This window comes from Talpa europaea (assembly GCF_964194135.1).
Source record: "Talpa europaea genome assembly, chromosome: 11".
NCBI lineage: Eukaryota > Metazoa > Chordata > Mammalia > Eulipotyphla > Talpidae > Talpa > Talpa europaea.
In genome coordinates, this window is record NC_140078.1 from 71,225,475 (window position 1) to 71,327,578 (window position 102,104).

A 102,104-nucleotide genomic window follows, 5' to 3' on the forward strand; every position below is an offset into this window, starting at 1 on the left:
CTCCCAAATACTGCCACTTACCCTCAAGCCACACCCACTGAGGGCGGGGCCACGACCGGAAGCAGCCGTGGGGGCGGAAGTCCGGCCCGGCTAGCTGGGTCCCGCCCAGTCCCGGCCCCTAGCCCCGCCCAACCGAAAGTGGGTGAAAGGTGCGCGGTGCGGCGCTGAGGCTGGGGCGGTGGAGCGGGACCGGCTGGGAACAGACAGACACCCTGAAGGACAGACCATGGCAGACCAGGCGAAGCCCATCAGTCCTCTTAAGAACCTGCTGGCCGGAGGCTTTGGCGGCATGTGCCTGGTGTTCGTGGGGCACCCGCTGGATACGGTCAAGGTGCGAGGCGGCTGGGGCGCGGGCAGTGGGAGGAGGCCGGAGCTGGACGCCGAAATTGGGGTCTCTCTTTAGACACGGCCCCTGACCGAGGGATTCCACGAGGAGCTGCCGCGGGAAATCTAGGGAATCTCCCTTTCGCCTGTTTCGGAATCGGGAGAAGCGGGTCCTAGCGCCCCAGAGAGCCTGAGTGCAGAGTAAGCAGCCCTAATCGCCCATCAAGTACTGATTTAAAGTTGTCTGTCCGCAGCCTCTCCTGACCTTTGTGCTACTTTGGGGATGAGAGCAAAAAGTGCCTCCCCCAAAGCTCTGATTTCAGCCAAAACTAACCTTACATAGTGTTGAAACAGTTGATTTGTAAATCCCGTCTCAGGAGGAGAGTTATAGACAGAGGCTCTGTTATTCTAGAGATACCCTTTGACAAAGTCCCCTTTGGCCAGGCTGCCCCAACCTCATTTCCTTCACTCCTTTGCAGCCCCAGGGAGGGACTTGGCCTTCTTCAACAAGTCAGACCACATTAACCTGAGTGTCGCCTGTGGGAAGCTATTATGCCCTCAGGGAATGAACCCCTTTCAGGGACGACTTTGCCCAGGTTCCTGCTGATCCTCACAACTCTCAGGTGAGGAAGCCATGGTCAAAGAGGCTTTAGGAAGGAGGAAACTCATATAGACTTGTTCTCTGATAATATTCCTCACATCAGCTCTCAGCTCTAATCCCTGCAACATTTTCATCAAGGCCAAAGTCCAACCCTATGACTTAACATCGAAAAACTTCATACTAAACTTCTAACCTATTCTAGACACAAATGGGAGGAAATTGACAGATCCTGGCCAGGGCAGCCCTGTGAATGTTACAGAGTGAGAAACCTGTGTAGGGGCTTGTTAGAATGTCAGAATGGGTTTCCTACATGGGAATATAGTTTTGAGAGCACTTCTACTTAGCAGGTTTAGGCAGCAAACTCTTTGCTTCCTTTCATCTAGAAAAGGAGGTACAGTCATTATATAACAAGAGAAGGATTAAAGCAACTGGACTAGTCAGGGCACTGTGAACGATGAAATCAGATGTTTGTTCAGCTGATGGTAAGTACTTTGTGTTAGTGCTTCCCAGTCAGTGGTTGTTCTAAGCAGCACCGGCTGGTAAGGAAGAATTGTCTGACCTCTGTTCCTACTCTTCGTTCATGTTGCCAGAGATCTTGTTAGTTCCAGACATCTGGGTCCTCTCTTTAAAGAAAAACAAAATCCTTATTTGCTGCCTTATACAAATGTTGCTTCTATCTCTGCATCCTCTTGCCCTTCTTCCCCATCAGATGTCACTCCCAGGAAGGGACTAATGACTTCTGTACTAAGGTATACATGCTTATTGGCATTTTCTGCAGTCAGAAAGCCTCTTTTTAGCTTAAATCAAACCACAAATCGCTCCTCAGAAAGTCATTTGGGTTTCTAGAGATACTTCAGAGGTCCAGTGTGACTGAGCTATGGCTTGAGAAGGCAAGAGCTATAGTACTTCAGAGCTGGAGCTTGGAAGGACTCAATGAGAGACTGTGGAGGGCAGGCTGAGTTCTAACTGGAGGAATAAGGAGACCCAGACTCATTCTGGGCAAGAAAGGGCAGGTACAGCTTTTTCAGAAGTTTTGATCCATTTCTTTCTCCCTATAACCAGGGGAGATTGTGCCAGACCATGAAGGCTTTGGATATAAAGCCGTAGGAACCTCTGGACATTGTGTCGTCCTTACATGTGTATGTTATGTCCATTGCCTAGAGAGTGATTTCCTTAGTGTGGCATGTCAGACCCTAACAAAAACCAAGAATGAGAGATTGTTAAGAAATAGAGGAATAGCTTGGTGAAATGCTGTTTTGGAAAGGTTGTATGATAGCCAGGTGAGAAGAATTTGGATGAGGAAGAAAACTTAGCAGGAAAAAGATTATAAGTAGCTGTATATCAGTTATCTGTTACATTGTAACAACCTACCCCAAAACTGGTGACCCAAAACAACATTCATTAACTCTTCACAGTCTTTATGAGGCAGGATTTCAAGAGTCACTTAGGTGGGTAGTCTGGCTCAGCATTTCTTGTGAAGTTGCAGGTATTGGCTGGCATCCAGAATATATAAAGAACTTTCACAATTCAATAATAAAAAGATGACTAACCCCCAGTAAAAAATGGACAAAGAACTTGAAAAGACATTTTTCAAAGAAGATATGCAAATGGCCAATAAGTACATTTTAAAAAAAGTTTCAACATCATTACCTATTATAGAAATGCAAATGAAAAATCATATGATACCACCTGATACCACTGTGATGGCCACAACAAAGACACAGATGATAAACAAGTGTTGACAAGGATGTGGAGAAATTTGAATCCTCATACATTGCTGGTGGAACTATAAAATGGTACATCCTGTTTTTATAAACAGTTTGACAGTTCCTCAAAAGACTAAACATAGAGTTAATACATGATACAGCAGTTCTCCTAGGTATATAGCTATGATGATTAATTTTACATGTCAGTTTGAGCTATGTGGTGCCCAGATATTGGTCAAAACATTTTTTTGCTGTGTCTATTGGGGTGTTTTTGGATGAGATTAAAACTTGAATGTAGACTGAGTTAAGCCAGTTGCCCTCCCTAATGCCAGTGGTCTTCATCTAAATAGTTGAAGACCTGACTAGAACAAAAGATAAACCCTCCCATGAGTAAGGGGCAATCCTACCTGGAGATTGAGCTGCCATAATGATCTTTTTCTGCCTTCATATTCAGCTGAAACATTGGCTCTTGGGTCTCAAGCCTGCTGATGTTTAACCTGGAATTTACACCATTAGCTCTCCTTGTTCTCAAGTCTTCAGACTTGGACAAAAACTATACTGTTGGTTCTCCTGGGTCTCTAACTAACTGTCTTAGGATTTGCAGATCTTATGATTTGCCCACCTCCTTAATCAATGAGCCAATTTCTTATGATAAATATCTTTATATGTATAGTAAATGTTGTATATGTATGTTAAATGTATATTTGTGTATGTTAAATGTATATTTATGTATGAATGTATATCAATATATCTAACCTATATAGTACCCAAGAGAATTGGATTATATACACAAACACCTATACACAAATGTTGATCGTAATATTATTCATAATAACCAAAATGTGGAAAAGTGCAAATGTCCTTTATTCAATTAACACAATAAGGAAAATGTGACATATTTATACAAAGGAATATTATTTTACTACATTAAAATTATTAGTATATATTTTTTTCACATTTAAAAAAATGAAGAGCCTCCCTGGTGCCTCCGGGGGTTACATCTCAGCACTATGAAGCTATCCGCAGTCACTACAGCATCGGCCAGGGAGGTGACCCATATGGCACGGTGGACCTCTCCTGTCTCATCCACTACTCCCTTCAGCAGTGTAGCCCAGTAGATCTGCCTGTTCCGCTCCCCACTCTGTCTCTGATGAATCTTCTCACTGCCCCACACCTCTGGCCTACATCCCAGTTCTTGTATGCATAAATAAATAAAATAAATCTTTAAAAAAATAAAGAAATGTGTGGAGAAAAACTACTAGTAGGTATGAGATTTCTTTTTGGGGTGGTGAAAATATTGTAAAACTGATTGTAATGAAGTTTGCAAACTCGGTATATTAAAACCACTGAATTGTGCACTTTTTTGTGTTGGTACACATTAAATGTGTCAATTTTGTGGTATGTGAATTATATCTTAATAAAGCTATCTTCAAAAAACAATACTGGGGGCCTCCCCTGGTGGTGCAGCGGTTGAGCACTGGGCCGCAAAGCTGCCCGCAGCCTCTGCAGTGCCGGTTCGATCCCCAGCCATCGGTGAGGGTCCCACATGGCGCGGCAGACCTCTCCTGCCGAGTCTGCTGCTCCCCTCAGCAGTGTATTTCGTCAGTCTGCTTGTTCTGTTCCCCGCTCTGGCTCTGGTGAATTCTCTCACTCTCCCACTCTTCTGACTGTACCCAGTGCTTGTATAAATAAATAAATCTTTAAAAAAAAACAAAACAATACTGAACTCACCACCACCACCCTGTGTCCCCCCTAAAAAGTGTTGCCTGGGACTGCATTCATTTCACAGATTGGCTTCCTTGTACATTCACATACTGCAGGTCAGTGCTGGCTGTTGTCAGTGGCCTTTCCTCTGCACATGGCCTCTCTGGGCTGCTTGAGTGTCCTTATGACATGGTGACAGACTTCCCTAGAGGAAATAACCTAAGATAGAGGAGCCTCCCTGGTGGTGCAAGGGGTTAAGATGCAACCCATGAAGCTATCTACAGCTGCTGCAGCATGAGTTCGAAACCGGCCAGGGAGCTACCCACATGGCGCAGACCTCTCCTGACTCATCTGCTGTTCCCCTCAGCAGTGTATTTCAGTCGATCTGTCTGTTCTGTTACCCACTCTGTCTCTGGTGAACCCTCTCTTCCCCCACACCTCTGGTCTGTACCCCAGTTCTTGTATGCATAAATAAATAAATCTTAAAAAAAAATAAGCTTAGAGAGGCAGAAACTGTCTCATTGCCTAGCACTGGCAGTCACATAGCATCATTATCATGGTATTCTATTCATTAGTATTGAGTTACTGAATGTGACCAACATTCAAGGGAAGGGGAGTTAGAATTCACCTTTTGAAGGGGGAAAGTGTCAAATAATTAGTGAACATAAATGAAAACCACCATACTGAATAAGGTTAGGTGAAGATGTGGTCTAGGAGAAGACTCAGAGAGAGAAAGAAATTTGAATTTTCAAGACATCTTGAAGGCCCACTTCAACAGACTTGGTTCTTACAAGCAGGAAGAGCAACAGAAAGTAGTAAGGTGATGCTCAGGTTTCAAATCCTGATAAAAAAGGTAGGGGCAGAAACTGGACATTGGGAAAGTGAGATTCTGGAGGTGATTTGAAGCAAATAGACTTGTGTAGGGAGTGCTTCTCCAGGAATTTGGAAACTAAAGGTCAGGAGAGAAGGTGCGGAGATGGCCAAATGATAATCATCACTGAGCATAGATTCAAGCCCTGGAATTTGAGTTTTCTGAAAGTAGTAGTGGACCATATGACTACGGTTTAAGCCTTGGAGAATGCCTGAAAAATAAAGGAGACAGAAAGGAGTACCAAGAAGATAGATATAAAGAGAGATACACAGTTTGAAGTATTGGATATATCAAAAGGTGGAAAAGGATGAGGACCAAGAAAAATACGATTTAATCCACCTCACTCCAAAATGATCTCTTGAGAACCTTATCTAACCATGCATATTTCACTGCAAATGGGAGTGGGGTAGTGACAGAGCTGGAGATTTGTATCAGCCAGGTCTGGTTACTGGCAGATCACCTGAATTCACTAAACCCAAGTTTCCTCATCTGTAAACCTTTCCCATTGAGTCATTTGAGATCCATTAGATAAGAAATATCTAATGAAACTGAGCAGATGAGGAGATCAGAGGAACTGTCATTCTCTCTGAAAGCATAACATTAATACCTTGTGAGTGAAGCATTTGAATAAATTGGAGGGAAGAGAAGTCTGAATCCGGCTGATTAAATGAATGCTGAAGACATATATACAGGTACAGATTTGGCAGACAGTTGAATCATTGCTACCCACAGGCATCTGATTCTTGGAAATAACTGTATTTTAACTTATGGTTTCAGGTCCGACTGCAGACACAGCCCCCAAGTTCACCTGGACAGCCTCCCATGTATTCTGGGACCCTTGACTGTTTCCGGAAGACTCTTATTAGGGAGGTATGGTATCTTGGTGCTGGGCATTCCTCTTACTGAAAGGAACACATTCACAGGGTTGGTTTGTTACCCCCCTGGGGGTAAAGGTGACATTGTATAGTTCTGCTGGAGGTCTAGCCCATGTCTGCAGCTTTCACTGTGCCCTCCTGTACCCTCCTATCATCGCCTGTTCCAGAGTCTGATAGTTCTAGCTACCATTTTATTTGGATGATAGAAGCTAAATAAAATAGCTCTCTCTTTCAAAAGGTAGAAACTAGATCACAAGGAGTTAGTGAGAATTAATTAGAGTGAAATGGAAGAAAATACAAATCTGGTTCAATCAGTTGTCTACAGGGATCAGTGTCAGAAGTTTATGTAAAGTTGTAAAGTCTGGAGGAAAAGTCATTCAGCCTAAGGAACAATAAGAAAGGCCAACAGGGTCTCCAACTCCCAGACAAGGACACCAAATTGGTTTCAGGTTACTGGATGATTACATAATACTTTTAAGATCGTTGAGTGAAAGCATGGGATTTTAAAAAAGTTTTAGTTATTAGTGCTTACTTCTTTAGCACATGTGTGAAAAGACCTTCTTGAGAACCACTCCTTTGCTTCCTAAAATAAACTCTCCTGAATACTCTATTAAGTAGATAGTCTTTATTAAATATACAGAAACTGAGAAGTCAGTGTCACCCAGATAAAGAAGGGATGCTGATAAAGTGATGAATTCAACAGTGGGGGATAAGTTAGTCCAGGGTTCCTGTGGGACCCAGCTGTGGGAGGAAGATTTTGGGGGAAGGGCCTACCTAACCACCATGTGCAAGATGGTGCTGCCTTTTCTTCTGTAAGGTGCTCCTTTCATCTGTGCTCCCCAGGGTCGATTTTGATCAGTGTCACATAGAAACCGCAGGCCTGTTCAGAGTCCTTTGCCCTAATGGAAGAGAAGCAGGTTTATATGCCTCTTGGTCAACAAACATTATGAGCACCTGTGTAGCAGCTGGACAGTGTGCCGGGTGCTAGGAGGCCTCAGAGAATGGCTTGTATAAACCCAACTCCTTGTAGAATTAAATAGGCTTCCTTAAGTTCATATTTGAATGTGTCCATGGGTTTTTTGTTTTTTTTTTTAAGATTTATTTATTTATTTATATAAGCACTGGGTACAGTCAGAAGCGCGGGAGGGTGAGAGAACTCACCAGAGCCAGAGTGGGGAGCAGGGCAGGCAGAAGGACGGAAGTACACTGCTGAGGGGAGCAGCGGGCGGCAGGAGAGGTCTGCGCGCCATGCGGGACCCTCCTCCGGTGGCCGGGGAGCAGCCGGGGATTGAACCAACGCTGCAGAGGCTGCGGGCAGCTTCGCAACCCAGCGCTCAACCGCTGTGCCACCTGGGAGGTCCATGAATGTGTCCATGGTTTTTGCTGTACCAGGCAGCTCTCTGCTTTCTGGAGCTGCCAGACAGCCAGAAGTCTTGGTTGTGCAGCTGGGTGGGTGTGCAGCACAGTGAAAGGAAGGGTAAAGGAGTTGTTGGGAGATGTGGGCTTGCCTCTTGTCCCCCAGGACCTGGGCATCCATCTGAGGCCAGGTGAGGAGCTGTGGGAAGAGCTTGATTCTGTGCTGTTTTGTACATCAACCCCTGAGCCTTCTGTCTCACTCACCCTTTCCTGTCTATAGCCTCTGTACTTTGTTACCAGAGTCTGCCTGAGCCTATGGCATTTTTAGACTGTTGCAGATCTAGAGTTGCCCCACTTACAGTTGTGCCCTTTTGGTTCTGGAAAGAACATCTGTTGTGAATGCCCAGGGTCTGCAGCAATGCAAATTCTCCAGCCTGGATCTATCGACCCTCCCTGTAAACAGCGCCACTCATTCTCTTGCCATCTTCTGTAAGGAGCAGCTTCAATGTTTTTTGTATTTGTTTTAAATTGTTTTTTCTTATTTTGTATTAAAGGGATATCAGCACTTTGTTACTGAAAGGTAACTACCAGATATAACTACTACAGAAAGTGCAACTACTTTTAGCTCTTTCAATTGTTTGTGCTGTTTCTACCTAGTTACATAATAAACATTTGCTTCTGTATTTATATATTTTTGCTTTAGTTTCTATTTGTGATAGATAATTTTAACTCATATTATCTATCTCCGCTTCCTGCCCTGCTCATAACATTTTATCACACACCTTAATATTTAATTCCATTCACTTTTCATGATTATAACTTTTTATATATTTTTATGTTAACTAAGTAATATATTCTGATATGCATTTCATTTCTTGTGCAGCTTTATTTTTCTTGAGGTTACTTTAAAATTGTGTCAGTTTCTCTTGCTTATTTTTCTTTAATAGATGTCTTTATTATCTAGTAGCTGAAATACTCTATAACCTCTTTTGTTTGATTTTACACACTCCTAAACAGTTAGAATCTGTTGTTCCAATGTGTGTTGTTTTATTTTTTCTGGAAATATCCCTTCTGGGGATGTTTCTACTCTCATGTAGACTGGCTGCTTCCCAGACCTACTATATCTAAGACAATCCTGGAAATCCTCCCTTGGGCTGAATGTTTGGTCTCTGTGGCCCCAGATCTTCCTCTTCCCTGGTTTATTAACTTTGTTTAATTGGAATAGCTGTATATTTATCTGTCTGTATTTTGGCTACTATATAGTATTTTGGCTACTATATACTTCATTTCCAAAGTATACTGTGAAAACTGATGTGACACATCTTAGTACTGTTTTTAACAACTAAAAAAAATCCCTCAGAAAATTTCTTAATCACCTATTATTTCACCCCAGGGAAGAGAGATCACACTGTACATATTGTTTTGTAGTTGGCTTCCCACCCCCACCCCTACTTAGTAGTCTCTTCCCATGTTACAATGTGATCTTATGGCTGTGTGATAGTCCACTGACAGAATTTCGGTGATTTGTCTCATTGATCTCCTATTTGGGAACTTTTTAAAGCATTTTAAAAGGACAGGTTTATTAGGAAAAAGAGAAAGAAAAGAGAAGCACTGCACAGTCATAGGTGGGCGGAGAGCTCCTACTGCTGTTTTGAAAGGAAAAAGGTTTGTGAAAAGAAACACCTGCATAGTCACCGTGGGCTGAAGAACTGCCTATTTGAGAACTTTTAAGGAAGTTCATTCCAAAATGTTGGTAACTTGGGCCTCCCTGAAACAAAAAAGTTTCAGCTATCAAGCTATCGCCAGCCACTGCAGCACGAGTTCAATCCCCGGCCAGGGAGGTGACCCACATGGCCCACCAGACCTCTCCTGTCTCACCTGCTGCTGCTCCTCTCAGCAGTGTATTTCAGTAGATCCGCCTGTTCATCTCCTCACTCTGCCTCTAGTGAATCCACTTACACCCCAGTTCTTGTATGCATAAATAAAAATATACCTTTATACAAAATGTTGGAACCTTGTAAATGCCTGCTGTCATTTTTTATATATGTCTCTGTGTGCGCGCGTGTGTATACATATATATGTATATACACATACATATGTATGTTTACACGTGTGTATATATGTATACACACATATATGTATCTATGAATACACACATACATTTGAGTAATTTATTTGGAATATACTTCTAGGAAGAAATTTCCTGCTGAAAGTGTATGCTACTGTCAGATTGCCTTGCAGAATGGAAAGTGTTCTCAGTTTTTCCAGCATTGTATAAGAGGACAACTATTTCTGATAAATGTGAAGATTTTCTTCCTTTTAAAACCTCTCTTTGCTTGAAGGAGAAGTGAAAGAAGGCAGCCACACGTTAGATGAAGAGTGGTGTTATCTGTAATCAACTTCTGCTTCTGTGGTTCTTTGCAGGGTATCACAGGACTATACCGGGGCATGGCTGCTCCCATCATAGGGGTCACCCCCATGTTTGCTGTGTGCTTCTTTGGGTTTGGTTTGGGGAAGAAACTGCAACAGAAATCCCCAGAGGATGTGCTCAGGTAAGTACTTTCAGGCCTGAAGAACTTGATGCTGCCCTGCCTGGTGGTATGACATGAAATAAAGGAAAGAGCCTTGGTGGGCCCTGGAGACTGGCTCCTGAGAGCTCTGCATTGGGAAGGTACTTGAGCTTCCTTTGCCTTGTGAACCAAAAGGGAAAAACCAAGCTCTTTTTCTTACTTGTAGCTGTGCAAGTGTCCTTTCCTTTCCTTTCTTTTTTTTTTTTTTATTTCATGATAATTAACCTTCTATATTGGATATAAAAAAGGGGGAGAACCCTTAAAATTTTCATAATTTCTTCTGTGAAGTAGTATCTCTTTGGATGTTAGTAATACCAAACCCTACAGGGCTGTTGGGAGATCGGAATGCTAAAATGTGTGTAAAATGCTGTGAGCAGTACCTGGCGCTACAGTAATGACAGCCACAACTTTGTTTTCTACCACCTGGTTGGGACCAGAGAAGGTTGCAACTTTTGTTTCACTTAATTTTTACTATATATAATTATAATTATTTCAGTTATTGGTTTCTCTTTTATTTTTTTTTAAAGATTTATTTATTGGGCCTCCCCGGTGGCGCAGCGGTTGAGCGCTGGGTTGCGAGGCTGCCCGCAGCCTCTGCAGCGCCGGTTCGATCCCCGGCTGCTCCCCGGCCACCAGAGGAGGGTCCCACATGGCGCGCAGACCTCTCCTGCCGCCCGCTGCTCCCCTCAGCAGTGTACCTCGGTCCTTCTGCCTGCTCTGCTCCCCGCTCTGGCTCTGGTGAATTCTCTCACCCTCCTGCGCTTCTGACTGTACCCAGTGCTTGTATAAATAAATAAATAAATCTTTAAAAAAAAAAAAAAAAAAAAAGATTTATTTATTTATGCATATAAGAACTGGGGTGTAGTCCAGAGGTGTGGCGGAGAGGGGGAGAGTATTCACCATAGACAGAGTAGGGAGCAGAATAGGAGGATTGACTGAAATACACTGCTAAGGGGAGCAGCAGGTGAGACGGGAGAGGTCTGCTGCGCCATGTGGGTAGCTTCCTGGCCGAGGATCGAACTCGTGCTGCTGTAGCTGTGGATCGCTTCATAAGTTGCATCATAACTGCTTGTGCCACCAGGGAGGCCCTGCTTTCTCTTTTTTCTTTTAAAGATGTATTTATTTAGGCATATGAGAACTGGGGTACAGGCCAGAGGTGGGGGTGGGTAAGAGGATTCACCAGAGACAGAGTGGGGAACAGAACAGGCAGAATGACTGAAATCCACAGCTGAGGGGAGCAGCGGGCAAATCAGGAGAGGTCTGCTGCACCATGTGGGTATCTCCCTGGCCGGGGATTGAACTTATGCTGCAGTGGCTGTGGATAGCTTCATAGGTTGCATCTTAACCCCTTGCACCACCAGGGAGGCCCTCTGGTTTCTCTTTTAAAAAGAAATATATTAGCATATTTCCTTTTGATAAACTTTAAGAAGTTAGATTTGGGTATAAAGAGGCAGATGAGTCAGAATTATAACGAAGAATTTACAAAATAATTAATGAAAATGGACCTCTTGGGATGCAGGGTATTTGGAATGGCTATGAGATGTCAAGGTGCCCTCAGTCTGAGCTGTCTAGATGACAGCTCCAAGGAATGACTGCCAGAAGCACAGGACCTACAGAAGCCAGCCAGACTTGGAACTTGAGTGAGGAAGCCTAGGGCACCAAAGGATTATTTCTCTCACTGCTTTATGCCATTACTTCAGGCTGAGAAGAGTCTAGAACTGGAGATGATGCTAAAATATAAATGGAGTTTTGAATGTGCTCAGCTTCTGTGGTCACAGATGGTCCTAAATGTGGGTATGCGAGGGTTTCTTTTGAAGCTGTGTTTGACTGTTGGTAGACCAAATGACCTTAGGCACGCATCCTCTCTGAGTACCTCATCTTTTAGCTCATGTGCCAGCTCACAGCTGTACCAGGGCCATGCACAAGGGCCAATTCTCTATGGGTTGTGTTCTCCATGCAGTCACATCAGCTCTCAAAGAAGCACCCTTTCTGCTTGAGCAAGACTATGCCATTCAGCATCCCACTCCCACAATCCTGTTATGTTCCGAATCCTGAATGTCAGCCCTGCCATGTTTGCCTCCCTGCAGTGGTGTTTAAGGATAGGAAAGGAGAATTCCCATGGCCTTGGGGCAGAGCACAGGGAGATCTAGCACTCACAGAAGCATCCCTGGGGTAGTGGTGAGGTTTGGCAGAATGGGTTATGCAATTGGGGGGTCTACATGTTACCCTGTGCATACACAGAGGTCCCATTCAGAGGAAAGTCCCCAGTCCCAGAATTGGGACCTGTACACGACTTAGAGTTTGGGCATCCTGGGAAGAAAAGAGCATGCTTATTTCATGAGGGGACATTTAGTTGCTGAAAGGGCTCCCCTTGACGACAGCAGTGAAAGTTGAGAATGTGAATGAGGCTATTTGTCTCTTGTGTGCTGAGCTTGCTTGCCTGAGGTAGGTTTGTGAGCCCTTCCTGGGGTGAGTGCATAGAAAAAACAGCACTGTTGAGATTGATGTCTCTTGCCTAGAGGGAAGGACCAGCAATGGATGTCTTCTTATCCCCATTTGACATCTGTTTCCCAGGATTGGGCACCTTGTTGTGTGGGACCAGTATGAAAGCTCAGCTGTCAGAAGCTTGGGGTCAGGAGGGACCTGAGCTCTGCCAAGAAATGAAGTTTTTCATCAACTCTTGCTAAGTTGCAGAGACTTGGTTGAAATGTGCTCCATTGTCTCCAGACCATGCTAGTATTGCTCGTCCCAGAAAGAAAAGGAAATTCCAGAAGTAACAGCAACTGTAAACTATAGTTGTTAGGAACCTCACACCTCTCTAACTACTCAGTGTGCCTCATTCCATGAGGCCAGGGTGAGGATCCATATCTCTGACTGCTGGACGATCCTTCCCTGCAGAGGACCACAGGACTGACTATTATGCCTCTCTGGGTGCCATCCCTGTCTGGACCATATTCAGCATCTTAAAGCACATTTCTTGGCCTGGCTGCCCCTGAGCTCATGGAGATGGCCACAGCTGTTCTCTCCTGTTTTGCTGCTGTCCTGCTTCAGGTTTTGTTTTGTTTTGTTTTGTGGGACCCTCGCCAGCGGCTAGGGAACCAACAGGCACTGCAGAGGCTGCGGGCAGCCTCACAGCCCAGTGCTCAACTGCTGCGCCACCAGGGGAGGCCCAGTCCTGCTTCAGTTTTGCCTTGAAATAGTCTCAGGTTCTTAGTGACCCAGAGGAAGTGAAATTGGAAAGGAATGGAGGTCAACTAAGGTCCAGATCCTGGCTTAGAGTTTTTTGTTTGTTTGTTTTCACAACAACCCTGAATTTTACAAATAGATAATCGAGGTTGCATGAACACTAGAAATGCATGCATAGTCATTATGCATGGCAGGGCTGGGAGGGAAGCCATGTCCTACTGTAAATATGAGTGAGTATGCAGGTAGGCCTTCTTGTGACCAAGCTCCAGTTGCTCTTGGCATTGAAACTCGGGCCTGGGAAATTTGACATCAGAATACACCTAAAAATTGGCTTCCGCCCAGTCCAAGTACTTATTTTTTCTTACAAACTTACCCTCTTTGCTTGGATTTCCTTTGTTGTGGGTAGTCATATGAACTCACCTCTGTTTTTTGTTTCCAATGCAGCTACCCCCAACTGTTCGCAGCTGGGATGCTATCTGGAGTTTTCACCACAGGAATCATGACCCCTGGAGAACGGATTAAGTGCTTGTTACAGGTAAGTGTGATCTGGGGTGGGGGGCTGTGAATTGGTGGCAGGCAAATAGCTTTTCCCATTCAACATACAATTTTGTGTGGATGTTTATGTCCTTTCACCCTTTATAAAGACATCAGGTCAGGTGTGCACAACAGTTTCAAGGTTTCCAGGAACTTGGAAGTAATCACAGTAGAATCAAGAATAGGGAAGTATAATAAACCAACCAAAATGACACACCTATGTCAGCCCAGGCTTATCCACCTTTATTAGCAGATACTTCAGTAATTCTGAAAGATAAGTCATGTCTCATCAGAGGTGGAAGGGAGTCTGCTGCTGCCTACCATGTCCTGTGTCCCTGCCAATTGCCCAAAACCTCAGTGCTCTTAGAGTGCCTGACTTGCCGTCCAGCAGAACATAGGGCTCTTTAGCACACAGTGCTCCTTTTAAAATAGAAATGTTACTGCCTTTTTCCTTTTCATGGGTGAAGTAATTTAATATGCAACCCTTGCTAGAAAATTTTAATACTGGAGGGCCTCCCCTGGTGGCTCAGCGGTTGAGCACGGGTCTGGCCGCAGCCTCTGCAGCGCCGGTTTATTCCCCGGCCACCGGCGAGGGTCCCACCAAAAAAAAAAAAATTTAATACTAGAGGTGCACAAAGGAAAAAAATATGTATTTATTACTGATGATAACACCTCTTTGAGATAACCACTGTTATGTTTGTGTGTGAATTTCTCTAGCCTTTTTTTTTAAGATTGATTGATTGATTGATTGATTTATACAAGGACTGGGTACAGTCAGAAGTGTGGGAGGGTCAGAGAATTCACCAGAGCCAGAGCGGGGAACAGAACAGGCCGAGTGACGAAATACACTGCTGAGGGGAGCAGCGGGCACAGCTGGAGAGGTCTGCCGTGCCATGTGGGATCCTGGCCGGAGGCCGGGGAACGAACTGGTGCTACAGAGCTTGCGTGCAGCTTCACAGCCCAGCACTCAACTGCTGCGCCTCCAGGGGAGGCCCAATTCCTCTAGTCTTTTTGGTAGGCATGTGTATTAAGACATATTCTCTTTTGAAACAGAATTGGGATAATGTGCTGCAATATGCTTTAACTTTTTTTATTTTTTTAATAACATTTTTTAAAATTAATTTATTTATTTATACAAGATGTGCAGGAGGGTGAGAGGATTCACCAGAGACAGAGTGGGGAACAGAACAGGCAGGCTGACGAAATACACTGCTGAGGGGAGCAGCGGGAGAGGTCTGCTGTGCCATGTGGGATCCTTGCCGGCCGGCCAGCAGGGATCAAACCCGTGCTGTAGAGGCTACGGACATCTTCACAGCACTGCCCTCAACTGCCTGTGCCACCAGGGGAGGCCCCTTGCTTCAACTTTTTTCACTTGTATCATTTTGCTATGTGCTTTTTTCCCTTGAGCATCATTTTCTTTTTTTTTTTTTTTTTTAAAAAGATTTATTTATCATACAAGAGCGGGGGTGTAGGCCAGAGGTACGGGGCAGGGGGGTGAGAAGATTCACCAGAGAAAAGAGCAGGGAGCAGAACAGGCAGATCTACTGAGCTTCACTGCTGAGGGGAGCAGCAGGCACAAAAAGAGAGGTCTGTTGCGCCGTGTGGGTTAGCTCCCTGGCCAGAGATTGAACTCATGCTGCCGAAGGCCACATAGTACTGAGACTTAATCCCTTGTGCCACCAGGGAGGCCCTACAGGACCATCATTTTCTGCGTCGTTTTCATTACTACTCTTCTGGCATTATGACAAATTACATGCCACAGCAGAGATTTTTGCTGTAAGGTTTTGCACATATATCTCATTATTTCCTTAGGACAAGTGTCTAGACTTAGAATAAGTATGTTTAGAGGTATGTATATTTTAAGGTTTTTAACACACATTAGTGACCCTTCTATAAAAGCCTATTGCTTTCTATTCCTATCAATTATGCAGTAGACTCTGTAGCATCTAATTATAATCTCTGACAGTTTGATAGGTCATAAATGTAGTTTTACTTTTTTATGCTTTTAATTGTTGATGAGCTTAATTATTTTGATGCCTATTAGTTGTTGCTTTTTTCCTTTGTAAAGTGCCTATATTCTATGCTAATTTTGTTTGTTTTCATTGATTTATAAAAACTTAGGACATGCTAAGATTATTAATTACTTCTGAGTGGCAGGTCTTCATGGTTTGCATTTGTTATTTAATTTTGAGATAATTATAGGTTCATGTTAGGTTGTAAGAATAACACAAAGAGGGCCTCTCCGGTGGCGCAGCAGTTGAGCGCTGGGTTGCGAGGCTGCCTGCAGCCTCTGCAGCACCGGTTCGATCCCCGGCTGCTCCCCGGCCACCAGAGGAGGGTCCCACATGGCGCGCAGACCTCTCCTGCCGCCCGCTGCTCCCCTCAGCAGTGTACTTCGGTCCTTCTGCCTGCTCTGCTCCCTGCTCTGGCTCTGGTGAATTCTCTCACCCTCCTGCGCTTCTGACTGTACCCAGTGCTTGTATAAATAAATAAATCTTTGGGAAGAAAAAAAAAAAAGAATAACACAAAGAGGACCTCCCTGGTGGCGCAAGGGGTTAAGACGCAACCTATGAAGTTATCCGCAGCCACTGCAACATGAGTTCAATCCCTGGCCAGGGAGCTACCCACATGGCACAGCAGACCTCTCCTGCCTCGCCTGCTGCTCCCCTCAGCAGTGTATTTCAGTCAGTCTGCCTGTTCTGCTCCCCACTCTGTCTCTGGTGACTCCTCTCACCCCCCACACCTCTGGCCTGTACCCCATTTCTTATATGCATAAATAAATGAATCTTAAAAAAAAAAAAAAGCAACACAAAGAAAACAGAAGGAAATAATACAGAGAGAACCCATGTACTCTTCAGCCAGTTTTTCCACAGGGTAAAACTGTGGCGCAACCAGAAAATTTTCATGGATACAGTCAAGGAATAGAACATTTTCATTTTGCCAAGGATCCCTCATGTAGGCTCTTTTAGCCATGCTAATTTCCCTTCCTTATGTGTGCCCTTAACCACCACAATCACTATTCTGTACTCCATTTCTTTAATTTTATTTTTAAGAATGGAATCATACAGTGTGTAAATTGCATATTGACTCTTTTTTTTTTCCCCAAGATAGATTTATTTATTTATTTATTTGTTTATTTATACAAGCACTGGGTACAGTCAAAAGCGTGGGAGGGTGAGAGAATTCACCAGAGCCAGAGTGGGGAGCAGAGCAGGCAGAAGGACCGAAGTACACTGCTGAGGGGAGCAGCGGGCGGCAGGAGAGGTCTGCACGCCATGCAGGACCCTCCTCCAGTGGCCAGGGAGCAGCCAGGGATCGAACCAGCGCTGCAGAGGCTGCGGGCAGCTTCGCAACCCAGTGCTCAACTGCTGCGCCACTGGGGAGGCCCGCATATTGACTCTTTTTAAACTTCTCTGCATTCATTCAGATCGTTGCATGTATCTGAGGTTCACAGGGCAGATAGGTCACAAAATGTTTAACTTTTCATCCATTAAAGGACATCTGGTTATTTCTAGTTTTTAGATACTGTGAAAAAAGATGCTAGGAACATTCATGTACAGAGATTGTTCTGAGAAAATATGTCTTCATATATCTGGGATAAATGTCCAGGAGTACAGTTACTGAGCCATGTAGTAGTTACATGTTTATTTAAACAATTTTTTCTATAGGTATTCTGTTTTTCTATAGGTATTCTAAAAAATGACAAAACTGGTTTTTTAGAGTACCTATATCATTTTACATTCCCACCGGCAATAAGCAAGTAATCCCAGTTTCTCTACATCCTCACCAACGTTTGGTGTTATCACTATTTTTAATTTTGCTCTTGGCACTGAGATTCCTGACCTGGGAGAGGTGTGTATCTCATTTTAACTTGTATTTCTCTAATAGCTGAAGATTTGAACACCTTTTCATGTGTTCCCTCCTCCTCTGTTTTCAGAGATTGTGTAGAATTTGTATACATTCTTCTTTAAGCACTTGGTAGAATTTTACCATCTAGCCTTGGAAATTTGGGAGGAGTCGCCCTAAAATTATAAATTCAGTTTTCTTTACAGTTACAGGACTATTCAGATTATTTCTGAACTATAAGTTATAGTTTTTCATGTAAGTTGTCACATTTGTATGTAGAATTGTTTGTAGTATTCCCTCGTTATCCTTTTGATGTTCCCAGTCTTTGGTGATTATTTTCTGTGATTTATGGCTTTAATTTGTGATCTCTCTTTTTTCTTTGCTAGCCTCAGTAGAATCTGTCATTCTTTTTCTCTATTTTCTTTTTTCAATTTATTTATTTTTTTATTTTGTTTAACTCGGTTTTTTTTTTTTTTTTTAAAGATTTATTTATTTTTATACATGAGCTGGGGTACAGGCCGGAGGCATGAGAGGGTGAGAATATTCACTAGAAACAGAGCAGGGAGCAGAACAGGCAGACAACAGAAATACACTGCTGAGTGGAGCAGCAGGCGAGACTGGAGAGGTCTGTGGCACCATGTGGGATTCTTCCTGGCGGGCTGGGATAGAACCCGCATTGCCGAGGCTGCGGACAGCTTCACAGCACGGGGCTCAACCCGCTGAGCCACCAGGAAGGCCCTTTTTTCCCCCAATTTCATTGACTTCTACTAGTATCCTTATTATTCCCTTCCATTTGCTTGTTTTGGGTTTAGTTTTTTCTTTTAAGTTTTTTGAGGCGTGAGAGCTTATTGATTTGAGGCTTTTCCTTTTTTTTTTTAATTGTGCAGTCAGTGCTATAAAATTTCCCCTCAGTACTGTTTTGCTTTGCTGCACAAACTTCAATATATGGTATTTTCATTTTCAGTCAGCTCAGTGTGTCTTCTAATATCCTTTCTGACCCATGGATTACTAAGATGAATGTTGTTTATTTTCCAAGTGTTGGAGATTGTTTTCCATTTGATTCCATTGTAATCAGAAAACATAATCCGTATAATTTAAATTCTTTTAAATTTCTTGAAGTTAACTTGAAGGCCCTGGAGATGGTCTGTCTTGATGTCGATGTTCTGTGGTACATAGAACCAGGTGTATCATTATTAGAATGTGTATTATGTTGTCATTTGACAGTATTCTATAAATGTCAATCAGTTCCTATTAGCTAATAGTGTTGATGAGTTCTTTTCCATCCTTACTTTCTGTCTAGTTGTTTTCTATCAATTATCCATAGAAGGATTTGAAATTTCCAACTAAATGTGAGTTTGTTTGTTCTTTCTTTTGTTCTGTCAGTTTTGCCTCACATAGTTTGTAGCTTCTTTGGTGCACACACATTTAGGATTGCTGTGTCTTATTGGTGGATTAACCTTTGAACCACAATATAATGTCCTTCTTATTATCATTATATAATATCCTATATTTTTGCTTACTGTGTTGTTCTTGCCTTCCTGATATTTATCTTTTATTATTTTATTTCTGTTTTGGGTTTTGTTTATTGTTTTCTTTTTTTTAGAGAGCTTTCTTTAGCCACTTTTTTTATTGTAGTTATGTTGGTGACAAATTCTCTTTGTTTTCCTTTACTTTGAAACTCAATTTCCCCTTTATTCCTGAAAGATATTTTTACTAGGTATAGGGTTTTGATTGGCAGTTCATTCTTTTCCGAACCTTAAAGATACTATGCCACTTTGTTCTACCCTCCCTGATATCTGCTGTCATTCTACTTGCTTTTTACTATAGATAAGATACAACTTTTCTCTGGCTGTTCTTAAGATGGTTTTCTTTGTCTTTAGTTTTCCGAAGTTTATTTGGGATGTATCTTGGGGTGGATTTATTTTGGTTTATACTGTTTAATATTCATTAAACTTCTTGAATGTATATGTTTATGTTTTGCCAAATTTGGGAAGTTTTAACAATCATTTCTTCTAGTATTTTTTTAGCTCCACCTTTTCTCCTTATTGGGACTCTGAGGATATAATATTAGATTTTTTTGTTATAATACCATAGGATTCTGTTAATTTCAGTCTGTTTTCTTTCTCTTGTTCAGATTGCCTGTTTTCCATTGTTCTACCTTAGAATTCAACATTTTCCTCCCTCTATTTTGCTGTCGAGTGAGCCATCCACTGAGTTTTTTTATTTGTATTTTTTAACTCTTAAATTTCCATTTGGTTCTCCCTTATATATTCTATTTCTATGCTAAGACTTTATTTTTTTGCTGTGGCTCTCTGCTTTTTCCATTGTTTCATGCATATTCATAATTGCTCCTTGAAATATTTTTGTCGTGTCTGTTTTAAAATGTTTATCAGATAATTCTAATGTCTGTCATATTGATGTTGGCATCTATTGTTTTTTTTCTTTCAGTTTGAGATCTTCCAGATTTTGGGAATTTCCCATGGAGATTTGGATATTTGCATATTATGTTGATACTCTGGATCTTCTTTAAACTTTCTGTTGTTTTTTTTAAAGATTTATTTATTTATGCATACAAGAGCTGGGGTATAGGCCAGAGGTGCAGGGGGTGAGAGGATTCACCAGAGACAGAGAGGGGAACAGAACAGGCAGAATGATTGCAATACACTGCTGAGGGAGCAGCGGGTGAGACAGGAGAGGTCTACTGCACCATGTGGGTTTCTCCCTGGCTGGCCAGGGATGGAACTCGTGCTGCAGAGGCTTCGGATTGCTTCATAGTGCAGTGCTTAACCCCTTGTGCCACCAGAGAGGCCCTAAACTTTCTGTTTTGAATGATCTTCTTTGATACTGCTTCATCAGGGAAGGGAAGAATGTTGCCTTGTTACTGCCAGGTAGAAGTAGAAGTCTAAGTTCCCAACTGGGCCTCTGTTAACATTCAAGTGTGGGGTACTTTGTACTGGGTCAATGAGGGAGTTTCAGTGACTCCACTGACACATGGGACTGGAGGGTACCATTACCAGCCATCAGAGATAGAAGTCCTACTTGGCCTTCCCTGCCTCTTCCCTAGCAGCATGTTTGGTGCCTTATTACAGTCTTACAAAGGTATAAGGTATAAGATGACGTAGATGGGGGTGAGCCCACAGTTGTTTTTTGTTTTTTTTTTTTTGTTTTTTTTTTTGGGGGGGGGTTTGGCTGACCAAGGGTATTTATTTTCTAAAGATTTTCTGTCTTTCTAGTCTGTCCCTTTCCTGGTTCTTTGTCTAGAGAAATGCAGACATTTGTTAGAACTTTTTTTGTTCTGTGCTTGTTGGTGTTCCTGAGTTGCCAGTTTCTTCAGCTCTGAGTCTGAGATATAGCAAATAGAAAATCACCATGTCGTGCCTCAAGTCCTGGGCTGCCATCTTCTGTCCAAACTTATTCTTCCTGTGTTCGCTTTTAAAATAATGTCTGTGGTTTTTTGGTTATACTTAACAGGAAGAATAGGAAAAGGTACCTCCGGAAGCAGAAATCCATTTATTAATTTTGACTAAGGGAATGTTTGTTTTCAGTAGCCTTGTTCATCAGTCTTTTCCCTCATGGCTTTTACTGTTCTGTCTACTTTACACCGGGAGTCCTTTTCTGCTTCTGCATGAGATATTCCCTATCTGTACTCTTTTCTCATACTTCTCCACTCTGCTAGGTGATTACTACTTTTTATCTCTCCTCACTTCTCCAATTCCCATCCTCTTCGTGGATGATCAGTTATCCTACTTCACTGAGAAAACAGAAAACACCAGAGAAGGACTTCACCAGATGCCCTCCGCCTCTACTCTCCCAGCGGCCCCTGCTGCTGCGTCCACAGCTGCTCAGCTTGTTTCCACCCAGATGGCCCATGCCTAGTGGAGTCTACCCTCTTGCGTATCCAAAGATGTCACATCAACAACTCTTCTCTCTCCCTCAGTCTCAGTTTTTACTCTCTACTGAATTGTTTGCATCAATAAATAGTTTGTATTTTTAACCTTAAAAATAAATGCTTCTCTATTTTTTCTTTATCAATTTCTTTGCTTCATGTCTTTGCACCCTTTTATAGCAAAACTCCTTGAAAAAGTTTTTTTTTTCCTACTTACTGTCTCTATTTCCCCTTTTCTAATTGTTAAACCCACTTTAATCTGGCATTTACCTTACAACTCCAACAAAAGTGCTTTTGTCAAGGTCACCAGTTATCTTATATTGTCAGTATTCAGTTCTTGGTCTTCATCTTTGTTGATCCATTAATTCAGCTTGGCTCAGCTGATCCCTTTTCCTCCTTGAAATGCAATATTCACTTGGCTTCTCTCCTGATTTTCCTCCTACCTACTTGCTCCCTCTTTGTCTCTTGTTGATTTCTTATCTTCTCATTCTTTTACTGTCCACGTATACAGGGCTTAGACCTACTCATTTCCATCATTTCTTCTTGTCTCATGACTTTTAGATACCATCTTTATACTAGTGATTCTCATATTTCTCCAGTTAGACTTTTTGTGAACTCCAGACTAGTTTATCCAACATTTCTGTTTGGATAATAGTAGATACCTCAAAGTCACTATGTGAAAAACTTAACTCCTGGTCTTCCTCTAGAAGTGTCTACTCTACATAGTATTTTCTGTAGCTCAGTTGGTAGCAGCCATCCTTCTAGTTGTTCAACCCTAAAACCCAGGAAACCTCCTTGGTTCTTCTTTTCCCTCAATGTACATATGCCATCTGTTGAACAGGTAAAATGGTTTTCAGTGTATCCCAAATCTCTTCCTTCTTATCACCTACTCTGCGGCTACATTGCTCCAGGACTCCTTCATTATGGGCTGGATGACTATATGGGCTTCCTCACTTGTTTCCTTGCTTGCATTCTATACTTAAGAATGAGAGGATTTTTTTTAAAAGATTTATTTATTTATGCATACAAGAGCTGGAGTACAGGCCAGAGGCATGGGGGTGGGGTGAGAGGATTCACCATAGACAGAATGGGGAACAGAACAGGCAGATTGACTGAAGCACACTGCTGAGGGGAGCGCAGCGGGCAAGCCAGGAAAGGTCTGCTGTGCCATGTGGGTTGCTCTCTGGCCAGCTGGGTATTGAACTTGTGCTGCAGTGGCTACAGACAGCTTCATAGGTTGTGTCTTAACCCCTGTGCCACCAGGGAGGCCTGTGAGAGGATTCTGTTAATATGTCAGTCCCATCCCCCATCACCTTTCCCCCCCCTCATCACTGTGAATCAGCTCAACCTCTTCTAGTCACATGGGTGTTGATAATTATTCCTCAGATACCAGCTTTATATATGCTATGATCATTTTGGGAGTTATTTTAAAAGAAGCCATTAATATTCCATTGGCATTGTCTTAGATTTATTATTTTTAGAAATATTGTCATATTTTCAATTGGAAACTTATCCCAACCAGAATTATGACTTTTTATTCACTCCTCTTTTATATTCTTTTTTTTTTAATATTTATTTATGCATCCAAGAGCTGGGGTACAGGCCAGAGTTGCGGGGAGTGAGAGGATTCACCAGAGACAGAGTAGGGAACAGAACAGGCAGACTGGCTGAAACACACTGCGGAGGGGAGCAGCGGGCAAGACAGGAGAGGTCTGTTTCGCCATGTGGGATTCTCGCCGGCTTGCAGAGGCCGCAGACAGCTTCCCAGCGTGACGCCCAACTGTCTGCGCCACCAGGGAGGCCTGGAGGCCCCCTCTTTTATATTCTTTGGAGATGTTTTGGAGTTTTATTTATGTAAATCCTATTTCTTGATGCACATTATTTTATTGCTATTTTATTTTATTTTGTATTTTTTAAAGATTCATTTATTTATTTATTTATACAAGCACTGGGTACAGTCAGAAGTGCGGGAGGGTGAGAGGATTCACCAGAGTCAGAGCGGAGAGAAGGACCGAAGTACACTGCTGAGGGGAGCAGCGGGCAGCAGGGGAGGTCTGCGCGCCATGCGGGACCCTCCTCCGGTGGCCGGGGAGCAGCCGGGGTTTGAACTGGCACTGCAGAGGCCGCGGGCAGCTTCGCAACCCAGCGCTCAACCGCTGCGCCACCAGGGAGGCCCTTTTATTGCTATTTTATTTTTTTTTTTAAAGAGGCATGTGTTTTTATTTATTTATTCGTTTGTTTTGTTTATACATGCACTGGGTACAGTCAGAAGCACGGGAGGGTGAGAGAATTCACCAGAGCCAGAGCGGGGAGCAGAGCAGGCAGAAGGACCGAAGTACACTGCTGAGGGGAGCAGCGGGCGGCAGGAGAGGTCTGCGCGCCATGTGGGACCCTCCTCCGGTGGCCGGGGAGCAGCCGGGGATCGAACCGGCGTCTCAGAGGCTGCGGGCAGCTTCGCAACCCAGCGCTCAACCGCTGCGCCACCGGGGAGGCCCTTTTATTGCTATTTTAAATGGGATTCTTTTCCATTATCTTTCAACTTGTTATTGCTAGTATGTAAGAAAATTACTGGACTTTCAGTTTAATTTCTAAGTGTTTCTCCATGGAACTGTTAAAACTGAACTCCCTTTCCAACTTTAATTACTCTTTAGTTTACACACCTGTGTGTTCACATTCCTGTTGACACAGTTCTTTGCTGTGGATCCTGCATAGGGGTGTCCTTCTTATATTATTTGGTGTTACCCCTGGCTGTCCTCAGACTCTTGGCTGTTAGGCCCAAGTCTCATTTCACAGCAACTTCTACCAATGTTACACTTTCTAAATACTTATTTTCGGGCCTCCCCGGTGGCGCAGCAGTTGAGCGCTGGGTTGCGAAGCTGCCTGCGGCCTCTGCGGCGCCGGTTCGATCCCCGGCTGCTCCCCGGCCACCGGAGGAGGATCCCACATGGTGCGCAGACCTCTCCTGCCACCCGCTGCTCCCCTCAGCACTGTACTTCGGTCCCTCTGCCTGCTCTGCTCCCCGCTCTGGCTCTGGTGAATTCTCTCACCCTCCCACGCTTCTGACTGTACCCAGCGCATGTATAAACAAAACAAACAAACAAATATAATAAATAAATAAAAACATGCCTCTATAAAAAAAAAAAAGTTTAAAAAAAAAATAAATACTTATTTTCATGTATAATACATTGCATCACTTCATAACCTTTTGTAACCTGCTGAGTCTTTGACTTTGATGTTACTATTGCCAACTGGATGACTCCCTTCTCTTAGATTCAGGCTTCTTCAGGGGAAACCAAATACACCGGTGCCATGGATTGTGCAAAGAAGCTATATCAGGAGTCTGGAATCCGAGGCATCTACAAAGGAACTGTACTCACTCTTATGCGAGGTAACCTTTGACACCCTCTACCTGAGGTCATCATGGGACTTGGGGTGTATCTATCACTAATGGCCTTACAGAGATGGCCTGAATTGTCAGACTAGTCTTGGATCTATACAGGCCACAGCTCTGTCATGGTTAGCATTGTGTGTCCAGTTTTAGGCTGTCTCAGCTCTGGCCACTGTGGACACAAATGAAGGTGAAGGGGTCTTCCATCCTTCTGTGAGGCTGATCCTCAGGGGTGGAATCATGACAGTGGCAGTTGGAGGTGAGTGGCAAACAGAAACTGTGAATGAAGGGATAAGTGAGAAGAAACAGTGACTTAGGAATAGTGAGTCTTGCCCTTGTTTTAAGAGGCATGTCTTGCAGGAGTGTCTTCAGGAAAAGTGAGGATAGCCCCTGCCTTATTCTGAGATGGCACCTTATACAGAGCTCAGATGCTAGCTGTGGTTATGACTGCTTGTAATGGGTATGTCTGGGGAAAATATGCCATGTATGTTTGTTCTCATTCACACCAAAGATGTCCCAAGCAGCAGCTGATCTACGCAAAATAATTACTGAAAATAGGAAGTGCTGCTGAGGGACTTCTTGGGATACCTTGAAGGGTCCAGTGCCAAGTGTAGCTCTTCTAAATTCATGAAATCTGAACTTTATATAGTCTATATAACTTTATGTCATTTAATTCACCTCTTTCTTGCCACTAACAGATGTTCCAGCAAGTGGGATGTATTTCATGACATATGAGTGGTTGAAAAATATCTTCACTCCAGAGGGAAAGAGGTGAGGAAAACAGAAGAACTTAGAAACCTCTTGGCCCAGTCATGAGTAGGTTGCCCTTTCCTGTGAGTGGGTCTGAAGGCAGAATAGGACATGCTTCTGGCTCCATATAGACTTTTCTTTCATTGCTGCTGAGATCCAGCAAATATTGCTTACTCTGTGCCTCACCCAGTAAGGCAAGTATTTGAAATGAGTGCTTGAAACCTTCTCCAAGGAGTGGGAGCCACCATGTCACAGGATCTCTGACCTTGGACCTCCTCCCTCCAGCCAGTTTCTCCATCTCTGTAACTGCCTAGTCTGACACAGGAGGGATGGTCTGATGCCTGTCTCGCAGCCTTTGTCTGACTGGGGCTGTGATTGGTATTCTGCAGTGTCAATGAGCTCAGCGTGCCTCGAATCCTCACAGCTGGGGGCATTGCAGGAATCTTCAACTGGGCTGTGGCTATCCCTCCAGATGTGCTCAAGTCCCGCTTCCAGACTGGTGAGTGGAGGGGATTGTAGGGTAGATAGGGATGGGGATGGAGTAGGTCCCTAAACAGGTTGCCCCTGGGGTAGAGAGCTCTTAAGGCCCTCAGCAAACACATTTTCTGTGGCAGCCCTCAGCATCTGTCTGGTCAGCATTCTCCCTCATAGTCATTTGTGTTCTAGGAACGCTACACTCATTTTCATCTTGGCCTAAATACAAAATAAATTGAGATGACAAGTCAAATTCATTTTTCTTTTGCCACATGTGCAGAAAGATTATTTCCTTCTCCATCCTCATCACCAGTAATCCAGGCATTTGTATCTGTCCCAAACTATGTTGTATCTGACAACAAACTATGTTGTCTTGAGATCTGCTCCTAGATGACTTGCAAGGTGTCCTCTCCTGATGCTGTTACATTGTAGAAAGACTTAGGTTTTCCCTGTGTGGGTCATCATGGTGAGATTAGAAACTTCCTGAAGCCTTAAAAGTTGGGTTCTGTCCACAGCACCTCCTGGGAAATATCCTAATGGTTTCCAAGATGTGCTGAGGGAGCTGATCCGGAATGAAGGAGTCACGTCCTTGTACAAGGGCTTCAATGCTGTGATGATCCGAGCCTTCCCAGCCAATGCGGTAAGTGGCTGGCAGGGATTGTGCTTTCCTTTCAGGGCTCAGAACTAGGGTGCAGGTAGACTGACTTTCACCTGCTCCTTGGATTGGATTAGGGACCCAGTTTTCCCAGATCCTGTCCTCATCCAGAGCTTCCTTATTTGCTGCCATTCCTCAAGCTGTTAGGATGATCTGAACTTGGGATTCTCTGAGGCTACAGGCTTTGATTTCCAGACCTGACCATGTCATAAGTGGGCATTTGTGGGATATGTATTTTGTTCTCCTCTTAGAAATGAGAAAGCACTACTTGATTTTCTTTTTTTTTTTCTTTTTTTTTTTCTTTTTTTTTATAGAGGCATGTTTATTTATTTATTTATTTGTTTGTTTGTTTTGTTTATACAAGCACTGGGTACAGTCAGAAGCGCGGGGTGGGGGGGTGGTGAGAGAATTCACCAGAGCCAGAGCGGGGAGCAGAGCAGGCAGAAGGACCGAAGTACACTGCTGAGGGGAGCAGCGAGCGGCAGGAGAGGTCTGCGCGCCATGTGGGACCCTCCTCTGGTGGCCGGGGAGCAGCCAGGGATCGAACCGGCGTCGCCGAGACTGCGGGCAGCTTCGCAACCCAGCGCTCTACCGCTGCGCCACCGGGGAGGCCCAGCACTACTTGATTTTCTGATCTGGGTGGAAGTGAGGTTCTGGAGGAGTTCTTATAGGACCAGCCAGGCATGGTGCTGGGGGTCTCTGTAAATAGTCACATCTTCTGCTAGCTTATCTCTTCCTTCCAACCCCTTTTCAGGCCTGCTTCCTTGGCTTTGAAGTTGCCATGAAGTTTCTTAATTGGGCCGCCCCCAACTTATGAGGCTGAAGGCGGTGCGAAGCTTTTGGATGCTTGAAGCTGTAACCAAGGAGGAGCAGTGGGCAGGACTAAACCGTCCTGAAGGGTGAGGGGTGGGGGATGGTGGGATCGCAGCTCTGTGGACTTGAAGAGAACATTGCCTTAATGACATCCTTGTATAACTTGGCGTACCATTTTGAAACTTGAATTCACTCTAGTCAATTTAAGGGATCTCAGGAGAATTTGGATATGGAGTAAGTAGCTTCTAAACCAAATTCCATCTGTGGCCAGAGTGCTACTAGTGATCGCTAGCCCTACTACACCCAAAATACTCCTCAGTCTCTCACTGAAAACACTATGCATGTTTTCAGCCCGCTGACCAGGAACTAGAATTTTCTTTGATCTCTACCCAGGAACATCTGCCAGTTTCCAGGGTGCCACCTAGTCCTGATCTGCGCATGGGGCTGTAGACTTCATACTCGAATCTATCTTTCCAGCTCGAATGAGCATATGTGCCTAGGTGCAGATAGCCTGTTAACAATCAGGCTGGGTCTTTTTTAATGCACGCAGGCAATCAAAATTAAATCTAGTGTAGCGCAATTTCCCAGGAGTACCTGGAGAGTTTTCCCTCCTACTCTGAGAACAGAGTTGAATCGACAGGCCCAGTCTACTGAAATAAATAAAAGCCCAGGGTGTAGGAAGGCTCTTTTTTTGCACATTCTTTTCTCATGAGAGCACCTTATTTTAACAGGAAACAATAAACATTATTTCTAATTTTTGCGTTGTGTGCAATTTTTTTTGTATTTCTTTTGAAGCATTTCAGGAGGTAGCTTGTGGCCTTGGCAGAGGCCAGAGGGATGCAGTCCCCTTCCCTGGATATTTCAGACTAGCAGGAGAAAGAGGAGGAAGTTTTGGCTGGCCCAACTTTTGTTAACCAACCCAACTCCAGCAGCTTGAAGGAAAGGAGGTGGGATGGGGTGACTTGATTGTAACTTCCCACAGCTCTCAGTGCAAACCTGGCATGACAGCCCTCCATGGGCACCTGAACTAATGGATGTAGTAGAGTCAGTTATTCTAAATGGTCAAAAGTAGTCCTGAGTTGATATGTGCTTTGGGGTTGCTGTGTGGTCTGATGTGCCAGCCTGGTTGTACTAATGGACTGGTGAGGCCCAGGTGTGCCAGAGGAGGTGAGGAAGTCAGAGTGGAGAGTCACAAATCTTGGCATACTGCAAGACTATTGGAACTGGCCTTCTGGCAGACACATTTACAGTCCTGTTGGCACTTTCCCCCTTACTGCAGATGCACAGAAACCCTTGGACTCTGGCTTTAGAACCATCACTCTATGTTACTGGGCTAAAGGAGCAGGGACTCGCCCCCATCTGGGACAGGTGTGACCAACCTAGCAGGAAACTGAAAAATTGGGGATTAAGGAAGAAAGTTTTATTTCTGGGAAGATATTTCCTGATGACCAGATAGGAATTATGGTGAAGTGAAAAATAAGACTTTTTAGAGATGAAAATTGTGTGCCCTCTGCCTGGGAAGATTAATTTAGTGTGACATCTGTCCCCTGTCATGCTACAGGATGTCTTTGTTAAATCTCTCACTAATTTTTATGGCTACATATGTTTCCTGAAGCTTTTATTGGCACCAGTCTATGAGACTGTCCTGAAACCTTGGCCTTTGCCCAGGAGCCCCTGTGAGTGCATTTGCATTCCAGCCATATGCCAGCTATTTTCATGGCTCAGAATCACTTTTAAAGTCTCTGCTTCTGGATAATTTGCCCTTTGAAGCAGCTTTCATTTTAAAATGGAATATTTTGGCTCTTTGATGTTACTGATGGTAGATTCTTTACTCCTTTAGGTATTTAATAGATGTTAAGTAATAGGGAAGCCCCTGGAGGCATATTTGTGAAGGGAGCAGAGCAGATTGTGAGTAACTCCCTCCTGGCTGGCACTTCCTTTTCATGATGCACTTTGAAATGACACCTGTTCCTGATGTGTGTCTTTTTTCCCTGCTGTGGGTGAGGATGGGGAGATATTTAGACCCTCCTCAGCAATTTCTCTGTCACAGACAGCCTTAAGTAGAAGCCAGACAGCGATTTTTAAAATAACTAGCTGCTGTTAATAGCCTCACCCAGGCACAAAGAAGAGTATAATTGGGTCAAAGGTGAAAGACTGAGGGCTGGTTGTTGCAATGGCAGCCTTTAGAAGCAATCATAGCACCATTTCTGCTGGGAAGTCATACTATCTCTAGCCATAGTTCTTTCCCCACAGTTTTTTAAGACTGGAATCACCTATGCTCTTTCTAACCTTGACATGGACTCATTTCTTTTTTTTTTTTTTTTTAAAGATTTATTTTTACTGGGTCCTCTCTGGTGGCACAAGAGGTTAAGCGTCAGCACTATGAGGCTATCCGCGACTACTGCAGCACGAGTTTGATCCCAGGCCAGGGAGGTGACCCATATGGCGCAATAGACCTCTCCTGCCTCGCCCACTGCTCCCCTCAGCAGTGTATTTCAGTCACTCTGCCTGTTCTGCTCCCCACTCTGTCTCTGGTGAATCCTCTCACCTCCCGTACCTTATTTATGCATACAAGAACTGGGGTGTAGGCCAGAGGTGCAGGGAGTGAGAGGATTCACCAGAGACAGAGTGGGGAGCAAAACAGGTGGATCTACTGAAATACATTGCTGAGGGGAGCAGTAGTTGAGACAGGAGAGGTCTGCTGTGCCATGTGGGTTAGCTCCCTGGCAGGGGATAGAACTCAGGCCATGGCAGTGGACCTTTGCAGTGGTAGCAATGAGACTTAACCCCCAGGCCACAAGGGAGGCCCTAACATGGATTCATTTTCATTTCTTTTTTTTTTTTTTTAAAGGCTTTATTTTATTTATTTATTTATTTTTAAAATAGAGGCATGTTTTTATTTATTTATTTGTTTGTTTGTTTTGTTTATACATGCACTGGGTACAGTCAGAAGCCCGGGAGGGTGAGAGAATTCACCAGAGCCAGAGCGGGGAGCAGAGCAGGCAGAAGGACCGAAGTACACTGCTGAGGGGAGCAGCGGGCGGCATGAGAGGCCTGCGCACCATGTGGGACCCTCCTCTGGTGGCCAGGGAGCAGCCGGGGATCGAACCGGCGCCGCAGAGGCCGCAGGCAGCTTCGCAACCCAGCGCTCAACCTCTGCGTCACCGGGGAGGCCCCCATTTTCATTTCTTTATCCCTATATGACTTACTGTTTAGTGGGTATGGATTTTACCCCCACTTTCAGATACAGAAACCAAGGCTTATGGAAGGTAAACTATTTGCCAAGATCACTGGTAAGTTGATTACAGAATGGAGTCTGGGTGTCCACAGCTATCAGAGGCTGTCCCAAGGCTGCAAAAGACCTGTTGTATGCAGTGTCAAAGCCCAGGCACCTAACCTGTGAGTGAGGCCAGGAGTGGCATACAGAGTCCAATGGGCAGTGGGAAGACACCAGGGCCAGGTGCTTCCTGAAGGCTACAACTCACCTATCAGGCTCTCCCTTGTCTCCCAGCTTCTGTCCTTATCCTGAGGTATCTCAGAGGCAGATCCTGGGTCTACTGCAAGACTGACACTTTCTTGGGTAGAAGATGATGGGGGTTGCTTGAAATGACTGGGAGAACTCACCCAATATTCAGTTCTTTTTTTTTTTTTTTAAAGATTTATTTATTTATTTATACAAGCGCTGGGTATAGTCAGAAGCGCGGGAGGGTGAGAGAATTCACCAGAGCCAGAGCGGGGAACAGAACAGGCAGACTGATGAAATACACTGCTGAGGGAAGCAGTGGGCACAGCAGGAGAGGTCTGTTTTGCCATGTGGGACCCTCGCCAGGGATCGAACCGGCACTGCAGAGGCTGTGGGCAGCTTTGCAGCCCAGCGCTCAACTGCTGCACCACGAGGGGAGGCCCCCCAATATTCAGTTCTGTCCTTAGCCCCATAGTAGCATCCCTTTACCTGATTTTGTATTTATTTATTTTTTTTTTTTTATTTTTTTTTTTGTTTATACATGCACTGGGTACAGTCAGAAGCGCGGGAGGGTGAGAGAATTCACCAGAGCCAGAGCGGGGAGCAGAGCAGGCAGAAGGACCGAAGTACACTGCTGAGGGGAGCAGCGGGCGGCAGGAGAGGTCCGCGCGCCATGTGGGACCCTCCTCCAGTGGCCGGGGAGCAGCCGGGGATTGAACCGGCGCCGCAAAGGCCGTGGGCAGCTTCGCAACCCAGCGCTCAACTGCTGCACCACCGGGGAGGCCCTACCTGATTTTGTAATGGAAACTGGAGTCCTAACTGTACAGATGCCTTTCCACCTTTAAAACATGAAACCTCACAAATGGGCAGACTAGAGAGAAGAGTTGTAAATTTGCCTTTCCAAAGGTTTAGTTGTGGGATTGCTTCAAGTGCTATGGCTCTCTATGTGCAGAGGTGCAGTGGAAGTCACACCCATGTTTCCTGGGTATGGGCTGACTCCTGGAAATCTTGGAACGGTTAATATTCCCAAGAACAGGGGAAAATAGGAACCCTGTCCCTCCAACCCCTCACTGCCTGTCCTTAAGTCTTCATATTCTGAGATCAAGAGGACAACTTTGAAGCATAAGATACTAGTTCTGAGACTGTGGGATCAGGAGAGCAATTTCAGTGACACTGCTTGCCATGTAGAAATTTATCATTCATGTATTCAGTAAGACTCTCCAAGTGTTTGCAATAAATACCCAGCAGAGAACATGCCCCTTCCCTCACAAAGTTGATGGTCCAAGACTCCTTCCAATGGTCAAGGAATTTGTTCAGAGATACATAGCCATTTGGAATCATAGGCCTACCTGGCATAGAGCCTGGGCTGACTTCTGTGCCAGGAAGGATCGGTTGCTTCTGCTTTCAGACACTCAGTTCCCAGCAGCACTGAGCTCCTGGGTGTGTGCCAAGCCAATATGACAGGTCCTAGTGAGGATTTTAATTAATACTGGGTAATTACCAGGTGGAGCTTAACTGTCCCAAATGCCTTTCAGGTTCCCAAGCCTATAGCTAGTTACACTCTGACTAAAGGAGGGAGGACTCTGTCCTATGCCAACTGGGACTCTGGTCAGCACCTTGGCTGTGGCATCCCAGCTAGTTACCACCTTTTTCTGTTCCCTTCCAATCTGGTGTGGCTGAGAAGGGCAAGATGGGAAACAGCCTACCTCTGGCCAGGGGCAGAGGATAACAGTGCTTTGTGGTCAGCTCAACATTCATGCAGTGCTGGCTCAGGACCCACAGTAGAGTGTGGGAAAAGAAGGGGTGTGCAGACCAATACCAGGATGCCTGGTGGGAGAGCTGGAAAGGAGGAAAACACGGGTAGTTCCTGCCCTGGGCCTCATTCCCTTTTCTGTATAGGTTTAGCTTGAGTGAGTTCTTCCAGACTTATTTCTCTGTTTGTGGCTCCCAAATTACAAATTACAGTATCACTGAAATTCTTACCACCTACAAGATCTTCTCCGTTTGATATATCTCATAGACCTCCAGCCATACTTCTGAGGGTACCACTGTTGGTTATACGCTGATTCTATCCAGCTACCAGGGTGGTCCTGACTACCAGACCTGTACTCTTGCCGTCCTCCGTCCCCAGGCGACTTTTCTCCAAATCTTCCTGTTTGGATCCTACTCAGGGCTTCCAGTCGGCTTGAATGTCACCCCCTAAAGTAGATCCTCTAGCTTTCCACCACAGCTGGAGCCACATTGGGGTGGTAACTACTATGTTTGCATCTGGCTCTTGGCCGTGTCTCTGGTGCGAGCAGTGCTGGCAAACAAGTTCTTTAGAGTGTGTTGAAGAACAAACGCAAAGTCTTCAAGACGAGTCGGGAGACGCCAACGACGCCGCTTACGAGTAGACGGCTCGTAATCTCATTCACAGATTCCACTCCGGGGCCTCGCCTGCAGGGCTCGCCCCGGGCGGGCCGGCCGCCCACTGGCGCACGCGCACGGAGGGCCGGCGCTCGGCGGGGGCGCGCACGCCTCTGCCGCGTGCGTCACAACCCGGCTCCCGCCCCGCCCGTCCGACCAGCCCGCTCGTCGGTCCCCGCGGCGGCGGCGGCTGCCCAGTGACAGCGGCGGCGGCTCCGGGCCGGCCGTGGTAGCCGAGGGTCGAGCCGCCTGGAAACGCGCACTCGGCCGAGGGGCGTTGGGGCGCGGGGAAGGCACGCCCGGGATCGCGCGTGAGACCTCGCGGGCGCTGGGCGCGAGGCCGGCGTGAGGCAGCGCGAAGGCAGTGGCCGCCGGCGGCCCGGACCCGCCTGTGCTCGCCGCGGCCGCCGGCATGAGCCACATCCAGATCCCGCCGGGGCTCACGGAGCTGCTCCAGGGCTACACGGTGGAGGTTCTGCGGCAGCAGCCGCCCGACCTCGTCGACTTCGCGGTGAGCTACTTCACCCGGCTGCGCGAGGCCCGCGCCCGCGCCGCCAGCCCGCCCACCGCCCCTCCTTCCGACTCGCAGCGTCTGGAGCCGGACCCGGGCCTGGTCGCCGACGCGGTCGCCGAGAGCAGCTCGGAGGACGACGAGGACCTGGACGGTAGGCGGCGGGCTGGGCCGCGGCGCGCCGGGGGCCCGCGGGGGCGGCGCCGGGGGCTCCACGAGTCCGGGGCGCCGCGGGGCGGGCGGGGGCCGGGGCGGGCGGACGGCCCCACGGGGGACCTTGGAACTCCCGGGCGGAGTTTGCCGGGTTCCCACGTGCGCCACTTCCCAGTTGAGCTCCGCGGGCCCGGGGAGCCCGGGGCGCCCCGAGTGATTTGTCAGATTCTGCCGTGAGGGAAACGTGCGCGCTGGCGGCCCGCGCGGGGGGCGCGGAGCCCTCGGCCGCCCCTCCGGGGGAGCCGCGCCGCGCCTCGAGACCCTTCGCCCGGTTTCCTTGGGAAGACGAGAACATTCACGCGCGCCGACTCGTGTTCAATAGCCAGGACGGTGACCTTATTTGGAAATAACTCATTTTATGAAGTTATTGTGAAAAACTTTAAAGACTAGCCAAAAATTAGCTCGAAGGGTGAAATAAAGTCCTATGCTCTATCCTCATGTTCAGCAGTTTTAATTATTTGTCACAAATGTTTTCGTCTATACTTTTTCTTTTTACTTGGCTGAAGTATTTTTTTAATTTATTTTTTGTTTAATATATTTTTTACATCGTTTTTCATTTTTGCTCAATGTATGCATTTTCGTCATGGTTATAGTCCAGACAGTTCCCACCCCGCCTTGTTTTCATCCTACTCCCCCCTACCCCACCCCACTCCCCATTGTGTCTCTGGTTTATAGGTGCTTGTTAATTTTGATTTTTACTTTATTATAATTATTCTTTTTCCTGGTCCCTTATTTAGGTTTTATAAATTCCTGCTATGAGTGAGACCATTTTTCCTTTTCTTTCTGGCTTATTTCGCTGAGCATGATCTCTTCCAGCTCCATCCATGTTGCAGCAAATTGCATGAGTTTATCTTTTTTGATTGCTGAGTAATATTCCATTGTGTATATGTACCACATCTTCTTGATCCAGGCATTTATTTTTGGGCATTTGGGTTGTTTCCATAGCTTAGCTATTGTAAATAGTGCTGCTATAAACATAGGGGTGCAGGTGCCCTTTTGAATTAATGTTTCTGTGTCATTTGGGTAAATACCCAGGAGTGGTATTGCTGGATCATATGGAAGCTCCATCTTTAGCAGGTTGAGGAATCTCCACACAGCTCTCCATAGTGGTTGGACCGGTTTGCACTGCCACCAGCAGTGCAGGAGAGTTCCTTTTTCTCCACATCCTCACCAACATTTGTTGTTGCTAGTTTTTTTAATATGTGCCATTCTCACTGGTGTAAGATGGTATCTCATTGTAGTTTTGATTTGCATTTCCCTGATTACAAGTGATGTTGAACATTTTCCGTATGCCTGTTGGCCATTTGCAGTTCCTCTTTGGAGAAGTTCCTTTTAGCTCTTCTGCCCATTTTTTGACTGGATTATTTACTTTGTTTTTGTTGAGTCTCATCAGCTCTTTGTAGATATTTGTGATCAGTCCTTTATCATTAGTGTTTTCAGCAAAAATTTTCTCCCAATTGGTGCGGTGTCTCTTTGTTTTGGTTACTGTCTCTTTTGCTGTACAGAAGCTCTTTTTTTTTTTTTTTTTTTTTTTTTTTTGGTACAGAAGCTCTTTAATTTGATGTAGTCCCAGCTGTTTATCTTTTTGGCTGAAGTGTTTTTTTTTTTTTTAAAGATTTATTTATTTATGCATACGAGAGCTGGGATACAGGCCAGAGATGCGGGGTATGAGAGGATTCACCAGAGACAGAGGGGAACAGAATAGGCAGATTGACTGAAATACACTGCTGAGGGGAGCAGCAAGCAAGATAGGAGAGGTCTGCTATGCCATGTGGGCAGCTCCCTGGCTGGGGATTGAACTCATGCTGAAGAGGCTGTTGACCGCATATTAGTGCTGTGCTTAACCCCTTGCGCCACCAGAGAGGCCCTTTGGCTGAAATATTTTCAAGGCAGATCCAATTGGGTCATTTCATCTCCACATATTTCAGTATACATTTGGTAAACTATAAATACAAATTTGTACATTTATATTTGGCTAAAAAAGATAGATCAAATCAAATTGATAAGGGTAAGCATGTTTAGCATATGGGGTGCAGGAAAGAGGTAACAGTTTCTACCTCTGATCTAAGCATGGTTGTCAAAAAACATTTAGATTTTCTTTCAGCATAGGCTTTGTCTGTGTAACAATAGGGTCGTCCTGCTTTTGAGCATCCAAAATTTAACAAACAATGAAAAGGTTTGAGAGACAAAGAAAGAGATTTAGTGTTACTAGATCTTACTGAGAAGGAAAAGTTCTGACTTTACAGTCAAGCCATGCAGGCAAGGAGTTAATTGTTGGTCATTGTAGTTGGAGTGGTAAGCTTTAGTGTACATGCTGAGAGTAGAAATTGTTGTTAGTGTTTCATTTGACTTACTGGGCATTAAATTATGAGTTTTTACCTTAAACCTGGAAATCAAAAATTGTTATTTCCCAAATTGATGCCACAGATTTGCTTTGTGGTCTTGGACAAGTTGTCAAACCTGCTTGATTGCAAATTTACTTATCTTTAAATGTGGACAGGGAACTAGAGTATCCCAGAAATAAATGTGTTTTTTTTTATTTATTTATTTATTTATTTATTTATTTATTTATTTATTTATTTATTTATTTAAAGATCATGTTTTTGGTTTTTTTTAAGATTTATTTTTATTTATTTATACAAGCACTGGGTACAGTCAGAAGCGCGGGAGGGTGAGAGGATTCACCAGAGCCAGAGAGGGGAGCAGAGCAGGCAGAAGGACTGAAGTACACTGCTGAGGGGAGCAGTGGGCGGCAGGAGAGGTCTGCGCGCCTGAGGGACCCTCCTCCAGTGGTCGGGGAGCAGCTGGGGATCGAAACGGTGTTGCAAAGGCCGCGGCAGCTTCGCAACCCAGCGCTCAACCGCTGCACCACAGGGGATGCCCATAAATGTGTTTTTAAAAGCTTTATTTTAGGAGTAACTCCAGTGTTTGTTTCACTGTCATCTCTATAAATCACGATGCTGTTATTTGTTTTGTGATTTTTATTTACAGAAAACATTGGTATTTTGAAAATTAGTCCCAGATCAGTAACATAGTTTACAAGTTGTGATTTGTATCCCCATTTTTTTGTCCTCTTTGATATCTTTTTTAAAATTGATTTTACTTAAATCTTTGTAACACTGTGCTTTATTTTATTGGTATTTAAGTGTTTTCTTTGTGTTTGTTTATATCTCTTAAGTATCTGTTATATATAATTATGGAAATCAACACAAGGTAAACTTTTATTTACAGATAATAGACTAAAAATAAATTGCACAGGAGATACCATTGTGCTCTCATGAGGATGCTTATTACGAATAAATAAATAGAAAATAACAAGTGTTGGGCCTCCCCGGTGGCACAGCGGTTGAGCGCTGGGTTGCGAAGCTGCCCGCGGCCTCTGCAGCGCTGGTTCAATCCCTGGCTGCTCCCCGGCCACCGGAGGAGGGTCCCACATGGCGCGCAGACCTCTCCTGCCGCCCGCTGCTCCCCTCAGCAGTGTACTTCGGTCCTTCTGCCTGCTCTGCTCCCCGCTCTGGCTCTGGTGAATTCTCTCACCCTCCCGCGCTTCTGACTGTACCCAGTGCTTGTATAAATAAATAAATAAATCTTTAAAAAAAAAAAAAAAGAAAATAACAAGTGTTTGTGAGGATGTAGAGAACTTGGAACCCTTGCTCATTGCTGGTGGGAATGCAAAATGGTTCAGCTGCTGTAAAAAAAAGTTTGTCATTTTCTCAAAAAGTTAAACATAGAATTTTATCATATGATCTAGCAATTCCACTTCTATGTAAATACCCAAGACAGTTGAGAGCAGGGAGTTGAACAGATGCTTATGTGCCAATGTTTATTGCAGTATTATTCACAATAACCTAGCAGTAGAGACAACCCAAGTGTCCCATCAGCAGATGAATGGATAAACAAAATGTGGTGTACACATACAATGGAATACTATTTATCCTTTAAAAGGAATGGAATTCTATAGATGCCACAAAATGGATGAACCTTGTAAACATAATACAAGTGAAAATACTAGACACCAAAGGTTAAATATTGTATGATTCCACATATATTAGGTACTTAGAAAAGGCAAATTCATAGAGACAAAGTAGACTAGAGATTACCAGTGACTGGGGGAGAGGGTAATGGAGACTGGGCACAGTTTTGAGGATGATGAAAAAGTTACGAAATTGGGTAGTGGTGTGATGGTAGCAGACACTGTAAATGTGCTTAATGCCAGTAATCATATGCTTAAATGGTTGTTATAAATTTTATGTATGTTTTACCACAACTTTTAAAGGATAACATTGCATATCCAGTGGTTGGGAACACCGGGGTAAATAAGCCTACAGTAACTAAAATTAGAAGGATGGGTAGTTAGAACAGATATAGCAAGGAGACTTTGCTTAGGTTCTAATTCAGTAGTATGTTACTGGAAACACTAAAAAAAGTTGGCTGTTACTGCTTTGTTTTAATAACAGTTTTGATAGCAAACAACAATAAATGTGAAGTATTATAATGAGTATTTCTTGGGAAAGCCTGAAGAGTTCAGACTTCCATAAGTCTTTAACTGCATCCTCATAAGAACAGTAAGTTTGGAATTCAGATTTGACTTGATTGACTTATTTAATCACCACAAAAAAATTAATTATACCTCTGGGATCCCCAGGATATTTTGGTACAGTTCATATCCCATATAATTCACTCATTTATAATGTGTAATTCAGTGGTTATAGAACAATTATAGTCAATTATAGTCAATTTTATAGGTGCAACAAATATAGTCAATTTTAGACCATTTTCATCACTCCAAAAAGAAATCCCATGTACTTCAGCCATCACCTACCAACACCCTAGGAAAGCATTAATCTACTTTTCTGTAGGGCCTATGTAACCATTTATTCCTTTCTTTCTCTATAGATTTGCCTATCCTGGACCTTTCATATAAATGGAATCATACAATAAATGCTTTTTTGCTTTTGACTTCTTTCACTAAGCATGTTTTCAAGGTTCACCCATGTTGTAGCCTGTATTAGTACTTCATTCCTTTTTATTGCTGAATACTATTCCATTGTATAGATATACCACATTTTGTTCATCATCAGCTGATAGACAATAAGGTGGTTTCTACTTTTTTTAATGATCACTTAATTTTTTAACAAAGATTTATTTATTTATGCATACAAGAGCTGGGGAACAGGCCAGAGGTGTGGAGGGTGAGAGGATTCACCAGAGACAGAGTGGGGAACAGAACAGGCAGATTGACCGATGTACACTGCTGAGGGGAGCAGCGGGCAAAACAGGAGAGGTCTGCTGCGCCATGTGGGTTGCTCCCTGGCTGGCCGGGGGATCAAACTCTATCTGCAGAGGCTGCGGACAGCTTCATAGGTTGTGTCTTAACTCATTGTGCCACCAGGGAGGCCCCAATGATCACTTAATTAAAGTCTTTGTAGGAAGTTTAGAACCCCAATTTGTGATGGTAAATTCCATTTGTGAGAGCAAACACAGCAGAGGTAGTCCTTGAGCTGAGGAACAGCTTAGATGTTTGTGAGTCCAGTTTTCTGATTAACCTTGCGCTGCTATGTAATCTCGTATTTTCTCTCTGTGTTGGAGATCTCACTTACCTGCTGTCTAGCGCTTAACACAGCTTCTTCTTGAAGCAAACATCGGTAAGCTATTTTGGGATCCTCACACCATTGACATCAATTTTGGTAGAGGTAACGATGACAAATTTCTGATGTGTGCTACTCAGGGAACCTTGATGTGGGACAGAAGTGCAGTCATAAGTAGCAAGCCATTGCCCAGCTACTTCAAGAAAACCACCCTCTTGCCTATGTCATATCCTGTTAGGATAATCAGAATGGTCCCAGGAGTGATGCCAGCTCACAGTTTTCTCACATGCTGACTGAAGGGTTTCTTGCTTTGGCTCAATAGCTTTTCAAGTACATCTTCAGTAGTATAATATCTAGGCATGTTATGAAGTTTAGCCACTCAGGTACCAACCACCATTCTTGTCCCCCCCCCTAACTGGTTTTGTGATGGTAGCAAGAACCTTCTCCTTTCCAGTCCTGGATTTAGTTGCTGACTACTTCCATCTACATGGTTTTTCTGGAATACATAGCAGATCAGAAATATCTGCTGTACTGGAACAGGGTTTCGGCTTCAGTGGGGCTTCCCCTTCAGTGGGATTTGGCCTTGGCCTTCTTAACCTTGCCACCAGTGTCAGCTTTCTTGGCTTCAGATTTCTTCTCTTTAGTAGCCATCTTCTCAGCTTTTTCACCTATCATCTTGCAAGATGTGTTTCTACTTTTTGAGTATTATAAATAATGCTGCTGTGAATATTCATGTGTACAAATTTTTGTGTGGACATATTTTCATTTCTCTTGGGTATATGTCTAGAGTAGAATTATTAGTCCATATGGTAACTCTTTATTTAACCTTTTGAGGAACTGCCAGACTGTTTTCTAAAAATGGCTATACAGTTTTATATTCTAACCAGCAGTATATTGAGAATTCTAATTCTTCTACATGCTTGTCAACACTTAGTATCTTTTTTTATTATTGCCAGCCTAGTGGGTGGGAAGTAGTAGCTTATTGTGACTTGACTTTGCATTTCCCTAATGATATTGAGCAACTTTTCATGTGTTTGTTGGTCATTTGTATATCTTATTTGGAGAAATGTCTAGTCATGTCCTTAATCCATTTCTTGATTGGGTTGTTTGTCTTTTTATTGGATTGTAAGAATTCTTTATACATTTTCAACAAGTCTTTTATCAGATACACACTTTACAAATATGTCCCTCATTCACTGGGTTTTCTTTTCACTTCCTTGTTATTGTCTTTTGAAGCTCAAAAATTTTTCGTTTTGATAAAGTCCAGTGTATTGCTCTGTTCATTTTTTAGGTGTAAGACTTAAGAAGTCATTGGCAAATCCAAGGTCATGAAGATTAACCTCTATGTAGTCTTCTAAGAGCTTAGGTTTTTACATTTAGGTCAATTGGTACATTTTAAGTTATTTTTTGTATAAGATGTGAAGTACTAGTTGTTCCAGCACTATTTATTGAGCAAATTATTCTTTCCTCATTTAATTGTCTTGTTATCTTGTTGAAAATCAATTGATTATTGGGCCTCCCCCAGTGGTCTAGCTAAGTCTCAGCACTAACATAGCAATGGCCTGATTTCGATCTCTGAGCAGGAAGGTAACTCACAAGGAGCTGCAGACCTCCCCCCATCTTGCTCCCCTTAGCAGTGTATTTCAGTCAGTTTGCCTGTTCTGCTCCCCGTTCTGTCTCTGGTGAATCCCTTTAGCCCCTCCCCCACACTCACACCCCGCACCTCTGGCCCTAGTTCTTGTATGCATAAATAAATAAAAATAAATCTTAAAAAAAATTTTCAGGACTGCTCAAGTCAGTGGTGTGTCTTTTGGATTCTTATCTGAAAAAGATCCCAAATCTTAGAACCTTTACCACAAGTAGTTTTTCCTTGTAGTGATTCTCGGAATCTTGGTAGGCATGTGAACTGGACCTTTCACTTTGAAATTCTTTACTTTTTCTCCTCTTATGAAGTTAATACATATTTTTTCTCCAGAGATTTTACACTGTGACTGGTTAGGGTGATTTGAGTTTGATGAATGGCCACTTCTGGTTCCCCAGGTGTCATTCTTTAAAAGTCATAGCTGGGCCTCCCTGGTGGCGCAAGGGGTTAAGCACGGCACTATGAAGCAATCTGCAGCCTCTGCAGCACAAGTTAGATCCCCAGCCTGCCAGGGAGGTACCTACATGGCGCAGTAGACCTCTCCTGTCTCGCCCACTGCTTCCCTCAGCAGTTTATTTCAGTCAGTCTGCTTGTTCTGTTCCCCGCTCTGTCTCTGGTGAGTCCTCTCACCCTCCTGCACATATGGCCTGTACCCCGGTTCTTGTATAAATAAATAAATCTTTAAAAAAAAGTCATGGCTGGGCCTCCCCTGGTGGCGCAGCGGTTGAGCGCTGGGTTGCGAGGCTGCCCGCAGCCTCTACAGTGCCAGTTCGATCCCCGGCCACTGGCGAGGGTCCCACAAAAAAAAAAAAAAAAAGTCATGACTGCAGAGCGGCTTCCTGACCAACTTGTTCCTCTGCAGGAATGAACAGCAGTTGAGTCAAGCAGGAGCCAGTAACCCCAGCTTCACTGCAGCTGTGACCACATCTTACTCAAAATAAAACTCAAGGGTTTTTTTTTTTTTTTAACTTAGTCTCCTAAATAGATTGCTAAAATAGAAATATTGTATCCAATGATACTTTGGCACTTAGTATATAGTAAATACTGTATGGTAATACTGCTTTTCAGAAAGATTGTGCCAGAATATACAGTCACCAGCATCATAATGTGAATACCAAACTTGTATACTTAATAGCACAAGGCATTAAAATTCTAAAAAGTACTAATTTTTGGAAATTTTTTCTAAATGTTTTAATTTCAATTTCATTCAATTCAGGTAGGTTTAACCTTTATTTTCACCTAATGTTTGCTTATGTTCAACGTGGAGTTTATATTTGAGATAATTTTTTTGATAGAAGAGATGAGAATTATTTTGGAAGGTGAGGGAGAAAGGAAATTCAAGGTTTACCTCTTCCCACTCCCTCACTGTGATGAACTTTGTATTATTCTGAATATCAGGTGGATGATGCTGTTAATAAAGATATTGAGTAAAGGTAAAACTGCTGCTTTTCTTTTTTTTTTTAAGATTTATTTATTTATTCATTTATACAAGCGCTGGGTATAGTCAGAAGCGTGGGAGGGTGAGAGAATTCACCAGAGCCAGAGCGGGGAGCAGAGCAGGCAGAAGGACCGAAGTACACTGCTGAGGGGAGCAGCGGGCGGCAGGAGAGGTCATTTGGGACCCTCCTCCGGTGGCGGGGAGCAGCCAGGGATCGAACCGGTGCTGCAGAGGCTGTGGGCAGCTTCACAACCCAGCGCTCAACCACTGCGCCCCCGGGGAGGCCCAAAACTGCTGTTTTTCTACTCATATCACTTCTTACATTAACTACCCCCACAGATTAAAGGCTATTCCTACTTCACAAGCCAATTGCAAATTTGACCTCCTGTGAGAAGAGGCTTTACCTTCAGTAGCAGATTTCTGCATAGGCTACAGGATGAATGGATCCTGTTTAAACTTTAAGTCTATGAAGATGGTTTTGTTCTCTTGCCTACTGTTGGTGGGCTGTCCCCAGGAAATTTTGCAATATGTTCTTACCTGTAAGGGAGGTTTGGGGAGCCATCAGTATGCTGTGGGGATGGATGAGGTTTTCCAGATTGAAGAGAATGAATCAATGACATGATCTTGGGGACTCCTGACATTTTTAAAAATATGTGAAAATGCCAAGATTTAGGACTTAGGTTGGGGTGTGGATGAACACCGTTTTTGTGAGCATAACATGAATAGTCTGGGACCCTCCCTCCTCGGTTTAGCAGGTGAGAGAGAAAAACCATCTGCGTAGGCTTAAAGTCAGAATGAAACAGCAAACCTGGCAGAACCAGGTTGACCCAGTTGGTGGGTCCTCACCTGCATGCTTAAGAACAAGTGACATGGGGGCCTCCCTGGTGGCCTAGTGGTGGCACTGCCTCCTCAATAGGCTGAGTTTAATCCCCAGCAAGGGAACTAACCCACATCTGGCACAGCAGACCTCTCCTGTCTCACCCGTCGCTCCCCTCAGCAGTGTATTTCGGTAGATCTGCCTTTTCTTCTCCCCAGTCTGGTGAATCCTCTCACCCTTCCCGCCCCCAGCACCTTTGGCCTACACCCCAGTTCTACGCATAAATAAGTAAATCTTTTTTTTTTAAATATTTATTTATTTATTTATTTATACAAGAACTGGGGTATAGGCCAGATGCTCAGGAGGATGAGAGGATTCACCAGAGACAGAGCCGGGAACAGAACAGGCAGACTGACGAAATACACTGCTGAGGGGAGCAGCAGGCAAGACAGGAGAGGTCTGCCGCGCCATGTGGGACCCTCGCCAGCTGGCCGGGATCGAACCAGCGCGGATAACTTCACAGCGCTGCACTTAATGGCCTGTGCCATGGGGGGAGACCGTCTTTCTTTCTTTTTTTTTTTTTTTTAAAGGAACAAGTGATATGGCCTAAAAACAGACACATAATTAGAAACAATAACATGATTTATTTACATAGGAAGTGAGAAAAGGGAAAGCTGAGAAAGAAAAAGAGAATGAGATTGTATAGGCTGATACATACCCAGATATCATCTGTCCCGCCCCAGTGCATGCACTGAGCAGAGACTGAGGTCCAAGCTATTGCCTCACAAGGCAAACTGGTGGCTTTTCCAGATGCCCCTCCCCACCATTAGTTTAACTGCTGAAACTCCAGCCATTCCATTACCAAAGCACCAACTAGTTTAACTGCCAAATCCCCTGTTCTGCCCCTATTTCCTATCAGCCCCCACTGATAGAGTCTGGAGAGTGCCATCTTCTACCATCGAGTTGGCTATGAGTGCTGCTGTGCTGGCTCAGAAGTTGCTCCTCACTGTTCTGTTATGAGAACAGGCCCTGTCTTGTTTGTGAAGCATCCATGCAGGAATCTGGTGCCCGAGGGTAAACCTTTTCAGCTTTCACTGATTACCAAGGAGCCAGCAAAAGCTTTAAACAATGGATATCTAGCCTTACTGGCTCCAGTGCTTTCACTAGAAATCAGGAAAGTGATTAAGCCTCTGTATTTGCTTGCCTTTGTGCATAGATAGCATCAGCATTTATGTTAAAATATTGATAAGGAATGGAAATATCTAAGCTATAAAGGAAAGCCCCCTGGCAAGTATAATTACATTTCTGACATCATTGACCCTTCTCTTCTGCATGTTTGCTACTCTTACAAAGCATATAAATTGAACTCAAATTTGTGATTGTTGAAACAGATATTAGAGTAAGATCTGTTGGACTGTTTTGCTCTTTGAATCCTTCCAAATCCTCATTTTGATTATCTAATAAACTGTCTATCATTGAGACTTTACTTCAGTCACTATCTTTGACTCATCTTTTGTTTCCACTCTTTACATCCATCCTTTTGTTATAGGACAGGGAGAGGGGCAGCCCAAACCCCGCAAACCTGCCTATTCTAAATGGGTTCTGCCATCCACCGCATCAACACAAAACATAGGAGATTTTAATGGGAAGGAACTTTAATAAAACTAGGAAACAACACAGGTAAGGCAAAGAATCTAGTTTCTAAATGAAGCACCCAAAGTTACCCATCCCCTCGTGGGTAAAAGTCCCTCCAAATGGGATTGGCCCAGAGCAAGGCCCCAAAGCCTGCCACAAGTCTAAAGCATCTTCCAGTGGGGACCCACAGAAAAGGGTCAGAAACAACCAGACAAGCCCGGAAGGAAAAGAGCAAAATCAATATCAAGATAAAGGCTGCCATTGTCACCTCCCCATGGGTCTCACCCACATCTGTGTCACCCCGTCCACGACCAAAAGACAAGCACAGTTTCTTCACGTGTCTCTAGGCTCCATGCGCCTCCTCCAGGTCTCCTGGCTCCATCCTGCTTCCTTCCTCAGTCTCTTCTGCAGCTTCTTCTCTTCCTGCTCAGCTCCACCCTCCCTTGGGTGGGGCAGGGAACCTGCCCCTTTCCGGGGGACCACCCTGTTACACTTTTGCAAAGTCCTACCTGAAATACTGCCTCCAATCATTTAACTTCACTATACTTTGATTCCATATGTTTAATCAGTCTCTGTTTTTCTTTTTTTTTAAGCTTTATTTTTATTTATACATACAAGAACTGGGGTGTAGGCCAGAGGTGCGGGTTGGGGGGTGGGTGAGAGGATTCACCAGAGACAGAGTGGGGAGCAGAACAGGCGGATTCTATAACACTGCTGAGGGGAGCAGTGGGTGAGACAGGGGAGGTCTGCTGCGCCATGTGGGTTAGCCCCTTGGCCAGGGATCAGACTCCTGCGGATAACTTCATTGTGCTGATACTTAATCCTTGGTGCCACCAAGAAGGCCTAATAGGTTGGTTTCTCAACTCATGAAAGAGAAGCCCCATCTCGTTCTGGATGCCCCAACAGTTTTTCCTATCGATCACTAAATAATTGTCAAAATATGGTTAATTTTAATATGTACCAAATTTTAAAAATGGTGTGTAGTCTAGTAGATGAGGGTATCTGAAATTCTAATAAGAATGGCATTTGGATCCCTAAAATGAGTGATCCTCAGTCATCTTGGATATCCTTTTTTGTTTGCTTATCTTTATTTTTCTAAGTTGACTAGGGAGTTTTAACAGTTTGTTTTTGTTGCATAATAATGAATATGCCTGGCCTTTGTCCCAGATTCCCAGCACAGAGCTTCTAAAACTCACAGAATTTCCTAAGTTATAGGAGTGTCTTTATTACTTATGAGTCCTTTAGACTACTACCTGAGTTAATGTGATGACTCAGTATTGGTCCCAGTTACTGTTAGGGGGAAGTGATGTCCTGAGTTAATCCCATACAGGCTTTGTGGACTCCACCCCCACTCCAGACTAAAACCATCAGGACATTGGGGAAGACAAATCCCATCACCACCAAGGGGAGGGTGGCTGGGACCTGAGGGTGGAGTTGGGCAGCCAGGTTGGATATAAAAAACCAAACACGTGGGCCTAGGGCTCTCTCTGGCTCGCGATCGCTCGCCTCCCGGCTTCACCGCTCCTGGCTGGCGGCCAGCTCTCAGAGCGCCATTTTGGGGTTCCAGATCGGCGGATCGGGTAGGACTCATTTAAAACTTTGTCTCCCGCTTTTCTCCCAGAGCTGTATATTTCCTCATTTCCCCTTCCCTTGTAAATAAACCTTTTATTAACCTTTCACATGTGCCTACAGTAGAGCATTGATAAGTCCTTTTAAGCGCGCGGGTGAGGACCCACAGTCAGGCACCCCGTTTTGTATCGGGGTTGCTCTACAACATTACCAGAAAGACCAACCTTGTATGACGGGGTTGTGACTTTGAGCGAGTCTGACCTCTGGAGAAAACAGAGGACTGGAGTTGAAATTTACTCATATGGCCCATGAATCAGTCTATCACGATATGAAACCATAATAAAAATTCTGAGTACCAAAATTTGGTGGCACTTCCAGATTGGTGAACATATTTGTATGCTGATAGGATGATGCACCCTAATTCCTTGATAAGGCATGGAAACTGTTGAATACCCTTCCAGACCTTGCCCTTATGTGTTTGTTCATTTGGATAGTCCTGATTTGTTTCCTTTATAATAAAACTGTTTTTATTATAAGAATAGTTTTCTAGAGTTTTATGAGATATTCTAGTGAATTAAACCTGAGGAGTAATGGGAACCTCTGAATTTGTAACCAGTTGGTCAAAAATATGAATGACCTAGGAATTCCTAAAGTGGAGCTGGCATCTGAAGTAAGGACAGTACTATTGGTTCTGTTGTAGAGCAACCCCGATACAAAACGGGGTGCCTGACTGTGGGTCCTCACCCGCGCGCTTAAAAGGACTTATCAATGCTCTACTGCAGGCACACGTGAAAGGTTAATAAAAGGTTTATTTACAAAGGGAAGGGGAAATGAGGAAATGTACAGCTCTGGGAGAAAAGTGGGAGACAAAGTTTTAAATGAGTCCTACCCGATCCGCCGATCAGGAATCCCAAAATGGCGCTCTGAGAGCTGGCCGCCAGCCAGGAGCGGTGAAGCCGGGAGGCGAGCGATCGCGAGCCAGAGAGCCCAAGGCCCACGTGTTTGGTTTTTTATATCCAACCTGGCTGCCCAACTCCACCCTCAGGTCCCGGCCACCCTCCCCTTGGTGGTGATGGGATTTGTTTTCCCCAATGTCCTGATGGTTTTAGTCTGGAGTGGGGGTGGAGTCCACAAAGCCTGTATGGGATTAACTCAGGACATCACTTCCCCCTAACAGTTCCATGTCCTTTAACTATGGAGTTTGATGCTACTCTAGGTGGTTAGCATCAAAGTTGTTGGGTAAGAATAGTTTTATATTGCTGTTATAATCCTAATTTAACTGGTGACTAGATTTCATGTGAGCGGTTAAGAGACATAGCTTTTAGTCCTTTCCAGTCTGAGTAATAGCAAATTATTCATTGCATGTTCTTTGCTCCCTTGTTAAAGATTAGTTGCCCATAAATCTGTGGGTTTATTTCTGGGTTTTCTGTTCAATTCCATTGGTCTCTGTGTCTGTTCTTGTTCCACTACCATGCAGTTTTGATTATTATGGCTTTGTAGTATAGTTTGAAGTCTGGGAGTGTGATACCTCCATTCCCTTCCTTTTTAGTGAGGAGACCTCTGGCTATTGGGTTTTTTGTGGCTCCATATGAATTAGCAAATCATTCATTCAGTTCATTTAATTAGTGTCTATGTGTGTGCCACAGTCTGTAGTAGACAAAAGGTGGCAGGAATGTCTCATGGTTATTCTTTAGGAGCTTTTAGTGGGATGTATAGAATCATGGAATTTTTGTGTACTGTCATAGAGAATGAGTGCTCAGTGCACGGAATGGAACTTTCTTCCCTGAGTCTTGAACTTTGGGACTGGGGTGGAGATGTATTTTTTTGGCAGTGGGTAGTACTTGGGAACAGAGGCATGTTAAATCTGCTAGTGTGTATGGGAGCAGAGAGTTGTGAGTGACAGTGGTTTTTTCAGAATAAGTCACTGTGTTTAGTTGCTAGATGTACATATGAGGACAGTGCTTTCCATGAGTAGGTAAAGGAACCACCTATATCAGAATCACCCTGTCCACTGGTTCCCCCATCCTCTCCTAAAAAATGCTGGTTTTATTTTCTAATTTTTTTATGTTGGGAATGTCGATTATTGACAGTAGTATGAACTCATCGCAAGTGATAGAGTGGCTGTCACATCTAATTTATTTGGTGTTTGCCTGTTTCCCTTGAGGAATATTTAGCCAAGTATTTACCATGCCAATTTCAGCTAGCAGCACAATTTCACTGAACAAGGGGTTGAGAAATATTTCAGAATCACTTCTTCTGACCTGGTACAAACTGACCCCAGCTCATGGATAGCTCCCAGTCAAACCATCCTCCTTCCAGATTATTTTAAAAAGCTGCAGAATAATCTTATCTATAGTATTTTATTTTATTTATTTTTTTTTTATAGAGGCATGTTTTTCTTTATTTGTTTGCTTGTTTGTTTTGTTTACACATGCACTGGGTACAGTCAGAAGCGCGGGAGGGTGAGAGAATTCACCAGAGCCAGAGCGGGGAGCAGAGCAGGCAGAAGGACCGAAGTACACTGCTGAGGGGAGCAGTGGGCGGCAGGAGAGGTCTGCGCTCCATGTGGGACCCTCCTCTGGTAGCCGGGGAGCAGCCGGGGATTGAACCGGCGCCGCAGAGGCCGCGGGCAACTTCGCAACCCAGCGCTCTACCGCTGCGCCACCGGGGAGGCCCTATAGTATTTTATTTTATATCCTAAAAACCAGTTTTAAAAATATACCTATAAAACTTGTACTACATCTAAAATAATTGAGCAATAGTTCCTTAGTTTCGTATATTATTATTTTTTAAGATTTATTTTTATTTATTTATGCACACAAGAATTGGAGTGTAGGCCAGAGGTGCGGGGGGTGAGAGGATTCACCAGAGACAGAATGGGGACCAGAACAGGCGGATAGACTGAAACACTGCTGAGGGGAGCAGCGGGCTAGTCAGGAGAGGTCTGCTGAGCCATGTGGGTTAGCTCCCTGGCCAGGGATTGAACTCAGGCCACAGTGACTGGCAATAGCTTGATAGCGCTAAGACTTTAACCCCTGTGTCACCAGGGAGTCCCAGTTTCAAATATTAAATGTGTTCAAACTTTTCTGCACATCTCCAAGTAAGGTCTATAAGTTACATTGACTACTTTATCTCATGAATCTCTTTTAATCTGTAGGATCTCTCTCCACCTCTTTCTCTTCTTTTGAATCTTAATTATAAATGAGAGTCTATCTTATAGATTTTTTTTCACAGTCTGGAGTTTGCTGATTACCTCCCCAAGATGTTTACATCAAAGTTCCTCTGTCACATTTTTCCTCTAAATTTGTAATTAGCCCTAGAGCAGTGGTCTCCAGCTGAGGTTCCAGGATCAGCCACATTAGCATTACTTGGGAGACATATTAGAAATACAGATGTGTTCATGTTGCTCCAGGAGTTTTAACTTTTAGAATTATACACGTGTTTAGAATTTTTTTGGCTCTTTTTAAAACATTTCAGAGGAACAATTACTCAATTTTAGCTTTTTTTTTTTTTTTTAAGGCTATGATTTTTTTTTTTTAAATTAATTTATTTACACAAGCACTGGGTACAGTCAGAAGCACGGGAGGGTGAGAGAATTCACCAGAGCCAGATCTGGGGGAGCAGAGCAGGCAGAAGGACCGAGGTACACTGCTGGGGGGAGCAGCGGGTGGCAGGAGAGGTCTGCGCACCATGCGGGACCCTCCTGGGTGGCTGGGGAGCAGCCTGGCTGGGGAGCAGCCTGGCTGGGGAGCAGCCGGGGATCGAACCGGCACTGCAGAGGCTGCGGGCAGCTTTGCAACCCAGTGCTCAACCGCTGCGCCACCGGGGAGGCCCTTAGCTTTTCTTTTTTTAAGCTCTATGTCATCGGTGTCACATTAGCATTCTCCAGCTTCGGCAGGTGGCAAGAGAACCTGGAGAGCTCATTAAACACATAGCATGTCACAGTTGCTTTTCAACTCATGTTGTTCAGTGAAGAGTGCAGTAGCATACTGCCCTGTGTTTAGGAGTAGACGGAAGCATTCAGAGTAGATGTGTCCTGTGCATATGTGTGTGTGTTTAGCAGAACATGTAGCACGTTCTGAAATAACATAATTAGTTGTAATATTGATAGGATCTGTATCTAATATTGCAAAATTCAGATTTACAAACCAGCATGTGGTTTTTCATTTGTTTACTTGTCTGTGACATGTGTCTGTGTCCTAATTATAATTTTGTTTGTAGAAAATGAAAATGGCTTAATATTTCTCTTTTTTATTATGAAGTTCAATATTATTTTTTTTGGGCATCAGTTCCTGAGGCAATTTTTTTTCTTTCTGCTCTAATTCAAGCACTCCATAGATACTTTGAGTGCCAGCTGGTGTTAATATCAGTTTAAAATGGTTCTGTGGCTACAGTTTGGAAAATTCTGTGTTGGAGACTAATTAACAAGCAATGTAACTAGGAGGGAGATCATCATATTTGTACCCTAGGCAAGTAGTGTGGAGAACTGCCCTGGATCAAGGCTACAGTGGATGCTGGGAGACTCCACTGTAATTCGTTATAACAATACAAGTGAATGGTGGTGATTAGGGCCTGGATTGAGCCTTGTGAAGGAATTAGGCTTAGCAGGAAAGTTATAAAAAAGGAATATTTTTGTTTTGTTTTTTAAAGATTTATTTATATAAACAAGAACTGGAGTACAGGCCAGAGATGTGGAAGGTGAGAAGATTCACTAGAGACAGAGTGGGAAAAAGAACAGGCAGATCTACTGAAATACTTTGTTGAGGGGAGCAGCAGGCGAGTCAGGAGAGGTCTGCTGTGCCATGTGGGTAGCTCCCTGGCCGGGGATAGAACTCCTGCAGCAGTGGCTGCGGATAGCTCCATAGGTTGCATCTTAACCCCTTGTACCAGCAGAGTCCCAAAAAAGGAATGTTTTTCTTGAGTTGAGTCATCACCTGAGATTTGTCTTTCTGTTTTTTCAGGTTTATGAAGTAAACCTGAATTTTTTTTTTTAAAAGATTTATTTTATTTATGCATACAAGAGCTGGGGTGTAGGGCAGAGATTCAGGGAGAGGGAGGATGAGAAGATTCACCAGAGACACTGTACCCCAGTTCTTGTATATATAAGTAAATAAATCTTTAAAAAAGAAAAAATTCACCAGAGACAGAGTGGGGAGCACAACAGGCAGATTGACTGAAATACACTGTTGAGGGGAGCAGCGGGTAAGACAGGAGAGGTCTGCTGCATCAGGTGGCTTAGCTCCCTGGCCAGGGATCAAACTTATGCTGCAGTGGCTGCTGATAGCTTGATGGTGCTGAGACTTAACCCTTTGTGCCACCAGGGAAACCCTGAAATAGATACTTAAAATACTCCTATGTATTTTCAGTCCCTTGATGACTGACTCATGTTAATTCCTGAAAACTGATTTATATAAGAATCAGGTAGACTTGCGTTTATATTCTTCCTTTGTCATAGCACCAATCTTCAGTATTTTCATTTTGAAAAGTGGAATTCTTCACTACTTTCTAGGGGTAGTGACAATTGAAGAGAATGTATGCTAATACTTACTGCAGTGTCTGGTGTGATAACTCTTAACTGTTTGGGAATCTTTTCTGTTGATCCTAGAACTCAAATCCCTTAAAACCAGGGATCCTGGGCCTCCCCAGTGGCGCAAGGGGTTAAGTACAGCACTATGAAGCAATTCGCAGCCTTTGCAGCACCAGTTTGATCCCCAGCAGACCAGGGATCTACCCACATGGCACAGCAGACCTCTCCTATCTTGCCCGCTGCTCTCCTCAGCAATGTATTTCGTCAGTCTGCCTGTTCTGTTCCCCACTCTGTCTCTGGTGAATCCTCTCACCCCTCAAACCTCTGGCCTGTACCACAGCTCTTGTATACATAAATAAATCTTTTTTAAAAAAATAACCAGGGGTCCTATATATGTTAAGTGTTTAGGAAGGTGGATTACCAATAAGAAATTTGATTGGAAAGCACAGAATTAGAACCAACCAAAATAGAGAGACTAGAGGGGATTTAGAGTGACCGGGAAGAGTTATTGCCCTAGCTCTGGGAAAGCCTGTTGCAAAGTTTGTCTTTACCCCACAGCAGAGAATGATTCTTCACAGCCTATGATTGTATTCCCAGCTGAGTTTCTGCCCTTGGTAGGCAGTGCTCAGTGCCACTTTTGACTTGTCCCCCCTTACTCCCACTGCTCCTTGCTTCTAACCTTGACACAGTCAAGTCCTGTGCGCAGGGTCCTGGGAGGTGTTCTATCTCTTCCCAGGAGGCGTGGATTACATAATGAATCCACCCTTGACCCACTGTTATAGTACTTGTGTTTAGGCAATCACAGGGAGTAAAATTGTCCGGTGGGAGAGAATGGTGGTAGGGAGCCTGGAGGAGAAAGAGCTGTGGAAAAGGTGATTGGTTCTCTTCTGTTGAGTTTCACGTCCGGCATTGGCTGAAATTCCAACTGGCATTTAGCTAGCAGTTGAAGTGAGCAGAGGTCAGGAGTACCGTCCATTTTTTCATGTTTCTTCTCCTTTGCACCTACCTTCCCTTTTGCCTAGGTTGTCCTTTATCAACCGGTTCAAGGCTTTCCTCTTTTACACAGCAGCAACTCTATAAGATAGACACTCTTGTTACCCCAGTTTTACAGATCATTAGATTGAGGCACAGAAGTTAAATAACTTGTTTAAGGTCATACAGCTAGTAAGTGAGGTGATACTGTGAGGTGATTCCATGCCGTAACAATTCCTCTAATTGCTTTTTAGCATTTACTGTATGAATAAATATGCTTACAATTGTCATCTGTACACAGGGAATTCAAGGAGATGATTTTCCATGTTAGGACAGAATTTCTAGTGAGACAAAAAGCAGTTACAAAATGCTCTCTAATATGTTATCTTTTCTCTGTTCCTGTTACCATTTTCTTGATTGAAGCCCTCCTCATCCCTTGTCAGGACTGTCACACTAGGCCAATTACTGGTCTTCCCACTGTGTATGGTATGCCCTTGGTGATGCTATTACTAGAATCTTTCTAAGACATATATATGATTCTGTTACTCTCCTGCTGAAGCTCCCCCATTGGCTTCCAGATGCCTATAATGGTCCCTAGTATGTCAAGGGAGTGATTTATTTTTCTGTCTCCACTTTGGAATATTCCAGGAAAGAACCTTATTTGACTTGGCTTGGGTCATATTTCCATTCTGGAACCTATAATGGGGCAGTTGGAACACTGTGATTTTTCCCAGCTTGGATTATGTGACCTATCTTACTGCTGAGTTGAAAGTAGGAGGGAGGATTGGGAGTAAAGCCCCACAAGGACTTCAAGTTTGGGAACGGTCACTCCTAAAAGATAACTTCTCTTATCTAACTAAAAGAAGAAAGAGGTACCAAGTGGTGCCATAGGAGGGGGAGGATTTACTGGTGTGGCTAAACATAGTTTTGACCTTCAGCCTCCTCTGCATTCCTGCTTTGATTCCACAGACGTTCATTCTGCTGGGCGTTGGAATACAAAGGAGGATCAGAGCATTCCTGCTTGCAGGAACTTATCATCTGGTGGGGGTAGCAACCAGCAGGCTGCATGATGTGATGATCCCTCCATAGGAGTAAGCTGGGAGCTCTTATATACAACAAACAGCAAATCCTGGAATAAGGTTGTTTCATTCTTTGTTGTTGCATTATAGTGATGAGAGAAAAAAAAATCCTGGCCTAGATTGAATGAAAGCTACATTTGAAGGACCTGCTTTTGTTACACATCATTTCGCTTAAAGTTGAAGTTTCTCCAAGAATTTAGGGAGGATGTTAAGTATAGACTTTCTGTAATGTTGTTTTCATACTTAAATAGGGTAGAATTTTTCACCCCAAAACATAAAGCAGGCATTGTATTTAATCATAGCTTTGCTTTTCCTGTTGTCAAATTTATATAAATCATTAATAATAAAAAAAGGTTCAGATGAGTCAAAACTTGATTTGACTACTTCCTAGCTGTGTGACCTTGGGGTGATTTCTGTTTGAGGGCAATTCTCATTCTCTTCAGCTACAAAATGGAATAGTATGATAGGGTTGTTGTGGTGGTTACACTTGATGATGCATTTAAGATGCTTACCATAGGGCCTCCCCGGTGGCGCAGCGGTTGAGCACTGGGTTGCGAGGCTGCCCGCAGTCTCTGCAGCGCAGGTTCGATCCCCAGCTGCCGGACGAGGGTCCCACGTGGTGTGCAGACCTCTCTTGCTGCCCACTGCTCCCCTCAGCAGTGTACTTCGTCACTCTGCCTGTCCTACTCTCCACTGGCTCTGGTGAATTCTCTCACCCTCCCGTGCTTCTGACTGTACCCAGTGCTTGAATGAATGAATGAATGAATGAATGAATGAATGAATGAATGAAAAATATAAATAAATAAAACTTTTTAAAAAAATAAGATGCTTGCCATAGTAATTGCATGTAGTGAGACTCAAAAAATTATAACTAGCAAATGAGCAAACTAGCAAACTGTTTTCACAGTTTTTTAGAGAAATAAAATTTTGGGAAAATGTAAAACAAAACTATGATACCCATAACATTTTATAACCATAGCACCTTCATATATAAGCATCATCAAGACCCTCCTCAGGTCATTAGTAGCAAATGGTACTACCCTCATTGTCAAGATACTAAGGCTCAGTAAGTTGTGAAGCTGGAATGTAAACCTGTCTTTTGACTTCAACTCTTATAACTCTTACATTTACTTGCCTTATATTCCAAAGTCTTGTCACATATTAAGAATGAACTACATTGGGCCTCCGCGGTGGCGTAGCGGGTTGAGCGCAGTGCTGTGAAGCTGTCTGCAGCCACTGCAGCGCGGGTTCCATTCCCAGCCGGCCAGGGAGATCCCCACATGGCGCAGCAGACCTCTCCTGGCTCGCCCGCTGCTCCCCTCAGCAGTGCTTCTGGTCAGTCTGCCTGTTCTGCTCCCCTCTCTGTCTCTGGTGAATCCTCTCACCCTCCCGCTCCTCTGGTCTGTAACCCAGCTCTTGTATACATAAAATAAATCTTTAAAAACAAACAAACAAAAAAAAAATGAACTATATTGTAGAGCAACAGGCTAAAGGGCGGTGGGTGCTGTGTTCTTATTTAAAAACGCGGGAGATGTTCCAGCCAAAGCATTTGATGGGCTTTGGCTTTCCGTTTTCATGACAGGTTCCTGTTGGAAAGGATGCCTTCGGAGTGGGTAAAGGTGGAAAGGCCTAGCTGTATGATATATGAGGGAATATAAAGAAACCTGACCTGCCTCTTTATACCTTTGCATCAGGGCAGAGGGCAGCTGAGATAGCAGAGTCTGTTTTCGGTGGTTGCACCTCTTGGCGTCAGTGTGTGCTAACATTTATATAATTAGCATATTTGGGAATGGAAAATGACTTGCCCCTTATCTAATTGCAACACTTAGGTACTTGGAGCATTAAGTCTTTTCCAGTTTCTGAGTAGCAAAGCACCTCTATATGCTAGCATTCAAAAGAAAACATTTTAAAATTGTTTAAGTGGTGCATGTGTATACTATTTGGCTTTTAAATTTGTGGCATGTAATAGTTTGTATAAAGTCAAAATTTTTTGAAATTAGCATTATATTGTACTGTGCTTCTGCAACCTTTTTCACATTTCTTGCAGGTCTCCCTGTCAGTTCATAGAAGTCTATTGCATCCATTGAAACCAGTATTTCTGTAATTTTTTTCTAGACAAAATTTTTGTTTCAATTTTTTGCTGTTTATATATGTGAAAATACTATAGTAATTATATGTGTATGTACATTTACACATGCGTATGTGTGTAATTTTTTTTTCATAGAAAATATTCCTAGAAATGGAGCTGTTGGTAGATCAAAGGCATTTCACATTTAAAATTTTGACAGAAACTGCCAAATTGTCTTGCAAAATTTTAATATCACTGTGATAACTGTGGGGAATAGATTGATGTGGAACAAGATTGGCAGTGGGAAGACAAATTTGGAGGTGTTGCAGTCATCCAGGCAAGAAATGAGGCACTTCTGACTAGGATAACGGTGGAGCTGGAGAAGGTTAGACTGCTTAGAAATAAAGTGGGAGCGAGAACAGATGGAATTGTTAATGAAGTAGATGTGAGTAATGAAGGAAAGGAGGGAGTCAAGGATGATTCAGGTAGAGCAACAACATCAATTACAGTTACCTTGGAAGATGAAACCTGCTTCCCATGACCAGACCTGATGACTTCACAGATACTTTGCAACTCTTGACATTTTATGATTTTGGAATCCCTGACAACACCCTTATTTATAGGTTTAATGATTTCCATATTAAATACCTTGTCTTTTTATAATTGTAGGAACATAATATTATTTGATGTTTGTGGAGCAAACATTGATTCTGTCACTAAGCTGTATAGATTTTTACTTTCTGTACATCACTAGAATTCATTTGTTCCCTCCTGTCTACAGCTACACGTCTAACCTAAGCCTTTATCTCCCTCCACCAGCTGCATAATGATCCGTATAAAATACAGTCTGTGATGGCACCTTTGCTCCAGTTCCTCCCTGTTGTAGCAAAAGTGCTGTGCGCTGATCTGTCACAGGGAACATTCCCACGTGGCTCTGTTTAGTTCAACTTTGTTTGGGGTGGCCAGTTCTCCCACCCTCTTTCCGGTGGTCTTGTAGCTACTCAGGCCATGGTGAAGCAGAGAGGTCACAGGTGGGGAATCCATGGAGCAAGAGGGAGGGTTTTCTATACTGGAGGATTTTGCTGCCATTCTTTAGTGCTGAGATAGTTCTTTCTTTCCTCTTTTCCAATGCATACTTCCTCTCCCATTAAGCCTTGGTTGCTCATCTCTAGACTTCCTCTTCTAGTTTTACAATTATATTCCCACTTTAATCTTTGTTCCTGTTCTCCTCCCCCAAGTGGAGGAGAAAGAAAATATGTGGAAATAACCCATTTATTACTTCTGAGTATTGCGCTGCCATGGCTTGGCTTCCAAATGGCCCTTGCTCACCACATTACTCTCATCTCTACTCTCGTGCTCTTTTCCGTATTGCTTGTGCTCTGTCACATGCTTTTCATTCCCTGAAATCACAAGCTTGCTCACCTTCCAACCCAACCATGCTTTTCACCTTACTTTCTATATAGCTAGGACCTTCCTTCACTCTTTTTAGTTACTCTTCTTATGTACTCAAAGAATACTCTGTAGGAATGAGTAACCGATTTTTTTTTTTTTTTTTTTTTTTTTTGGTGGGACCCTCGCCGGGATCCAACTGGCGCTGCAGAGGCTGCAGGCAGCCTCGCAACCCAGCGCTCAACCGCTGCGCCACCAGGGGAGGCCCTCAAAGAATACTCTGTACTTGCCTATATTGTAGTATATATCACACTGTTATGATTATATGATTATTTTGTATAACCACACTATTTTGGTGACTTCTCAGCTCCTAAGATCTTTGTGGCAGGAGTCATATTTGAATCACTTTTTTTTTCCCGGCCAGATAGCAAGTGCCTGTCAGGAAAGGACACCAACCAATATTGGGTGGTTTTTATTTAGTTCAAGGATAAGGGAATTATCAGTATAAGAGAACAATGTAGAAGAAAATTATAATTTTGGAGAAAACTATGTTAATGGCTAGCAAATTCTTAGAATGATTAGTCCACAAAATACAGTAGCTCATTTGAGAAGCTTGGTGTTATGGGAAGTAGAAATTTGAATGATATGTTAGAGACCCTAGCAGGCTCAGATAAGATTGTTTCTGTAGGTAGGTAGTGAGGAGGTGGATATTAAAAATGTTGGACAGACAAGAAACAAGACTCAGTGGGTAGGTCTCAGTATTAGCACACATTTCCATGTACCAGTGTAAACCAAGATGAACATACTTTAGAACTTTTGCTTTAAACTTTAATGCCATACCTCCCTGGTGGCGCAGGGGTTAAAGTCAAGCAATTGGCAGCCACTGCAGCACAAGTTCGAGCCCTGGCCTGCCAGGGAGCAACCCACATGACACAGCAGACCTTGCCTGCCTCTCCCACTATTCCCCTCAGCAGTGTATTTCAGTCAATCTGCCTGTTCTGTTCCCTATTCTGTCTCTGGTGAATCCTCTCACCCCCCACACCTCTGGCCTGTACCCCAGTTCTGGTATGCATAAATAACATAAATCTTTAAAAAAATATAAACTTTAATGCCATGTACCTAGTTTAACCAGCACATGATTCTACAGAGAGGAAAAGTGAAGAATAGCAGTATTCTTTCTTCTAACTCACAGAGAAGTAGTGAATTTGTGTGTGTGAAATCATGGTGGTTGATATCTTGTCTTCCTTCCTCTATCCTTCCTTCCAGTAATGAGCCCTTTGGTTAGTTGATTGAGTCTCTGGACCCAAAATGAGTTGCCTAGCACTTTTCTTGCTTTCTTGAGTTGTTTTCCCTGACACTCTGCTTCTCTATCATTTGTTTCCAGGTAGCCGGGGGCATTTACATACCCTTAAAAACTCTCTTGCCTTTGGGGCTTTCTTATCTGTCCAGATGTGTACTTCTATCATCTGACCTATGAGCTGAGCACACCTGACATCCATTGGCAGTAGCCCTTCCTGGCAACTCCCTCATCTTGATTAACATCTCTTGAGTCTGCCCTAACAGCTGTTTCTCGTATTCCAGTTTTGAGATTTACTGTACTGTGCTATGTTATACTGGTATCCCAAATATAAGGCCCTTATGAATGCCCTGGTGCTAACATCATACCAGTGTAACTTTAGGTTGAGTGTTTGCTCTTTGCCTTTTCCAGTTGCCATGTTATCATATGGCCTGCTGAACTTTGCCCTGCCCTAGTTGTGCTTGTAGATGTTCTCCAGATTATTATGTTATTTCCTGCTACTTTCATAGTGAAAAATCTATTATCTTGTTAATCATATGTTTAAATTTAAAATAGGGTAGACCTGGGCCTCCCCCGTGGCGCAGCAGTTGAGCGCTGGGTTGCGAAGCTGCTTGCAGCCTCTGCAGCGCTGGTTCGATCCCTGGCTGGAGGAGGGTCCCACATGGCGCGCAGACCTCTCCTGCCGCCCGCTGCTCCCCTCAGCAGTGTACTTAGGTCCTTCTGGCTGCTCTGCTCCCCACTCTGGCTCTGGTGAATTCTCTCACCCTCCCGCGCTTCTGACTGTACCCAGTGCTTGTATAAATAAATAAAATAAAAATCTTTAAAAAATAAATAAATAGGGTAGGCCTTTGGAAATATTTTTTATTTTATCCATCATGTTCTTAATGTTATTCACCATAGTATATTCCACCTGCCCAAAGAACCATATTTTAATTTTCAGGGCATGTCAGCATTTAGGAATTTATTTCATCAGTAACAATGTCTTTTTTTTTTTTTTTTTTTTTTTGTGGGACCCTCGCCAGTGGCCGGGGAACGAACCAGCACTGCAGAGGCTGCAGGCAGCCTCGCAGCCCAGCGCTCAACCGCTGCGCCACCAGGGGAGGCCCAACAATGTCTTGTCTCATTGATTTTGTTAGGGAGAAATGATGTCCTGAGCTAATCCCATACAGGCTTTGTGGACTTCACTCCCAGTCTAGACTAAAGTCATTAAGACATTGGGAAAGACAAATCCCATCACCACCAAAGGGTAGGTGGCTGGGACCTGAGGGTGGAGTTAAGCAGCCAGGTTGGGTATAAAAACCAGACACGTGGGCCTTGGGGGGCTTGCTGTCGCTCGCCTCCTGGCTTCACCGCTCCTGGCTGGCGGCCAGCTCTCAGAGTGCCATTTTGGGATTCCTAATCGACGGATCGGGTAGGAGTCATTTAAAATTTTGTCTCCCACTTTTCTTCCTGAGCTGTACATTTCCTCACTTGCCCTTCCCTTGTAAATAAACCTTTTATTAACCTTTTGCGTGTGCCTACAGTAGAGCATTAATAAGTCCTTTTAAGCGCGCGGGTAAGGACCCACAGTCAGACACCCCGTTTTGTATCGGGGCTGCTCTACAACAATTTCACTTTCCATGTTTTTCAAGATTCACCCACTTAGTAGCAAGTATCAGAGTTTCTTTCCCTTTTAAGGCTGAATATGTACTGTATTTGTATACTACAGATTATTATTTATCCACTAATGGACGCTTGAGTGTGTCTACCTTTTGATTATTTCTATGAATGTGGGTATACAAATATTTCTTTGTCACCTGACTCTCAATTCATTTGGAGATACGAATCTCCAGAAATAGAATCACTAGCTCATATGGTAAATCTGCTTTTTGTTTTTGAGGACCTATCCTTGTGTTTTCCACACTGACTGCACTATTTCACATTCCTACCAATAGTGCACTAGGGTTCCAATTTCTCCACATTCTTCCAGTACTTGTTATTTTGTTTTTTAAATTTATAATGGGTTTGAGGTAAAATTTCATTGTTTTTTATTTTCATTATGTGATATCGTGTATCTTTCTTATTGACCATTATCATTCATGTATCTTCTTTTTTTAAAAAGATTTATTTATTTATGTATACAAGAACTGGGGTACAGGCCAGAGGTGTGGGGGGATGAGAGGATTCAACAGAGACAGAGTGGGGAGCAGAACAGGCAGACTAACTGAAATACACTGCTAAGGGGAGCAGCGGGCGAGACAGGAGAGGTCTGCTGTGCCATGTGGTTTCTCCCTGGCTGGGGATCAAACTCGTGCTGCAGCGGCTGCGGATCGCTTCATAGGTTGCGTCTTAACCCCTTGTGTCACCAGGGAGGCCCCATTCATGTGTCTTCTTTAGAAGACATGGCTTTTGTCTATTTTAAAATCAGGTTTTGATTTTTGCTGTTGAGTTGTAGGAGTTCTGTTGGTTGCCTTTTACTCCATTAATTGTATCTTTTGATGCACAGAAGTTTTACATTTTGATTTGGTTCAGTTTATCTACTTTTTATTTTTGCCTATACTTTTGGTGTCATAAGCCCAGAAAGATAATTCTATTCCTATTACTGTGAATGACTGTTTGCCTCTTCCTGGATCTATTTTTATTTCAAATACCTCACATTAGTTGAGTTTGACTCTCTGAGCCATCTTCAACTTGTTTTTCATTTTAACTTTTCTTTTTTTGGAGGGTAAGAAAGCATATTTTTTTAAAATAAAAGTAATCAGATTAGGTCAAAAAAAACTTATCCAAATGATAATTTGAATGATAATGAGAATGCTGTCTCACAAGTGATAGTGAATTTAGATATCCATCAAACATAAGGAATGATAGGTGAAAAGTAGAAAAAAATTAATAGAGAGAAACTTGGTATTTTTGTAACTGAGAGATATGTGGTACTTTTTAAAAAAAAAAAAGATTTATTTATTTATACAAGCACTGGGTACAGTCAGAAGCGCGGGAGGGTGAGAGAATTCACCAGAGCCAGAGCAGGGAGCAGAGCAGGCAGAAGGACAGAAGTACACGCTGAGGAGAGCAGCGGGCGGCAGAAGAGGTCTGCGCGCCATGTGGGACCCTCCTCCGGTGGCCTGGGCGCAGCCAGGGATCGAACAGGCGCTACAGAGGCTGTGGGCAGCTTCGCAACCCAGCGCTCAACCGCGCCACTGGGGAGGCCAGATATGTGGTACATTTTAATGATTAGTACACTGACCAGTGGCAGGCGAATGCTCACCCAAATTGAGGTAGAGTAGAACATAGTGATTAACTATTTTTTAATTCCATGTAACTAATTTAATGCTTTAAAATGAAATATAAATGCTATTCTATAGATTATTGACTAACGAAATGTGTTTGATAGCATACCATTACCAATAAACTTGATAGACTTATTCATTTGGCATTATATAAATTAGAATGAACATGGATATGAGCAGAAATAAAATTGCTGAGTTTTTTGAAGTTACAGAGAGCTGGTTTCAAAGAGAGATATATTATTCCTGAATGCTTTCTTCATATAATCATGTTGAACTATCTAGTTGGTTATAGAGAGTATGAACTGATCCATTAGTTGTTATTGAATTCCTTAGTTCTGTTGTCAAAGAAATCTTTCTAAAAAGGTATGGTGTAAAAATAGGGTTTTATGACATAATCTTGGCTAAATATTGCTGCTTTTTTTTTTTTTTTACAGTGCCAATTCCTAACAGATTTGATCGGCGAGTATCAGGTATGTAGTCTTTCATAATATACTGCTAAAATGCTGTTTTAAGATTATCTTAAATAAAAATAAGCTGATCTTTTAAACTAAAAGGTAAGTTACAACATTGTAACACATTATAAAATTAATTGTTTTCTTCAATTCTTTTTCATGTTCTAAGACTATATATACTAATTTTTATGTTGCTGTAGTTTGTCTCTTGTCATTAACATTTTTCCATGTTCATAATTATGACTTCTAAAAACTACTTTTCATATTCTGTTTCTAGTATTCTAGATTATACTGCCATTAACTTTTTGCATACATTTTTGAGCCACTTTAATTATTTCCCCAGTTGTAAGGAAGGGATTAGCATTCTCTTGTCAGGGAGTGAACATTGCCTTGGTTTTTTCTGTGCATATCTTTTTACACACAGTCTGTAGACTAGACTGTAGAGAGAAAGACACTCTTCATAAAACTTTTTTCCACCCCATCTAGTGATGTAGTTTTAAGAAGGTCTGTAATTTAGAAATAAAATAGTACCTTAGTTTTATTTGGGATTTTTAGATTTTTAACAAAAATGAATGTTTCCAAATATGGGAGATCTATTTTTATTTTCTTGTATGATAGTTTGTTTTTTTGTTTATGTTTAAGATTTATTTATTTATTTTATACAAGAACCGGGGTACAGGCCAGATGCGCAGGAGGGTGACTGGATTCACCAGGGACAGAGCGGGGAACAGAACAGGCAGAATGCCGAAATAACACTGTTGAGGGGAGCAGCGGGCGAGGCAGGAGAGGTGTGCTGCGCCATGTGGGACCCTCGCCAGCTGTCCGGGATCGAACCAGCGCTGCAGAGGCTGTGGACAGCTTCACAGTGCTGCGCTCAGCCACCTGCACCACCAGGGGAGACCCTCTTGTATGATAGTTTGGTAGTATTTTTCTACCAAATATTTTCTACTATCAGTTATTTTCAGTATTACTAGTTTGGTAGCATTCTTATATCTGTTATGGTCTAGATTTTCCTCATAAGTTTGAATAAATTTCTGTCATGATTTTTAACCTTTCATAATTTCTAGTACAAAATTTTCCGGTTGATTGTGTTACTTATTTTAACCTTGCTGTTTTGTTTTAATTGACCTAAACATCTTAACATGTTACTGGTATCTTGAACACTACCTACCACATACAGGCACTCAGTAAATTTTTATTGAGTCTCTCTTTCTCTCTCTTTTTTTTTTTTTTTTTTATTGTTCCTAAGCTGAGACATTTCCCCATTTTTGTCCTAAAGCTGATAGATGTATTTTCTGAAAGTTTTTCTTATAATTCAAATGTTTGACAATTTGATGCATCTAGAGTTTATTTGGTTGCAATTAGGATGTTAATATGTTTCAAAATTGTGTCACATCATTCTTTTATATCCGCTTGATCCACCTGATTTTAAACTGTCATATGACCTAATATCTGTAAGACTCAGAATTCCTTTTCTGTTCCTCAGTTCATCTTTCCAGTGTTACCTTCTCTTTAGCCTGTGTAATCATTATGCTTTAACCGGATTATTATGCTCAGCAAAGAAATATATTGTTGCCTTTCTCTTAAAAATTAAGATGAAAAATCATCCTCCTTCCCCAGCATATACATCCATCATTCACACATACTGCTAGTTCTTGCTCTGTCTCTTTTTCTTTTTAACATCAACTTTTTTTTTTTAGATTTATTTATTTATACAAGAATTGGGGTACAGTCAGAGGCACGGGAGGGTGAGAGAATTCACCAGAGACAGAGCCGGGAGCAGAACAGGCAGACGGACGGAAGACACTGCTGAGGGGAGCAGTGGGCGAGGCAAGAAAGGTCTGCCGCGCCATGTGGGTTTCTCCCTGGCCACCTGGGAATCGAACCTGCGCTGCAGAGGCTGCAGACAGCTTCACAGCGTGTCGCTCAACCCACTGCACCACCGGGGAGGCCTGCTCTGTCTCTTTTTCTTTCAACTTATTTATCCTATTTGTTGTCTAGTTCCATAATCTAGAATATAACTCCAGTTGCAGTGGGGATTTTGTCTGTTTATTGATGTATACTTAACACTTAGAATAGTGTCAGTAATATGAATGGATGGAAGGAGGGAACAAAGGAAGGTACCCGGAGTCAGAAAGATTATTGTAGGCAGAAATAAAATCAAGAAATACTTCTTGGAGGGATGCAGAAATTATACTTGAAGTTGAAAAATACTTTTACTACTTGACTACTATCAGGATGGATGGATTCTAGGTGGAATAGTGTCTTAAAATCTCTAAGTGGGACAAACTGAACCCAGCTGCTCTGATGTTAGGATATACAGATAAAAATAAGCTTGGAAAGAGGCAGGGAATGGGGCTCCTGGTGTGATTGAAGACTTTGGCAAAAACTAGTTGAGTACATGTGCTAGTCAAAGAAGGAACTTCTCCAACAATTCAGTGTCTGACTGAATAATAATCTGGAACATAAAGCAGCATGAAAGAGTTAGCAGTTGTTGTCTCCTATGATCCCAGCCCCATGTTTTAAATCCCCTCCTATTATTAGTCCTTTATATGGGTCTAGTATTGTTATTCTCTCTTACCATTGAAGAGACCAAAGATCAATGGAGGACATTGAGAAATAGTGAGGGGTAGATGGATCCAAACTCGGATCCCAGTATGTGTTGCTTCAAAGATGGGCTCTTCTCTTTGATCCTGCCTCTTTCTAGAAGAGCACTGAAATTGAAAACATGTGCCTTCCAAATTCTAAGTTCTAGCAGAATAATCCCTTTATTACAAGTGGTAAATATATCATATGAGTACCCATACATTTTTTAAAGATAACTTTCCCCAAATAGTCCTAAATTTTTAAAAAAGATTTTTATTTCATATATGTGTACAAGAGCTGGAGTGCAGGCCAGAGGTGCGTAGGGTGGAGGGGATAGGGGGAAGCGTGAGAGGATTCACCAGAGATAGAGCAGGGAACAGAACAGGCAGATCTACTGAAATACACTGCAGAGGGGAACAGAGGGCAAGGCAGGAGAGTTCTGCTACACCGTGTGTGTCAGCTCCCTGGCTGGGGATCAAACTCATGCTGCAGTGGCTGCTAACAGCTTCATAGTGCTGAGACTTAACCCCTTGTGCCACCAGGGAGTCCCAAATAGTCCTAAATTAATGTTAACAGTCTTTGATTTTGAAATGTTAGTCAAATTCTATTAATTAAATAACCTTATTCATCAAAAAAGACCCTTTTCATTTATTAAATACATGTTGAAACTTCAAGCACATTAATGACATCATGCCACACTTAGGCAGCAAGTATGACTCCAGTCATGACATGATACAGCCAGTCAACAGAGCAGTCTGCTGATAATCTGGTGCCATATTAGTTACTCATTTCTGAGTAAGTGCTTTTCACCAGATACCTCTGCCTTTTAAGGCTTATATGCTTACAGTATACTTAAGTACTAATTTTGCCTCTATATTCTTTCACATTATGTAGTAATTTTTTGCTATTTTCATCTGAAATATTAAGCATTGCTTTAAATAATTTAGATACCTAGACTGAATTGTATCCCTCTGAAATACATATGTTGAGGCTTAACCTTATTCTGATTGAATTTAGAGATAGAATCTTTAAAGAGGTAATTAGTATTCAAAAAAACGAACTCAAAATGGATTAAATTGAACATAAGACCTGAAACAATAAACTCCTGGAAGAAAAGTAGGTGTTAAGCTTCTTGACGTTGATCTTAGTAGTGATGTTTGATCTGACTCCAAAAGAAAAGGCAACAAAGAACATAAACAAGTGCAACTATGACTAACTGAAAAACCTATGTACAGCAAAGGAAATCAACAACAAAATGAAAAGGCAACCTTCCAACTGGTAAAATTATTTGCAAATCATTTATCTGATAATGAATTACTATCCAAAATATATAAAGAACTCATACAGCCTAGCAAAAAAATCTGATTAAAAAATGAACAGAGGATCTGAATAGACATTTTTTTCAAAGACGTAAAGATGACTAACAGGTACATGAAAAAATGCTCAGTATCACTAATCATCAGGGAACTGTAAATCTTAACACAATGAGAGAGCACTTCATACCTGTTAGAGTGACTAATATCAATAAGGCAAGAATTAACAGGTGATAGTGAGGATATGGAAAAAAGGAACCTTTGTGCACTGTTGGGAATGTAAATTGGTGCAGCCACTATTGAAAACTGCTAATATGGAGGTATTCAAAAATTTTAAAGGGGCTTCCTGGTGGCACAGGGGGTGGGACGCAGTACATGGTTCCTTGGGGCTCTCCACAGTCACTGCAGCTTGATTTCCATCCCCAGGCAGGGAGGTGACTGACCCGCGTGGCGCAGCAGACCTCTCTTAGCTCTCCTGCTGCTCCCCTCAGCAATGTGTTTGCTATGTCTATTTGGTCTGTTCCCCACTCTGTCTCTGGTGAATCCTCTCACCCCCTACGCCTCTAGCTTGTACCCCGGTTCTTGTGTGCATAAATAAATTTTGATTTTTTTTTTTTTAATTTTAAAACAGAATTACCATATGAGCATATAATTCCTCTTCTGGGTAAGTTACATGACAAAGATGAAAACACTACTTCAAAAAGCTGTCTGTACCCGTATGTTCATTACAGCGTTATTTACAGAAACAGCCTAAGTGTTCACTGATGGATGAATGGATAAAGAAAATGTGATGCATGTATATACAGTGGAATACTCTTCAGCCATGAAAGGAAACATTGCCATTTACAAGAACATAGATGTACCTTGAGGGCATTACACTAGATAAAATAAGTTAGACAAAGATAAATGATCTCACTTATATGTGGAACTAAAGAAACAAAACAAAAACAAAAAAATCAACTCAAATATAGAGAACATTTGTGGTTGCCATAGTCTGGGTGGAGATGGAGGGGCAGTTAATCATAATAGGTGAAGGAGGTAAAGGTATAAACTTCCATTTTAAAATGAATAAGTTATGGGGATGCTATATATACATGCTACTTAATAATGCTGTTTGCTTATTTGAAATTTGATCAGAGATAAAATCTTAAAAGTCTCCAACACAAGGAAAAATATCTTTGTAATTATGTATGAGGACAGATATTAACTAGTGATCAATTTGCAATATATACAAATATCAAATCTTTATGTTATATACCTGAAACTAATATATTTTGTTAATTATACTTCAATTTAAAAAAAGTAATTAAAGTTAAATGAGTTCATAAAGGTAGAACCCTAATTCAGCAGTGCTAGTGTTCTAAATGAAGGGGAAGATATACAAGGAGCATGCAGTTAGAGAGGAAAGACCACAGGAGGACACAATAAGGCAGTTTTCTGAAAGCCAAGGAAAGAGTCCTTGGGAGAAACAAAAGCTGCCAATACCTTGATCTTAGACTTCTAGTCTCCAAAACTGTGAGAAAGTTATTTTTTGTTATTTATTTATATTTGATTTTATTTTTATTAAACCTCAACATTGTGTCACTAATGGTTGAAATCCTTGAATTGGATATTGCAACAGCTGCCCTTTTGGATTTTAGGCGTTCCTTCATGGAATCCAAGCCTGATTTGCGATTACATTTCTGTTAAGCTATCCAGTCTGTGGTATTTTATTACGGCAGCCCAGCTGACTAATACATTCAAGCTGTATCAACTCTTTATGGGGCTGGCAAGTCTCAAGCCCATGATCAGGATCTATGCGCATTTCCTTATAGAAATTAAAAGAGGGCCTCCCCGGTGGTGCAGTGGTTGAGCGCTGGGTTGCGAAGCTGCCCGCGGCCTCTGCGGCGCCTGTTCGATCCCCGGCTGCTCCCCGGCCACTGGAGGAGGGTCCCACATGGCGCGCAGACCTCTCCTGCCGCCCGCTGCTCCCCTCAGCAGTGTACCTCGGTCCTTCTGCCTGCTCTGCTCCCCGCTCTGGCTCTGGTGAATTCTCTTATCCTCCCGCGCTTCTGACTGTACCCAGTGCATGTATAAATAAATAAATAAATCTTAAAAAAAATAGTACTTAAAAAAAAGAAATTAAAAGATTTTCCCTCACAAGCACATTTTATTTACTTACATTTCTGAATGAAGGAACCACCAATTTAGAAGAAGTGCTTGATAATATGGTGTCACTTTGTGCAGTTTCGTATTACTGACTAGCGACATCTGCTGGACAGTTGTGGCAAAATTAATTCCCTCAAACAAGGAGCTATGTTACTTCATTTTCAAAAGGTCTTGAGCATTTATTTCATGACACTCTGTAGCTCTTGAAGGATCACATAGACTCTGGGTCTCCTCCATATATCTTGTGCATTAAGACAAGCTCCCTAATGTATAGACCCATAAGGGGCAACAATCACTTAAAATTGAATTTTATATAGACAATGAGGAAAGTAATTTGGGATTAGAACCAGAAACGAGGTTGAGTTTAAAAAGAGAAAGTGGGCAAAGGAAGTGAGTCCAGAGTTCAAAGAAAAAGGAAAAAAACAAAACCATTTTTGAAAAGAAATACATTAATATTTTTAATAAAATATTGTTTAAATCATAGTGCTATACCTTAAGAATTGAAGACTATAACATTTATAATTTCAGTGAATGCCTAAAAATATAAAAATGAACTAAGTTGTTAAAGTACTTTACTCAAAAATTAGAGGAAAAGTAATCCTGGAAATAGGTTAGTCAAGACTGTCATTATCAGTAAAATCCTGACAGCCTCTTCATTGAGAGCTTATTATTTAAAAATATTTTTAAATAATTTTTTAAAAAGATTTATTTATTTATGCAAGAACCAGGGTACAGGCCAGATACGTGGGAGGGTGAGAGGATTCACCAGAGACAGAGTGGGGAACAGAACAGGCAGACTGATGAACTACCCTGCTGAGGGGAGCAGCGGGCTAGAAAGGAGAGGTCTGCTGTACCATGTGGGATTCTCACTGGCTGACTGGGATAGAACCCGTGCTGCACACTGTTTACAATAGCTAAGCTTTGGAAACAGCCCAAATGCCCAAAAATAGATGACTGGATCAAGAAGATGTGGTACATATGCACCATGGAATATTACTCAGCATTCAAAAAAGATAAACACATGCAATTTTCAGCAACATGGATGGTGCTGGAAGGGATCATGCTCAGCGAAATAAACCAGAAAGAAAAAGAAAAATACCGGATGGTCTCACTCATAGCAGGAATCTAGAAAACTTAAATAAGGGACCAGGAAAATGAATAACTATAAGAAAGTGAAAATCAAAATCAACAAAAAACTATGAACCAGAGACACTTTTTGGGGGGGTGGGAGGGGAGGGATTGGGGTTAAAATGGGGGGGTTGCAATTGTATGGGGAATATAAAAATAAAATCTATTATTTAAAAAAATAATAAAATAAAATAAAATCAGTTAAAACCATTAAAAAAAAAAAAAAAAGAACCCGTGCTGCAGAGGCTGCAGACAGCTTCACAGTGCAGCGCTCAACTGCCTGTACCACCAGGAGGCCCTAATTTTAACTTTTTTTTAAAGATTTATTTATTTATTAATACAAGCACTGGGTACAGTTAGAAGCGTGGGAGGGTGAGAGAATTCACCAGAGCTAAAGCGGGGAACAGAACAGGCAGACTGATGAAATACACTGCTGGGGGGAGCAGCGACTGAGACAGGAGAGGTCTGTCGCTCCATGTGGCTGGGGATCGAACCGGCGCTGCAGAAGCTGCGGGCAGCTTCGCAGCCCAGCGCTCAACCGCTGCGCCACCAGGGGAGGCCCTATTTTTATATTTTTAATGAAATTTTCATACATATGCAAAAGTAGAGAAAGTTGGTATAATAATATCCATGTATTCATCTCCAAAGTGAGGGGTTTTTTAATGCTTTTTTCCCAAGACATTTTGAAATCTTGGACCAAAGTATAGCAGTTGGAATAGACTGAATAAAGGTCAAATTTGAAAATATTTCTGAGGTAGATTTGCTATGTTCTTTGGATAAGAGGTGAAAGAACGAATTTATAGTAAATTTCAAATTTCTCGTTTAAGAAACCATGCTAGGGGGCCTCCCTGGTGGCGTGGGTTAAGTCTTAGCACTATGAAGCTATCCTCAGCCACTGCAGCATGAGTTCAATCCCCGGCCTGGGTGCTAACCCACATGGTGCAGCAGACCTCTCCTGTCTCTCCCGTTGCTCCTCTGAGCAGTGTGTTTCAGTCAGTCTGCCTGTTCTACTCCCTACTCTGTCTCTGGTGAATCATCGTACCCCTGCCACCCCATACCTCTGGCCTGTACCCCAGTTCTTGTATGCATCAATAAATAAATCTTTTTTTAAAAAAAGAAACCACGCTGGGGCCTCCCTGGTGGCGCAAGGGGTTTAGCACCGCACTATGGGGCTGTCCACAGCCTCTGCAGCACGAGTTCAATCCCCGACTGGCCAGGGAGCAGCCCACATGGCGCAGCGGACCTCTTCTGACTTGCCTACTACTCCCCTCAGCAGTGTACTTTGGTCAATCTGCCTGTTCTGTTCCCCACTCTATTTCTGGTGACTCCTCCCCCCCCCACCCCGCATCTCTGGCCTGTACCCCAGCTCTTGTATGCATAAATAAATAAATATTTTTTTAAAAAAGCAGGCTAATGATAATACTAATTGAGAGCACAGAGATCCAAGAGGCTTACAGTCTTATGTAGTGTCTGCTTAGCTGCCCTCAATACAGCTTCCTCAGTTCCCAAAATACTGTAAGATATGAAAAGTTGTGACAATAATGTGTAGGAACTCAGAAGGTTATCTGCCTTATTCTTTAGGACACAACTGAGATAAAAGCACCCTGACCTCACCTTGTGGAAACAGGAATGCCTTGGAGAAAGATACTGAGTCATTACATCCCATTGTAACTGATTCAGCTACCCAAAGCCTGCACCAGCCAGGGACTTGGCATCCCTCTCTCCAGAACATCATTTGATGTTGTTTTGGGGACTAGAATGGTATCAGTCCTCTTAGTCTCTTCTCCTTAATTTTTCTCTATTTAAGGATACTGGGCTCCTGTTGGGCAGGCTGAGTATTAATGGCATTACAGCACAGGAGACATCGTCCACACAAGTAGAGTATTATAGGCTGGGCATGGAAGGAATTCCTGCCCACAGGACATGATAGAAGTCACCATTTCTTAGAAACATTAATTCAGAGAACTAGTGAGGAAGGGGAATTTGGGATACGGTTAGACTAGGGCTGCAGTGGTAAATGTCCCCAAGAGTTCTTAGGCATCACACAAATGAATTTGACTATAGGGTGAGAACTATTTATATTTCTGCCAGCTAAAAATCAAGATATAAACCCTAACTAACAATATAGGGCCCATGAGAGAACTTCACAGGTTAAGACTGAAGAATGCTCATTAGGAAGGTCCACTACAAAATGCTAATAGAGTGCAAAAAAATCATTGCCTTTATATATTCTGAGCAAAATATCAAGGGAAAAATAAACTGAGATGAAAAAGAAAATAGGTATGAAAGGAAAAGACTATAAGGCAACAATACAATAGGCAGGAATTAATTACATAAAGAAGGCAAAAAGGGGCCTCCCTGGTGACGCAGGTGGTTGAGTGCAGCGCTGTGAAGCTGTCACTGGCCTCTGCAGTGCTGGTTTTATCCCTGCTGGCCTCGGAGCAAACCACATGGCGAGCACACTTCTCCTGTCTCACCCGCTGCTCCCCTCAGTCTGCCTGTTCTGTTCCCCTCTCTGTCTCTGGTGAATCCAATCACCCTCCCGCTCATCTGGCCTGTGCCCCGGCTTTTGTATAAATAAAAAAATAAAAATAAAAGAAGGCAAAAAGCAAAATTGTTAAGGACAAAGTCTTCCACAGAGGGCAACTTTAAAGAAAAAACAATTGTTGAAAGAGTTGAGATAGAGATTAGAACCAAAATAATAATAACTAAATTTCTTGAAAACCAGGACAAATAAAACAAGTGATAATAATTCAGTGAGTTGTTATTTTCTGCAGCTTTACTCTGTGTTAGGCACTTGTGTACTTTAATCCTTATGACAGTTCTCAGAGAGGAATCATAGCTCTATTATGCAGTAGATTTGATTTGCAGCAAATCACCCTAGGTCACATGCTAAGCAGATACTTGCTTATTAAAAGAAAAATTTACCCATCTTCAATGACCTGTGTTATGGAGAAACGTAGCAGATGTACTGCCTTCTTGGCAACACCAGTGGTCACATATGGATCACTCCTAAGTTTTGTGAGTACACTATTTTTTATTCCCTAGATAATTTATTGTCTCTTTGCCACTGATTCCTAAGGGTAAGGCTTTTTTTTTTAAAGATTTATTTAGGCATACAGGAACTGGGGTACAGGCCAGAGGTGTGGGGGGGTGAAGGGATTCACCAGAGACAGAGTGGGAAACAGAACAGGCAGATTGACTGAAATACACTGCTGAGGGGAGCAGCGGGTGAGTGAGGAGAGGTCTGCCGCGCCATGTGGGCAGCTCCCTGGCCCGGAATCGAAATTGTGCTGTAGTGTCTGCAGATAGCTTTATAGTGCTGGCACTTAACCCTTCACGTCACCAGGGACACCGCTAGAATTCCTCCTTTCTTACCAATTTAATTTTTAAAATATATGAAACATTAATGTGACTTAAATGTTTCCTCAGAAAAGTTTCATTCCCTTACTTACCCTTTATTTTGTTTCTGCCTGCCCTCTAGGAAATAATTTCATTACTATCTGTTTTATTCTTCTGTTTCCTTTTGGAAAAATAAATAAGTGAAATTATATATATAAGTAATACATATGTGTATATATATTCGTATTTTTATATTATCCTTTCCCTCCATTCTTAGCTCTTTTTTTTTTTTTTAAGATTTATTTATTTATTTATACAAGCACTGGGTACAGTCAGAACCGCGGGTGGGTGAGAGAGCCAGTGCGGGGAACATAAAAGGCAGACTGACGAAGTACACTGCTGAGGGGAGTAGCAGATGTGGCAGGAGAGGTCTCCACGCCATGTGGGACCCTTGCCGGCGGCCGGGGATTGAACTGGTGTTGCAGAGGCTGCGGGCAGCTTCATAGCCCAGCGCTCAACCGCTGCGCCACTGGGGAGACCCCTTAGCTCTTCTTTTTCATGGAAGTCTATTCTTATGGAAGAGATGGTATACTATATATATATTCTTCTTCACCTTGCTTTCTTCCTCTAGACTTCACTATTAGCCCATGGAAATCTTCCACCTTATTTCTTACCTATAATAATATAATGAACTATTATTCGGGTGGATATGTCCATCATTTCTGAATATTTTGCTCTTAAAAACAGTGATTTGGTGAATATATTTTATTTTATTTTTTAATTAATTAATTATTTATTTATACAAGCACTGGGTACAGTCAGAAGTGCGGGAGGGTGAGAGAATTCACCAGAGCCATAGGGGAGAGCAGAGCAGGCACAGTGATGAAATACACTGCTGAGGGGAGCAGCGGGCGGCAGGAGAGGTCTGTGCACCATGTGGGACCCTCACCCGGTGACCGGGATCGAACTGGCGCTGCAGAGGCTGCGGGCAGCTTCGCAACCCAGCACTCAACCGCTGCACCACCAGGGAGGCCCGGTGAATATATTTTAAATCCTAGAATTACAATTACCAAGATAAGTCCTGCAGGCATCTAGCATATAGGTTATCTAACTAGAAAATGACCCTGGTTTTGGATTTATATAATACTGTATCTAGGAAGAGTTTGACAGATAGTATCTGTTTTTTTTTTTAATTCGCTCTTATTTTTAAGTTTTACATGTACATGATGATTGTTGAACTATTTAATTGATTCTCTTCATAATTACTCCACATCCATGTTTATGTTGCATTATTGCACTTTGTGGTTTTCCACCCATTTCCTAACTCAGCAGATACCTCCTTGCTTGTCTTTACAATTACCATAGAATTTAATAGATGATATTTTATCATCTCTCTCCTAGTTGGGACTACCAGTTCCTAGAGATCTGGCATTTCAACACCTAAGAGCATGCCAGGCGTTACTAGGTACTTAATACATTTGTTAATTGAAAGAAGGAACTCAAAGAAATCATTGTGTTCACTTCATTTTTTTCCCTAGTAAAAGCACATATCTCTTTTATTCAATTTTTGTCTTTTTTTTTCTCTCCAAATTTAGTCTGTGCTGAGGCCTATAACCCTGATGAGGAAGAGGAAGATACTGATCCAAGGGTAAGAAATGCCACAAACGTGTTAGGCAGAATTATTTTATTTCCCATTCACCTCCCTCTTCCTCTACACTCCAAATCTATTTGTACTGATAATTAAAATAATACAAGTTAAAATCTTACAAGATTTTTTTTTCATCTAACAAATTAACAAATATTAAGAAGAATGAAAGCAGCATTGGTAGCGGGGCGAAAGGGATGCCTAACTGTAGCTGTCAGCTCAGACATCATCAAGACAGCTGACTCAGCAGTAATGTGAAGAATTCATCCCTAACTAGTGATTGGATCCTGCCTACTAAAGATCTTCAAATGGAAGTCATTGTCATGTTGTAATAGCAGAAATTGGAAATAACCTAAATGGCTCCAAATAGGGAGTTGCCAGGGCTAAATTATAGTACATTCAAATCAATAAAGTCTGTAGCCATTGGAAATGGTAGCACAGGACTGAGTTTAATGACAGAGAAAGATGTTTATATGAGGCATATTTTATAGATTGTCTTATAAAATAAAAATAAACCTAATACTCTGTTTTTTTGAACAAAGAAATATGCCTGAAAGGATAGATTGTAGATATTAACAGTGATTGTGACAGAACTATGGTTGATATTTTTGGATGCTTTTTTAAAATTTCAGGATTTTTTAACTTTTGTAGTTAACAGATTCCTTTTATAAAAGCAAATATGAACCATCATTTTGAAAAGATTGATGTTATAAAAGAAATTTTGGAGCTCTATCAAGTATGCCTTAATTGAATAGCCTGTGAAACATCTTTATAAAATGTTACTGTTGTGTGAACATAATAGACATGCATATAAAAAAATTTATTCTGAGTATTGTAAAATTCTTTATGACTTCTAAAGGTTAAATTATTTTACTAACTTTAATATCACAAATTTTAAATACTTGACACTTTTGACATCTATTATTTCTGGCCAGGTTAAATGATATACCTTTTATTTTATTTTTTATTTTTTATTTTTTTAAAGAGGCACGTGTTTTATTTATTTGTTTGTTTGTTTATACATGCACTGGGTACATTCAGAAGCGCGGGAGGGTGAGAGAATTCACCAGAGCCAGAGCGGGGAGCAGAGCAGGCAGAAGGACCAAGGCACACTGCTGAGGGGAGCAGCGGGCGGCAGGAGAGGTCTGCGCTCCATGCGGGACCCTCTTCCGGTGGGCGGGGAGCAGCCAGGGATTGAACCGGCGTCGCAGAGGCCGCGGGCAGCTTCGCAATCCAGCGCTCAACCGCTGCGCCACCGGGGAGGCCCATATATACCTTTTATTTTAGGTGAAGACTGTAGTTAGGAGGGAACTTGATAGACTTCTTAATTATGACAGCAATACAAGGCAATGATTTTTTTTTTTTAGTTCAAAAAACAATTGAGTATCATAATAGTTTTACTAGTAATAGTTTTTGAGCTTCTACTCAATTCCAGGTAAAGTTTTAAATATAGTGATAATAGCTCATTTAATCCTTATAAAAATTCTGATTTTGTAGATTCCATGACTGCTGCTAAAAATAAGTTGTTGATGTTTGAATACTAGCTTGTATACCTAATGTTTACTTGCCGTCTCCACATTCACTTCAATAGACAACTCAAAATTAACACAAGCTCCTGATTATTTCCCTTTAAACACCCATAGTCTTGCCCTGCACAATTCATGGCAGCTCTATCCTTATAGTTGCTTAGACCCAAATCTTCAGGGTCACCCTCAACTCCTCACTTTTTTCATAACCACATTCAATTTTTCAGCAAATCCGATAGGCTTAGTCTTCAAAACATATCCAGAATTATTCTTCTCAACACCTCCACAGCTTCCACAGTGATCCAAACCACCTCAATCTGGGATAATCACAGTAACTTTCGAGCCTCTGCTCTGAGCCTTCACTCTTGCTTCCCTGAAGGGTGTTCTCTACCAGCAGCCACTGTGAACCTTTAAAAACATTAGTCAAATTTCTTCCCTTCCTCAGAACCCTCAATTGCCCCAATGTTGCTAGAGAAAAGCTCCAGTTTTGTGATCTACAGTGTCATTTGGGAATTCCATTCCCCCAAATATGGTTTCCTCCTTATTGCTTCCCCTTATTCTGTGTCAGTCACACTTAATGCCTGGTTGTTTCTCAACATCCTCTTTACCTACCATAAGACTGTTTCCACTTACTATTCCCTCTGCTTGAAGTGCTCTTCCCACAGAGATGTCCATGTGATTCACTCCCTGAGGTTGTCCTCATTTCTCAAGATCTTTCCACAAATGCCACCTCAGTGAGGCCTCAACTGGACACACGCACACACTTTGTATTACACTTCATCACCTTATTTTTCTCCATAGCCTCTGACATATTTTATGTGTTTATTAAATATGAGAGCATGGGCCTTCTCTGGTGGCGCAGTGGTTAAGCGCTGGGCTGCGAAGCTGCCCGCAGCCTCCGCAGCACCAATTTGATCCCTGTCAGCAAGAGTCCCACATGGCGCAACAGACCTCTCCTGCTGTGCCTGCTGCTCCCCTCAGCAGTGTATTTCGTCAGTCTGCCTGTTCTGTTTCCTGTTCTGGCTCTGGTGAATTCTCTCACCCTCCCGTGCTTCTGACTGTACCCAGTGCTTGTATAAATAAATAAATCTTTAAAAATAAATAAATAAATATGACAGCAGGTGTTTTTGTATGTTTAGTGCTGTGTTCCCAGAGTTAGCACAGTGCCTGACACCTTGTAGATGCCTAATATTTGTTGAATAACCTTCTGCTCTACAAATGAGCACCTTGAGGCTCACAGTGGGGTAGCTGAGGTGCTGCCAGCCACACAACCAATGAATGGCTGGCACAGGAGGTACTCTTCACCCCTCTCACATTGCCCCTCCTTTATCAGGGCACTGCCTGGTATTTTTGTACTATTAAAATTATAGTAGGGCCTCCCCAGTGGCGCAGCGGTTGAGCGCTGGGTTGCGAAGCTGTCTGCAGCCTCTGCAACGCTGGTTCGATCCCCGGCTGCTCCCCGGCCACCGGAGGAGGGTCCCACATGGCGCGCAGACCTCTCCTGCCGCCCGCTGCTCCCCTCAGCAGTGTACTTCGGTCCTTCTGCCTGCTCTGCTCCCTGCTCTGGCTCTGGTGAATTCTCTCACCCTCCCGTGCTTCTGACTGTACCCAGTGCATGTATAAATAAAAAAACAAACAAACAAATAAATAAATATAAAATAAACATGCCTCTATAAAAAATTTAAAAAAAATTAAAAAAAAATAAAATAAAATTATAGTAAACATGCTCTTGATTTTCCCTACTTTTTAGGAAAAAGAAATATACTGATTTGTAAGTAGAAGTAAGATTTTCTTTTTCAAGATTTATTTATTTTATACAAGAACTGGGTACAGGCCAGAGGCGCGGGCGGGTGAAAGGATTCACCAGAGTGGGGAATAGAACAGGCAGACTGACGAAATACACTGCTGAGGGGAGCAGCGAGCACGACAGGAGAAGTCTGCCGTGCCATGTGGTACCCTCGCCCTCTGGCCGGCCTGCCGGGATCAAACAGGCGCTGTAGAGGCTGCAGACAGCTTCACAGCGCCGCGTTCAACCACCTGTGCCACAAGGGGAGGTCCAGTAGAAGTAAGATTTTCAAGTGGAATTTTTAAATTTCCCTGTTTTATTTGGATTGGCAGGTGATTCATCCTAAAACTGATCAACAGAGATCCAGACTTCAGGAGGCTTGCAAAGATATTCTACTTTTCAAAAATCTGGATGAGGTAACATCTTTTATCTTTTTATTTATCATTTAAACAATTTTTAGTATCTTAGCCATACCCATATGACGCATAATACTCTGTATTCATTTTATCAGTGTTTGCTTTGGTGGTTCACCATACTGCATAATGGACTTTTCAGGCGACTTTGCTATTTTCTGAACAGTTGTGCTACTTTCTTCAAGACAATGCCATTTGAAGACCATACAGTCTGGTCATGTTAAAAGGAAATGCTCAGGTTTGCATGACACTGGCCTAATTTGGAGGGTCTAAATTATGCTGCAGAGTGATTTCTCCAAAGATGTCAGTGTGGAGTTCCCTTCTGCCATGGCAGTTAACCCACTAGTGGGGCTTCTGTGACTGTAGGTGTGGGGCACTTCTTGTGATTACTTCTCAGTAAAGACCTCAGGCATGGGGCACACACAGAGTGGTGTGGATATGCAGTCCCCTTCCATAAGATCTATCCCTGGGCCTGCCATCCCTCTCTTGGTGAAGATAAGTATGTAGGGGCTACCTCCTAAGAACAGAGAATCTTCAAATTTCCTGTTTTGTTTTGTTTTGTTTTGTTTTTTTACTTTAAGGGTCACACACTGAAGCCACATAAATGGTTGCAGTTCTGGACCTACTGAGGAGTTTCAGAATGTGCAGAGACAGGAAGAATGAAATTAAAATTCCCCTACTACCTAGTTTCTGGATAGCAGATTTACCTACAGCCCTCCCTGGGAATCTCACTAACCATGTTATGTCCTTCAAGGGAATGAACTATCTCTGGTATCTATAAACCAGTCTGTTTGGTAGCTGTGGTGATTACTGGAAGGGCCAGAACTTTAATCAGAGTTTATGAATAAGACAAGGACCATAAGCTGAATGAAAGGCTGTAAGAAGTTCTGGTCTGTGTCAACTCTTTTCCCTGAAAGATCCAACTTTATCAATGAAAAGGGGTCTTGTTTGTTTATATATTTACTAAAGCCCCTCATAAATTTAATGCCATCAAATATTCTGAGGTCAGTTAATGTTATTCCAATATTCATAATTTTCTTAGTGTTGGAGGATGTCATTTTAGTGTTGAAAAATGATCACTGACTTTTCAAATTCAATGAAATTTTTCTAATATTGTATCATGAAAATGTTCAAACATAACAGTTCAAAGAATTTTATAACATCATGCATTTGTCCACTGCTTTGATTCTAACATTAACATTTTACTATGCTTGTTACCTTCTACAACATCTTCATATCCCTTGACAAAGGGGTCAGCAAACTTTTTGTAAAAAATAATAATAATAATAATAATAAAGAAAAGAAAGCAAACATTGTAAAAATAAAAGAACAATGATGTAAAATACAAATAAATAAATTATTTAATTAAAAAAGCAAATAGTAAGTATTTCTGTCATCACTGTTCAACTCTGTTATTATAGCAGGAAAGCAGCAATAGGCATACATAAATGAAAGACAGTGTTCCAATAAAACATGACTTACAAAAACAGGCAACTGTTTGTAGTTCCCTGATTAACCCATCTTGTTTTGGGGGATGCATTTCTTAGTCAACTGAAAATACCAGTATGCTTTCCCTCTAATAATTTGAGATGATTGAACTGGAGTTCAGTATTTGTTTATAGTTTCAGTATTTGTTTAATATAAAATTTGCATACAGTGAAACACTTAAGTTTTAAGTGCATTCACTGAGGTTTGACAAATGCGTATGTAAGTAATTCAAACCCCAGTTCTTATATGCATAAATAAATAAAAATAAATCTTTAAAAAAAAAATCTAAAGTGGGCCTCCCTGGTGGCGCAAGGGGTTAGGATGCACGCAGCCTGTGAAGCTGTCCACAGCCTCTGCAGCATGAGTTCAATCCCCAGCTGGCCAGGGAGCAACCCACATGGTGCAGCAGACCTCTCCAAACTTGCCCGCTGCTCCCCTCAGCAGTGTACTTTGGTCAGTCTGCCTATTCTGTTCCCCATTTTGTCTCTAGTGAATCCTCTCACCACCACCCCGCATGCCTCCAGCCTGTACCCCAGCTCTTGTATGCATAGATAAATATTTTTTAAAAATAAAATATAATAATTAAAATATAGAGTTCTGCTTTAAAAAAAAAGTCTAGGGCCTCCCCGGTGGCGCAGCGGTTGAGCGCTGGGTTGCGAAGCTGCCCGCAGCCTCTGCGGTGCCGGTTCAATCCCCGGCTGCTCCCTGGCCGCTCCCTGGCCACCGGAGGAGGGTCCCACATGGCGCGCAGACCTCTCCTGCCGCCCGCTGCTCCCCTCAGCAGTGTACTTCAGTCCTTCTGCCTGCTCTGCTCCCTGCTCTGGCTCTGGTGAATTCTCTCACCCTCCCGCGCTTCTGACTGTACCCAGTGCATGTATAAACAAACAAACAAAATAAATAAATAAAATAAAAAAACATGCCTCTATTAAAAAAATTTAAAAATTAAAAAAAAAAATAAAAAATAAAAAAAAGTCTAAAGAATAACACCATGAATACTCATATACTTTTTACCCAGAATGACAAGTTGTCTACATTTTTCATGTTTATTTTCATGTATGTGTGTGTACATTTAAATACATATAAACTTGTTGTTCTGAGCCATGTATAAATGTTTAAGACATCATGACTCTTAACTACTAAATAAGATGTGTTTTCCCGGAATAAGGGTAGTCTCCTACATTAACACAACACCGGTATCTAATATTGTTATATTATCTAACATAGTCTATGTTCAGATTTTCCAGTCATGTTCTCTACAGCTTTTGCTGTTTTTTATTCCTGAATCTCGTATTGAGTTTAGTTGTTAGTCCCTCTAATCTAAAATGCTCCCCCTATAACTTATTCTCTATCTCATGACACTGATGTTTTTGAAGAGTCCAGGTCAAAAGAAGAGTTACTGAGAATAAGAGGCTACCAATGGATAGCCCACAGACCAGGTTTAACCAGGTAGAGATTGTATGTGCTTGCTCCGTAATGTACATGAAAATTTGAATCTGTTGTTAGTATTTAAACAGGAGGTTTCTGGCAACACAGGGCACTCATTCCACATAAATGTGAATGGCACATGAATAGCAGGTCTTCTTCCTTAGTATCTGTCAGCTTGTGTAGTATGTAACACATATGGAACTGTACAACTGATGAAATGCTTTTTGGTATTACTTATTTTAGGTAGCACAGTCACACTGACAGAACATGGAATTATGCGACAATAAAATTATTTTCTTGCCAGGTCTTCTACTCACATTCTTCCAAAGAAAAGGTCTGAGTTGAAACTGCCCTTCTAACAGTTACTGATTCCTCTGCCTGATGGAGAAATACAGGCCCAAGACTGAGCCCACTGCTCTGTTGGAATTTATTAGTATTTTTTTGAATGTTCATTATACTTACAATTATCTTCTGGTTATGGCAGGTAATACTGGTTAATAATTGTATGTGTTATATGTAAGTGACTGAAGCCATTGGCTGTCTGATAATAGATCTTATTTACTGTCTTTTTTTTAATGATTTTTTTTAAGATTTATTTATTTATTTATTTATACAAGCACTGGGTACAGTCAGAAGCGCGGGAGGTTGAGAGAATTCACCAGAGCCAGAGCAAGGAGCAGAACAGGCAGAAGGACTGAAGTACACTGCTGAGGGGAACAGCAGGCACAGCAGGAGAGGTCTGTCGTGCCATGTGGGACCCTTGCTGGTGGCCGGGGAGCGAACCTGTGCTTCAGAGGCTGCCGCAGTCTCCCAGCCCAGCGCTCAACCGCTGCGCCACCAGGGGAGGCCCTTTATTTACTGTCTTAACAATAGATCTCACTTACTTAAAAAAAGGCTAAAACAAAAAGCTGAAAGTAAAAAGAAAATTTATTAAACTTTTTTATACAATAAAGAAATTGGGTCTCAGGTAAAGTGATATATCTAAATAGTTAAAAGCAGTTGTGTTGCTTCATGAACGAACCTTTGAAGCCATCCCAGCCCTTTCAGTTAGATGAACCTGTTAAAATCATATGTAGGAAGATAGCATCTTGTGACTATATATAACATAGTGGAGCCATCTAAGCAGGTGACAATCATATGGTTGTGACTGGGAAAATGGGCACCATGATTTAGATAGCCCATATTTCCTTCCTGGTGACGCAAGGGGTTAAGCACAGCACTATGAAGCTGTCTTCAGCCTCTACAGCATGATTTCGATCCCAGACCCGCCAGGGAGTTACTCACATGGCGCAGCAGACCTCTCCTGACTCCCCCACTGCTCCCCTCAGCAGTGTATTTCAGTCAGTCTGCCTGTTCTGTTCCCCACTCTATCTCTTGTGAATCCTCTCACCCCCTGCACCTCTGGTCTGTATCCCAGTTCTTGTATGCATAAATAAATCTTTAAAAAAAAAAAAATAGCCCATTTTTACATAAATAAGGGGAAAAAAAATTTTCCCCCAATAATAACAATGCTACATCAAAAGACCTGGCAATTGTGCTGGATTTATGGAAGGAAAAAGCTGTAGTCTCAGGAAAACACTTGTTTCAAACAACCCTTAGGTTTCTACTTGAATATGGGAACAGTCTATTGTGAGTGAGGCTTTCTATGTAGTCACAGACTGAGATAATGATAGTCATTTTCCCCCCAGGAAATATAAAAGCCATTTTTTCTCCTTGTGTGTACCCTGCAGGAACAACTTTCTCAAGTCCTTGATGCCATGTTTGAAAGGACAGTCAAAGTTGATGAGCATGTCATTGACCAAGGAGATGATGGAGACAACTTTTATGTCATAGAACGGTAGGAGATGGAACTTTGCAATTGTGTGTCCACACTTAATAAGATTCATGATTAGGGCAAATGTTTCATCCTATGCTTTGTTCAACTGAGAGAGAATTTAGGCTAGGTAAACAAGTTTCTTAAAGCTTGCCTCTGTCTACAACCTTCCACTCTCCAGCTATAGCTTTCCCGAGTCCTCAGTATATCGTATCTGCAGTAAGAAGTCTCCTTTATAGTTAGTTGAAATTTGCAAGATGTACTTTATAAGCATGTTATTTACAAGTATTCAAGTGAATTGATTACCTAACAATAGCCATATGCTATATTGTCATCTAGATCTTTCAATCCCAGCCTAATTTTACACATGAATACTCTACTTAAACCTCTGTGCCCCTGGCCCCAGGCAGAAAGAGAAGGCGAACCAGAGTGATAGAGCTTGAAAGTAATTAGCAATCAAACATCAAAAATGTAGTCAAATATTATATTTACATATATGTATTTTTTATGTTGGCCATACATTGTTGTATGACCTAATCTTTGAAATCTATTTTAGGTAGTTTGCCATGGGATACAATATTACTATATATCATTATTCACTGCCTAATATGCATATTGACATATATTTGACCTATCCCCATTGTAATTTTTGCTGTTACAAATGTTATCTGGAGCCTCCCTGGTGGCGCAAAGGGTTAAGTCAGCACAGTGAAGCTATCAGCAGCCCCGTAGCACAAGTTCAATCCCTGGCCAGGGAGCTAACCCACATAGAGCAGCAGACCTCTCCTGTCTCACCCTCTGCTCCCCTCAGCAGTGTATTTCAGTCAGTCCACATGTTCTGCTTCCCACTCTGTCTCTGGTGAATCCTCTTATCACCCTGCATCTTTGGCCTACACCCCAGCTCTTGCATGCAAAAATAAATAAATTTTTAAAAAAAATGTTATCCGGTGTACATGTCTGCAGTTAAATCTTTTCCAGTATCTTTATTATCAGCTTTAGAATGCCTCAAAATTGAATTGCTGTGTCAGAGGCTCTCTTTGTAGCATTTGCTACATGTTGTTAATTATCTTGCAGAAACTTAGAAAAGTTTAGGTTTGCCTCAGTGGTGTTTTGAGAGTGTCTTTCTCCTCATAATTGTTAGTTCTGAACATTATTCTTTAGCAACCATTACCAATAAATGGACAGAAAATCATTTCTTTTAATCAGTCATACATATTTCTTTTCAATAGACTACAAAAAACAACCAAAACCCCATGCCATCATTTCAAAACCTTGAGGAATAGCACTTGATAGAATTCTATACCTTTTCATGATAAAAACACTCAGCAAACCAAGAATAGAAGAGGGCCTCCCTGGTGGTGCAGGCAGTTGAGCACAGTGCTGTGAAGCTGTCCACAGCCTCTGCAGCACCGGTTCGATCCCCACTGACCTCAGAGCAACCCACATGGTGAGCAGACCTGGCACTTGTATAAATAAAATAAATCTTTAAAAAAACAAACAAACTAGGAATAGAAGAAACTTTTCTTCAACCTGATGAAAGACATTTATAAAAACCCACAGCTAACATCATATTTAATGGTGAAAGGGCCTCCCTGGTGGTGCAGGTGGTTGAGCGCTGCGCTGTGAAGCTGTCTGCAGCCTCTGCAACATGGGTTCGATCCCAGCCAGCCATTGATAATCCCACATGGCGAAGCAGACCTCTCCTGTCTCACCCGCTGCCCCCCTCAGCATTGTATTTCATCAGTCTGCCTGTTCTGTTCCCCGCTCTGTCTCTGGTGAATCCTCTCACCCTCCCGCGCATCTGGCCTGTACCCCGGTTCTTGTATAAATAAATCTTTAAAAAAAAAAAAAAGGCGAAAGATTGGATTTCTCCCTATCAGCTCGAGAGCAAGACAAAGGTGTATGTCTCTCTCACCACTTCTACTCATGTCTACTTGTGCGAGAGGTCCTAGTTAATGCAATATGGCAAAGAAAGCAAAAGAAAAGGAGAGAGGGGCAGAGGAAGGGCATATAGATTGGAAAGGAGGCTGTGAAAAACTTTGTAGATGACATGATCCTCCAGAAAATATCGAGTGCTACAAAGCTGGGCCTCCCTTAGCAACCATTACCAATAAATGGACAGAAAATCATTTCTTTTAATCAGTCATACACACAGGGTTAAACACCACACTATGAAGCAATCCGCAGCCTCTGCAGCACAAGTTCGATCCCTGGCCAGCCAGGGAGAAACCCACATGGCACAGCAGACCTCTCCTGTCTTGCCCGCTGCTCCCTCAGCAGTGTATTTCAGCCAGTCTGCCTGTGTTCTGTTTCCCACTCTGTCTCTGGTGAATCCTCTCACTCCCCTGCATCTCTGGCCTGTACCCCAGCTCTTATATGCATAAATAAATAAACCTTAAAAAAAAAAAAGAGTGCTACAAAAGTAAAAACTAATAAGTGAGTTTAGCAATGTCATAGAATACAAAATCAGAATCTAAAAACCTATTTTATTTCTATGGACTAGCAAAAATCTACTGGAAAATCTTCTATAGCAACATTTTATCTTAGGAATATTCTATTTATGTACCACCTGACAGTTCGTAGATTTATTACTAAAAATAATTAAATGCAATAAATGAAATTGTTTTTTGTTGTTTTCAGGGGAACCTATGACATTTTAGTAACAAAAGATAGTCAAATCCGCTCTGTTGGTCAGTATGACAACCATGGCAGTTTTGGAGAACTCGCTCTGATGTACAACACCCCGAGAGCTGCTACCATTGTCGCCACTTCAGAAGGCTCCCTTTGGGGACTGGTGAGTTAGTGAAGTGGTTCTTGCATGACACAGTGTTAATTCCTCTTACCTGGGTCTCTATACTTGTGCTGTTGATTCACACTGTATTTTATAACTAGTTTATAAAGACATTGTGGAAGTTCTTGTACCAGTGTGTTTTTCCATTTCTCTAAAATTATTTGCCAAAGTATTTACAACAAATTATAGGGAAAAACTGGGTCTTAGGCCTTGCAGTCATGTCAGCTTTTACCACATTTTCTGTTTCTGAAAAAAAAAGGCGATAACTCTATACACAAGAGACAACCTAGAAAAATGAATGTCATTGAAAACTCTGCCAATAGGGCCTCCCCTGGTGGCACAGCGGTTGAGTGCTGGGCTGCCAAGCTGCCCGTAGCCTCTGCAGCACTGGTTCGATCCCCGGCCGCCGGCAAGGGTCCCACATGGCGCGACAGACCTCTCCTGCCGCACCTGCTGCTCCCCTCAGCAGTATATTTCATCAGTCTGCCTGTTCTGTTCCCGCTCTGGCTCTGGTGAATTCTCTCACCCTCCCACTCTTCCGACTGTACCCAGTGCTTGTATAAATAAATAAATAAATCTTTAAAAAAAAAAAATAGTATCTTCCATCTCTAGCTGTCCCATGACTTAACTCTATTCTGTGTTAAGCCATCTACTTGTTCATTGATCCCTGCCAATATTCGGTAGACTTAGATGACTAGCAAAGCTAATAGCAATATTTTAGAAAATAGAACTTTCCTAGAATATCTTAGGCATAGCACTGTTTTGATCCCCATCTCTCAGCATCAGTACTTCAAAATACATAACTCTCTTCCTTCTTAAATAAAATAATGATCCTCTTGTACAAATTTTAAGTTTCAGTATGTTGGTATCCATAGTAATTTGTTACCATATGCCATACAAGCAGAATCAAATATGTTTCATAGATTGTCAACCTATTTCCTCAAATGAAATCACATTTTAAAGACCATAATAAAGGACTTTACTGTGACATGATGATATAGAATTAAGATTGCTCCTGAGATGAATAGAAGGGGTCAATTTGATGCTGGTGGATAAAAACTTGGGTGGTGGGTATAGTGTGATATTTACAGAAGCTGTGTGTGTGGAGGACACACTGAACTGGCCTTGCGCGGCATGTGAGTTCTGGTAAATGTGAAGATATGCATAGAAAGGGTTGAAACACAAATAGATAAGTCACTTTGAGTGATATAAATTGTTCTCTTTTCAGCTATAAATACAGTTTGCTATTACTAATCTTTGTAGCATTATAGGTATATTTTTTAAATACTGGGTTTTGTTTTGTTTTAAATAATGCCTATTCAAATATAAGGAAAGGAACTTTATAATTACCTTTTTTTTTTTTTTTCAGTCTTGTTTGCCCTCTTTCCAGCACTTTTGGCCTAGATTGCCCAAGAAAGCATGTATAATAGAAACTGAATTCTAAAGATTGTGAAGTAATACTCCAAAGTGTAACAGTAACATTTAAAATAATAAATCCCTACCCTTGGACTTCAAAAAGAAATGGCAAGTGATACAGCCCATTAGAGCAATCAGAAATTCAGTGGCTCCTTTCAAGCAGGCAGATGGAAAAGGAAATGGAGCAGAATCTGGCACGCAGACATTATTTGTACAGCAGTTTAGGGTTGGGTATGCCATTACTCACACTGGGAGTAGAAAGTGCAGTAAGCGACTTGTCTTATAAGGCAGATGACAGATGGCATGGGGTAGGACCTGGAAATTCTTCAACTAATGGAATATGAGCTGGTGAAACCCATTTTGATAGTTTAACTCAGTTTTTCTCTCCCACTCCTACCCCATCATCGAAAATACTAAAATAGCAAATCTACGGCTAAATATACACATATTCTCTTGCTGTTTTCATTTTACCAGCCTCTAGGATGTCATTACTATACTTTCTCCCTCAAAATCCATTCTTCAAAGTCTCAGGTGTAAGAAAGGTACAGTTAATTTAGGTATTCATATTTCGGAGCCTAAAACTAAGCAGTTAACATTCTCCTATCTTTATGTCCCTTCCCACATATGTATACATATATTTGAGAAGTGCCTAGCCTTAGCTCAGTTAACTGTTGCCCAACTCTGAATCTGTGACTTGCTGAGGTCAAAGTACCTTTCAACAGTCTGCCTTCCATTTTGAATTTCCTTCCCTATTTCTCCATTTAAATGTTATCCCTCTTGGCCCTCCCTGGTGGCGCAAGGGATTAAGACACAACCTGTGAAGCTGTCCACAGCCTCTGCAGCACGAGTTCGATCCCCCAGCCGGCCATGGAGCAACCCACATAGCACAGCAGACCTCTCCTGACTTGCCTGCTGCTCCCCTCAGCAGTGTATTTCAGTCAATCTACCTGTTCTGTTCCCCACTCCGTCTCTGGTGAATCCTCTCTCCGCCCCCACCCCCCCCCACCTCTGGCCTGTACTCCAGCTCTTGTATGCATAAATAAACAAAACTTTTATATAAATAAATATTGTCTCTCTTTCAGGTCTCAGACAAATTTGTATTTTTGCAACAAAGTTAACCTGATATTCCAACCTAGTGTGATCTCTCCCCCTCCTGAGAATTCTTGTGGCACTTAGTTTGCCTAGTACATTTCAGATACTGTCTTGAGCTAGAGATTTTTTCATTCCTCTACATTTTGTGTTCGCTTTCCATTGATATTGTAACATTCTTTTTTGGAAGGTATATATTTTCACATTGAACTGTGACTGTAGGCTCACAAATGTTTGGAAGTTTTTTATTTTGTGTTCTAATCATGACCCATAGGTGGCACCCTTTGAGTACTTGATAGCAAGCAACAACCTCTTGTTCAGGCTGCCTTAAACACTGAAACATCATCCTTAAACACTCAATTGACCCAGTACCTTCCATAGTGCTCTAATATTTACTGTCACCCAGTGAATTAAACCATAGATGTTCTCTTACACAGGCATTTACCAGAATTTTCTTCTTTGTTCTTACAGGATCGTGTGACTTTTAGAAGAATTATAGTGAAAAACAATGCAAAAAAGAGGAAGATGTTCGAATCATTTATTGAATCTGTACCCCTCCTTAAGTCACTAGAGGTAAAGTCTATTTGAATAAGAGTCTGTTTGTGGAAATCTAGTTAAAAGTATTCTATTGCTAGGTTTTAAGATTCTACTAAGATTGCACTAACCCATTTCTGTGTTTTATAGATCTTACCTGTGACTTTCAGTTGAGTTCTTTTCCTTATAACTTGTAGTTATGTTCATCATTTCAGGTTTCGGAACGAATGAAGATTGTTGATGTTATAGGAGAAAAGATCTATAAAGATGGAGAGCGCATAATCACTCAGGTGAGTGGGGGATTTGACTCCTTTCCTGGAAGTCACTTCAGAAAAGATTAGTGCTTCATTTCTCTTTCACTTTTGGGAGCTCATATTGCAAGGTACTGGGATACATTTTCTGCAGAGTCTTCTGAAGTTGTTCATGTTCATCTCATTCACATATGCAGGTCTGTTGCCTCCATTCACTTTTCCTTGTCTTCTGGTGTTTGTCCTTTGGATGTTATTTTCTTTTGAGCTCAGAAAGCTTCATCTGTTGCTGTTAAAACCTGGGGAAGGTTTAAAGGCTGTCCCTTTACTTTCTCTTTGGTACAAAGGTGCCCACAGCTTATTTACCACAAACCAGAGTCCAGTCCTCAGTGATTGACCAACTTTTAAGATGTCTTTAATATTTGCTTTGTACCTTAGTCTCTTGTTACTTTTGGGTATTGTAAGGATTGGCACACAGTAGACTGTGATGAGTACTGTGTGGTAATTTTCTTGTCTACTATCTTGTGTTTTTTTAATTATATGTAAAGAATATTAGGGACTTTTCTGGCTATAAGCTGCTCTGCCTACAGTTCTGGCAAGAGCACTAGGAAGATATCTGGTTGGCCTGGATTGAGTGATGTGCCTGGTCCAACCAGCACCAAAGGGACTCAGAGAAGCTCCCAGAGAGAAAGGACTAACAAAAACTGGGCTTTGTTAAGTGGCATCTCAAAATGCCTTTGTTTTCTACGTATCTCTTCTTTCATAATTACTTTAATCAGTGATGCAGAGTGGATACAAATTAAGATTATGTCCACCATATTATTAATATTATAGTCCCCTTTTTACAGCATCTAGGAATATTAGGAAGCCAAAGTTTCTCTATGGTCCCAAAAACAGCAATAGCAGCAGCATCTAGGAATATTACGAATTGTTAGAAGTGCAAGTACTTGGACTCCCTGCAAGAGTCAGAAACTTTGCTTTATGTTATTTTGTTTGTTTGGGTCAGCTTTGATATATGGTATATTTCATACATGGTAAAATTGTCAATTTTTGTATATGATTAGGGGGTTTTATAGTTGCCCCTGCAATCATAGTATATAACATTTCCATCAGTTCAAGAGGTTCTTTCATCAAAAAAAAAGTTCCCTCATTTGTATTTGCACACAATGCCCTCCCCTGCCCCTGACTCTTGGAAAACACTTTTCTTTCTCTATTGCCATAAAAATTCTTTTTCTAGAATTTCATATAAATGAAATCATATATGTATAGTGTTCTCTGTCTTGAATTCTTCCACTTTGCAGTGTTTTTGAGATTTATCCATGTTGTTTGTATCAGCATATCACTCTTTATTACTGAGTAGTATTTCATTGTAGAGATGTACCATAATTTGTCTTCCATTCAACAGGGACTCAGAGAAGCTGAGGGACATTTGGGGTGTTTCCAGTTTTGGACAACTATGAATAAAGCTGCAGTGAACATTTGCAGACAAGTCTTGTGTGGACATGTGTTTTTATTACTCTTGAATAAATATCTAGGAATGGAATTACTGAATCATATGGTAGAGTATGTTTAAAAGCTATCAGACTGTTTTAAAAGATGACTCTACCGGGGAAATGCACGAGTTCCAGTTGCTCTGCATCCCATCACCATTTAATTATTGAGTCTTTTTAATTGTTGCCATTCTAGTGGATATGAAATGGCATCTCATTTTGACTTTAATTTTCATTTACTTAATGTCTGAAGATGTTGAGAATCTTTTCCTGACTGCTTCTCATCGTGCTTTCTTTTTTTTTAAAGATTTATTTTTGGGGCCTCCCCGGTGGCGCAGCGGTTGAGCGCTGGGTTGCGAAGCTGCGCGCAGCCTCTGCAGCACCGGTTCGATCCCCGGCTGCTCCCCAGCCACTGGAGGAGGGTCCCACATGGCGCGCAGACCTCTCCTGCCGCCCGCTGCTCCCCTCAGCAGTGTACTACGGTCCCTCTGCCTACTCTGCTCCCTGCTCTGGCTCTGGTGAATTCTCTCACCCTCCCGCGCTTCTGACTGTACCCAGTGCATGTATAAACAAAACAAACAAATAAATAAAACATGCCTCTATAAAAAAAAAAAAAGATTTATTTTTGGGGGCCTCCCCGGTGGCACAGTGGGTTGAGCACAGTGCTGTAAAGCTGTCTGCAGCCTCTGCAGCGCAGGTTCGATCCCGGCTGGCAGGCGAGAATCCCACATGGTGTGGCAGACCTCTCCTGTCGCACCCGCTGCTCCCCTCAGCAGTGTATTTTGGTCCTTCTGCCTATTCTGCTCCTTGCTGTGTCTATGGTGAATTCTCTCACCCTTCCATGCCTCAGGCCTGTACCCCAGCTCTTGTATAAATATAAATAAATCTTTTTTTAAAAAAAGATTAAAAAAAGATTTATTTTTATTTATTTAGCATACAAGAACTGGGGTATAGGCAAAGAGATGCAGGGGGCAAGAGGATTCACCAGAGACAGAGTGGGAAGCAGAACAGGTGGATTGACTGAAATACACTGCTGAAGGGAGCAGCGGGCAAGACGAGAGGTCTTCTGCACCATGTGGGCTAGCTCCCTGGCCAGGCTGCGGTTAGCTGCAGATAGCTTCATCTGCACCACCAGGGAGGGAGGCCCAACTGTGCTGTCTTGATTACAATAGTTTTTTTCAATAAGTCTTAGAATCCAATGGTTTAAGCCCTCCAAACTTGTTATTTTTTCATAATTGTTCTGATTACTCTATGTTATCTGCATTTCTTTATAAATTTTAGATTCAATAAGTTTCTACCAAAAAACACTGCTAGGTATTTTATTGGGATTATGTTGTATCTACTAATCAATTTGGTGAGAAATTAACATCTTAACAATAGTGAATATTTGTGTCTGTCTCAGCCTATCAGCTAAGAATGCCTGGGACACTCATCTGACCCCATACTACTTGTGACTAACCCCTGACAAACTTTTCCCCAACTAGAGTCAGTGTTGTGGCTCATCCAGCCCCTACTATTCTTATGATTGCAAGAGACAACTCAGCAAGGACCATCACAGAACTTTGAAAATAAACAAAGGTTATTACTCACAGGTCCTAGAGGGTACATAGCTTGCCCAGGGCCACAAAACAAGGTCATGAGGGAAAAGAGAGAACATGAGAGAGAGTTGAACTGGGCTTCTGCCTTAATGGGGTCAAGGGTGGAGAACTTAGGGTTTCATGGGTTCACTGTTGGCAAATTTATTTTTTTTTTCAAGATTTATTTATTTATACAAGCACTAGGTACAGTCAGAAGTACAGGGCCTCCCCGGTGGCGCAGCGGTTGAGCGCTGGGTTGCGAAGCTGCCTGCAGCCTCTGCAGCCGGTTCGATCCCCGGCTGCTCCCCGGCCACTGGAGGAGGGTCCCACATGGCGAGCAGACCTCTCCTGCTGCCCGCTGCTCCCCTCAGCAGTGTACTTTAGTCCTTCTGCCTGCTCTGCTCCCCGCTCTGGCTCTGGTGAATTCTCTCACCCTCCCGCGCTTCTGACTGTACCCAGTGCATGTATAAACCAAACAAACAAATAATAAATAAATAAATAAGACATGCCTCTAGAAAATTAAAAAAAAAAAAAAAATGAAGAAGTACAGGAGGGTGAGAGAATTCACCAGAGCCAGAGCGGGGAACGGAACAGGCAAACTGACGAAATACACTGCTGAGGGAAGCAGCGGGCATGGCAGGAGAGGTCTGGGTGCCATGTGGGACCCTCGCCATCGGCCGGGGATCGAACTGGCACAGCAGACGCTGTGGGCAGCTTCGCAGCCCAGCGCTCAACCGCTGCACCACCAGGGGAGGCCCATGTTGGCAAATTTAAAACATAAGTGTGGGAAGAGAGAAGAGGAATCACTCAAGTGGTCAATTACCTAGGTTTACGCAGACCTTTCTACAAGGGGAAATTTATGGGTGTTGGCAGCCTGGTTCTTTATCTACTTGTGTAGCTTCCGGTATGCTTATTCAGATGGGTGTCTTTGAATTAAGTATCTCAGCTATCAAAAGTTTAATGTAAGGCACTTAAACTACATGAAGACTGGTTCTAAGTAAGGTATATCTCCATTTATTTAAACTTTAGTTTTTCTCTAATACTTTATAGTTTTCAAGTGTATAGGTTCTCACCAAAGACTTAAGAGCCACAAAAAATGAGAGCACATGATTAGTATTGAATTATCTAGTGTAGGAAATTACCCCAGAAGAGTGAAGGATCAGAGACTGAAGTGTGCCTGAAAGCCTTTTCTCCCATATCTGCTTGCCTTACTCTCTTCTACTTTCAACCTTTGCTCAAATCTTGCCTTCTCAATGAAGCTGTATTATACACTGTAACTACCCCGCCCCCGCCATACACACACACACACACACACATACACAGGTCAGTTCCCATATTCCCTGCTCTACATTTTTCCCATAGTACTCACTGCTGGGCCTCCCCTTGTGGCGCAGGAGGTTGAGCACAGCGCTGTGAAGCTGTCCACAGCCTCTGCAGCGCTGGATCGATCCTGGCCAACCAGTGAGGGTCCCACATGGTGCAGCCGACCTCTCCTGTCTCACTCGCTGCTCCCCTCAGTGGTGTATTTCGTCAGTTTGCCTGTTCTGTTCCCTGCTCTGTCTCTGGTGAATCCTCTCACCCTCCCGCACATCTTGCCTGTACCCCGGTTCTTGCATAAATAAATAAATCTTTAAAAAAGAAGAAAAAAAAAAGTACTCACTGCCTTCCAATACCATGCTATAATTTACTGATTCATTGTGGTGTTTCCAGTTAGTTTCCCTACCAGACTGTAAGTTTCACAATCATAGGGATATTTGTTTTGTCCACTGATATAGCTCACATACCTAGAACAGTGCCTGGCACATAGTAGGTACTTAATAAATTTTTTAAAGAATTCCTTTATTGTAAGATACTTATTTATTTTGCATTGAACTGGGGTGTAGGCCAGAGGTGGGGGAGAGTGAGAGATTCACCAGAGAGTGTGGGGAGCAGAATAGGTAGATCCGCTGAAATACACTGCTAAGGGGAGTGTAACAATTCCATGGGAATTGTTAACTGCCTGGTCAGGGATCGAACTCAGGCCACAGTGGTGGTAGCACTGAGACTTAACCCCTAGGCTACCAGGGAGGCCCTACTTAATAAATTTTTTGTTGAGTTACTTGAGTGACTGCTTCAGCCTAATGTTTTAAAATCAAAACAAGCAAGAGAAGCCTGAGGCTCATTGGGTGACAACAACCCACATCAAAGCACCTCCCAACCAAGGCAGGACCTTTTCCAGATCCACACTGACCTCTGGAGGGCTGAATTTGATGGTCAACGTTATCCCTGGACCTCATGATACAGGGGTAGCCAGAAGTCAATTTGATACTGCAACTGTTGGTTGCAGTCTTGGCTGCTGATTCTCTGTCATAGATTTCAGTGGCTGACCACAAATTGAGCAGTAAAAAATAACAGTGTTCTGTACAATTGGCATCCTGGGCATATTCATGGAGAGAAATGTGAATACTTCATATTGAGAAGTGAGAGATGTGTGTCAGTCATAGTTGGGCTGACATCCTTGGTAATCAGGAGCTTCTCGTTTTGTTCTAAATTTGTTAGCCATTGAATGATTTGTGGAGTTGGAAAATAAATACAAATAAGAGCTCAGACAAACCGATCTATTTCTGTATCCCTCTGTGTGTGTGTGTGTGAGTGAGTGTGAGTGTGTATGGTTCTGATCTGATCTCCTTTCCTTTTTCAGGGTGACAAGGCTGATAGCTTTTACATTATAGAGTCTGGTGAAGTGAGCATCTTGATTAGAAGCAAGGTGAGTTTTGTGATGGTATTAATTATGCCAGAGAAGATCCAGATGCTAGATGAATGTACAGAAAGTAACTGTTTGCTTTAAATAATGTGAATGTGTTTAGAGTACCCAAATCATCATTATGGCAAATACCCATGTCTAATCCCATCCATTGATGAGAAGTTAGTATGTTTCTTCTTTTTCCTATTGCCTTTGTTATGTAATGAATATGCACATATTGGCATACAGATCAATAAGAAAATGACAAACACCCTAATAAAAAATGGGAGGACCATATAATAAAATATATGCGGTGAATATGAACAAACTTCCTTTTTAGAGCACTGGGAGAGGAGGTCTCTAGGACATTTGCTATTATCACCATTTGATGGATAGGGAGCCCTAGAAAATCATGACCTGTATACAGGAAGAGTGATTATTATCGTAATCCATCATCATCAGATTTCCTTATATCACATTTTCTAAGACTATGTCATTTGTTACATTAGTGAGTTATATATAATACTAAATCAACCTAGTATGAAATCTTTTATAGACTATTTTTAGTAAAAGTAAGTGTAGAGAAAGAAAGAAAAATCATTACTGTCTATAAGGTAGCTTGATTCCTAATTAAAAATAGACCCATTGTTTCACATGAAATAGTAATTTGAAACTTCTATGTTATCTTACGGTTTTGGGAGTACTCACAATGTCTGTTCATTGCTCAAATATTCACTTACACCTACTGATCACAGCAATGTTGGGTATGTAGGACCCAGCAGCATTGTGGTGCTCAAGGATTGGGATTTGTCCAGCGTTCTGCCCTAGACCTACTAAATTAGAATCTACATTGTAACAAAAACCCCAGGGAACTGGTACTTTTATTTTTCTAAATAAACCTTCAAAAAATTATCTGCCCATAATATAAAGTAGTTGTTAGAGATTAAAATTAATTCTTACTATTAAATTTGAAATCATTTTTTACTCAAGTTGTTGTTTAGCTTAGTAGATGAATCTTTTTTAAAAAAGAAGGTAGATATTAAATACAATACTATACATTATTTTTGATAACTCGATAAGCACAAATTATTATTACCTGCTTGATCTCTTAAACAGAGTTAAACCACCTAATTAAAAGGTTATTTTTTTTAAACAATGTACTTTTTTTTTACACGAATGCCCGCCGAAAGTGCGACTGCACCCCAACTTTATTTTATTTTATTTTTTAAAAGATTTATTTATTTATTTATACAAGCACTGGGTAGTCAGAAGCGAAGGAGGGTGAGAGAATTCACCAAAGCCAGAGTGGGGAACGGAGTAGGCAGACTGACGAAGTACACTGCTGAGGGGAGCAGCGGGCGGCAGAAGAGGTCTGCCCGCCATGTGGGACCCTCCTCCGGTGGCCGGGGAGCAGCCGGGAATTGAACCAGAGCTGCAGAGGCTGCAGGCAGCTTTGCAACCCAGCGCTCAACTGCTGCACCACCGGGGAAGCCCAATGTACTTTTTTTTTTTAAAGATTTATTTATACAAGAACAGAGGTACAGGGGCCTCCCGGGTGGCGCAGCGGTTGAGCGCTGGGTTGCGAAGCTGCCTGCGGCCTCAGAGGCGCCAGTTCGATCCCCAGCTGCTCCCCGGCCACCAGAGGAGGGTCCCACATGGCGCGCAGACCTCTCCTGCCGCCCGCTGCTCCCCTCAGCAGTGTACTTTGGTCCTTCTGCCTGCTCTGCTCCCCGCTCTGGCTCTGGTGAATTCTCTCACCCTCCCATGCTTCTGACTGTACCCAGTGCATGTATAAACAAAACAAACAAATAAATAAATAAAACATGCCTCTATTAAAAAAAAAAAAAAAAAGAACAGAGGTACAGGCCAGAGGCATGGGAGGGCGAGAGGATTCACCAGAGACAGAGTGGGGAACAGAACAGGCAGACTAACTGAAACACACTGCTGAGGGGAGCAGCAGGTGAGACACGTCTGCCGCGCCATGTGGGTATCTTCTGGCTGCCCGGGAATCAAACCTGCGCTTCAGAGGCTGTGGACAACTTCACAGTGCTGCGCCCAACCCACTGTGCTACCAGGGAGGCCCTAAAATATTATTTTTAAAAGCTACTTAGCTCTTCTAAAAATTGGAGGGAGGCAACCACTAACTTAAGATGCGGTAATACCTAAAAAGAAAATTTGTCTCTGTAAAGCATTGTCCAAGAAAGGCACAATCTCAAATCAAGAGAAATGCTTGTACCAAAATGAAAAATGATGTAAAAATATATAAAAATAAAAATTAAAAAAAAAACCACATCTGTAACATTAAAAAAAAAAATGAAAAGAAAAGAGGGGCCTCCCTGGTGGCGCAGAGGGTTGAGCACAGCGCTGCAAAGCTGTCCTGCAGCGCAGGTTCGATTCCTGGCCAGCCAGGGAGATTCCCACCGGGCCTGGCAGACCTCTCCTGTTGCACCCACTGCTCCCCTCAGCAGTGTATTTCGGTCGTCTGCCTTTTCTGCCCCCTGCTCTGTCTGTCTCTGGTGAATCCTCTCACCTTCCCACGCCTCTGGCCTGTACCCCAGCTCTTGTATAAAAATAAATAAATCTTTAAAAAAAAGAAAGAGAAACGCTGACATTATTTAGAAGGAATTAGTGACGACCTTTTTCCCTATGTATGAGAAGTCAACATTTACCAAAAGGGGAGCTTATTTATAATTTTGTATTAACATAGATGTTAATGTATAATATTAATTGGTAGTGGGTGTGGTGTTGTGACATGCATGTGAGCTGTGATCCTATGCCTCTGAATTATAATACAGTGTTGTAAACCTGTTATCTCAATAATATGTATGTATATATGTAGTAAAAAACAAAGTAATGGAGCCATTTAACCCATAAATGAAAGAATACTTCGATGTAACAATGTTAATAAATCAGTAAGCTGAGAAATATAAAACTTTGATCATTTTTTTAAAAAACAGCTTATGTTTAAGGTTTGTAAGACTTGGAAAAGTATATACACATTCTGATGTTATAATTTTATATATACTATTTATATGTGTATATATATGACTGTAATATATATACATATACAAATCTCTCAAAGCAAGTCTACACCTCTTGCTATTTAGCCGTTACCTAAAAGGTATTAGAATTCAGATGAAGCCCCTTAGGTAAAAGCCAACTCCTTTGATTAAATCAGACCACTGAGATTAGTCCATGCAGTTTACCATGGAACATTAGAGAATCTGCAGAGTGAATTTCTCAGTAATTGTGTTAAGTGTACTGAGAAAATAATGCAAGCATGTGCAGCTGATGACGCCCAGCTGTGATTCTGGAATCAGCCCTCATCATTTCTCTACCTGCTCTAGACTAAAGCAAACAAAGATGGTGGGAACCAGGAGGTTGAGATCGCCCGCTGTCATAAGGGGCAATACTTTGGAGAGCTTGCACTGGTCACCAATAAGCCCAGAGCTGCTTCAGCTTATGCAGTGGGAGATGTCAAATGCTTAGGTAAGAAAAAGTTTTTATGCATTAATATTTGTTTTTATAAAATGTAGTACTTTTTCCCCCATTAGAAAACCTTGATTTCTTCTACCAGCTCTTGCTCACATCTAGGCATGACAGTTTGTGTGACCAGCCAGAAATAGGTGAATGTATTATTTTAGCCAACGTTTCTGAACACTGATTATTGCCTGGGAACAAAACAGGCATGGCCTCTTGGCCATGTGATACAGCAATAATGAAGGCAGGTTTCCAGAACTGTGTGGGTACAGAAAGAACTGATGCTGCCGTCTCAAACTTAGGTGAAAGTCTTCCTGTGGTCATATGAAAACATACTTCCAATAAACTTATGTCATTTGTGCCAACATAGATGGAGCTGGAACGAAAAAGAAAAATCTCGGATGATATCACTTATAGGGGGAACATAGGGAAACCAAACAAAGGATCAGGAAAACAATAAAACTTGCAGGAAAACCATAGATCTGCGGCATAGAGTGTGGGAGGGAGAGGGGTCAAAATGGGAGGGAAGAGCACAAAGGACTATGTGATGGCCATAGGTGCTGTGGTGGTGGGCAAAAATAAACAACGATGTAAGCAAATAAATAAATGAATTTTAAAAAGAAAAATGTGTACTTCAAGAGTGAAAAGCTACCCCAAAAGCAAAAAATGCTTCCATGACAAGGGTAATGGGGTTGCACCAGGAACTTATCTCCAGGAAGATGTGAAGAAAAAATAGAAAAGAAAACATCCTTTCAAGTGCCCAGTGCCCCCAAATCTAATCTCCTATATTGTGAATGTATGGGCATATTTAAGAAAAGGTTTGCATAAGAGAAATGATACCATCTCTTTTTAACATTGCAGTTATGGATGTACAAGCATTTGAGAGGCTTCTGGGGCCCTGCATGGACATCATGAAGCGGAACATCTCACATTATGAAGAGCAACTGGTGAAGATGTTTGGCTCCAGTATGGATCTGAACGATCCTGGGCAGTAGGTGTGCTGCACCCCAGAGCCTTCTCAGTGTGACACCAAAACCTTCCGGTCAGCCACACAACACACATAGAAAACAGACATGACAGAACTGTTCCTGCTGTTGCCATCACCACTGCCAATGCTATGGCTGTGGGCATTTATAAAACTTGAAAGTCAGCACTAAAGGATGGGTAGAGGTTCCACTCACACCTCCACTTTGCTCCTAAACGCCCATTATTAGACCACTTGTAATGATTACTCAACCCAATTTTTACATCTTTGGTTCAAAATGGCATGTCTCTCCAACAATTTAAGTGCCTGATAAAAAGTCCAAAGTGTAAACATCTTACTTTCCTCTCTTGCTGCTACTATTGCTTTTGGAAGTTACCACAGGTCTATACCGTTGTGTAACTGTAGACATCCTCCCCCAGCCTTTCTCAAGGGAGGAAATGGTGTAGCCTTTGATCTCCTCATTTGTCCTTTGAGAAAGTGTACATTTGTTCACAACTGTAGCCCTTGGCTTTACTGTGGGAAATGGTGGCAGAAATGATGGAGGTCTGTGGTCCTATGGCATTGTACGGTCTGCTGGCAGCTGCACACTTCACAGTTGTTTCAAACTCATAGTGATGTTTAGGGAAAGGCCCCTTCCAGGACCCAGCAGATCAGCACCCAAAACGTACTGATCAGTCATTGGGACCCATGAGAAAACAGAAAACTGGGATTCAGCACATTTAGGTAGTAGAGAACCAGAAGATTTTTGGGGTTGGGGAATTTTATCCTTTTTGGTTTTGTTTTATTTGATTTCTGTGCAGTTTGCATGAATGAATTGCTGTCCATTTATAAGGAGCCAGGGTCTAGAAGCTCATTACCTTATCTGATCCAAACACTTTTCTGGACAACTTTGGCCATCTTTTGTTTCCAGTTGCCCCTACTGGCTAATGATAGTATACTGTACTACAAAGAGAACCCTTTCCTTGTACACCAGACTTGTTGCATAGCTTTGCTGTTGAACCATAAATTTTTTAACTCAAAGAAGAAACGGCTGTTATTTGAAATTAAAAGAATAATTTCTCCATTTAGGGAATGCCTCTTGGACATATTTATATATATGGAGTTTTTCAGCTGACCCAGGCATTCATCCTAAAGTTCAACTCTTGTTAGTTTTCCAAAAGTAGCATCATTTGCAATTTCATAGAATTACTGCAAAACCTTTATAGTTAAGATGTTGCAATATTTGGTATTCCAGTTGTTCCTTTGGAATTTTTTACTTCCAAAGAAAAATAATTTAGCTTGTATTTTAAAATTTTTTAAACCTTTTAATTATATCAAGTATAATCTTGATGACTTGCCCTAATTAGCTGTATTTCAGAATGAGTTTTTTTTCCTTCTTCAGAATGACTTAGAATCGGGTGTTGTAAGAGATCCTAAGAGCAGTGGGAAATTTACATAAATATAAATTTGAATATGATAGCCAAGTTTATGTTAAATAAAAAGATCCTTCCCAATATGATCTTTTTAAAAACCTGTATAACTTAATGAATCCCAAAAAGATTATCGGCTGGGGCTTGAGTCATTCCTGATGTAGAAAATGATGGTGCCCCACATAATCATCTTCTATTGTTCATATAAGCCAGGTATTTTTGCCACTAACATTGGTCAAAAGAGTTCCAGAGTGGTGACCCATTACCACCTTGATCAGTTCTCCCATTTCTTACATCTGTGAAGTAAAACAGAAGGATGCTTTTCAGAATGCCCTATGCAGCCTGAACTGCAACTTTCAGAATTGTGAATGGTTGGAACTAATACTCCAAAATAGGCAGCTAGTACTGGGAAAGCCACTGGTTTTTCCCATGATTTTCAAGGTTCTTTTTTTCTATAATATTGCTTCATTATTAAATAAAGACAGAAAGCAGACTTTGCACTTAAGCAGACAAGAAACATTTGTTTCTTGCAAAGGTAACAGGTACATTGGACTTAAGAAATATACAGAGCTCTAGCCTCCGATTAGGTGAGGACTCTGAACACTGAGTGTCTTGCCTTCTGTGCACCTCTCCACCCACCACCACCAGCGTTAGTTAAGGCTGTGAACTTCATTCTGGTCACTTCTGCGGGCTGCCCTCTTGCAAATCCCAGTTCAATTGTCCTCATCTCAAAGGTCTCTTTTTGGCACCCCAAGTCATTGATGTACAGAGTAGAATTCATCAAGGTTGTGTCCTCCGGTTCTAACTACATATTGACATATGGATCATCAGTCCATGCTATTAATACATACTGTGTCCCTTGGAGTCTAGTTTGAGAAA

The 102,104-nt window shown here is 42.3% G+C and overlaps 2 protein-coding genes and 1 pseudogene across 5 annotated transcripts; 2 read left to right on the forward strand and 1 right to left on the reverse strand.

Moving 5' to 3' along the window:
• Nucleotides 1-226: 226 nt before the first annotated feature.
• Nucleotides 227-27,543, forward strand: SLC25A20 (solute carrier family 25 member 20; the record flags this gene model as incomplete). Its single annotated transcript, XM_084247489.1, has 9 exons — nt 227-331; nt 5,984-6,076; nt 9,862-9,989; nt 13,638-13,728; nt 24,730-24,847; nt 25,546-25,618; nt 25,987-26,096; nt 26,587-26,711; nt 27,481-27,543. The coding sequence occupies 9 exons, from the start codon at nt 227-229 to the stop codon at nt 27,541-27,543; spliced, it is 906 nt and encodes a 301-aa protein (XP_084103615.1).
• A 6,277-nt stretch (nt 27,544-33,820) lies between these two features.
• Nucleotides 33,821-99,826, forward strand: PRKAR2A (protein kinase cAMP-dependent type II regulatory subunit alpha; the record flags this gene model as incomplete). 3 transcript variants are annotated; one of them, XM_084246986.1, is made up of 11 exons in its annotated part: nt 33,821-34,073; nt 62,854-62,889; nt 74,984-75,036; nt 78,678-78,761; nt 83,402-83,508; nt 86,125-86,278; nt 89,252-89,353; nt 89,530-89,604; nt 95,310-95,375; nt 98,699-98,840; nt 99,693-99,826. In XM_084246986.1, the coding sequence occupies 11 exons, from the start codon at nt 33,821-33,823 to the stop codon at nt 99,824-99,826; spliced, it is 1,206 nt and encodes a 401-aa protein (XP_084103112.1). The 3 variants fall into 3 exon arrangements, with proteins under 3 accessions (XP_084103112.1, XP_084103113.1, XP_084103114.1); XM_084246987.1 differs by lacking the exon at nt 95,310-95,375; XM_084246988.1 differs by lacking the exon at nt 78,678-78,761.
• On the reverse strand, nt 39,567-40,395 carry LOC311179629 (large ribosomal subunit protein eL6-like; annotated as a pseudogene). Its single transcript has one exon. The product of its transcript is annotated as a large ribosomal subunit protein eL6-like (transcript).
• Nucleotides 99,827-102,104: the final 2,278 nt, after the last annotated feature.